General features: G+C 43.1%; 2 protein-coding genes and 1 long non-coding RNA gene across 6 annotated transcripts; 1 reads left to right on the top strand and 2 right to left on the bottom strand.

The window, feature by feature from the left end:
• Positions 1–23,591: 23,591 nt before the first annotated feature.
• Positions 23,592–29,686, top strand: LOC110520318 (ceramide kinase-like protein). Its single transcript, XM_090230087.1, has 5 exons — positions 23,592–23,759; positions 24,567–24,635; positions 24,957–25,103; positions 26,498–26,594; positions 28,032–29,686. Exons 1-5 carry the CDS (start codon positions 23,599–23,601, stop codon positions 28,176–28,178), a joined length of 621 nt encoding a protein of 206 aa, XP_090086213.1. The 5' UTR covers positions 23,592–23,598; the 3' UTR covers positions 28,179–29,686.
• LOC110520316 (integrin alpha-4) lies at positions 29,616–63,010 on the bottom strand. 4 transcript variants are annotated; one of them, XM_036974824.2, is made up of 28 exons: positions 62,422–63,010; positions 61,963–62,078; positions 61,582–61,676; positions 58,665–58,794; positions 58,329–58,396; positions 57,663–57,792; positions 57,122–57,207; positions 56,179–56,241; positions 55,770–55,907; positions 54,483–54,591; positions 53,204–53,298; positions 52,482–52,572; positions 51,374–51,419; positions 50,840–50,994; positions 47,718–47,872; positions 42,629–42,778; positions 40,634–40,710; positions 39,294–39,444; positions 38,996–39,094; positions 38,666–38,742; positions 37,089–37,178; positions 36,583–36,670; positions 36,358–36,465; positions 36,044–36,169; positions 35,683–35,808; positions 35,404–35,502; positions 34,987–35,106; positions 29,616–34,792 (listed from the first exon to the last, which is right to left on the bottom strand). In XM_036974824.2, exons 1-28 carry the CDS (start codon positions 62,601–62,603, stop codon positions 34,691–34,693), a joined length of 3,072 nt encoding a protein of 1,023 aa, XP_036830719.1. In that variant the 5' UTR covers positions 62,604–63,010; the 3' UTR covers positions 29,616–34,690. The 4 variants fall into 4 exon arrangements, with proteins under 4 accessions (XP_036830719.1, XP_090086211.1, XP_090086210.1 ...); XM_090230085.1 differs by having other exon boundaries at positions 57,127–57,207; positions 62,422–62,896; XM_090230084.1 differs by lacking the exons at positions 61,582–61,676; positions 61,963–62,078; positions 62,422–63,010 and adding an exon at positions 59,483–59,700.
• A 28,997-nt stretch (positions 63,011–92,007) lies between these two features.
• LOC149984674 (uncharacterized) lies at positions 92,008–94,847 on the bottom strand. Its single transcript, XR_016494803.1, has 2 exons — positions 94,713–94,847; positions 92,008–92,244 (listed from the first exon to the last, which is right to left on the bottom strand). It is a non-coding gene; the product is annotated as an uncharacterized LOC149984674 (long non-coding RNA).
• Positions 94,848–121,896: the final 27,049 nt, after the last annotated feature.

Genomic DNA, 121,896 nt, shown 5'->3' with positions numbered 1-121,896 from the left:
TCAGGCTTACAGATTTGAACACATTCCTGGAAAATGCTGCATCCATGACATAATCTGACTATTCAATACATTTAATGGGAATTATCATTTCAATTAATTGAAATGGATTCGACTTATATAATAAACAGGTCTAGGTCAACCAGCGCTGTAATAGTGATGAATGTAGAGAGTGTTTGTGTGTGTGTGTGTGTGTGTGTGTGTGTGCGTGTGCGTGTGTGTGCATGTCTGTATCTGTGTGTGTGTGTGCGTTCTTGCATGTGTATGCACCTGTCTGTCTGGCCCTGACCTGTATTACAGACATGTTCTCTGTTTAGTCAGGTGTTTAATATGATTGATTTATCTTGCTATGTCAGTATGTCATGTTTACCTCAGTGAGGTAGGCTTAGAGGAGGAAACCCTTACTCAGGCATTTACCCTGAGCTGCATTGAAGTTCACTGTTTCATGCTCTGTGTGTGTGTTTAACGTTGTATTTTATCCTTCAGAGTGGTGTGTGTCAGCATCGACAATTCGTGGCCGATTTACGCGTGTGCTGTATCTCATACATGTGTGTTTTCTCCAGGGTTGTGGCTTTCGGTGGGGACGGCTCGGTGGCCGAGATGGCCCATGGTTTGTTGCTGCAGGCCCAGATGGAGTCAGGCAGGGACACAGACTCCATGTTCACGCCTGTCCAAGCACCACTTCCTCTAGGGCTAATACCAGCAGGTGAAGAGCAAGGGTGGCAGCTCACACACACAACAACAAACACGTACACACACACGCACATGCGCAAGCACACACGCACTCCAGCAGGTGAGGAGCAAGGATGGCTTGACCTCTCTGTTCTGCAGCTGTTCTCAATCCTCACCCAATATTTAGAACAGCTCATCTCCGGGTGATGAGATGACCATGTAGTTTATGAAGTGTACATCCGCTAATAGAACCCCATATTGGTTTGAATGGTTTTAGCTTGTATGCTATTACACACCATCAATCCATAAAGGTTTTCTTGAAGCATAGCAGAGGCTTCTCAAATTTGAGCATTGTGAAATTGTGTTAATAGAGCAAAGTGATTTCTTAGCCAATCAAAACATATTTTTTGAACTAGGCAAGTCAGTTAAGAACAAATTGTTATTTACAATGACGGCCTAGGAACAGTGGGTTAACTGCCTTGTTCAGGGGCAGAATGACAGATGTTTACCATGTCAGCTCAGGGATTCAATGACATTTCCATAGAGGGAGTTATTTACTTCTCAATTGAAAACAAACTGGTCGTTCAAGCAAGTGTATCATTTTTTACTTGGTTGAATTGCAATTTGGTTTGATTGCACTGGGAGCTAAATGCCTTGTATTTGAGACGGAACCACAATTATACAGCATTCTATTCCACTTTAAAATTGTGAAAGTTCCATCAACCATTGAACATGCATGTGGCTCAGACATTCTACTGCCTCATGCAGTAGATGATGGTTATAGAGCAGGCAGGTCACCCCGTGATACAAGTCAGTATTCGTCATCTATCCATGTTTGAGGACGTCGGGAGATGACGTGGAAACCGGCCACTAGGGTTTTGGTTTTCCTATGGTGTTATAGATGGTATAAGCATCTGATTCCAAAGGTTGCATGTTCGAATCCAGCGATATAAAGTTGTTTTTGATATTTTGGTTGCAAGCCTATCCAAAACCTAAGAAACTAGTCGTACCCCTTGACTTATTACACATTTAGTTGTGTTACAGCCTGAATTCAAAATTGATAAAATATATTTTTTCCTCACCCATCAACCCACAATACCCCATAATGAAAAAGTGAAAACCTGTTTTTAACATTTTTTGCAAATGTATTGAAAATGTATTACAGAAATATGTCACAAGTATTCACACCCCAAGTCAATATTTTGTAGAAGCACCTTTGGCAACGATTACAGTTGTGAGTCTTTCTGGGTAAGTGTCACTCTCCTTGTTCGGGCGGTGTTCGGCGATCGACGTCACAGGCTTTCTAGCCATTGCCGCTCAATTTTTCATATTTCCATTTGTTTTGTCTTGTTCCATACACACCTGGTTTTAATTCCATAATCACACTGAATGCATTTAGTCCTCTGTTCCCCTCCATGTCGTTGTGTGAAATTGTTTTATGTTATGTGGGTATTGTCACGCGCCAGACTTTTGTTTATGTTCCGTGTTTTGGTCACGTTTATGAACTTATGTGCTTTCGTTTGGACTGAAATATAAAGTGTGCCTGTTATCTACACTGCTCTCCTGCACCTGACTTTGCCTCCAGTACAGAATTTCACACCAACCATGGAGTCAGCAGGAGCAGGTATCCCGGTTAGAGGAGTCGAGGAGCGCATCCAGGAACATTCTGCAATGTTACATCATCTTGGTGCCATGATGGATTGCGTTGTCCAGACCATGGACCTCTGGGAGAGACAGGAAGTCTCTCCAGTGCCTCGACCAACGCAACCGGCGTTACCTCTACCCATCCCGTCCGGAGCCAGTCCCAGTGGGATGCGTCTCTCCCTTCCCAGGGAGTATGATGGGATGGCAGCACAGTGCCAGGGATTCCTGTTACAACTGGACCTCTACCTGGCCACTGTTCACCCAGCTCCCTCAGGAAGGGAGAAAGTGTCCGCCCCTCGTCTCATGCCTCGTGGGGAGAGCTCTGGAGTGGGCAAACGCCGTGTGGGGAGAAGGAGACGCGGCATTGGACCTTCAAGGAGTTCACCCGGCCGTCTTCGACCATCCGCCCGAAGGTAGAGCGGCTGGGGAACGGCTCTTCCAGTTGAGGCAGGGGACGAGGAGTGCCCAGGAGTTCGCCCTGGAATTCCGGACCTTGTCCACTGGAGCAGGCTGGAACAACAGGGCCCTCATCGACGTGAGCTGGCCTGCAGGGATGCCACCATCTCCTTTGACCAACTGGTGGATTTGTCCATCCGGTTGGATAACCTGCTGGTCACCCGCGGATGTCCAGAAAGGGCTCTGTCGGTTCCATCTTACTGCACCCCCACTCCAGTGCCCATGGAGTTGGGAGGGGCTGCTCGTAGGGAGGCTGGAGGAGGGGCCATCACGTGCACCATCTGTGGCCAGTCGGTGACGTGTCGGTCCCTCTGGGAGTCGAGGCAACAGGCAGGGCACTCTGGCGTCACCCCAGGTAAGTCTGCACCACACTCATCCAGAGTCCTCTGTTGACCATCTGTTTGTACATGTTTGTTTCCCTGAGTTTTCCCCTCATTCCCAGCATAAGGCGGGGAATTTTATCAACAGAGCGTTAGCCCTTAGTTTAGGGATCCCCATCATTCCTGTAGTTAGAACTTTCCCTGTTCACGCTCTGGATATTTGACCATTAGGGTCCGGGCTAATCAGAAAGGCCACCATCTCCCTGGTCATGGAGATGCAGGGGGGTCACGAGGAGAAAATCAGTCTCTTCTTCATTGATTGTCCTGCGTTTCCCGTGGTACTAGGCCTTCCCTGGTTGGCTCATCCTAATCCCACCATTTCCTGGCAACAGAGGGCTCAAATGGGGTGGTCGCGAGAGTGCTCGGGGAGGTGTGTAGGGGTTTCCATTGATGCTACCACGGTGGAAAGTCCAGACCAGGTCTCCGTCATGCGTATCCCGCAGAATATGCCGATTTGGCTCTCGCCTTCTGTAAAAAAAAAAAGGCGACTCAATTACCACCTCATCGATGGGGGGATTGCGCGATACAGCTCCTGGCAGACGCTGCGCTTCCCAGGAGTCACGTGTATCCCCTGTCGCAAGCGGAGACGATGGCTATGGAGACATATGTCTCTGAATCCCTGCGTCAGGGGTACATTCGGTCTTCCTCTTCACACGCCTACTCAAGTACATTTTTTGTGAAGAAGAAGGATGGAGGTCTGCGCCCGTGCATTGACTATAGGGGTCTCAATCAAATCACGGTGAGGTACAGTTACCCGCTACCTCTTATTGCCACGGCGATTGAGTCAATGCATGGGGCGCACTTCTTCAAGAAACTGGATCTCAGGAGTGAGCATAACCTGGTGCGTATCCGGGAGGGAGACGAGTGGAAGACAGCGTTTAGTACCAACTCAGGGCATTATGAGTACCTCGTCATGCCGTACGGGTTAATGAATGCTCCATCAGTTTTCCAATCCTTTGTCGACAAGATTTTCAGGGACCTGCATGGGCAGGTTGTAGTGGTTTATATCGATGACATTCTGATATACTCCGCTACACACGCCGAGCATGTGTCCCTGGTGCGCAGGGTACTTGGACGACTATTGGAGCTTGACCTGTACGTCAAGGCCGAGAAATGCCTGTTCTTTCAGCAGGCTGTCTCCTTCCTAGATTATCGCATTTCCACATCAGGTGTGGAGATGGAGAGTGACCGCATTGCAGCCGTGCGTAATTGGCCGACTCCCACCCCGGTAAAGGAGGTGCAGCGATTTTTAGGGTTTTCCAATTACTACCGGAGATTTATCCAGAGTTTTGGCCAGGTGGCTGCTTCCATTACCTCACTGCTCAAGGGGGGTCCTGTACGGTTGCAGTGGTCGGCTGAGGCGGACAGGGCTTTTGGGCAGCTAAGAGCTCTGTTTACTTCAGCTCCCGTGCTGGCCCATCCGGATCCCTCTTTGGCGTTAATAGTGGAGGTGGATGCATCCGCGGCTGGGATAGGAGCCGTGCTCTCACATCGCCCGGGTATGTCACCAGAACTCTGCCCCTGTGCTTTCTTCACACAGAAGCTCAGCCAGGCGGAGCGTAACTATGATGTGGGGGACCGGGAGCTGTTGACTGTAGTTAAAGCGTTGAAGGCGTGGAGACATTGGCTTGAGGGGGCTAAACACCCTTTCCTCATCTGGACTGACCACCGCAACCTGGAGTACATCCGGGGAGCGAGGAGACTGAATCCACTTCAGGCAAAGTGGGCCATGTCCTTTACCCGTTTTGTGTTTACCCTGTCCTACAGACCAGGTTCCCAGAATATGAAGGCAGACTCACTGTCCCGGCTGTATGACACAGAGGAGCGGCTCATGGATCAGACTACCATAGTCCCAGCCTCTTGCCTGGTAGCGCCGGTCATGTGGGAGCTGGAAGCGGACATTGAGCAGGCGTTGCAATCTTTTTAAATGAATATCTTATTAACACTTTGTTCTAGCTAGCTATTTGTGTAGGTAGCTATCAAGTAAACCCAATGATAAACCCGCTCCCCTCCAGTGTCCCGTCGGCCGTATGTACGCTCCGTCTGCTGTCCGTGACCAGTTGATCTATTGGGTCCACACGTCACCCTCCTCTGGTCATCCGGGGATCGGTCGGACGGTGTGCTGTCTGACTGGGAAGTACTGGTGGCCCACCTTGGCTAAAGACGTGAGGGTTTATGTTTCCTCCTGCTCGGTGTGTGCCCAGTGTAAGGCTCCGAGACACCTGCCCAGAGGTAAGCTATACCCCTTACCTGTTCCACAACGACCTTGGTCACACCTGTCAATGGATTTTTTAACAGATCTTCCTCTTTCACAACGATCCTGGTCGTTGTGGATCGTTTCTCTAAGTCCTGTCATCTCCTCCCTCTGCCCGCGCTTCTTACGGCCCTCCCGCCCTGTTTACTCACGTCTTCCGGCACTACGGGGTGCCTGAGGATATAGTGTCTGATCGGGGTCCCCAGTTCACGTCGAGAGTCTGGAAGGCGTTCATGGAACGTCTGGGTGTCTCGATCAGCCTTACCTCAGGTTTTCACCCTGAGAGTAACGGGCAGGTAGAGAGAGTCAACCAGGATGTGGGAAGGTTTCTGCGGTCCTATTGCCGGGACCGGCCGGGAGAGTGGGAGGCGTTTGTGCCGTGGGCCGAGATGACGTATAACTCGCTACTCCTCCACTAACCTCTCCCCCTTTCAGTGTGTATTGGGGTACCAGCCGGTTCTGGCGTCGTGTCATCAGGGTCAGACCAAGGCTGTGGTGGACGACTGGTTCCGGCACGCGGAAGACACATGGGAGGCTGCCCATGTTCACCTCCAGTGAGCCGCACTGCGCCAAAAGGCCATCGCGGGCCGTCACCGAAGTGAGACCCCGGTGTTCGGGGGGACCGGGTCTGGCTCCCGACCCGAAACCTGCCCCTTCGCCTGCCCTACCGGAAGCTGGGTCCGCGGTTTGTGGGTCCATTCAAAGTCCTGAGGAGGTGTGTTACAGATTACAGCTTCCCTCTGATTACCGTATTAACCCCTCGTTCCATGTGTCTCTCCTCAGTCCGGTGGTGGCTGGTCCGCTCCAGGAATCTGAGGTGTGGGAGGTTCCTCCGCCTCCTCTGGACATCGAGGGGGCCCCAGCGTACTCCGTTCTTTCCATGCTGGATTCGAGGCATCGGGCAGCGGCCCTTCAGTACCTCGTGGAGTGGGAGGAGAGGTGCTGGGTCCCGGTTGCGGATGTTTTGGACCCCGAACTGCTGCGGGAGTTTCACCGTCCCCGGCCGGATCGCCCTGTGCCTCACCCTCTGGGTCATCCCCGAGTGTGTGTGTGGGGGGGGGGGGGGGGTGATCGACTTTTGTTTATGTTCCCTGTTTTGGGCACGTTTATGTACTTATGTGCTTTCGTTTGGAATAAAAAGTGTGCCTGTTATCTCCACTCTGCTCTCCTGCACCTGACTTCGCCTCCAGTACACACCCGTAACAGTAAGTCTAAGAGCTTCCACACCTGGATTGTGTAACATTTGCCCATCAATCTTTTCAGAATTCTTCAAGCTTTGTCAAGTTGGTTGTTGATCATTGCTAGACAACCGTTGTCAGGTCTTACCATAGATTTTCAAGCAGATTTAAGTCAAAACTGTAACTCGGCCAATAATATTTGTTTTTTTACACCACTAGGTGCCCTTATTTGCTAGGCATTGGAATACCTCCCTGGTCTTTGTGGTTGAATCTGTGTTTGAAATTCACTGCTCGACTGAGGGACCTTACAGGTAATTGGCATGTGTAAATGTACAGGTAATTGTAAATCATGTTAAACATTATTATTGCACACAGAGTCCATGCAACGTATTATGTGACTTCTAAAGCAAATTCTTATTCCTGAACTTTTTTAGGCATGTCCTAACAAACGCGTTGAGTACTCATTGACTCAAGACATTTCAGCTTTTATTTTGCAATTCATTTGGAAACATTTGGAAAAACATATTTCCACGTTGACAATAAGGGGGGTTGTGTGTAGGTCGGGGACAAAATAAATCTCAATTTTATCTATTTTAAATTCAGGCTGTAACACCACAAAATGTGGAAAAAGTCAAGGGGTGTGAATACTTTCTGAAGCCACTTTATATGACAAAACAAGCAAGTATAGTGTAGAGAATCATTGTACCATCTAAACCGCTGTGAAATATATTTTTCATAACCCCAAATATTGTATTTTCAGCTGTTTGAAGTTGGTGTACAAAATCGAAAGTAAAAGAGGCAAAAAATAAAACATTAAAATAGCGCACATAAAATAGATCTACCGCTTCTTACACTTGCTTTCAATGAGAATGATAGATCTATAACTCACATTTCTACGTGAGTTTGGTCGGTTCACCCAAAAAGTTACATATTGCAACTTTAAACACTTCGAAATTTGATGTTTGCAACAACTTTGAAATTTGACATTTAAGAAACATGGATGAACATCTAATTCTGATGTGAGACTGTGAGAGCTTGTAGTATAGAGAGCTCATCACTCCAATTGTGGAATAAACCCCCATAGCCACACATACACACACACACTCACGTATCATGAGTGACCCTACACACCACAGCCGGCAGTGAGGGTATCAACAACGCTGCCGTGGGCCAGTCCGGCTTTTTGTGCCAACAGTTTGACCTTCATGTGCCGTTCTAGGCTGTGGTGGTGGGTGGTAAAATGGAGTGCTGTTGTTAGCAGCCACTCTGCACTCACTGCAAATTGGTCGCTCAGAGGTCACTGTTTCTCTTCATTAGTGGGTGTTCCCACGGGAGTATTTGTGAACAGTTTCTTGTCACAAACAGGAGAGAGAGGAGCGATAGGCACCACTGTACCATGACTATGTCACTCCTGAGGCTGAAGGAGGGATGCTATCATGTCTCCTTTGTTGAAGGAAATAATAAATAAACTCCACAGTTTATCAAAATTACACCATTTGAATTTAGAAAATAGTTGGAATTAGGGTACTGTCAAAGTAAACCATTATATTCATAGTCTCAACAATATCCATATTTATTATATATCTTACAGTTTTTTCATTTAATTAATTTATTTGTCTGCTGAGATTTAAAAATTGAGTTAAGGGCGGCAGTCTAGCGGTTAAAGCATTGGGCCAGTAACCGAAAGGTTTCTGTTTTGAAAACCTCAGCCGGCAAAGAGAAAAATCTGTAGATGTGTCCTTGAGCAAGGCTCTTAACTTCTTGAGTGTAGGGGGCAGGATTTTCGTTTTTGGCTAACAAACATACCCATTTGAAACTGCCTATTTCTCAGGCCCAGAAACTAGAATATGCATATAATTGTCAGATTAGGATAGAAAACACTCTAAAGTTTCCAAAACTGTAAAAATATTGTCTGTGATTATAACAGAACTGATATTGTAGGTGAAAACCTAAGGAAAATCAAACCCGGAAGTGCTGTTTTTCCTGAAAGCTCTCTGTTCCATTGGATGCCTTGCCTCCATTTAAAGTGATATCAACCAGATTCCCTTTCCTATGGCTTCCTCAACGTGTCAACAGTCTTTAGACATAGTTTCAGGCTTTTATTTTGAAAAATGAGCGAGAAAGTATTTGACATATTATGAAAAACACAGTATGACATATTTCTGTGGACATTGCGGATACTATTTGGAATTTTCATCTGCGATGTTGTGACCGCTCGAGCCTGTGGATTTCTGAACATAACACGCCAAACAAATGGAGGTATTTTGGATATAAAAATAATCTTTATGGAACAAAAGGAACATTTATTATGTAACTGGGAGTCTCGTGAGTGCAAACATCCGAAGATCATCAAAGGTAAGCGATTGAATCTATTGCTTTTCTGACTTTCGTGACCAATCTACTTGGCTGCTAGTGTTTGTAGTATTTTGTCTACTGAAAGAGATGTTCTTACATAAACGCTTGTTATGTTTTTGCCGAAAAGCTGTATTGAAATCTGACACGCCAGGTGGATTAACAACAAGCTAAACTGTGTTTTGCTATATTGCACTTGTGATTTCAGGAAAATGAAATATTTTTAGTAATTTAATTTGAATTTTGCGCTCTGCAATTCAGCGGGTATTGATGAAAATGATCCCGCTAAAGGGATGGGTGCGTCAAGAAGTTAACCCTAATTTGCTACATTAGGGCTGTACTACTATGACTTATCATCAACTAGATTCAGCCGCGGGATGATTTATTTTCTTGAGTGGATGGTCAGGGGGCCGGAACATAATTACAAATCATTTGTACACTGCAATTTGCCCGCAAAAAGCCCTAACATAAAATACTTATTTTCCACCATAATTTGCAAATAAATTCATTAAAAATCCTACAATGTGATTTTCTGGATTTTCTTTTCTAATTTTGTCTGTCATAGTTGAAGTGTACCTATGATGAAAATTACAGGCCTCTCTCATCTTTTTAAATTACAGGCCCCCCCACTGTATTACGCGTTGGAATACTTTGGAACATATTTCCAAAATTAAAATTACTTGGAGCTGATTTGCTGGTGGTGTGACAGTATATTATGTCCAATAATAAAAGCAATTATAAAAATAAAAAATAAATGTATTTATTTTTTGCAAACAAAAAAACTCAGTGGCCAAATAAAATCACCTGCGAGCCACCAGTTGGGGTATGCTGCTGTAAAACAACTAATTTCACTTTACATTTATAAAAAATAAAATAATAAATTGTTCGTTTTTTACAAAGAGGACTACAAATACATTTTTGTATCTTAAAAATATGGGCTACTTAATGCGTTGTGCATGCTAATCAAGCTATCATTTCTATATACTAGCCTATTATACACTGCACCAATTTGGTGTATGTGACAAGAAAACATTATTATATATTTTTTTTATACAGCTGTTTTGTATGTATAGCATAGACGCTCCGGAATTCTAATTAATTTGACTTGTTTAACTGTTAATTTCTTTGAAATTCCAATGTTGGTGCCGTTAGTTTCTTAGTCTCTCGTAAGTCTCCCATCTCTCTCTCTCTCTCTCTCTCTCTCTCTCGCTCTCTCTCTATCTCTCTCTCTCTCTCTCTCTTTCTCTCTCCTCTCTTTCTCTCCCTCTCTCTCTACCTATCCCTCTCCCCCCCCCCTCTCTCTCTCTCTCTCTCTCTCTCTCTCTCTCTCTCTCTCTCTCTCTCTCTCACTCTCACTCTCTGTCATGCTTGACTAGACTAGCGAGTCATTGCATCCAATTCATCTGCCGGCCCGGATAGGGGCGGGGAGACATTAATGAGATTATGAATATTCATGCTGTCTGCTAAATTAAGTTAATTGTTCTGCAGAAGTGCCTCACACACTTCCAAGGACATTTTTTTCCTCCCTCTCTCTCTCTCTCTCTCTCTCTCTCCTTTTTTCTATTTTTCTCTCTCAATTCAATTCAATTTAAGGGCTTTATTGGCATGGGAACATATGTTAACATTGCCAAAGCAAGTGAAGTAGACAAATGAACAGTAAATATTACATTCACAAAAGTTCCATTAGTATAAAGACATTTTAAATGTCATATTATGTGCAAATAGTTAAAGTAGAAAAGGGTGTATGTGTCTATATAGTTATACATTTGGCAGCAGGTTAGGAAGTGCAGCTCCACCTCATTTTGTGGCCACTGTGCACATAGCCTGTCTTCTTTTGAGAGACAGATCTGCCTACGGTTGCCTTTCTCAGTAGCAAGGCTATGCTCACTGAGTCTGTACATAATTAAAGCTTTCCTTAAGTTTGGGTTAGTCATAGTGGTCAGGTAATCTGCCACTGTGTACTCTCTGTTTAGGGTCTCTCTCTCTCTCTCTCTCTCTCTCTCTCACACACACACTCTCACACACATACACACACACACACACACACACACACACACACACACACACACACACACACACACACACACACACAATCTCTCTTTCTCTCTCTCTCTCTCTCTCTTTTCCTTCTCTGTCTCTCTTCCTCCCCTCCTCCTGCATGTTAGCTCTCTTCATCCGTCATGTTGTATGTATGTATGAGGCAGTGCGTGTGCCTTTTGGGAAGGGGAAATTAACGAGGGTGAATTATAGAATTACAATCGCTGTTGATAATATGAGCACCACACACAACAATGGTTAGGAACAATAGATGTAAACAAAACTGATGATGGAAAATACTACATTATTATCTACACTAGTTCCTTTGTAGTATTAGGGAAATCTCATGTGGTATTTATCTGCGCTGTAGATATATTGGATTATAAGAGACAAAAGCATTCCATGCAATGGAGTAAAGAAGAGATGAATCACACTATGAAAATTATTAGTTAATTTGCATAATATGCCATTACAATGCCTAAGCATCTAAACATTTTGAAATGTCTTAGTCCAATCAATACATTGAATGAATAATTGTAGAAATGAAGATCTAGATCACTTTAAAATAAATCGTATCATTGGGAACAACTTTGTTACAGTAACAGTGTAATAGTAGCAGTGGATTGGAAGGTCAGAGGTCAGCACTATATAATATCTATCGGTAGCCAAGCTGTCTGAGCATCACCCCTGTGTTCTGTGCTCTGTGCTGTCCAGGCCTCTACCGCCACTCACTCACTCACTCACTCACTCACTCACTCACTCACTCACTCACTCACTCACTCACTCACTCACTCACTCACTCACTCACTCACTCACTCACTCACCTAGCCACTCACCCACCCACCCACCCAGCCTGTCCTATCTGTCTGTAATGCACTTCTTTACAGACATCAGTTCTCATATCCTGTTAATCTGAGCAAACAACATGGCAGATAGCAGCTTGAAAGGAAATGCCTACTCACCTAGTGACAGAGACAACCTGCGCTCTCTTTCTCTCTCTGCTATCTCTCTGCTATCTCTCTCTCCATATCTTTCTTTCGCTCACTTTTTCATTCTCTCGCTTTCTTTCTCTCTTTCTCTCTGTATATACAGTAAATCTGTCTCTCTTTCTCTCCTTTCTTTCTCTTTCTGTCGCTCCCCTTTGTCTCTTTGTCTCATGCTTTGTCTCTCTCTCTCCCCGTATATACAGTAAATCTCACTCTCTCTTCCTCTCTCTCTCTCTCTCTCTCTCTCTCTCTCTCACCCTCTCCCACTCTCTCTCTCTCTCCGTTCTGTGTGTTTGTCTCTGTCTATAATCAGTACAAACACACTGACACCTGTTCTATCCTGTCCACCACCGCCAGCAAGGTAAACTCAGCCTAATTGGCACCAGACAATATTAAGTTGAATTAATTAATTATTAACCCTAGCTACCTCGTCTACAAATAGTAAGATACATTGTGTTTGCATAGGCTTTCTTGTCTTTTGTATCATTGCGAATTGTGATAGCTTGCTACATTCAGATGGCTTACTTCTGCAATAATTAAGCTCAGTCATAGGTTTGGTAAATAGGATAATTGATAGGATAATTAGTGAATGCAAATAGCAGAAATACCTGGATGGTATAGACATTTCCCCTTTGAGAACTACTTATTGTTTGACGACAATATCATGTGTATGGCATTCCACTGATGTTGTTCTGCATCTCTTTTTCTCCAGGCTCCACTGACACGGTGACGTGTTCGTTCTGTCTATGGCATATGGCACCTTGTTACCACTGCAATGCACATCATCATGGGTACGTTCTCATGTTCTCCAGTATTATCCCATTTAAGATGTAGACATCACTACAATGCTATTGATAATTGAGCTGCTTCGTAACACAGAGACCTTGAGCAATGGAACAGGGATCTAATACAGCTCAAATATACACTGAGTGGATTAATATGTAAATGGTATGCATATTTACTTTACAATTCCACCAAGTTGTGTGTCTGCGTGTGTGTGCGATCCTCACATAAGGTATGGGTTTCAGTATTATATGGTCCTCCTTCGCCACAATAGAATGGTTGGTGAGGAACTAGTGGTTGGCGCAATCTGGTTCTTAATTAGCTCCATCGCTGCAATTGTGGGATGTGGGAGGCCCTGAGCAGAGCTGCTGGTATTGTCTTCTGACTACTAGATCTGGTTAACAGGCCCCCTGGAAGAATGAACAGTCCCTGGAGAACAAGGGGGAAGGGCTGTCATCCTGTCCCTCACACGTTCTCTGTTTTTTCTCACGGTATAGATAGGGCTTTCTCACACTCGCTGAGTCTCTTGTGACATACTCTTAACATAAATGTTAACAATTCTAATAGCTGGCTTGGGCAGGTGTTATTTGGTTCTGGTGTTCGGAGAATACAAACCTTACCATACGTCTGTCAGTCTGTCTGTCTGTCTGAGGAGGAGGTGAAGTTCCTGGTAGTGAATTGTCTGATCTTTTGTGTTGGCGGTGCTGTGTGAGCTTCTCCCGACTTAGCCTGATAGACAAGAGGATTGGGCTGTGAAGAGATAAGAGACAGTACCAGGGTTTACTGGAAAACATGCCACACAAAATATACTTTGTAGATAGAATGCCCTCTTTTTGTGGACATTCAAACAATATGTTTATTGCATTAGCTGTATCCGTGTTATAAATGCAGTATAATGTTTAGTAAAATCAGTTATAAATATTATGAAAAAATAGCAACTCTGCGATGGCGTTGACAGAGAGGGCTGCCTCGCTTCTAGTCCTTAGGAAACATTGCAGTAAATAGTTTTTTGATGTATTTCTTCTTACTTTGTTAGCCCAGAAAATCTTAAGTGTAATTACATACAGACGGGTTGAACTATTGGATATCAGAGCAACGTTAACTTACCAGCACTACGACCAGGAATACGACTTTCCCGAAGCGGATCCTTTGTCCGCACCACCAGGGCATTTGAATTGATTCCAGAGGCCGACCCAAAACAACGCCGCCGGAGGAGAGGGAGTCAGAGCGGTCTTCTAGTCAAACTTCGGAGGAGCGCACACCCCCACCGCTTCCAAGTATATTACTCGCTAATGTCCATCCCTAGATAACAAAGTTGACAAAATCCGGGAAAGGGTTGCTTTCCAGAGAGACATAAGGGATTGTAACATACTCGGTTTCACGGAAACATAACTCTCTGGGGATATGCTTTTCGGAGTCGGTATAGCCACCTGAATTCTCAGTGCATCGCACTGACAGCAATAAATGTCTCTATGGGAAGAAGAAGGGCAGGGGTGTATGTTTCACAATTAACGACTCATTGTGTAATTGTTACAATATACAGGAACTCAAGTCCTTAGGAAACATTGCAGTAAATTGTTTTTTGATGTATTTTTTCTTACTTTGTTAGCCCAGAAAATCTTAAGTGTAATTACATACAGACGGGTTGAACTATTGGATATCAGAGCAACGTTAACTTACCAGCACTACGACCAGGAATACGACTTTCCCAAAGTGGATCCTTTGTCCGCACCACCAGGGCATTTGAACTGATTCCAGAGGCCGACCCAAAACAACGCCGCCGGAGGAGAGGGAGTCAGAGCGGTCTTCTAGTCAAACTTCGGAGGAGCGCACACCCCCACCGCTTCCAAGTATATTACTCGCTAATGTCCATCCCTAGATAACAAAGTTGACAAAATCAGGGCAAGGGTTGGTTTCCAGAGAGACATCAGGGATTGTAACATACTCGGTTTCACGGAAACATAACTCTCTGGGGATATGCTGTCGGAGTCGGTATAGCCAACTGAATTCTCAGTGCATCGCACTGACAGCAATAAATGTCTCTATGGGAAGAAGAAGGGCAGGGGTGTAATGTTTCATGATTAACGACTCATCGTGTAATTGTAACAATATACAGGAACTCAAGTCCTTTTGTTCACCTGACCTAGAATTCCTCACAATCAAATGCCGACCGTATTATTTCCCAAAATAATTCTATTCGGTTATTTTCACAGCCATGTTTATCAAATCAAATCAAATTGTACTTCTCACGTTCCGAATATAACAGGTATTCCTTACAGTGAAATACTTATTTACAAGCCCTAACCAACAATGCAGTTAATATATATATATATATATATATATATATATATATATATATATATATATATATATATATATATATATATAAAATACCTTACAAAAAAGAAAAGAAAAATAAATACAAGTAACAAATAATTAAAGCGCAGCAGTAAAATAACAATAGCGAGGCTATATTCAGGGGATACCTGTACAGAGTCAATATGCGGGGGCACCGGTTAGTCGAGGTAATTGAGGTAATATGTACATGTACAGTTTGTACAAGTCGGAAGTTTACATACACTTCGGTTGGAGTCATTAAAACTTGTTTTTCAACAACTCCACAAATTTCTTGTTAACAAACTATAGTTTTGGCAAGTCTGTCATGAAATCTACTTTGTGCATGACACAAGTAATTTTTCCAACAATTGTTTACAGACAGATTATTTCACATATATTTCACTGTATCACAATTCCAGTGGGTCAGAAGTTTACATACACTAAGTTGAATGTGCCTTTAAACTTCTTATGGCTAGGGGTTCCGCTAGCGGCACCCCAAGACAACATTCCGCTGAAAAGGCAGCGCGCAAAATTCAAAAATATTTTTTAGAAAAATGGAACTTTCACACATTAACGAGTGCAATACACCAAATGAAAGACAAACTTCTTGTTAATCGACCCATCGTGTCCGATTTCAAATAGACTTTACAGCGAAAGCACAACATATGATTATGTTAGGTCAGAGCCAAGTCACAAAAACACTCACAGCCATTTTTCCAAGCCAAAGAGACGAGTCACAAAAAGCAGAAATAGAGATAAAATTAATCACTAACATTTAATGATCTTCATCCGATGACACTCAGAGGACATCATGTTACACAATACATGTATGTTTTGTTCGATAAAGTGCATATTTATATCCAAAAATCTCAGTTTACATTGGCGTGTTACGTTCAGTAATATTTTGCTTCCAAAACATCCGGTGATTTTGCAGAGAGCCACATCAATTTACAGAAATACTCATAATAAACATTGATAAAAGATACAAGTGTTATTCACAGAATTAATGATAGAGTTCTACTTAGTGCAACCGCTGTGTCAGAGTTCAAAAAACTTTACGGAAAAAGCAATCCATGCAATAATCTGAGTACGGCGCTCAGACGACAAAACAAGCCAAAGAGATATCCGCCGTGTTGGAGTCAACAGAAGTCAGAAATAGCATTATAAATATTCACTTACCTTTGATGGTCTTCATCAGAATGTACTCCCAGGAATCCCAGTTCCACAATAAATGTTTGATTTGTTCGATAAAGTTCATAATTTATGTCCAAAGTTGTCCCCCTTGTTGTTAGCACGTTCAGCCCAGTAATCCAACTTCATGACCCACGAGCACTAGGTGCAGACAAAAAGCCCAAAAGTTCCATTACAGTCCGTATAAACATGTCAAACGATGTATAAAATCAATCTTTAGGATGTTTTTATCATAAATCTTCAATAATGTTCCAACCGGAGAATACCTTTGCCTTCAGAAATGCAATGGAATGCGAGCTAACTCTCACGTGAATGAGCATCACGAGCTCGTGGCACTCTGCCAGACCACTGACCCCCACTTCACAGTAGAAGCCTCAAACAAGGTTCTAAAGACTGTTGACATCTAGTGGAAGCCTTAGGAAGTGCAATTTGACCCCATAGACACTGTGTTTCGATAGGCCAAGCGTTGAATAACTACAAACCTCAGATTTCCCACTTCCTGGTTGGAGTTTTTTCAGGTTTTCGCCTGCCATATGAGTTACGTTATACTCACAGACATCATCAAACAGTTATAGAAACTTTAGAGTGTTTTCTATCCAAATAGACTAATAATATGCATATAATTTCAAGGCCTACCTTCAACCTCAGTGCCTTTTTGCTTGACATCCTGAGAAAAAAAGGTTTGGTTCGTCCTTGGGAGCTTTTTCCAAATGCCTGAAGGTACCACGTTCATCTGTACAAACAATAGTACCAAGTATAAACACCATGGGACTACGCAGCCGTCATACCGCTCAGGAAAGAGACAGGTTCTGTCTCCTAGAGATTAACATACTTTGGTGCGAAAGGTGCAAATCAATCCCAGAACAACAGCAAATGACCTTGTGAAGATGCTGGAGGAAACAGGTACAAAATTATCTTTATACACAGTAAAACAAGTCCTATATCGACATAACCTGAAAGGCCGCTCAGCAAGGAAGAAGCCTCTGCTCCAAAACCGCCATAAAAAAGCCAGACTACGGTTTGCAACTGCACATGGGGGCCAAAGATCATACTTTTTGGAGAAATGTCCTCTGGTCTGATGAAACAAAAATAGAACTGTTTGGCCATAATGACCATCGTTATTTTTGGAGGAAAAAGGGGTAGGCTTGCAAGCCGAAGAACACCATCCCAAACGTCAAGCAGCATCATGTTGTGGGGTGCATTGCTGCAGGAGGGACTGGTGCACTTCACAAAATAGATGGCTTAATGAGGAAAGAAAATGATGTGGATATATTGAAGCAACATCTCAAGACATCAGTCAGGAAGTTAAAGCTTGGTCGCAAATGGCTATTCCAAAAGGACAATGACCCGAAGAATACTTCCAAAGGACAACAAAGTCAAGGCATTGGAGTGGCCATCACAAAGCCCTGACCTCAATCCCATAGAAAATTTGTGGGCAGAACTGAAAAGGCGTGAGCGAGCAAGGAGGCCTACAAACCTGACTCAGTTACACCGGCTCTGTCAGGAGGAATGGGCAAATGTTCCCCCAACTTATTGTGGGACGCTTGTTGAAGGCTACCTGAAATGTTTGACCCAAGTTAACCAATTTAAAGGCAATGCTACCAAATACTAATTGAGTGTATGTAAACTTCTGACCCACTGGGAATGTGATGAAAGAAATAAAAGCTGAAAGAAATCATTCTCTATACTATTATTCTGACATTTCACATTTTTTAAATAAAGTGGTGATCCTAACTGACCTAAGACAGTTCAATTTTTACTGGGATTTAATGTCAGGAATTGTGAAAAACTGAGTTTAAATGTATTTGGCTAAGGTGTATGTAAACTTCCGACTTCAACTGTAGGTAGAGTTATTAAAGTGACTGTTGCATAGATAATAACAGAGAGTAGCAGCAGTGTAAAAGAGGATGGGGGGGGAAATGCAAATAGTCTGGGTAGCCATTTGTTTAGATGTTTGGGAGTCTTATGGCTTGGGGGTAGAAGCTGTTTAGAAGCCTCTTGAACCTAGACTTTAGCGCTCCGGTACCGCTTGCCATGCGGTAGCAGAGAGAACATTCTATGGATAGGGTTGCTGGAGTCTTTGGCAATTTTTATTGCCTTCCTCTGACACCGCCTGGTATAGAGCTTCTGGATGGCAGGAAGGGCTGGGCCGATGTACTTGCCATACGCACTACCCTCTGTAGTGCCTTGTGGTTGGAGGCTGGGCAGTCGGCATTCCAGGCAGTGATGCAACCAGTCAGGATGCTCTCGATGATGCAGCTGTAGAACCTTTTGAGGATCTGAGGACCCATGTCAAATCTTTTCAGTCTTGTGAGGGGGAATAGGTTTTGTCGTGCTCTCTTCACGACTGTCTTGGTGTGCTTGGACCATGTTAGTTTGTTGGTGATGTGGACACCAAGAAACTTGAAGCTCTCAACCTGCTCCATTACAGTCTCGTCGATGAGAATGGGGGCGTCTTTGGTCCACAATCATCTCCTTTGTCTTGAGGGAGAGGTTTCTGTCCTGGCACCACATGGCCAGGCCTCGAACCTCCTCCCTATAGGCTGTCTTGTCATTGTCGGTGATCAGGGCTACCACTGTTGTGTCATCTGCAAACTTTATGACGGTGTTGGAGTTGTGCTTGGCCGTGCAGTCATGAGTGAACACGGAGTACAAGAGGGGACTGAGCACGCACCCCTGAGGGGCCCCCGTGTTGAGGATCAGTGTGGTGGATGTGTTGTTACCTACCCTTACCACCTGGGGCGGCCCGTCAGGAAGTCCATGATCCAGTGGCAGAGGGAGGTGTTTTGTCCCAGGGTCCTTAGCTTAGTGATGAGCTTTGAGGGTGTGTTGAATGCTGAGCTGTAGTCAATGAATAGCATTCTCACATAGGTGTTATTTTTGTCTAGGTGGGAAAGGGCAGTGTGGAGTGCAATAGAGATTGCGTCACCTTTGGATCTGTTAAGGCGGTATGCAAATTGAAGTGGATCTCTGGTTTATGGGATAATGGTGTTGATGTGAGCCATGACCAGCCTTTCAAAGAACTCCATGGCTACGGACGTGAGTGCTATGGGTTAGTAGTCATTTAAGCATGTTACCTTAGTGTTCTTGGGGACAGGGACTATGGTGGTCTGCTTGAAACATGTTCATATTACAGATTCAGACAGGGAGAGGTTGAAAATGTCAGGGAAGACACTTGCCAGTTGGTCAGAGCGTGTTCGGGGTTCATGTCCTGGTAATCCGTCTGGCACTGTGGCCTTGTGAATGTTGACCTGTTTAAAGGTCTTATTAACATTGGCTGCGGAGAGCGTGATCACACTGTCGTCTGGAACAGCTGATTCTCTCATGCATGTTTCAGTGTTACTTGCCTCGAAGCGAGCTTTGAAGTAATTTAGCTCATCTGGTAGGCTCATGTCACTGTGCAGCTCTTGGGCTGGGCTTCCCTTTGTAGTCTGTAATAGTTGGCAAGCCCTGTCACATCCAATGAGCGATACCACAACGGCCCTCAAGGAACTTCACTGAACCTTACTGGACTTTATGCAAACTGGAAAACATACATCCTGAGGATGCATTTATTGTAGCTGGGGATTTTAACAAAGCCAATTTGAGGAAAAGGCTTCCTAAATTCTATCAGCATATCGACTGTAGCACTCGCGCTGGAAAAACATTGGGCCATTGTTACTCTAACTCCTATAGGAAGAAACTCAAACAAGAAGTACCCGTGCTAAGGACTATTCCACGCTGGTCTGACCAATCGGAATCAACGATTGTTTTGATCACGCGGACTGGAATATGTTCCGGGTAGCCTCAGAGAATAATATTGACGTATACGCTGATTCGGTGAGTGAGTTTTTAAGGAAGTGTAAAACCTACCCGAACTAGAAACCGTCGATTGAAGGCAGCATTCGCGCAAAACTGAAAGCGTGTACCATTGCATTTAACCATGGCAAGACGACTGGCAATATGGCAGCATACAAACAGAGTAGTCATTCCCTCCGCAAGGCAATCAATTAAGCAAAATGTCAGTTTTTTGACAAAGTAGAGTTGCAATTCAATGGCTCAGACGTGAGACGGATGTGACAGGGTCAACAGACAATCACGGACTACAAAAAGAAAACCAGCCATGACGCGGACACTGACGTCTTGCTTCCAGGACTGTGGTCTCTCCTTCTCCTTGGCCTATGTGAGTAAGACATTTAAATGTGTTAACCCTCCAAATGCAACCGGCCCAGGCGGCATCCCGAGCCACGTCCTCAGAGCATGCGCAGACCAGCTGGCTGGTGTGTTTACGGACATATTCAATCTCTCCCTATCCCAGTCTGCTGTCCCCATAAGCTTCAAAATGGCCACCATTGAAGCACAAGCATTTCGCTACACTCGCAATAACATCTGCTAAACATGTGTATGTGACCAATACAATTTGATTTGATGCAGAACATTTTGTGTACAATACAAAGTGTAATCCTATTGAAACAATCACGCATGCTACAATAAACTGTTATTATTAAACAAACGTTGACCTCAACTACACGAGATAACCCTACTCTTCATTAAATCCTCTTTGTCTTACATTACAGGCCATACGGTTCTGTAATACATAGTTCCAACACTGAACTAGGAGGGACTTCTAGCAACAGCAATAGAACATGCAGTTCAGTCAGTCCAGTTCTGTCAGCGATTATGGTGATAGATGATTGGAATTGTGTTCAGATTCTTCTACACATAATAGCATTCACACTTTATTCTGAATAACCAATATGGAGGAGAATCAGATAATTAAATGATGAAAATTAAAATGCAAACAAACAACATTTCTGAAGTTTTGACATGTCTGAATCTCATTTTGACATGTCTGAATTTCAAATCTCACCTGATTAGAAACAAGGCAACAGTAAACCTGTTGTCCCACACTAATGATGGAGCACCCCCTTGGGCCAATGAGTGACAACATTTCAAGCTCAAACGAGACAGGATATATGCTTGATCAAAGTTTTGAATTTTAGTTTGGCCTATCAGTGTAATTTTGTAACTGCCGGATCTATTTGGCAAGATGCATCATTCACCCAAGTTTCGTCAAAATCGGGCCAGTGGAGTTGGAGATATTGCGTGCAACTAATGAACAAATGTACGGACAGAGACAGATCCACAGCCCCCTTCCAATTTCATCGTGGGTGACAACAGCGATGGGAAAATAGAAATAAGAAAGAAATAAGCGAAAGATAAAAGACAGAGCCCTCCACACGACCTATCCAATTAGTTTTGCCAGAGACAAAGCTTGGTGACAGCTTGGTAATTAAGTTCTGTCTCCTATGGCTGCTGAGTGCATCACTAACCATGATCAAAAATGATGCAGCGCCCCCCTTGGGCTTTTCAGTGTAATATTGTAAGTTATGAATTTCTATGGCTAGATGCATCATTCACCAAGTTTAATCAAAATCGGGCCAGTGGTGTCTGAGATATTGCGTGTGACTAACATATGTAGAGTTGATTACTATAGCGCCCCCCTTGGGCCAATCAATGTCATTTTGTAAATGCTGGCTCTCTATGGCAAGACGCATCATTCAACCTAGTTTTGTTAAAATCCGGCCAGTGGTGTCGGAGATATCGTGTGGGTTCGCTAGACTCATGTCTCTTAGCATGTGCCCGTTATAGCACCACCATGTGGTCGATATGAATGTTTGTGCATATGTGAGCCTTGACAGTGTTTGCAACATGTGTACCAAATTGTGTTATAATACTGTAATGAAACAGCAGGGAGCAGGTCTCGAACCCTCAACCTTCGAGCCCGAGGTACGGCACGCTATCGACTGTGCCGTAAAAGCATGCTCGTGCGGCAGGGTCGATTTCCCAGGGTCGTTACAATACAAATATCCTTTACTGACTTATATGCACTTATGTTCCAGACCAAATCCACGTGAATGTTTATTGGTCAATAGCGGACATGCTGTTTTAGTTACTAGTCTGGAAAATATTGCGCTGATTGATGTCCATAGATGTCACATATCAAGTTTCCTGTAGATCGGTCATTCGGTGTTAGAACAGTAGCGTTTTTCACAAAATACTAAATGGCGGAAAATCCATCATGGTGGACCTCATGGGTCCCTGAGGCCAATTTCTTCCTTGTGAGGAGAGGTAACACATTTCATGACTTTCGGTCAAATGTAGCATTTTTTATCTTGTTATAGTGCCACCATCTGGCCAATCAGTGTAATGTTGTAAATGCCGGATCTCTATGGCAAGAGGCATCATTCACCTAAGTTTCATTAAAATCGAACCAGAGCTGTCTGAGATATCAAATCAAATTTATTAGTCGCATGCGCCAAATACAACAGCTTACAGTGAAATGCTTACTTACAAGCCCCTAACCAACAATGCAGTTTAAAAAATATGAATAAGAATAAGAAATAAAAGTAACAAGTAGTTAAAGAGCAGCAGTAAAATAACAATAGCGAGACTATATACAGAGGGTACCGGTACAGAGTCAATGTGTGGGGTCACCGGTTAGTCGAGGTAATTGAGGTAATATGTACATGTAGGTAGAGTTATTACAGTGACTATGCATAGATAATAACAGAGAGTAGCAGAGGTGTAAAATAGGGGGGGGAAATGCAAATAGTCTGGGTAGCCATTTGATCAGATGTTCATTGCGTGTGACTAACGAACGTATGAACGAATGCACGGATGAGAACAGATGCACAGATCCACAGTCCCCTCCCCGATTTCATCGTGGATGACAGTTAATTGACAGACAAAATGTTTGGGTTATAAGCAAAATAATGTAAACAAGAACACAGAACACTTGATACGAACAAGGAATGGCGATGCTTATTTACGACGGGCCGATATAGGGCTTGTTGGTTTTCTAATTAAGTCATATTTATGCATGTGAATAAGGCCAACTGGCAGGATGTTTTAGACCTTCATGAATATTCATGAGTTATGAGGTCAGGAGCCATATATTATATGGGCGAGACAGAAAGAGGTCAGGAATGTGTATAGGCCAATAGGATGGAACCTGTGTCTGTACCATCATAAGCCTATATTGCCACAAGAGAAATGGCAATGACCATGGCATAGTCTGATATATTGTAAGTTATAAACCAGAGATTAATAATTTCCCATTTTGTGTGCTGGACTAAATGTAGGCCTACAACTGAAGTGAAAGAATGCCATACACGTACTAGTTACATCTCAATCTCTGCCAGAGAACCCGTCACCGAGTAGAAGGATGTCATTCAAGCTGCAGCACCAGGGTGCCAACTTTATACAGTACATTAATCGATATCAGTCATATCTATTCTTCTTCTCTCTTCCCTCTCTTTGTCTCCTGTCTGTGTTACTATAGGAGGTAGATGTGTGTAGTTTCAGTTCTCTTGGTCGCCTCTTGCATTTCGGCTTCTATGCCATGTTCGGTTTCGGGGAGGTGGACGCTGGCCCTGGCGGAAAGGCATCAATGGATACCAGCTGGGCAGAAACGGGAGTTCACTGTGATCAAAACGCTAGCAAACCTCAAGTAAGTCTCTCAATAGAGCCCTAAAACTCAACTCTGGACCTCGAAGCCAGTTCCACAGCATTTTCTATTGTTCCCCTCTAATCAGGGACTGATTTAGACCTGGGACATCAGGTGGGTGCAATTCATTATCAGGTAGAACAGATAACCAGCAGGCTCTGGACCTCGTAGGGTAAGAGTTGAATACACCTGCTCTAGAGGGTCACAGACACACAGACACAGACACAGACACAGACACAGACACACACACACACACACACACACACACACACACACACACACACACACACACACACACACACACACACACACACACACACACACACACACACACACACTTTGTTGTTCCCCTCTAATCAGGGACTGATTTAGACCTGGGACATCAGGTGGGTGCAATTCATTATCAGGTAGAACAGATAACTAGCAGGCTCTGGACCTCGTAGGGTAAGAGTTGAATGCACCTGCTCTAGAGGTTCACAGACACACAGACACACAGACACACACACACACACACACACACACACACACATACACACACACACACACACACACACACACACACACACACACACACAGAGACACACACAGACACACACACACAGACGCACACACACACACACAATACCCGTCAATTCTGGACTAAGCCTCCAGGGAAAGAGACTTGCCTGCCAGGGTTTCCTTTTGAATAGTCTCTTTATCACACATGAATCTGTCTCTAGAGAACCATCCCTCCTCTTCTCCAATCCAGCCATCTAAAGTCTACTCTCTTCATCTTCCTCTCCCTCTCTATCTTGGTATGTCTGATTACAGACCTGAAGACTGTGAATTGTCCTATCTTCCAGTGAAGAAAGTCCAGACTGAAATGCTGGATCTAGTAAAGTAAGTGACAGAAGTCTGTCTGATTATAAAATCTGTAGTCCAAGTTTGATAGTAATTACCTGTGTGAATTTGATTTGAAACAGGCCTCTGCAGGCTTAGTAGATCGTTGGAAGGGAACCAAAATACCTTCTATGTAGAAGAACAACCAACTAAATATGTGGGGGGAGAATCTCACAAAGAAAGACAAAAGTCAAAATTATGCATCTGAAAATATATATATATTTTTAGAAATGAGTCCTTGAAAGATGACAACGACATAGGTGTGTTTGTCATGGATGATGTTTTATCAATGTGAACTTTTCTATATCTTATCTTTTATAGTGTGACACTGTCCGTCACTGAAACCCCGTCTTCTCTAGAAGAGCAAGAGTTGTGGATGACCAACCAGGGTCTGTTCCTCAATGTCAGCATCATGGCCATCCCCTGTCTCTGCTCCATGGCCCCCAGGGGCCTGGCCCCTAACACCAGGTATGTGGGTCTCTCTTAACACAATCACCTCCTGCATATGTGAGTACAATACATGCATACAAACCTGAATCCATGCCTGCATGTGCGTGAGTGTATGCGAGCATGTATCTGTGCCTAGTAATGTATATATGCGTGTGGTTGACTGAGCATTGAGCAATGTGCATGAACTACGTCCTGGACCAGTGATAATGGCATGGGTTTACCGAGCTGCCATGCCGTGCCTTGTTATGCAGGGAAGGCCTGCCCACTCCAAGACCTCTCCATCACGGTTGACAACTCCACGGTGTCCCCCTCTCAGAGAGCAAAGCACCTTGACGTGACCCTGGACAACACCCTGTCGTTCTCTGCAAACATCAAAGCAGTGACTCGCTTCTGCAGGGTCATGCTCTACAACATCCGTAGAGTACAACCTTAACTCACACAGGAAACGGCGCAGATCCTAATCCAGGCACTTGTCGACTTCCGTCTGGACTACTGCAACTCGCTGTTGGCTGGGCTTCCTGCTTGTGTCATCAAACCCCTGCAATTTATCCAGAACGCTGCAGCTTGTCTGGTGTTCAACCTTCCCAAGTCCAGCCTCCATGCCCGGCCAGTTATCCCCCAGGTAGGGTGAGGAGGCCACTCCCGGTGGGGGGTCGGTACCATACATGGGACATACTAGCCAGTTCCAGGTAATCCAATGAGATTGGGATCAGTGTTTGGATCAGACTACCGAGGTCAAAGGCTTCTAACTGGACTACTGAGCGCATAACGACTCTGATTTAAGGGAGTGACAGAACTTAATTAAAGAGAATGGCAAAGCTTATTAAAGGGGGCGTCAGAGAGGGAGGACTTAAAGACAAGAGCATATGTGTGCACTGTAGGACCAGGCCTCCTAGGTGGCTCAGCCTGTGTCCCAAATGGCATCCTATTCCCTATATAGTGCACTACTATATAGTGATTTATATGGGGAATAGGGTTTCATTTTGGACACAGGCCCAGTGTGAATCTGGCCACAGTAATGATAGAGCATGTAGTAGAGCAACAGGCCTCACACAGTGCAGTGGAACCACACTGCGTATTATAGCATCATCAACCTTAACTACACAAGACAGGAACAGTAGGAGTATTTGTAAATATAGCATGGTTGATGTAGACACATTTACAATAAACACATCATGTAGTACTAATGAAGTTGGAACTAATGTATACTGCTGTCTGTTCTGTTCCTGACATTATCTATTCCTCTTCATGGTACAAATCACGGAAAATATAGGATGTGTTGCTTAATCAACCTGCTTGGATTGAAATGGCCACAGTGATGTAGTATACTGTACATATGAACCGATTTCTCTCTCTCTCTCCCCCTCTCTCTCTGTGTGTGTGTTGTGTGTGTGTGTGTGTGTGTGTGTAAGATTGAACAATGGTAGCATGGCCTTGATCGCAGCAGGAAACACTTCCAGGTCAGAGTTCATCAAACACCTGAAGAGATACAACAGTGTAAACAACCAGGTGAGGTCACCAGGGCAGACCTTCCTTCCACACACACACACACACACACACACACACACACACACACACACACACACACACACACACACACACACACACACACACACACACACACACACACACACACTCCCCTTGAGGAGTGGCATGTGTCATTCAGTGAGTCAGTCAGTAAACACATGTAAACACACACACACACACACACATGAAAACACACACAGAAACACACGAAAACATTAAATACACATGTAAACACACACATGTAAACACACACACACAAACACACAGAGAGAGAGAGAGAGAGAGAGAGAGAGAGAGAGAGAGAGAGAGAGAGAGAGAGAGAGAGAGAGAGAGAGAGAGGAAATCCCGCTGTCACTAATGGAGTTTGCCGCCCTGTGAGCTTAAGCGGAATTAGCATACTGTCAAGTCAAATTAATCACTGACTGTCAAATTTCCCTAAAACACTTTTCAGGCTAATACAGATTAGTCCATTTAAGAGCCCAGCAGCCCACCTGTCCTGTTTTCCATCCAACACAATCTAATCTAAGCCTGTTTGTTAACCTACATTCTAAATATACAGTTGGCTGTATACAGGGGGATGCTACTGTGTGGCTGGGTAGGCAGGGATCACTCACAGTGTGTGGGAGTCTACTGTACCTGAAAAGAGACATTTTGTTTTTTTGTGAGTTTCAATAGAACAGGTTTCATAATGTTCAGGGTAAACAAATAGTTTGAGGGGACTTCATAACCATACTGTCCGTCCGTCCATCCTTCTTTCTGTCTGTCCTTCCGTCTGAGCAGATCTGACTAATGTTTGTGTTGTTGGGCCATTTTCCATGAAAACAAGCAGGATGTGTAAATGATAAAATGATGACTCAGACAAACAAATGAACCAGACTATTTATTGTCTGACTTCTATTGAACGATTTCTGGGAAACTGAGTCTGAAGGCCAACTAATGAAAAACATATTTACATCCCACAAACCTGATGGGGAGTCAGAATACATAAGCCAAACAATATGAGTTGTGGTAGGAAATGTAGACACAACTGTACTCCATGTACTCCCTGTATCATTCATCGACAAAAGATAGGCTGTGTCATTCATATGAACTACTTTCATGTTTCCACTGGCTTAACTGGTTTAAACTTTTGTCCAAGACCGGATGTAACCTTGGTGACCAGGGTCATATAACAGCGTGATTGCTGTTTAGGGAATTGTGTTGTTGGGGACATGTATTCACCCTGTGCATCATCATTGCCCCCTAGTGGTTATAGTTAGAAATGACTGAGACGATGGTATTGTTTCCTCAGCCCTTCCATCCTCTATTCCTCACCTCCCTCTCAAAGCTTATTGGAGGTCCTAGGGAGGGGTCTTGGATCCTCCTTGTGTACAACTGGACAATAAAGTAATCTCCTCCTCCTGCTCCTCTTCCTCCCAGTTCAGTTTCTCCTTCGTAGAGACACACATGGTGCGAGCTGTGAGGCTTCGCCCCCGCTCTCAGAGGAGCTGGTCTGACGATGTCTGCGAGGACAACGGAGAGTGTGAATCTAAGAACACACCCATAATCTCCTCAGAGGGGACCTAGCCTTGGAACGTAAACGGAGACCTACGGGAGGTGCCCTCAGAGCTACTCATCAGGTTCAGCTCTTGTTCTTGACTTGGCCCAAAGCACCACAGCACCTGCACTGATAAACCTCATATGTTAGTGGCTGGATTCAATCTGTATTGCTGAAGTTCAGAGATGTAGCACGGTTGAAATTTAAATATAATGTTCCCGTGTTCGCAGAGACTGTATTGACGGTAATCGCTGCATATGTCGGCTCAATCAGAAATGACCTAGGGGTTGAATTAATAAAGCCTCTCTGAGTAGAAGTGCTGATCCTGAAAGTGATCCTAAATCAGCAGTCCTACTCTGAGACGCTGTGTGAACACTGGCCGATATATAAGGTACAAATCTATCCTTCAGCTGGTCTAAAGCCCCATAGCACCTGTCAGATAGACCTTCAACCTGGATACAACCCCTGTCTCAAATAACATGTTACCAAAGCAGTGACCTAACGCTGCTCACTATGTATAGCCCTACCTGTAATCTAATGGTCATATTAATCTGGGTTTAATTGACACCCCACAAAGAGAGTTCTTAGAGGTCATGGTCAGTATAATTTCACCGTCTTTTTGATCATGTATTTAGCAGTACTGTTAATTTGTCTGTTAGATATGGGACATTTAAAACCTCTTTAACTGATTTATTTGTTTCACCAGCAGGATAGATCCCCAACTCCCGACCCTGTTTGTTTCACCACCAGGATAGATCCCCAACTCCCGACCCTGTTTGTTTCACCAGCAGGGTAGAGCCTCAACTCTTGACCCTGTTTGTTTCACCGCCAGGATAGATCCCCACCTCCCGACCCTGTTTGTTTCACCACCAGGATAGATCCCCAACTCCCGACCCTGTTTGTTTCACCACCAGGATAGATCCCCAACTCCCGATCTTATTTGTTTCACCACTAGGATAGATCCCCAACTCCCGACCCTGTTTGTTTCACCACCAGGATAGATCCCCAACTCCCGACCCTGTTTGTTTCACCAGCAGGGTACATCCTCAACTCCTGACCCTGTTTGGAGTGGACATCGAGGAGGCAGAGGAGGCACACATCAAGTGCAGCTGCATTTAACACTGTCTGTAGAGTGGAATCGATACCATTTAAAACTGTCTAAAGGGTGGAGGAGTCTTTACACATATCAACCTACACTACCACTGAATGTAACAAACAGGATTTCCTACTGTACTCTAGAAGAAACAGTCTTCAGTTTACAGACTGTCTACAGTTAAAACAGTCTACAAGAGAGGAGTCTATAGACACAACCTAAAACGGTCTCCATGTAGAGTTTATCTATAATGCAGAACCTCAGGTTTCACTGCCACTGAATGTTACCGACAGGCATGACTACTGTACGACACTGTGAATGTTAGACATCAAATAACCAATGACAGACAGACACATTAAATATAAAAAGTTCATTTTTACACGCCACACACTTATTTATTAAAAATAAAATTATAATTTCATTTGATTGAAATTCAAATTGGAATGTGCCCCCTTTATTTTTGTCATAACTGACAACTTGGTCAGGAAAGGTTGACTCCCTGAATTAACTGTCCTGAACCTTAAAATACAAGCAGTAAAAACATGTTACTAATCCTCTTTCAACAACAAAACATCATCATCATCATCATCATCATCATCATCAAGGCATACCACATCTCCTAAACCTGAATGTTCCAATCCCTTACAGCTACAGTAAGAACACAATCCACTGATTCCAAAGATTCCAACAGAGAATCCAAAGGGATGAAAATGAAAAAATGGGAAGGTCAGTGTTCCGTGTGTTTCATTTAAGGCCTGGCATGTCTGCTATGCCTTGAGGAACATTTCTGAGTCACTGAAGAACCAGCTTTTACATTGTTTTTTTCTGACTGCATTGAAAACTTCTGCTGGCATGGTGTACGAGCAACGAGCTCTCACAGTCTCACTGCAGAATCAGATGTTCATCTGTTCTGCAAACGTCAAATTTAGAAGTTGCTCATAACATCCAATTTCAAAGTTACTCCAACATCAATTTCAAAGTCGCTCCAAAAATCACATTTCAAAGTTGCTCCAAACATCACATTTCAAAGTGTTTTGTTGCTCCAGCTGCTCTGTATCGTTCCATGTCTCCAAACGTCAAACTTTGAAGTTATGGTCCGAATGGTTAAGGTAATGGTTAAGGTTTGGGATAGGGTTCAAACATTCAGTTTAGGCACTCCTTCCAAATGGTTAGGTAAGGGTTAATGTTTGGGATAGGGTAAAACAATTATAAAAAGGCATTTCTTGACATCCTCTGGACATAGATAAATGTCCAATTTCGACGTCAATCTTGAACGACCTGACTGGTATGAGTTGCTCACACACACACACACACTTTGTTGTTCCCCTCTAATCAGGGACTGATTTAGACCTGGGACATCAGGTGGGTGCAATTCATTATCAGGTAGAACAGATAACCAGCAGGCTCTGGACCTCGTAGAGTTGAATACACCTGCTCTAGAGGGTCACAGACACACACACACACACACACACACACACACACACACACACACACACACACACACACACACACACACACACACACACACACACACACACACAGGGTGCTGTCCCCTTGAGGAGTGTGTCATTCATGTGTCATTCAGTGAGTTGAGTGACACCCAACAACAGCCCCCTTTTTTCACAGATGACACTACACTGTTCTCCTCATCCTTCTGTTGTCTTCAGTTCTATACTACATAAATAAGCTTAAACCTCTGTCCCATCCACTTCTATATATATACACATCTATTGATGATATAGATTTGACATATAGATGTGTATATATCAATATACACTCAACGGCCAGGTTATTAGTTACACCCATCTAGTACCGGGTCGGACCTCACTTTGCCTCCAGACAAACCTGAATTCTTTGGGGCATGGAAAGGTTGCTCAATTGGTATCAAGGGACCTAAAGTGTGCCAGGAAAACATTTCCATCACCATTACACCACTGCCACCAGCCTGTACCGTTGACACAAGGCAGGAGGAGGCAATGGATTCATGCTGCTTCTGCCAAATCCTGACTCTGCAATCAGCATGATGTAACAGGAACCGGGATTCGTCGGACCAGGCAATGTTTTTCCACTCATCAGTTGTCCAGTGTTGGTGATCGCGTGCCCACTGGAGCCACTTGTTCTTGTTTTTAGCTGATAGGAGTGGAACCCGGTGCGGTCGTCTGCTGCAATAGCCCATCCATGACAATGTTCTGAGATGCTGTTGTACTGCGTCATTATTTGCTTGTTTGTGGCCCACCTCTTAGCTTGCACGATTCTTGCTATTCTCCTTCGACCTCTCATCAACGAGCTGTTTTGTCCACAGGACTGCTGCTGACTGGATGTTTTTTGTTTGTCTCATCATTCTCATTAAATCCTAGACTCTGTTGTGCGTGAAAAGCCCAGGATTCCGTCCGTTTCTGAGATACTGGAACTGGCGCGCCTGGCACCAACGATCATGCCATGCTCAAAGTCGCTTAGGTCACTCATTTTGCGCATTCTAATGTTCAATCGAAGAGTAACTGAATGCCTTGATGCCGGTCTGCCGACTTTACAGTGGGGCAAAAAAGTATTTAGTCAGCCACCAATTGTGCAAGTTCTCCCACTTAAAAAGATGAGAGAGGCCTGTAATTTTCATCATAGGTAGTACACTTCAACTATGACAGACAAAATGAGAAAGATAAAATCCAGAAAATCACATTGTAGGATTTTTTATGAATTTATTTGCAAATTATGGTGGAAAATAAGTATTTGGTCAATAACAAAAGTTTATCTCAATACTTTGTTATATACCCTTTGTTGGCAATGACAGAGGTCAAACGTTTTCTGTAAGTCTTCACAAGGTTTTCACACACTGTTGCTGATATTTTGGCCCATTCCTCCATGCAGATCTCCTCTAGAGCAGTGATGTTTTGGGGCAACACGGACTTTCAACTCCCTCCAAAGATTTTCTATGGGGTTGAGATCTGGAGACTGGCTAGGCCACTCAGGACCTTGAAATGCTTCTTACGAAGCCACTCCTTCGTTGCCCGGGCGGTGTGTTTGGGATCACTGTCATGCTGAAAGACCCAGCCACGTTTCATCTTCAATGCCCTTGCTGATGGAAGGAGGTTTTCACTCAAAATCTCACGATACATGGCCCCATTCATTCTTTCCTTTACACGGATCAGTCGTCCTGGTCTCTTTGCAGAAAAACAGCCCCAAAGCATGATGTTTCCACCCCCATGCTTCACAGTAGGTATGGTGTTCTTTGGATGCAACTCAGCATTCTTTGTCCTCCAAACACGACGAGTTGAGGTTTTACCAAAAAGTTATATTTTGGTTTCATCTGACCATATGACATTCTCCCAATCTTCCTCTGGATCATCCAAATGCTCTCTAGCAAACTTCAGACGGGCCTGGACATGTACTGGCTTAAGCAGGGGGACACGTCTGGCACTGCAGGATTTGAGTCCCTGGCGGCGTAGTGTGTTACTGATGGTAGGCTTTGTTACTTTGGTCCCAGCTCTCTGCAGGTCATTCACTAGGTCCCCACATGTGGTTCTGGGATTTTTGCTCACCGTTCTTGTGATCATTTTGACCCCACGGGGTGAGATCTTGCGTGGAGCCCCAGATCGAGGGAGATTATCAGTGGTCTTGTATGTCTTCCATTTCCTAATAATTGCTCCCACAGTTGATTTCTTCAAACCAAGCTGCGTACTTATTGCAGATTCAGTCTTCCCAGCCTGGTGCAGGTCTACAATTTGGTTTCTGGTGTCCTTTGACAGCTCTTTGGTCTTGGCCATAGTGGAGTTTGGAGTGTGACTGTTTGAGGTTGTGGACAGGTGTATTTTATACTGATAACAAGTTCAAACAGGTGCCATTAATACAGGTAACGAGTGGAGGACAGAGGAGCCTCTTAAAGAAGAAGTTACAGGTCTGTGAGAGCCAGAAATCTTGCTTGTTTGTAGGTGACCAAATACTTATTTTCCACCATAATTTGCAAATAAATTCATAAAAAAATCCTACAATGTGATCTTCTGGATTTATTTTCTCATTTTGTCTGTCATAGTTGAAGTGTACCTATGATGAAAATTACTGGCCTCTCTCATCTTTTTAAGTGTGAGAACTTGCACAATTGGTGGCTGACTAAATACTTTTTTGCCCCACTGTATATAGCAAGCCACGTGACTCACTGTCTGTAGGAGTGAACCATTTTCGTGAACAAGGTGTTGTACCTAATAAACTGGCCCCTGAGTGTATACAGATGAAGTTCCTATGCATAAAGAAAAGCTTCAGCAGTGCATTCATAAATGTTTCGTACCTCGACCGAATCCAAGTAGTCAGGTCTGTGAGACTTGGGCCATGTTCATTAGGGCACACCGTGTCAAAATGTTTTGCAATGGAAAATGAGCAGTCCTCAATTAATGGACAGGTACAGATAGTACCTTCTTGTTTCGGTTTGTGCTTATTTATCAAGTTCTGTTGTTCTAATGTTCTAATGTACATAGTCCATGTTCTAATGTACCTTGTCCATGTTCTAATGTACATGACATGTTCTAATGTACATAGTCCATGTTCTAATGTACATGGTCCATGTTCTAATGTACATGACATGTTCTAATGTACATGACATGTTCTAATGTACATAGTCCATGTTCTAATGTACATGACATGTTCTAATGTACATAGTCCATGTTCTAATGTACATGACATGTTCTAATGTACATGACATGTTCTAATGTACATAGTCCATGTTCTAATGTACATAGTCCATGTTCTAATGTACATAGACCATGTTATAATGTACATAGTCCATGTTCTAATGTACATAGTCCATGTCCTAATGTACATGGCATGTTCTAATGTACATAGTCCATGTCCTAATGTACATGGCATGTGCTAATGTACATGACATGTTATAATGTACACGACATGTTCTAATGTACATAGTCCAGGTTCTAATGTACATGGTCCATGTTCTAATGTACATGACATGTTCTACTGTACATAGTCCATGTTCTAATGTACATAGTCCATGTTCTAATGTACATAGTCCATGTTCTAATGTACATTACATGTTCTAATGTACATTACATGTTCTAATGTACATAGTCCATGTTCTAATGTACATGACATGTTCTAATGTACATAGTCCATGTTCTAATGTACATTACACGTTCTAACATACAGTCAATGTAAACACTCCAATGTTTTATAGTCTCACTGCACCAGACCCTGAGATAAAGTGTAATATAGTTGTCCCGCTGACAACACATTTTAAACTTACACTTCGTCAGCCTTTTCCTCTTGCATGTTTTAGGGAAATGACATTTTTTCTTTCCTTGTCATTCTGAGCCATCACAATTTGAATGGTCCAGCAGTTCTTTCCCTTGGGTTTGGATGATTTCAGTAAAAATGTGCCTCTTAGTTCATGTTGTAGTATAGAACCATTCTGTATTAGGACACAGTCACTCTGTCTTGATCTCAATCTTAGGATCTACTCTCAGTCTTAGTCAAATGTTTTGGTACATAGTCCCAGCTATCCCTCCTGATCTCATCCTCCTTCTTAAACTGCCTTTTAAAGAAACCAATCTGAGAAGGAAAGAGAACAGGGTTCAGGTTCAGATTACAGTCCATACATTGATATACAGCTACCATCTATACATCTAGTACTTCAAATTATGCATTTTAAGAAAAGGAAGCAGGAGAAGAAGACTGTGATTGGTTTGCACTTTGTAGTGTGTTTGCATCCTGTCTTGTGTGTGATATAAGGGAGTAGTACTGACCTTCCAGAGGGCGAAGATGAGCAGGGCCAGGATCAGGAGTCCCACCACTAGACTCACTACAATGATAAACACCTCCACTGCTGCCTGAGGCTTCTGGCTGAAGTGGGCCTCCAACACAACCTGAGACAAGGAATGAAATACAACACTATTACAGAACTCGTATAATATTTCTATGACGTGCAACAGCATACCAGGTTTTTTACATAGGGCTGTCATTACCGGCGCTGTCCTATGGATACCAGTGTTTATACAGTTTGAAACTCAACAGAGGTACTCGAGGTTACAGAGCTATCCTGACACCTCCTTACTCTACCAGGACATGGACTTGAGTGACCTCAATTGTGGAAAAGGGACATAGTATGTAAGTCGTAATAAGTGTATTCTCCATTCGACTGCTGTATGAGATTAACTTTTTACCTGAGCGATAGGGATCTTCTGTAGGATGATGGTTTGAGGGTCCTCCCTTGGTGATGTGATGATGCCAGTACTCTCCATCAGCATCACTCCATGACGTCCCTAAGAAGAGAGGAAGGAAATCAATTTGAGTAGACAATAGAAATAGAATGACTAGAAAGGGGGAGGGGCACAGACCATCCCGTACACACACTATACACACACCGGTACATTTATGAGACTGAGACTTTGGCCATGTAATGAGAGGTGCAAGGGCACGTGTAACATAAGTTAAGTGTTTACAGGTGAGAGCTGTAGAACGGTGGGATTCAACTTCACTTCCATGTGAATGGTGGCTTCTTTCCCAATGTCCATATCTCCTAGTCTACACTCCAGAGTCAGGCACAGGTCATCACCATAGGCACAGAACTATGGAGAGAAAGGTTCAAGTTCAAGTTTATATTTTATTTGCCATGTGTAATGGATACATTGGAAATCTAACACATCCAAAAGCTCTTACAATAAAAAATGGCATGAAATATGCAAACATACAACAATCAGCAATAAAATGTTAATGCTGAAATAAGGACAAAGGGCACAACAAAATGAGTGGTATAGATAACTATATATTAGAAGGGAGGAGGAGGTAGGGGGTGATATTTACCATTTTGCGTTTGCTGTTTTTGGAGAAGAAGAAGACCAGTTCTTTGATGAAAGAGGATTGTGGCACCTCACAGGCATCCTCCACCGCAATGGAGTCGTTTCGAATGGAGCATTCTCCAAGAGACGTCTGACAGATGGAAAAGAAAACAAGTTAAACATTCATTCATGTATGCCTATATCACAATGCAAACATGCACATATTAAGTAGAATAATAGAAAAGTTTAATAGCAGAAAAAAATCTAATAATATAACAATAATCTAGATGAACGTTTAAAAATAGACCAGTGACAAGTTACGAATATTCCCAAACATACATGGAAGTCTGTGACGTGGAGTAATCTGTATGGATATGGTGACAGGATCTTGGGAATATCAATCTCCACTATCGTGTTGAGAGATTTGCTTGGACCAATATTGACAACCTATCAAGTGGAGGAAAGTACACAGGTCAGTATAAACTCATTAATTCATTTGAAAGCTACAACTAAGCTGTAGTGAGTCTATCAGTCTCTCATAAGTGTGTACTATACTGTGCATACCTTGTAAGTGTAGTTGAATGTCTCTGTGTAGCAATCAACTGGAATAGGTGCCTGGTCACCAAATACAAAGGATGTTGGAGTCATAAACCTGCAAGGGAGAGCAGTGATTATCTTATGAAGTGCAATAAGATGTATTTAAATATATACTGCCAATGCTGAGGAAGGAACTGTCTTTGTTACTGTAAAATCAGGGGTCGACAAAAGGCGTTCAGCCTTTGTTTTGGTACCCCACATTTTTTTGCAAAATTTTTGGGGGTCAAAAACACTGCAAAATCACCAGGAATTCAGCAAAAAAAAGTTTAATTTAGGAAATCTGTTCCTAAGTATTCCCACCAAAAAATAGATATTTGATTGTGTGTCAATGTAATGAAGTAATTAAACGATTGTTATTTTCAAATTTAATCTCTTTTTTGGCTTAGTTGTGGTCAGTTTGGTGTGTACAAATGATTATAATTACGTTCCGGACCATCCGCTTTGCCTACCACTGCTGTAAATCGGTGTCTTACCCATGAATGTTGACATGTACTCCATATCTCAGTGGTAACATCAGAGTGGCAGAGTTGTCATGCAGAAGATCCTCGTTTTCATAATTGTCCCTGGAAAATACACAATGTAAGATTAAAAAAAAAAAATCTATTTTGATTACATTTTATAGTGATGCAGGCCTAATAACATAGCTCATGCCATTATACTGTTAAAGGACTCAAAACCAAAGAATTTCTAAAACATAAGACTTTGCAGAACTTCAAATTCCTAGTATTGCTCACAGTGAGGAGCATTACATGACACCTAGATTCAATCAGATCAAGCGTTAACCGGCGATCGCCATCACCCCCATTGATGATGTTTTGGCGATGTCGGAGGTGGAACTGCGTTGGAGCTATCAAATCGGTGATACTATACTGTACATACCTTGTAAGTGTAGTTGAATGTCTAATTGCCTAATTGATCATTGTCATGAAGTCACACCCGCCCCACTGGCGTTCAGACCGGGAAAGTATAGGCTATATAGCAATAATGACGAGCCTAATTGAGATGTATATTATATCTCACATTCCAGAATTCAAACTTCAAGGCTGCATGGGATTTCTCTTAATGCAACTCCGTGCAGCCAAGGGCAATGTCTGCTTTAGGTATAATACTGGGAGCTGCTTGTGGATTTGACAGCTCTAACGCAGTTGTTCAGGGGCAGAATGACAGGTTTTTACTTTGTCAGCTCGGGAATTGGATCCAGCAATCTTTCGGTTACTGGCCCAATGCTCTAACCACTAGGATACCTGCCACCCCAATGTATGAAGGAAGACAGAAACATCACATTTATAGTCTTTGAACAAAACTCCAGTTAAGTTCAAACATGGAGTGTTCTAGAGTGTTCTGGAATGGCCAAACATTCCAAAGCCATTATTTACCCAAAAAACAAAACACAGCCCGCAAGGAGAATTTCTTAACCACACAATCAAACAATTATGGGACAGAACCCAAAAGAGGGAACCTGCAGCACCCTCTGATTTGAATGATTCAGCTAACTGAGACTTTGTGTTTCCTGTTCCCCTAACAACCGAACAAACACATAGACTACATCATATCTCACTGTGTCTCACTGGGCTGTTTTACAATTCTCCGTTTGCCTGTTCGGTTTAATAAGGCTGGTCAGCAGCAAGACGTCACCGACGTTGTAGCAAGACGTCAGTTTCAAAAACATGTCATTCGATTCACAGTAGGTTGCTGAGGGGAGGACAGCTCATTATAATGGCTTGAATGGAGTAAATGGAATGGTATCAAACACATGGAAAACATACATTTGATGAGTTCGATACCATTCTATTTTTATTCAGTTCCAGCCATTTCTATGAGCCTGTCCTCTCTAATATGGGTGCCACCGGCCTCCTGTGATTTGATTATTTCATGTATTTCGGAGAGAAAATGTGTTCGGGGGTTAGGGGATCGGATCTTAGGTCAGAAGTACTGTAAGCACATCCAGTTACTTACAAAAATCATGAAAGAAAGATACTGACAAAGACCTTTGGGTCGAAACATTGTACTCGATAACACTGTCATTCAACAAAGTTGGGTCTGTACTTACCCACTAGCGTTGATGGAGATGCTAACGTCACCAACACTACTACTCTGGTTCACATCCAACAGAAAACTGATATTGACCTGCATAAATGATGGAAAGTCTCATTAGTTACCAAGCAAGACAACAGCATTAGTTGTGGAAAATAAGACACAGCAGGAACATTGGCACCTAACTAAATAAATTGGTCTGAGTAATTAGTTCAAATTAGTCTTCAGCTGATGGTGTTTCCAACAAGTAGTGAGAACACTCAGATCCAGTTTAATGGAGTAACTTTGGTGTAAGGTTAGAGTAAGGTTGGAGAAATGTTGGAGTCAGGTTGAGTGTGAAGCCAACCTTGGCCCCAGAGCTGAGGTATAGGTTTCCCACACTGCAATCCACTCCTACTATTGTCTTGTTCTCCTCTGAAATGTCACAGCTCACAAACTTCTCCTCCTGAAAACAATAACAGATAGATGATGGGATTGTGTGAGTTACTTATTGCAATCCAAGAGGGCACAGATTCTTCTGCTTTCTCACAGAGTTGTGTGTGTTTCTTGAACTGTCCATGCAACAACATCTAAATTACATTGGTGATCATGTGAGAATTTGAATAACTTTGGGTAATCAAAACATACATCAGTCAAACACTTACTGCATCAAGCACTTTGATGTAGTGCAGGTTACTGGGGAATCGGAGCTGGAGTCTGGGGAGGAATGCATCATCTCCCGTGTTCACCAGGGTTGTGTTCAACATGATGGTCTTCCCATTGCCAAGTGCAAAGTACGGCATGTTGTTGTGTCTCCTGCAATAATAACAGTCTTATTATAAACTGGGTGGTTTGAGCCCTGAATGCTGATTGGCTGAACGCCGTGGTATATTACATTGGTAACCAGTTTATAATAGCAATAAGGCACCTTGGAGGATTGTGGTATATAGCCAATATACCACGGCTAATGGCTGTTTCCAGGCACTGTGCATTCCATTGTGCATATGAACAGCCCCTAGTCGTTGTATATTGGTCATATACCACACCTCCTCGGTCCTTATTGCATAAGTATAAAACTGAAAGTCTCTTTCCTTATACCTGTGACTAGCAAACATCTGTGCTAAAACCAGAATTAATCATACCCTCTCGTGTAGGCAATTATTGCCTTACTTCAATTGACTTTAGTCATACAACAAAACATATAATTTCATACTTCATTAGACTTGAGTCATATAACTTTTTTTAAAGTGCCAGCTTCATGGTTTCAGAGGAGACCAACAGACTAAACAGAAACAGAAATAGTAACAAGATAGAAACAACAGAGAGAAACAACATGTCCCAAATGGCTCTATGGGTCCTGGTCAAAAGTAGTGCACTACATACTGTAGGGAATAGGGTGCCATCTGGGACGTGCTGGTTTCCTGGCTTTTAGGGAATTAGTAATTACACCTTAGGGAGGGGAACTGAACTGAGCTGGCACTGAGACTAGGGCTGCATCCCAAATGGCACAATATACACTACATAGTGCATTACTTTTGACCAGGACCTACAGTATAAGGGGGTGGTTTCCTTGACACCAGCACTGCGGGCCTCACAAGCCTGCACACACCCACACACCCACACACACCCACACACCCACACCAACACACACACACACACACACACACCCACACACACACACACACACACACACACACACACACACACACCTCATGAATAATCAGATCATGTATTAGCTTGGCGGTTAAGCATTTAAGTGTGACCATATTGGTGTAATGGAGGCTCTACTGACAACACTTGATCTTGGTCCCATGAAGGTTGTTTTCCCTCCAGAAATACTGTTTGTTTTAAATGCTGTATATTTCATTTGTAAAATGAACCTTTCAAGAGCTCAGGTTTGTCGACAGCAGAGATGAGAAATAGAAAGTCAAAGCTTCAAGACAAAAGGTTGTGAGAAAAAGAAAACATATTGTAATTGAACATGATGAAATGCTACTGTACTTACTGTGGTAACACCAGTTGAGCAGAGACCTGTAGATTGGTTGAGCAGTTGGCCAATGAACAGTACCGAGCAAACTCTGTCTATGGATAGGAAAGGTGCAAATAAAGTGTAAGATGATGGGGCCATCCGTACAGTTATGAATCCTCCAGACGTGTGGACTCGAGTCATATGACTTGGAGGAGTCAGACTCGAGTCACAAATATGATGACTTGCAACTCGACTTTGACTTTAACACCAATGACTCGTGACAACTTGAACTTGGGCCTTTTACCCTGACCTGACTTGATACCCTCCCCAAGCCCAAATCTAAAAAATGATGCTATTAAAAAAAGTGTGCAGCGCATCAACTCTTCATTTAACGGATTAAAGTTTGAATCGGACAGCAGCCAATTAAATTGTACCAGCTGAGAAAAAGTTGCGTGTGGCTATGCAGAGGAACGTCGGGGGGTGAATTCAGATGGAGCCCTTGGAAAGATGATAAACAAAATTATTATTTTGGGATATGAAGACTACAAAAAACGGATTGCAACATGTAAAACATGGGAAGAAAATGACAGACGGAGGCGCAACAATTTCCATCTTTGTTCTATATTAGAAGCTGCACAAAGAGCGGTAAGTCGAGGCCAATATAGCCGACAGTTATATCATTTATAACTTTACTGGTGTATCATGTAGGCTAATAGAGCCGACAGCTATATCATTTATAACTTTACTGGTGTATCATGTAGGCTAATGTAACGTTAAATCAATGAGCCTCCACACAGTCAGTCAGTGCGGGAACGTGATCCTTGCACCCAAGATTGAGCTACAACTGGCTAGGCAGTTGGTAGCCTAAATCCTGACTGATGTTACTGGTGTTCTGAAAACCATTGAAATACATTAGCCTACTGTAACCACACAGAGAGAGTGTGTGGAGGTGGGTGTGTGTGTGTGTGTGTGTGTTAAGGTTGGGCGATTGTGTACAAGCCTACATCGCCGACTGCGCCCCCATATCGATCCTCAATAGCTGATCACTATTGGGGAGGGGGGGGGGGTGTCTTTCTCATGGCTACCCACGTATTTCCTTGGAAATATAAAGTTTATTTGGCATTCATGATTTGCGTAAATGTAATATACTAACTATTACTCTTGTTAGAAATATGAAATGGTATTACATTTGGTGAAGAGCACATTAGGACTTGTTTAGAACTCGAAACTCAAAGTTTAGGACTTGAGACATGCCTGTCTTGACTTGAGACTTGTCTGTCTTGACTTGAGACTTGATTTGGGACTTGAGTGCTAAGACTTGAGTCTTACTTGTGACTTGTAAAACAATGCCTTGGTCCCACCTCTGGAATCCTCTACCATACCATGCATCAATATGAGTGGAGAACTGTAGAGCTAGTTTCCCGGACACAGCCTAGTACCTGGGCTAAAGAGCACTTTCAATGTAGATTCTCCATTGAGCAAGATTCTTAAAGCTAGAATCCTTTCATTGAAACAATAACAAGACGGTCACCCCGCCTCGGTTTTGTTGAAACTCTGACAGACGGAGAAATGTAACCACTTTCAAATTCATAGACAGAGCTATGGATACCAGGACTGACTATCCATGACATCAAAATTATAGTTTTTACATTGGCTGCATGGATTTGAATTAAGAGAAATCTTATGCAGCCTTGTTTACAAATTCGAACACTGGAATGTGAGTCGTAATCTACACCTCGATAAGGCTGATATAAATCCTCAATATTTATTTTGTTTAATGATTTTCAATTTGAGTGTCATTATTTCTCATTCATTCACTTTCTCAATCTGAACTTCTAATGTGAGTGGAATGGGTGTGGCTTTGTTGCAATGATCTGCATCTGCTCACTGATTTGACAGCTCCAACTCAGTTTCACCAGAGACACCGCTAAAACATCAGCTATGCGGGTGTCCGCTATCGCCGGTTAACGTTTGATCTGATTGAATCTAGGCCTTAATCTGTGTCTGGGAAACTGGCCCTATGAGACTCACCTTATTGGCCACCAGGTTACCGTGCCCCCCTCTCTGCTGCAGTATGGGTTTCAGAGCAGGGAAAGTGGATCCTCCGTTATGGACAGTGTGCTCTTTGAGGGTGTACGAAACCTCAAAATGGATGGGTGTGAAGATATCTCGGACATCTTTCTACAAGCCGTAAATAGAAAGAGAAAATTAAAGGATCAGTTTACATACAACCTTGAGAAGTGGGGAGCTTCTTGCTTGACCTCGCTAATGGATGTTCTGGGGTAGGTTGTTGTGGGGGTCTGCCTGTGCTCTGGCACAATGTTACAGTGTCCTGTGCTGTCTGTCCCACTAAAAGAGTTGGCTTGTGGCCACAGCAGATGTCCCGAAGAGCCTCTCCTCCAGCTCAGACACCTGCCTTTAGCTTAAAGGGGGATAGGGCACTACAGTAATCTCCTAATTCTGACAGTTATTTTTTTTAAGACAAAGATATCTATTTTATCTTTTGCTAAATTGTTGCTAAAAGTGTTCTGACTAAGTTGTAATGCTATGATACCAAAAAAGGACTGCTATACGTTTCTATGACTGAATGATTGAATACATAACTTTGTAAAATAAAGAATGGTATCTATAGAGCGAGACTCTTGAATGATTCCTATGTTCCACCCTCTCTTATTTTTTCAGTGAGCACACATAGCAGCTATAAACCTGTGCTTCATTACCTGCAAGGAAACACGTGCCGTCATCATTGCTTTGCACAAAAAGGGCTTCACAGGCAAGGATATTGCTGCCAGTAAGATTGCACCTAAATCAACCATTTATCGGATCATCAAGAACTTCAAGGAGAGCGGTTCAATTGTTGTGAAGAAGGCTTCAGGGCGCCCAAGAAGGCCCAGCAAGCGCCAGGACCGTCTCCTAAAGTTGATTCAGCTGCGGGATCGGGGCACCACCAGTACAGAGCTTGCTCTAGAATGGCAGCAGGCAGGTGTGAGTCCATCTGCAAGCACAGTGAGGCAAAGACTTTTGGAGGATGGCCTGGTGTCAAAAAGGGCAGCAAAGAAGCCACTTCTCTCCAGGAAAAACATCAGGGACAGACTGATATTCTGCAAAAGGTACAGGGATAGGACTGCTGAGGAATGGGGTAAAGTCATTTTCTCTGATGAATCCCCTTTCTGATTGTTTGGGGCATCCGGAAAAAAGCTTCTTCGGAGAAGACAAGGTGAGTGCTACCATCAGTCCTGTGTCATGCCAAAAGTAAAGCATCCTGAGACCATTCATGTATGGGGTTGCTTCTCAGCCAAGGGAGTGTACTCACTCACAATTTTGCCTAAGAACACAGCCATGAATAAAGAATGGTACCAACACATCCTCGTAGAGCAACTTCTCCCAACCATCCAGGAACAGTTTGGTGACAAACAATGCCTTTTCCAGCATGATGGAGCACCTTGCCATAAGGCAAAAGTGATAACTTAGTGGCTCGAACAAAACGTCGATATTTTGGGTCCATGGCCAGGAAACTCCCCAGACCTTAATCTCAATGAGAACTTGTGGTCAATTCTCAAGAGGCGGGTGAACAAACAAAACCACTGGAAATATTGACTCTTTGCATCAACTTCATGTAATTGTAAATAAAAGCCTTTGACACTTATGAAATGCTTGTAATTATACTTCAGTATTCCATAGTAATATCTGTCAAAAATATCTAAAGACACTGAAGCAGCAAACTTTGTGGAAATTAATATTTGTGTAATCTTCCAAACTTTTGGCCACGACTGTACACATGAATTACAGTATTTCAAACTTTTTCAAAGTGCATACAGTATGAGGGAGTTGAGATTGATACAGAAATGGGCGACCAAAAGACATTTAGCCCCACGTCACATCAGTCACTCACATTCCCCTACCAGTCCCCTTTACTGCTGTACTGTCACCTCTGTTAATAACATTCATTACTGCCATTACCCATTAATCACACTTCAAAAAAATACATCAAATGTACAAACGCACACAGTCACACCAAGATTGGGATTTCCTCTGACAGATAATGAGTCTGGTTTATGGTCTCCAATAACTCCATCTTTAGCTGTTCATAAGTGCATGGGTTAAACCATGAGCTAGCTTAGATGGCGAGAGAGAGAGAGAGAGAGAGAGAGAGAGAGAGAGAGAGAGAGAGAGAGATAGAGAGAGAGAGAAAGATTTACTGTATATACGGGGAGAGAGAGAGTGTGAGAGAGAGAGAGAGAGAGAGAGAGAGAGAGAGAGAGAGAGAGAGAGAGAGAGAGAGATTTACTGTATATACGGGGAGAGAGAGAGACAAAGCATGAGACAAAGAGACAAAGGGGAGCGGCAGAAAGAGAAAGAAAGGAGAGAAAGAGAGACAGAGTCCAGAGGGGCTCTTCCAAACACTTGAGTATTAACCACTCCTCCCCTCCTTTCCTTTCCTCCCAGTCCCGCTATATTTTTATCCAGTTCACTATGCTCCTTCCTATGTAACGTGATACGTTGTTCTGGACTTCCCAACGTCACCTACTGTCCTTATTAGACCCCTTTATCAGACATAAACTGAATGGGTCATTGGTTGCTGACGCAGTTGCCACCCAAATTATGGTCCATGCAGATAACAAACACGCAGATGATTCATCGACCGAAAGGTAAAACAGGTCTATGGCCATCAGACAATGCCCGATGTCCCTCGACTCTACTGACTCATAATGCTTTGATCTCTATCAGTAGCATGCTGTCCTGACCAGAAGTCCTAGCAAAATGCATAGCACATAGAATAAAAAAGGTTTTACCAGATATTGTTCATCCTGATCAGACAGGTTTTTTACATGGACGATATATTGGAGATAATATTTTTAATGAGGATAAGATTGACTTGTGTTTTATTTTGCAAGACACATTTTCGTTTACTATCAAAGGACAGTGATGTTTCACAGCGATACCAAAAAGATAATCAAGGGGTTAGAAACCCAGGGGATAAAAACAAGTGTCAATGTATGCCGAAGTCCACAATCTGGTCCCTGCACAGTCTCATTGAAGATCTTGATCACTTTTCTATGGATTAAAACCTCATTATGACAGCTGTACCATATTACGTATTGGATGTTTAAAAAATACAGTGTTTACACTCCCCTGTAGTTTACTAATAAAATGGGCGGATGGTGAAGTAGACATACTTGGTATTCACATCTCAAAAAATATAAATGAACTTACCACAATCAATTTCAATGGACAGTTAGCAAAAATAGATAAGATTCTGCAACCATGGAGAGGGAAATACTTGTCTATTTATGGAAAAATCACATTGATTAACCCTTTGGTCCTATCACAGTTTACTTACTTACTAATGGCACTGCCTACTCCAGATGACTCATTTTATAAATCATATGAGCAAAAAAGATTACATTTGACTTGGAATGCTAAGTTAAGACTAAATTAAATGGTAAAACAAAATTAAATGTGCTTATTTATATAATGAATATGAGTGTGGGGGGCTAAAATGATTAAATATTAAAGCTCTAAACCTCTCACTAAAAGCATCACTCATACATAAATTATATTTAAATCCAAAATGGTTCTCCAGTAGATTATTAAGAAAGGCTCATCCGTTGGTCAAAAATGGCCTTTTTACCTTTATACAGATTACAACTTCTCATTTCCTCCTAATTGAAAATAAAATGTGTTTAAAGTATCGCCCTTTCTTAAACAAGCCATACAAAGTTGGTTACAATTTCAGATATATCCTCCAGAAAAGATAGAACAAATATTACAACAAACGTTATAGTTAAACTCAAATATACTGATCAATAAATAAAACATTCTTTATGGAATTTTTTTTAAAAAACATTTATTATATTTATTAATGATATTATGAATAGAAACGGAGGAGTTGTCACATATGCAGCTATCGAAAATATATGTGAATATCTGCTCAATCCAAATGTACAACCAACTGATTGCAGCATTACCACAAAAATGGAGGAGGCAAGGGGAAAAGGGAGAAGCAGGGAACTTGTTTGCCTGCCATATATTAAAGACACAAATTGGCTGAAAGGAACTAGCATAAATAGAAAAATATACCAGTTTCATTTGAGGACAAAAACGTTGACAGCTGCGCCAGGTTGCAAAATAAATGGGAAGAGATTTGTAATGTACCAATTCCACGACACATGGTTTATGAACTGGTACAAAAAACTACACTTCATTCAACACTTAGAGTTTTCCAATTAAAATGATTATATTTTTGCCACCAACAGAATGCTATATATATGGGGCATACAGCAATCTCAGCTCTGTAGATTTTGCTGCGAAGAGACAGAATCAATAGATCATTTATTCTGGTATTTCCCCTATGTAGCTTGTTTCCGGTCACAGGTTCATGAATGGTTAAAAAAATCACAACATGCTCTTAAAATTAACCTTACAAATAGCATTGTCGGGCGAATTGGAAAGCCATAGTCAGTTACTAAATAATATAATAATACTAGTAGGAAAGGTTTTCATCTTTAGCTCATAATCTGTGGATACTATACGATTAGAAAGGTAAAACAACATCACAGCACAATTTAAAAATATATGGCACATGGAAACCAAACAAGGGTGGTCAATGGTGATAGGTGGGTGAGGGTTGGAATTGTAGAGCTTATGTTTGGAAATGTACTATTATTTTATTGTTATTTGACTGCTTTATATAAAAGTATGTAAAATGCGTATTTAAAATGTATATGTAAAATGCGTATTTAAAATGTATATGTAAAATGTATATTTAAAATGTAAAAATGTATGTATATGAAGCAGAAAAGCAGTAAAAAAACAAAAATATATTTGTCCTCCAAAGGGGGGGGTTAATAAAAATACAAAAAATAAAAAAAAAGCATGCTGACCTGACCTGAAGTCAGTTCTTTGATGCCTGGCTGATATTTTAATAATTGACACCACAGCCTAAACTGACTTGAGGCCACGCATAGGTTCTTACAATAACTGACTCTGAGTTAGTGATTATAGTGTCTGGGCTGGGGTTCTAAACTTACCTGAAGCCATTGCATACCTGACAACAGTTCTCAGTGGTTACAGCTGCTGACCCTCACATCCGACCCCTTACCCCTGAACTCTTACTCACCCTTATGAAGGCCTGGTGGGGGACGCAGGTCAGCTGGTCGTGTCTGGTCTTGACCCGCCCTGTTGTAGCGTTGGACGTCCCGTTTCCGTGGAAATGGAAACGTGAGGGGAAGGACTCCTTGTGCTGCGTGTCTGCTGTCAGATTATACTGGAGCACTATGGGTGAGAGTGAGTGAGAGCGGGAGGGAGAGAGGGTGGAAAGGAGGGTGAGAGAGGGAAGCATTGAGGTAACAATATTTTGTTTCAGAGAGCACCCAGAGTTGACATGAACCAGGGCCCCAGACATACAGACCTAAACCCAACCTCAACCCCCAGACATACAGACCTAGACCCAGTCTCAATCCCAGACATACAGACCTAAACCCAGTCTCAATCCCAGACATGCAGACCTAAACCCAGTCTCAATCCCAGACATACAGACCTAAACCCAGTCTCAATCTCAGACATACAGACCTAAACCCATCCTCAACCCCCAGACATACAGACCTAGACCCAGTCTCAATCCCAGACATACAGACATAGACCCAGCCTCAACCCTAGACCCAGCCTCAACCCCAGACATACATACCTAGACCCAGGCTCAACCCCAGACATACAGACCTAGAACCAGCCTCAACCCTAGACCCAACCTTAACCCCAGACATACAGACTTAGACCCAGCCTCAATCCCAGATATACAGACCTAGACCAAGCCTCAACCCCAGTCCCAGACCCAGACATACAGATCTAGATCCAAGCCTCAACCCCAGCCTCAACCCCAGACCCAGACATACAGACCTAGACCAAGCCTCAACCCCAGGCTCAGCCCCAGCCTCAACCGCAGACCCAGCCACAACCTCAACTCCAGCCTCAACACCAGGCTCAGCCCCAGCTCCAACCTCAACCGCAGACCCAGCCACAACCCCAGGCTCAGCCACAGCATCAATCCCAGCCCAGGCTCCCAGCCTCAACCCCAGCCTGCAACCCAGCCTTACTACCAGCCCAAGGCCTAGCTCCAGCCTCAGCCCCAGACGCAGCCTCTTTCTCAGCCCCAAACACAACCCCAGACCCAGCCCTAATCATAAATGTACTATAGATGGAGGAAACATATTTTTAATGAGGATAATATTAACTTGTGTTTTATTTCGCAAGACACATTTTTGTTTACCATCAAAGGACAGTGATGTTTCACAGCGATACCAGATAACTTTGAATGACTTAAATCCTTTCTGTAATTCACCATTTAAAATCCCACCAAAAAGATAATGTTGAGGAACATAGGCAGTTAAAAACCTGGTACCCTAGATGGACAACATCATTGTATCTATCAGGACAGGGCAGTGCCAGAGCCTTACAGGCTCTAACAGACACTTTCACCACAGGAATGCTCTGCAGAGATAACCATTGATAAGGCAGGGTTAACAAACTAACCAACTGCCCCACGCCTCAGGGACTAGTGATAAGATGGAAGGACTGACAGTGATAAGGAAAAAGTCTGTCTCCGACACAACAGTGTTTTCTGTCAACTAGTCCAGGTCAGGGGCTTTCATAACTATTTTCTATACTAGACTTTGTGCATTATACCATTTTCCACATACATACTAGTAGTATAGGAATGCTCACATTACTATAGCATGTTTGAAAAATTAGTTTTTGGTCACTATTAAGTAGAGGTCGACCGATTAATCGGAATGGCCGATTAATTAGGGACGATTTCAAGTTTTCATAACAATCGGAAATTGGTAAAAAAATACCAATTTCCTACATATTTTTTATACCTTTATTTAACTAGGCAAATCAGTTAAGAACACGTTCTTATTTTCAATGACGGCCTAGGAACGGTGGGTTAACTGCCTCTTTTAGGGGCAGAACGACAGATTTTCACCTTGTCAGCTCGGGGATCCAATCCTGCAACATACAGTTAACTATTCCAACGCAATAACGACCTGCCTCTCTCTCGTTGCACTCCACAAGGAGACTGCCTGTTACGCGAATGCAGTAAGCCAAGGTAAGTTGCTAGCTAGCATTAAACTTATCTTATAAAAAACAATCAATCATAATCACTAGTTAACTACACATGGTTGGTGTTATTACTAGATATTATCTAGCATGTCCTGTGTTGCATATAATCTGACTGAGCATACAAGCATACAAGTATCTAAGTATCTGACTGAGCGGTGGTAGGCAGAAGCAGGCCCGTAAACATTCATTCAAACAGCACTTTCGTGCATTTTGCCAGCAGCTCTTCGTTGTGCGTCAAGCATTGCGCTGTTTATGACTTCAAGCCTGTCAACTCCCGAGATGAGGCTTGTGTAACCGAAGTGAAATGGCTAGCTAGTTGTGTGCTCTAATAGAGTTTCAAACGTCACTCGCTCTGAGCCTTCTAGTAGTTGTTCCCCTTGCTCTGCATGGGTAACGCTGCTTCGATGGTGGCTGTTGTCATTGTGTTGCTTGTTCGAGCCCAGGGAGGAGCGAGGAGAGGGACGTAAGCTGTACTGTTACACTGGCAATACTAAAGTGCCTATGAGAACATCCAATAGTCAAAGGTTAATGAAATACAAATGGTATAGAGGGAAACAGTCCTATAATTCCTATAATAACTACAACCTAAAACTTCTTACCTGGGAATATTGAAGTCTCACGTTAAAAGGAACCACCAGCTTTCATATGTTCTCATGTTCTGAGAACATGTTCTCATGTTCGTTAGCTTTCTTACATAGCACATATTGCACTTTTACTTTCTTCTCCAACACTTTGTTTTTGCATTATTTAAACCAAATTGAACATGTTTCATTATTTACTTGAGGCTAAATTGATTTTATTGATGTATTATATTAAGTTAAAATACGTGTTCATTCAGTATTGTTGTAATTGTCATTATTCCAAATAAATAAATACAAATCGGCCGATTAATCGGTATCGGCTTTTTGGTCCTCCAATAATCGGTATCGGCGTTGAAATTCATAATTGGTCGACCTCTACTATTAAGTACACACACCAGAACCAAAACTGTCTTTTGTTTGTAAGTGCCCCTGCACACATAACCTTCACTAATGTAATGATTAACACAATGCAAACAGACAGGTTGTTTTCACAGTGCAGGGCTATGAGGGAGCCAGGGGCACGGGTAGAGGGTCTGCTCACCTATTGAAGAGGTGAAGTGTCGAGCATGGACCCTGAAGCAGACTGTAGCATTGATGCAGACAGCAGGAAGACCGTTGTCAGAACACAGTGCTACATAGCGGTCTACACTGACAGGCAGGGGCATGAAGGCTTCTACCACTATTACTGGACGAGTCCTGGCACAGGGAGACGACAACATGTCAACAACATGAAAACAACACATCGACACTCTGGGTCAAAACAAATACAATTGTACATTTGCATTAGAATATGGAAGCTACAGTATATGGGCCAGAAGACAAACAAATCTACAAACCAAAAGATATTACAAATGGTAAAAATGGCCAGGGAACTATACAGGTCAAATACATGGGCCAAGCCACTTTCACTGAGGTAATATTCAGAAAGTAAAATAATGAAATGTAAGATAAAATGTTCACCAATGTTCATTGAAAGCTTAACCTCTACCCGACATCTCTGACATGAATGCAGTAATTCTAGTTTCAGAGATTAGTTATCTAGTGGATGTAATGTGATATGTAACACAGTTCTTACCTCAGAACAACAGCTGAGTCTGAGAGGAAGGCCCCTACTGCTACATCTGTAGTTTAGAGAGATGCAGATAGATAGCTGTCATTATCTTGAACATGCAATTTCCTGCTATAGGCCTATCTGGCTGCAAGGCTCTCTAGACTTGTTAAAGCTCTAAACCAGTTTGTTACTCAGTTTAGAAGCACTCATAAGACATCAGTGGAATGTTTTTAATTCATTCATTTGTTGATTCATTCATTTGTTCATTCAGTCAGTCATTCGGTCATTCGTTGGTTCATTCAATCCACATCTGCCTGCAGACAAAATGTATTCACACAGTTTACCCTACTGTAACCAAAACTCCTTTAAACTTTACAGCAATGTACTGTTAAACCAATGTTCCTTTGGAAGTTATTGTAACATACTGTACTTTTTTCCTACAGTAACTTACAGGTAACTAACTGTCTGCCAGTAAATTACCATAAAAACAACAGGATTTATTTTACAGTGTGGCAATAAACTGATGCGTTTTGTTTTTAGATAAGTATTTAACACTTGCGTTACAAATCAATCTATAAAACAACAATTAAAACAAATAACACATGAAAAAAACGAATGAAATGTTTTATTGACAAGACAGTACACAATACTTTACAATGTACCAGTTCTAAGAGATGACTAGCTAAGAGATGACTAACTGTCTACATCTCTCTCTCTCTGTCAGTCTACCATATATCCTGTTTAGTTCACAGTGTATCACTAGTGGAAGATGCGAAGATGAGAAGCAGAGAGTAAGCAGACAACCATCAGTAGTGACCCTAATTTAAACCCCAGGATATTCCCACTGCCCAATTTGGTTTTCCCTGGGTAGCAGCCAACACACACACACACACACACTCACCCACGTGCACACATATTTTCCCGTCCCCTGTCCTCAGTTCTCAGTTCTGTTCCCACCACTGCCATGTTTTGACGATCTTACTAATTTAAGGCACAGCATGTGTGACATAATAACAGGACATTTCCGTGTTTTCTGTTCTAGTCAGCAGTAGAGAAACCGAGACAGACTCAAACATTGTACTGGAGGGAAAGGTTGACAGTCAAGGTTGACAGTCAAGAAAGGGATAGTTACCTTGGTAACCGTTTTCATCAACATCGATGCCTCCTGACACAGACTGGCCGAACATCTTTAACTCATTACCCAGAACAGAGCCAGTGATCCTCTGATGATGGAACAAGAACAGCTGGATTATTGTTACAGTTTAACCCTCTGTACTTCACACACTTCATACACTTCATTTTGTCTCCCAAACCAAGAGAGCTGTCTATGACTACCAGATGTAAGCTGTACAGTACATATTTCAGCTTTTTTTCTAGTACGGAGCTTTGAGATTCAAGTAAGGTAATTGATCTGTATTTGGATATACAGTAACTATATTTTCTCCAAGAGGTTGTATTCCACATTGAGATACATTTATTTACATATACATTGCTTTATCTCTATGGTATTCCATAACTAAAAGCTCATTTAAATGTAACTGCTTCATGTAAACTGTCTCACATGCTCAGACAGAGAAAAGCAGGAGACCAAACAGTTTAAGGAAATCGTAGCAATTCAGAGTCAGGAACTCTCTTCCGACTGTCTGAGAGCAAAGAGAGAAATAAAGGCACATTTGATCCTCACGTCCTATCTCCCTCCCTCCCTTCAATCTATTGTCCCTGATCGTTGGTCATAGGAGGGACACCCTGACCCCTCTTCCCTTCACTCTCTTCTTTCCTTCCAGTAATCTCCTGTCCCTGAAGTCTGCGGACAAACAGCAGCTGGAAGGGACATAGCCATAGCTGAATACATACTTGAGAGAAGGTCTGAGAGATCCCTGTTTTCCTCCCATTGTAGATATATATAGCCCCACGCAGCTCTTCTTCCTGCGGAGCCCCCACTGCCACATCTGGAACACATTTACAGTCAGTCAGTGGTTAACTTAGGATGCGTCCCAAATGGCACCATATTCCCTATTTTGTGCACTACTTTTGATCAGGGCCCGTAGGGTAATGTAGTTAATTAGTGCACTATATAGGAATTAGGGTGCTCTTTTTTTCTAACCTTTATTTAACTAGGCAAGTCAGTTAAGAACAAATTCTTATTTTCAATGACGGCCTAGGGACAGTGGGTTAACTGCCTCTTTTAGGGGAGAGCAACAGATTTTTTACCTTGTCAGCTCGGGGATTCGATCTTGAAACCTTTCGTTTAGTAGTCCAATTCTCTAACCACTAGGGTACCTGCCGCCCCAATTCAGAAAGTAAACCAAATTCCAATTCCAGATTTTCCTTATTGAAAAGCATTGAAGAGAATTGGAATTCTAGAGTACATCCTGAATTGACAAGAATTTAAATGGAATTGACCACAACCCTGGTGTGGGTGTGGCTGTGGCTGTAGCTGTGTGTGTGTGTGTGTGTGTGTGTGTGTGTGTGTGTGTGTGTGTGTGTGTGTGTGTGTGTGTGTGTGTGTGTGTGTGTGTGTGTGTGTGTGTGTGTGTGTGTGTGTGTGTGTGTGTGTGTGTGTGTTGAGGAACTGGCAGTTAGGCTGGTGTAAGTGGCAGTTAGAAGTGTGCTGGGGCCCTGTGATCAGCTGTAGGGGATGTGGTTGGTTGGTGGTATTTCCTCTGTGTTGAGTGGGGCTGGTTTATGGTGTGTATCTTCGTACCCAGTTACCCAATATCACCACAGACTTTAGTGTAGCTCCTTCTGACTGGCATAGCTCACTTTCTGTTCGTTTTAGAGCTGCCAATTGCTCATAGCCTTGATCAACCATCCTGATCTTGCGAGCTTACATTGAAACTAAATGAGAGCGCAGTGGTCCGGATGGTGGATCAGGCTACATTGCATTCAACTGAAATATGCAGATATTTTATTGTGCAACAATTGGGACAGTACCTACTTGGAATATATCACCAAGTTCAATTTAACTTTATTTGTAAAAAAAAGTTTTTACCAAAAACTATGCAGAACATTGGCACATTCGCTAGGGTAGCTGATTTTGTCATCATAGTTTTGCTGTACTGTGACAAATCATTATAACTTTAAAGACCAGAATTGCTTTATATCTTTGCAAAAAAATATGCATAACACTCACCAGCAAAGCCATCATCATCAATATCTCCCAGATCAGTTATGGTCTCCCCAAATCTGGCAGCATACGAGTTGCTTCCCACCAACTGAAACTCTGCTTCCTTCATATTAGCCTTAAAACACATTCATTTACAGTCTTAATATTCCTTCTCTCCTCTGCCCAGGGTAATGGCTTGTAAAGTTGATCCGGGAAGAAAAAAACGGTCATTTGCTGATGGAGATATGTGGGGGAAGTAGCTAGCTAAGCTCCATGTAATTGTAGTCATTAGGTTGGTAATTACGTAAAGTTACTCATGTCATGCAGAGTTGCCTGGTCCTTAGTAGTACACTATAAATGTAGCAGATATCCGCTGGTTTAGCTTTCCGTAATACAAACTCATCAGTCATAGAAACAGTCCTCAGGTCCTGCTATCATCATGCTGTGTTGTTTTATATCATCTGCCAGTGTAGAAGAGAGTACAGTAATATAGTAACTCCAGCCTCTTCTTTTTATAGGAAATGGCAATAAAAGAAAAATCTCTTTACTCGAGCATATTCATTTCTATAAAGTTATCTCATTGTTCTGAAAGCTGAATAGTTAGTTTAGATGTTACTACATAGGTATAAGAGCAACTTAATGTTAAGTGATACCATCATTGGTTTTGAAAGGTTTTTGTTATAACAGTGCACAACGCCAGTATTGTATGAGATGCTTAACTACTATCATATTTAAGAACTACAGAGTTACGTTGTGAAGATAACAGTATGTGTGTGAGATGTGATGTGAGGTAGGAAGTCTCTATTGATGTTGTTCTGTTTTAACAAATATTGTATCTTCAGGGACAGTGTTCCATATAACAGCTTCACAAAGTTTAGAGTAAAATTTCAATAGGTAATGGACCATCAAATTACATTAGATCCAAGGCTATTTGCAAAACTCACATAGCTAGACACACAATAACTGCACAATAAGTTATTTTTACGATAGTGGTGAAAGACAGGTTGCATCTCACTCAATTTGTTTTTCCTCGAATCCTCGCATCCTCACTCCTCACCTCCTTCTCAAGCCACATTGGAAGAGAAAATCCAATGTCCCTCCCTCCTGACCTTCTCCTCCAATGAGTTTTGAGAAGGCAAGAAGAGGAATCAGGGAAATCAAGATTGTCTGTCGTATACTGTATTTTCTTTATGTGGAGGGTGTTGATTATGATACTTGTAAGTGACAAGCCTATCTTAATTGCCCCTGAGGGGACAAACATAAAGTTGTATTGAATTGAAGGAAAAACGGATTGGGAAAGATCCCAGTACTTACGGCTCCTTGGTTTATGTAGACATGGACTTGTCCTTCCTCTCTCACTGTGCTGTACATGGGAGATCCTACCAGTAGATCAGACAGGCCATCTCCATTCAGGTCCACAGCACACACACTGGCACCAAAATACGAGCCGAGCTACAGTATAGGAAAACAGGTTTCAAGTCAATACAGTCGATCAAATCAATCACATTTATTTATGAAGCCAGCAGTTGTCAAGTGATTTTGCAGTGAGGAGGTATGATCGAGTTCTGCATCAAAATCAAGACATTCATTTCCGGTTTCCCAGACAAAGCTTATACCCAGTCCTAGACTAAAGAGCATGCTCAATGGAGATTCTTAGTACAAGACTAGGCTTGATCTGTGTCAGGGGACCTGGCCGTAAAGATATCTGGCTACTAATTCCCACCTTGCTGCCCTTGACTTCACTGATTATCTTCAGCATGTTTTCTTCAGCTCTGAATAGGTAGGCCTGGAGAAGAGGACAGAAACGACCTGGTCACATCAAAAATTAAAGCCAACTACGGATGAATGGTAAAATGCATAAACTACTTAGATTATATCACAATACCCATACAGACATGATCTCAAATCAAATCACATTTTATTTGTCACATGCACCAAATACAACAGGTGTAGGTAGACCTTACAGTGAAATGCTTACTTACAAGCCCTTAACCAACAATGCATTAATCTGATTGCTTTCTACTGAAAAAATATCTCCCATCTGTCATCTTGACATTCCTGTGGGACATGTATTTGGTGAGGCCATTAAGAACTAGCAACTTTTACAGTCTTCAAAAAATAAAATATTCCTCCATAAAATGTGCACAGAATTGCCAAAAGACAAAATTATTCCCCACTTTCTGCAGAGAGATTAATTTACATTACCTTATGGGCCCTTGTCAAAAGTAGTGCACTTAATAGGGAAAAGAGTGCCCTTTGGGACATAGTCTGTGTCTGCTAAATGAGTTAAATGTAAATCGAATGTATTGACGACAAGATCCTTAAAGCATATCTAAATGAAAGCCTTCCGACAAGTTTAAAATGTCCTGCATTGCAGGAAAGTTCTCCTGCAACAGGGCAACCAGAGCGAAACCCACATGTATTTTTCAATAGCACATACATTTCACCAGTAACATGAGGAATGCCCAATGCATCATATATTTAGCATCACCCTGGTTAGTGATTCAAACACACACTGTATTGTACTTACCGCCTTTAGCTTGTCAGGTCATAAGAAGCAAGCCACATATAAGTGTTGGTTCTGTGCTTCTTTCTACAGGCGGGTGGCGGGGTGATAGGGATATGATGGGGGTGAAAGAAAAAAAAGGAATGAAATTAACTCTTACCTTACCAGTCTGCCCGTGCTGGGGCGCACCGCCAACAATCTCTGTGGAGTCAGGGTGGAGGAAGTGGCCGGCCCCAACCGAGTAGCCTGGTGAGGAAAAGAAGGATCACAATATAACCAAAGAATCAGACTACCAGAGTAGCCCGGCAATGGAAACGTATCACAACGTTAATACAATGTCAGTGCAACATTAGTATAACCTTGATAAAACATTTGTAAACCTTAGTACATCTTTAGAATACCCAACTGAACAGGTACTGTAGAACCAGATGGCACTGGTTGATATAATAGATAAGAGAAATGAGCCAGATGTAACTGGCATGATGATTTGCAGTAACTACAATTGAGCAAATGTTGAGCAACCCCCCCCCCCCCACACACACACACACACGCACACACACACACAGACAAAAGCATGCTTCCTCTCTGTATTCCCTTACATTACACTTCACCAACTTAGAAACAACTGAGTGTCTTTATGAGACATGTGACAACCAGACAAGTCTTTCTGATCGTCTCCAACCATATTATAATTAACATACCCAGGTAACTGCCATAGAGGACAGTGCTGCTGTCATCCACATAGGCAGACAGGACCCTGCTGGAGGTGTTGTAGACCAGGACAGATCCAGTCCAGTACGATGTCCCTGGGGCTCCCATAATTATCAAGTCCTGAAGAAAAATAACACAACACATACATCAGAGTATTGTTCAGTTTTTGTTTTATGTTTGTGATTTCCCAGTAAACCAAAATTGGTTCTGTGAAAGTTCGCAGAACCTTCTTTACGTTGTGGCAAATGTTTGTTCTCATAACACAAAAACTATTGTGTTATTACATTACCTGGAAACCTAATGAGAACATTTGGGGAATGTCCTGTGGTGGTTGTTTCAGATGTTGTGCACAACATTTTAGTGAATGTTAGGAAAACATCCCAATATTTAATTTAAAACATTTTCTGAAGAATGTTTGAATGTTTTGGGGATGTTATCATCTTAATCTTAGAGCAAAAAAAACGGAACTAGAACTTAAAGAGAATCTTAACTAATGTTCTGGGAATGTTCCCAGTTTCATGGGTTGTGTGCATTTCAAGTTTGTGACTTGTGTATGTGTACATGTACATGTACATGTGCATGTGTATGTGAACACGTGCATTACTAGCATATGCATAAAATATAGGTTTAAATAGAATATGTAGAGGAACTGATACCTCAGTCAGAAAGTTGGATATCCCTGCTTGGCATGATCCATAGTCCTCACCAAACTTCCGTTGGTGATCTGGAGAAAGAGTGGCAGATGCATTTTCATTTTGGCCAATAAAGCAAGCTTACTGTCAACAAGCTCTCAGACTCAGTGCAGGTTGCTTACAGGTGTGGCCTTGGAGTTAGACATGGCGAGAACAAAAACATATGGATACTCGGCCTCGGTTATTGACTGATTTATGTGATTTATAACCCACATTTCCATTTTTCTGTTGCAAAACGTTTTGCTACGGTATGCATTAATGAATAAGAATCAGATATCCTGTAAATGCAAAACAGTGTACCTTTGTAGCATGGGATGAGTGGTTGAGACTGTTTGAGGTCAGCCTCGTATCTGTAACAGACACCATGAGGCAGCTTGTTCTGGTTTTCTTTCCTGGAATAGAACACGTTCTTCCAACGATGCCCACATGCCTGTGGAAGGAGAAGCAACACAGATGTTGTTGGAGGAAATGCAACTATTTGAGAGGAGGAATGTAACAACAATGGAATAGTCTACACACAAAATATGTACATTTGTGTTTATTCTAACAAGTGACATAATGAGGAGAGCACTGCGCAGCAGCAAGTTTACAAAATAACGTTAAATGACAACAGGCTATAGGCTAAACACAAAATATGTAAATGATGTGGGTCTTCAAAATAGGAACATCAGTGTAATATGGGATCATTTGATATGTCTGGTAGGGTTGCAAAGGATGCAAGTCTTGTTTCTTGTTTAAGACCAGGCACTACAGGCTGAAATAAAAATGTTGCATCTACCTATTCTGAGATTTTTTTGGCACTTTGGTCCATTAATATGAGTATTTAAAAAAAATAAACATTAAAAAAATAAAAAGCGTCATGAAAAAATACAGTACCAGTCAAAAGTTTGAACACATCTACTCATTCAAGGATTTTTCATAATGTTTTACTATTTTCTACATTGTAGAATAATAGTAAACACATCAACACCATGAAATAACACATATGGTATCATGTAGTAACCAAAAAAGTGTTAAACAAATCAAAATATATTTTAGATTTTAGATTCTTCAAAGTAGCCACCCTTTGCCTTGATGACATATTTGCACACACTTGGCATTCTCTCAACCAGTTTCACCTGGAATGCTTTTCCAACAGTCTTGAAGGAGTTCCCACATATGCTGAGCACTTGTTGGTGGCATTTCCTTCACTCTGCGGTCCAGCTCATCCCAAATCATCTCAATTGGGTTGAGATCGGCTGATTGTGGAAGCCAGGTCATCTGATGCAGCACTACATCACTCTCCTTCTTGGTCAAATAGCCCTTACACAGCCTGGAGGTGTGTTGGGTCATTGTCCTGTTGAAAAACAAATGATAGTCCCACTAAGCACAAACCAGATGGAATTGCGTATCGCTGCAGAATGCTGTGGTAGTCATGCTGGATAAGTATGCCTTGAATTCTAAATACATCACTGACAGTGTCACCACACCATCACACTTCCTCCTCCATGCTTCATGGTGGGAACCACATATGCAGAGATCATCCATTCACCAACTCTGCATCTCACAAAGACACAGCGGTTGGAACCAAAAATCTCACATTTGGACTCATCAGACCAAAGGACAGATTTCCACCGGTCTCATGTCCATTGCTCGTGTTTCTTGGTTCAAGCAAGTGTCTTCTTATAATTGGTGTTCTTTAGTAGTGGTTTCTTTGCACCAATCGACCATGCACACAGTCTCCTACGAACAGTTGATGTTGAGATGTGTCTGTTACTTGAACTCTGTGAAGCATTTACTCGTGCTACAATTTCTGAGGCTGATAACTCTAATGAACTCTGTAGCATAGGTAAGACAGGCGGTCCTCATGAGAGCCTGTTTCATCATAGCGCTTGATATTTTTTTGTGACTGCAATTGAAGAAAATGTCAAAGTAATAATGGACTATCTATTCTCTTATTTTTTTTGAGCTGTTCTTGCAATAATATGGACTTGGTTCTTTACCAAATAGGGCTGTCTTCTGTCTACCACCTCTACCTTGTCACAACACAACTAATTGGCTCGTATTAAGAAGGAAAGAAATTCCACAAATTAACTTTCAATAATGCACATCTGTTAATTGAAATGCATTCCAGGTGACTACCTCATGAAGCTGGTTGAGAGAATGCCAAGAGCATGCAAAGCTGTCCTCGAGGCAAATGGTAGCCACTTTGAATCTCAAATATAAAATATATGTTGATTTGTTTAACACTTTTTTTGGTGTTAAATGTGTTGTTTCAAAGTTTTGATGTCTTCACTATTATTCTTCAATGTAGAAAATAGAAAACTTAAGAAAAACCCTGGAATGAGTAGGTGTGTCCAAACTTTTGACTGGTACTATATATTTTCTTAAGTTTATCATACTGCTGTCATCAACATTTTAATGAATTTGAACGACTTTAAAATGGACATACATCAATCATTTCAAAGCTGACTACATTGAATTGCACTAAAAGCCCATTTCATAGAGATTGTTACAAACTGGCCTATACTTAATCATTTACTTTGAAGAGATGGTGATTGGGTCTAAATAGGCGTTTGCTGTTTGGCGTTAGTCTAAATTCAGTGTACTTGTCTTCAACTGCCATTTCCCGAAAGTCAGATTCTTCTTACAAGCCAACAAAAAATGTTCAGCTTCAGAAGCATCTGCATTCATCAAATTGTGTTTGGTTATCCTTAGACATATTCTCCAGACTTGCTCAGAGGGAATTGTTGATATGTTGTACATTTTTGTATCCTAGATACATGTTGGTTATTTAACCGCAATATGCAAATATGTGCATATTTAGATGTTGCCTCGATTGCATATTTTAATAAAATATTTAATCAATGTTTTAATACAAAAAAAGTATTATATTTGTGCCTACATTCAACTGCCAAAAGTTGATTGTGATATGATTAAGGGAAATAAATACCCAATGAGGGTGTGGTGCCTGGCCTTAAACAAAGTTCACCAATACAAGATGTACCCATCTCATTATTTGATTTCGGTCTCGGAATGGGCACAAACACTGTGTATCACTGGAATTTACACCAATACTGACCATCTGAGAAGGGATTGTAACATTTGTTTACCCCTACTGGGACTAATCTACATAGCCAATACATGACCATCACTGTAAAGAACTTTATGACACCTGCTGATATAAAAAAGGGCTTTATAAATACATTTGATTGATTTATTGATTGACTTAACATACCAATACATGGCCATCACGAGGCTGTCTGGACAGGCTGACTCCGAGCCACTGGTTGTCACTCTCAGAGAAGCATGTCTTCCCACAACTGTCCACACCTGTAGTACAGACACACACACATGCAAGCACACATACCAACGAGTGAGAGAGAGAACGTGAATTGAGAGGTGGCAATGACCTTTAACAATGCCTTATAAACCCTTCGAAAACAATCTGTGGGGCATCCATGTTAAACATGAAGTGGTTCTAGTTATTTGACCAGGGTGCTTTCATATAATCCAATGGAAATGGGTCAATGTCAGTGCACAAATCCCCAAAACCACCTTGGTCAAATAACTTGGAAGCAACACAGATTTTTTTCTTGGTAAAGTCGATATTACAAACCTGTTGATATTTGTTGACATTCTCTCTTGTCCGAGATGCTGCACTTATAAATTGCTCCTGGTTTTTTTACGGCTGGGTAGGAAGATGAATTCGCAACTGGAGCTCCGACTAATAACCTATAACAGGCAATATGGAATTTATACCCCTAACGTTACAGTTTTATACACATCAATACCCCAGCTGTGGGATATCGAACAAACATATCCTTCACACTGAAAAACAAAAAAGGGCAACATGGATACTCGTAATGTGCAGTTTCTGGTGTTTTGTTGTCTCAAAGGTTACTTGTGTTTATAGAATCCCTAATTAACAGTTTTCACACATTTTGGAGCTGAATACCCATTTTGTTCATTCTTCAACAACTAATAGCCTAAATGTGTGTAGCCTATTCAGTTATGGTGTTCTACAGTATGAATAGAGGTTTAAAAAATAGCCTCCCACAATGTTTGATTCACTTACCATGTGTTTTTCTGGTTCTTGTGTAACAATACAGAATATCCAAATAAAGATCCATTTGGTCCACTGAAACTAATCGGGTGGTCTACATCCAAATTGTAACACTCGGTGAGATTACAGCACCAGAAGTACGCGAGAAGAAAGCTCCAACAGCAAGAAAGATTGCCCGGCGTTTTTCGCTCCATTTTTGTAAAACAAATACCAACTTTTCCAACACGAAGAGATTACAAGTGAAGGCAGATGAAAACAAAATAAAATAAAAACGTCGTTTATTCAAATCCACGGAAACAGAGAAGAGTCGTACATCCCAATACCAACTTTAGAATTGTATTTGGATAGAGTTGAATAGAGACTGGGCGCGCTCAACTCCTGTTGCGCTTCTTCATGCGTCGGTCGTTCTGCCTGTGCGCAACCTCACATCGTTAGGCTCATGACTAAATTCCGTCACGTGAAACTTCACAAAGTGAGTTAAACCTCTGGTGGATGGCTTGCATGCTGCCCCCCAAATTCATCAAACATAGAGCCCAACCCCCCAACACACCCTGAAACCTTCTATCCACACCATTACAACTGGGAGAGATATGTATCCTCTGGATCCTGTGCACGTGAGGAATACATTTTTATTTTAATCAAAGCCACACACACACACTTTGACTTATTCCACATTTTGTTGTGTTACAGCCTGAACCAGGTTTGCCTCTAGGATTTTGCCTGTGCTCAGCTCCGTTCTGTTTTTTTTTTTTATCATAAAAGCTCCCCAGTATTTAACGATTACAAGCATACCCATAACATGATGCAACCACCACCATGCTTGAAAATATGGAGAGTGGTATTCAGTAATTTGCTGTATTTGATTTGCTTCAAACACAACAGTTTATAATCGGGACAAAAAGTTAATTGCTTTGCCATTTTTTTTTATTTTGGAATATTTTTATTCTGTACAGGCCTCCTGCATTTTGCTCTGTCAATTAAGATAGTGTGGTGGAGTAACTACACTGTTTTTTCCTTTCACAGCCATTAAACTCTGCAACAGTTTTAAACAGTGGTGTGAAGTACTTAAGTAAAAAATTATTGAATGTACTACTTAAGTCGTTTTTTGGGGTATCTGCACTTTACTTGACAATTTATATTTTTGATAACTGTTACTTTTACTTCACAACATTCCTAAAGAAAATGTTGTACTTTTTACTCCATACATTTTCCCTGACACCCAAAAGTACTCGTTACATTTTGAATGCTTAGCAGGACAGGAACATTGTCTAATTCACACACTTATCAAGATATCATCCCTGGTCATCCCTACTGCCTTCCTTCTTTTCACTCTGTCAATTAGGTTAGTATCGTGGGGTAACTACAGTACACTGTTTTCTCCTTTCACAGCCATTAAACTCTGTAACTATTTTAAACATTAGTGTGAAGTGGTCTAATTCACATACTTATCAAGAGATCATCCCTGGTCATCCCTACTGCCTCTGATCTGGCGACTCACTAAACACATGGTTCGTTTGTAAATTATGTCTGAGTGTTGGAGCATGCCCCTGGCTATCAGTATATAACAAACAAGAAAAGTATGCTGTCTGGTTTGCTTAATATAAGGAATTAAGAATGATTTATACTTTTACATTTAATTTTGCTACTTAAATATATTTAAAACCAAATACTTTTAGACTTTTACTCAAATAATATTTTACTGGGTGACATTCCCTTTCACTTCTGTCATATTTTTATTAAGGTTTCTTTACTTTTACTCCAGTGTGAAAATGGTGTACTTTTTCCACCACTGGTTTTAAAGTCATCATCGGCCTCATGGTGAAATTCCTGAGCAGTTTTCTTCCTCTCCGGCAACTGAGTTAAGAAGGACGCCTGTATCTTTGTAGTGACTGGGTGTATGATACACCATACAAAGTGTAATTAACAACTTCACCATGCTCAAAGGGGTGTTCAATGTTTATGTATTATTATTTTTACCCATCTACCAATAGGTGTCTTTAGTTGCGATGCATTTGAAAACCACCCTGGTTTTGTGGTTCAATCTGTGTTGGACATTCATTGCTCGACTGAAGGACCTTACAGCGTGGGGTACAGAGATGAGGTAATCATTCAAAAATAATTTTAAACACAATTATTGCACACAGAGTGAGTACATGCAACTTATTATGTGACTTGATAAATACATTTTTACTCCTGAACTTAATTAGGTTTGACATAACAAAGGGGTTGAATATTGATTGAATCAAGACATTTCAGCTTTTCATTTTCATTTAATTTGTAAACATTTCAAAAACATAATTCCACATTATGGGGTATTGTGTGTAGGCCAGTGACACAACATCTCAATTTAAACGATTTTACACAACAAAAGGGGGAAAAAGTCAAGAGGTGTGAATACTTTCTGAAGGTACTATAGATGCTGCTGAAATTGATTGTTGGCTATGTGGCAGCACTGGCTGGTCTACAATACATTCATGCCAGCATAATACTAAAGTATAATTAGCTTTTTGTAATAGGGGAAGGAATTGAAAAAGTAACTAATACAAAACATATACATTTTTTATCGTACTAGCAATAAAGTTAATTAAGAACAAATGGAATTAGTCAAATTGAAATGTTATTTTACAGAGCAAATATGGACCATGATTGAGTGTCAGTGTCTGGAGGGAAACTGGGAATGTTATCCTGCAGGGCAAGACCAGGAGGAATGTCTGTCTGGTCTGTCAACAGTATTTCCCATATTGGTCTGTCCAGAACATGATGTGAATTTAAGTTAATGACCTGCTGTGTAATTTGGTAAGAATTTAGCATCTGTCAGGTATTTTCTCCCTCCTTGTTTGTGTGTTTGCGTGCATGCATGTGCATCTATGTGTGTGAGTGTGTGTTTGTGTGTGTGTGTGTGTGTGTGTGCCTACCGTAGGGCTGTCGTGGTCATGACATTTTGTCAGCAGGTTATTTTCATGCAAAAGACTACCCGTCTCACAGTAGTTGACTGTTAATTAACATAAACATGTTTAGCATCTCCATACGTGCACAGGCATGCGTGTGTGTGTGTGTGTGTGTGTGCATGCAGAGCTAGTGTTGGTCTTGCCGGTAGTCTGCTGGGCTAATTGCCTGCTCAGTTATTGTTGGTGGAGGGCTGGATGGAGAGTTTGGGCAAAGTCCACTTGGTTAAGCAGTAGGTCGTTTGTCTTAACAGTAGGTCAGTTTGATTAGCAGTAGGTTGGTTGGATTAGCAGTAGGTCGGTTTAACAATCAACAGCAATCCTACTCCAAGATGCTTGATACGTCATTTCTACTCACAACTTGCAGACTTGTTTATGTGCTGTTGTGCGTTTTGTTGCTAACCTTACTTTGCTACCTGACAATTTTAAGGTTTTAACTTTTTAATTAACGTTTATATTTTTAGTTTTTCCCTCGCTCTACTTTTTTTCATTCAACTTTGTCACTCCGGACGCTTTATCTGGACGTGATTCGTGAGGACCTCCACCAGCAGAAGAAGTAGTAACATTAACATGAGGCCTTCTAATTGCAGTTGCTGTCATCATAATATACAGGAGAACAATCGCCTTACGGCGAGGATAGCTGTGCTGTAAGCCCAGCTTCAGACACAATCGTTAGGCAAAGGTAATTTCAGTGTAGGAAAGGATGAAACAGCGTCTGTGCCACCAGTAAGTACAGATAGTAGTATAAATCCCCTCGCACAGTCCCTGCAGCCGGACAACTTTCTCATGGCTTCTGGAGGGAAATTCTGTAGGAATGCTCAACCGGTGTCGCTCATTCAGCCGACAGAAACGTTTAACCAGTTCTCCCCATTAAGCAGCGAGTCGGAGTCAGAGGCCGAGCCGTCTCTGTCCTCTACTCCTCTCGTTACGGGGTCTGAGACGCTGAAGCCTCCCACCATTAGCTCTGACAAATTGAAAACCCTAGTCATCGGTGACTCCATTACCCACAGTATTAGACTTAAAAACAAATCATCCAGCGATCATACACTGTTTAGCAGGGGGCTAATCTGAATATTTTTTTTATTTTTTTTATTTTATTTCACCTTTATTTAACCAGGTAGGCCAGTTGAGAACAAGTTCTCATTTACAACTGCGACCTGGCCAAGATAAAGCTGTATGGTCCAGTTGCACCCCTATAAATATGGTGCTGGCTAAAGATAAAACTGGTGAGTGTAGAGAGTATAGGGGTATTGTTATCCACGTCGGCACCAACAATGAAACAGTCAGAGGTCACCAAGCGCAACATAGCTTCAGCGTGTAAATCAGCTAGAAAGTTGTGTTGGCATCGAGTAATTGTCTCTGGCCCCCAGCAGAGTCTCACAACTCAATCGCTGGTTGAAAACTGTTTTCTGCCCCTCCCAAAAGATAGAATTTGCAGATAATTGGCCATCTTTCTGGGACTCACCCACAAACAGGACCAAGCCTGGTCTGTTGAGGAGTGACTCCATCCTAGCTGGAGGGGTGCTCTCATCTTATCTACAAACATAGACAGGGCTCTAACTCCCTAGCTCCTCAATGAGATAGGGAACAGGCCAGGCAGCAGGCTGTTAGACAGTCTGCCAGCTTAGTGGAATCTGCCACCAGCAGTCAGTGTAGTCAGCTCAGCTATCCCCATTGAGACAGTGTCTGCCTCGACCTGGGTTGGGCAAAACTAAACATGGCGGTGTTCGCCTTAGCAATCTCATTGGAATAAAGACCTCCTCAATTCCTACCATTATTGAAAGAGATTGTGATACCTCACATCTCAAAATAGAGCTACTTAATGTTAGATCCCTCACTTCCAAGGCAGTTATAGTCAATGAACTAATTACTGATCGTAATCTTGATGTGATTGGCTTGACTGAAACATGGCTTAAGCCTGATGAATTTACTGTGTTAAATGAGGCCTCACCTCCTGGTTACACTAGTGACCATGTCCGCCGCACAATCCGCTAAGGCGGAGGTGTTGCTAACATTTGTGATAGCCAATTTCAATTTACAAAAAAAAAAACAGACGTTTTTGTCTTTTGAGCTTCTAGTCATGAAATCTACGCAGCCTATAGCTACTGTTTACAGGCCTCCTGGGCTATATACAGCGTTCCTCACTGAGTTCCCTGAATTCCTATCGGACCTTGTAGTCATGGCAGATAATATTCACATTTTTGGTGACTTTAATATTCACATGGAAAAGTCCGCAACCGCAGATCATCAAAAGTCATGCTATAAATTCTTGGACAACACAAAGATTCCTAGATGCCCTTTCAGACACCCTCCGCCTATCCAAGGACGTCAGAGAACAAAAACCAGTTAACTTCTTAAGGTATAGGGGGCAGCATTTTCACTTTTGGATAAATAGCTGCCTGCTACTCATGCCAAGAATATAAGATATGCATATTATTAGTAGATTTGGATAGAAAACTGTTTATGTAGCAGGCAAAACCCAGAGGACCAACCGTTCAGATTTTTTTTTTGAGGTCTCTGTCTGTTCAGTGAGTTCTCATTGGGAAATGGTATTTCTTAGGAACTTGTCTTCCGTTCCTATCGCTTCCACTGGATGTCACCAGTCTTTGGAATTTGGTTGAGGTTATTAATTTGTGCAATGAAGAAGTACGGCCATCTAGGAACTGCCTAACACTGTTGAGAGTTGCGCAAGACTTGAAAAGTAGCTTGGTTTGTTGTCTTCCTGTATTGAACACAGATAGACCCGTCTTCAATTTGATCGATTATTAACATTTAAAAATACCTTGAGTTGTATTGCAAAAGTAGTTTAAAATGTTTTGGCAAAGTTTACAGGCAACTTTTGAAATATTTTGTAGTGACGTTGCACAATTTGGAAGCTGCTTTTTTCTGGATCAAACGCGCCAAATAAATTGACATTTTGGATATATATGGACGGAATTAATGGAACAAAAGGACCAATTGTGATGTTTATGGGACATATTGGAGTGCCAACAAAAGAAGCTCGTCAAAGGTAAGGCATGTTTTATATTTACTTTCTGCATTTTGTGTAGCGCCTGCAGGGTTGAAATATGCTACCCTCTTTGTTTACTGTTAATGAAAGTTTGATTTTTATATAATTTATTTGAATTTGCCGCGCGGCATTTTCCCTGGCTTTTGGCAGAGTGGGACGCAAGCGTCCCCTATACCATAAGAAGTTAACCACCTAACTGAAGAACTCAATTTAACCTTGTGCAATATCCTAGATGTAGTTGCACCCCTAAAAACAAAAAACATTTGTCATAAGAAACTAGCTGGTTTACAGAAAATACCCGAGCTCTGAAGCAAGCTTCCAGAAAATTGGAATGGAAATGGCGCCACACCAAACTGGAAGTATTCTGACTAGCTTGGAAAGACAGTACCGTGCAGTATCGAAGAGCCCTCACTGCTGCTCGATCATCCTATTTTTCCAACTTAATTGAGGAAATAAGAACAATCCAAAATGTATTTTTGATACTGTCGCAAAGCTAACTAAAAAAGCAGCATTCCCCAAGAGAGGATGCCTTCACTTCAGCAGTGAAAAATTCATTAACTTCTTTGAGGAAAATATCATGATTATTAGAAAGCAAATTACGGACTCCTCTTTAAATCTATTCCTCCAAAGCTCAGTTTTCCTGAGTCTGCACAACTCTGCCAGGACCTAGGATCAAGGGAGACACTCAAGTTTTTTAGTACTATATCTCTTGACACAATGATGAAAATAATCAGGGCCTCTAAACCTTCAAGCTGCATACTGATCCCTATTCCAAATAAACTATTGAAAGAGCTGCTTCCTGTGCTAGTCTATCCTATGTTGAACATAATAAACGGCTCTCTATCCACCGGATGTGTACCAAACTCACTAAAAGTGGAAGTAATAAAGCCTCTCTTGAAAAAGCCAAACCTTGACCCAGAAAATATAAAAAACTATCGGCCTATATCGAATCTCCCATTCCTCTCAAACATTTTAGAAAAAGCTGTTGCGCGGCAACTCACTGCCTTACTGAAAACAAACAATGTATACAAAACGCTTCAGTCTGGTTTTAGACCCCATCATAGCACTGAGACTACACTTGTGAAGGTGGTAAATTACCTTTTAATGGCGTCAGACCGAGGCTCTGCATCTGTCCGCGTGCTCCTAGACCATAGTGCTGCTTTTGATTCCATCAATCACCACATTCTTTTGGAGAGATTGGAAACCCAAATTGGTCTACACGGACCAGTTCTGGCCTGGTTTAGATCTTATCTGACGGAAAGATATCAGTTTGTCTCTGTGGACGGTTTGTCCTCTGACAAATCACCTGTACATTTCGGTGTTCCTCAAGGTTCCGTTTTAGGATCACTATTGTTTTCACTATATATTTTCCCTCTTGGTGAATTTGTTCGGAAACATAATGTTAACTTTCACTGCTATGCGGATGACACAGCTGTACATTTCGATAAAACATGGTGAAACCCCAAAATTGCCTTTGCTGGAAGCCTGTGTTTCAGACATAAGGAAGTGGATGGCTGCAAATCTTCTACTTTTAAACTCGGACAAAACAGAGATGCTTGAGGCCTCCTAACTGTCCCTAGAATTTCTAAGCAAACAGCTGGAGGCAGGGTTTTCTCATATAGAGCTACATTTTTATGGAACGGTCTGCCTACCCATGTGAGAGACGCAGACTCGGTCTCAACCTTTAAGTCTTTTTTGAAGACTCATCTCTTCAGTGATTGAGTGTAGTCTGGCCCAGGAGTGTGAAGGTGAACGGAAAGGCACTGGAGCAATGAACCACCCTTGCTGTCTCTGCCTGGCCAGTTCCCCTCTCGCCACTGTGATTCTCTGCCTCTAACCCTATTACAGGGGCTGAGTCATTGGCTTACTGGTGCTCTTCCATGCCATCCCTAGGAGGGGTGCGTCACTTGAGTGGGTTGAGTCACTGACGTGTCTTCCTGTCTGGGTTGATGCCCCCCCCCCCTTGGGTTGTGCCGTGGCGGAGATCTTTGTGGGCTATACTCAGCCTTGTCTCAGGATGGTAAGTTGGTGGTTGAAGATATCCCTCTAGTGGTGTGGGGCTGTTTGGCTCTGTCGGGTGGTATCGTCGGATGGGACCACCGTGTCTCCCGACCTCTCCTATCTCAGCCTCCAGAATGTATCCTGCAGTAATTTATGTGTCAGGGGGCTAGGGTCAGTCTGTTATATCTGGAGTATTTCTCCTGTCCTATCTGGTGTCCTGTGTGCATTTAAGTATGCTCTCTCTAATTCTCTCTCTCTTTCTCTCTTTCTTTCTTTCTTTCTTTTTTTTCTCTCTGAGGACCTGAGCCCTAGGACCATGCCTCAGGATTACCTGTCCTGATGATCTCTTGCTGTCCCCAGTCCACCTGGCCCTGCTGCTGCTCCAGTTTCAACTGTTCTGCCTGCGGCTATGGAACCCTGACCTGTTCACTTGACGTGCTACCTGTCTAAGACATGCTGTTTTCAACTCTCTAGAGACAGCAGGAGTGGTAGAGATACTCAATGATCGGCTATGAAAAGCCAACTGACATTTACTCCTGAGGTGCTGATCTGTTGCACCCTCGACAACCACTGTGGTTATTATTATTTGACCCTGCTGGTCATCTATGAACATTTGAACATCTTGACCATGTTCTGTTATAATCTCCACCTGGCACAGCCAGAAGAGGACTGGCCATACCTCATAGCCTGGTTCCTCTCTAGGTTTCCAATCCTTTCTAGGGAGTTTTTCCTAGCCACCGTGCTTCTACACCTGCATTGCTTGCTGTTTGGGGTTCTAGGCTTAGTTTCTGTACAGCACTTTGAGATATCAGCTGATGTAAGAAGGGCTTTATAAATAAATTTGATTTGACTTAACATTAGGTTGATTGGTTTAAAAGCAGGTCGGTTGGCTTAACAGTTGGTCGGTTGGTTTAACAGTGGTGGTTGAAACAAGTTTTTTGTGAGAGAGTACACACACAGAATAGAAAATATTTGGTGTGTTCTTTGGCTTGTAATGTGGTGTTTTACCAAGAGAAGTAAAGGAAAATGGAAAATAAAGGACAGAGAAGGAAAGAGAGATGAAAGAGGTCTAAATGTAATGAAATGGATTAGTGTCTGATTGCCTTAACTGCCAATGAATCAGCTGTTTTCTAACTCTACACTCCACTACCAGTTTGATTTCAACCAACGTTTTCTCTCACATATGACACCTCTAAGAACAGCGAATGCATTTCGGCAATCATAACATAAAATGTAATGAAGCAGTTCTCTCTCTTTTCAAAGACTTAACATTTCCCATTTATGACTGAGATAAAGTAGTGTCTTTCAGCTCAACTCACATGTCCTTATTTGGTGTGTGAATGGAATGCGTTCTGCCACTGATTCAGGCTGGAGTAATGATGCTAGTAGTATAATAACAACATGAGCCAGTATTACTCAGCTGAAATTATGAAAGTAATTTCTCAATTGAAACATCTGGAATTAATGTGAGCTTTCTCTCTCTCTCTCTCTCTCTCTCTCTCTCTCTCTCTCTCTCTCTCTCTCTCTCTCTCTCTCTCTCTCTCTCTCTCTCTCTCTCTCCTTCTCTCTCGCAGTGCATGATGGGAGTGTTTTTGGAGTTTGAGTGTTTGGTGTGGAGGGCTGTCCTAACTAACTTTCTTGATTATTTTCTTGGTCTTTTCTTTCAATTTTATTTTCTATGGTGGAGGGTTAATGCAATATTTGTTTTAGCGGTATCCACAGTTTTTTTTTCAAAGTTAGGGTGGAAGAAGACAGAGTACGTTTTCTGAGGTTTGGAAGGTGTGGTGTGCGCGATGGCTTCTCAGCCTAGCGTGGAGGAGATGCTGTCGATACGGCATGGATCCAGGTGTGTTCCTGAAAATGGAGTTAAGGTGGAGGAGGTTCTGCTCGCAGTCGGTGAACAGGTAGGAGCTGAATTTATACATTCTGCTTCTAGAATGAACAAAGCTGTGGTTGTGTTCATGAAAATAGCAAATTTGGTTGGTAGGCTAATTGCTAGTGGAATATTTGTAAGGGCTTTGTTGGTGTCAATTTCACCTCTCTCTACCCCTTCGACAAGAGTGGTAGTTGTAAATTTGTCTCCGTTTATTACTGATAATCAAATCAGGAAAGAGCTGAATTGTTTTGGTAAGTTTGCTAGCGATTTTCGTGTACTGTCGGCAGGTTTTCAGGCAGATGCCGTTAAGCACATTATTTTGCTCCGGAGGCAAGTGTATATGTTTCTGAATAACGATGAGCAACAGCTAAATGTACATTTTAAAGTGAGGCATGGGGAGGGGCTCTATGCAGGGTTTGCCAGCACAGATAGTCTACGGTGTTTTGAGTGTGGGGATTTGGGGCATAAGGGCTTTGTGTGTCCACATAGACATGGTGAGTGTACAAGCGCCAGTGGGGGAAATCGAAATCAACGTGCAGGGGGTAATGAGATGCAGAGGCTGGGCCTAGTCATGCCCGGGATGGTTGTGTAGATGAGACTGGGCCTAGTCATGCCAGGGATGGTGGTGTAGATGAGGCTGGGCCTAGTCATGCCAGGGATGGTGGTGTAGATGAGGCCGGGCCTAGTCAGGCTAGAGATGGTGGGGTAGATGAGGTTGAGCCTGTGGATTACTGAAGAAAATGCGCTAACAAAACTGAGGTTTTTGGATATAAAGAGACTTCATCGAACAAAAGGAACATTTATTGAGTAAATTAATGTCTTCTGATTGCCACCATATGAAGATCATCAAAGGTAAGGGATTCATTTTATCTCTATTTCTGAGTTTTGTAACGCTTCTGCTTGGCTGGTTACTGTTTGTAATAATTTGTCAACTGGGCTATGTTCTGGGCTAGGTATGTTCTGGGCTAGGTATGCTTTCGCCGAAAAACATTTTATAAATATGACACTGTGGTTGGTTTAACAAGAAGTTAATCTTTAAACCTATGTAAAATATGTTTTGTTTTCTGAATTTTTATAATGAGCATTTCTGTAATTGAATTTGGCGCTCTGCAACCTCACTGGATGTGGCCAGATGGGACGCTAGCGTCCCACATACCCTAGAGAGGTTAATCAGTTCGACCTAGTGGTTGTTTGGAGAACTAAGCATCCTAACACAAGACAGTATACATGGGCAAAGGTTTTTGGGGCTATGGTGTGTGCAGCCCGACTTGATCGGTTTTACATGTCTAGGAATCGGAGCAATTGGCTGTTTGGCGCTACCATTCTCCCGGTGGGGTTTTCGGATCACCACATAACCATGGCTCGGCTGTCTATTTCACCAGGGCCCCGGCAGGCATGCTATTGGAAGTTCAATGTAAAGCTCTTACAAGATGCCACTTTTTGCTCAGGTTTCCAGACCTTTTGGGAAAGGTGGGGTCAGTGAAGAGAGAAGTATGAGTCTCTGAGTCAATGGTGGGATGTGGGGAAAGTCCAAATTCGGCTTTTCTGTCAACAGTACACAGCTCTCTCATCCTCAGAGGCTAGGAGACTATTGGGGGAACTAGAGCGTTGTATTAGTGAGATGGAGGTAGAGATGGTGGGGCAAGGCAATGTAGGCCTTCAGGCTAATTTAGCTGAATTACATAGGGACCTGGGTCGTTTTTTTCCAGGTTAAAGCAAAGGGAGCACTTGTAAGAGCTAGGTTCTCCATGCTCAAGGAGATGGATTCTCCCAGCTCCTCCTTCTTTGGTTTGGAAAGACAGAGCCGTGAAGCCAAAAGTATGCATTGTCTACGGCTGTCTGATGGGCGGGTGACCTCTGTGGTGGGGAGATGCGGGAGCGGACTGTGGAGTTTTATACTGAGTTGTATAGTGCAGAAGTGTGTGATCCTATGTGTGCTCAGGTCTTGTTCGCAGGACTCCCTAAGCTCTCTCCCCCGGTCGTACACCGGGGGTCGATGGACTCCCAGTGGAGTTATATAAAAAAATCTGGGGAATAATTGGACAGGACTTCTTTTGCGTGTTGCATGAATGCGTCGGGGTAGGAGAGTTGCCGATGAGCTGACGTCGGGCGGCTCTGACACTCCTGCCCAAAAAAAGGAACTTCTGTGAACTTAAGAACTGGAGGCCTGTGGCATTACTGTGTGGACTACAAGACAGTCACCAAGGTCCTCTCTAACAGACTGAAGTCCCATTGGACTCGATAGTACATAAGGACCAAACATATTGTGTACCGGGACGCTCAATCACGAACATCTTGTTCTTAATCAGGGACATGTTGGACTTGTCGAGATGTTCTAATGTGAACTTTGGACTGGTCTCTTTAGATCAAGAGAAGGCTTTTGATAGAGTGGACCATGAGTATCTGTTTAACTTCTTATGGCTGGGAGGTGCTATAACCAAGTTCGGATGAAAAGCGTGCCCAGAGTAAACTGCCTGCTACTCAGGCCCAGAAGCTAAGATATGCATATTATTAGTAGATTTGGATAGAAAACACTCTGAAGTTGTCTGTGAGTATAACAGAATTCATATGGCAGGCAAAAACCTGAGACAAAATCCAACCAGGAAGTGGGAAATCTGATGTTTGTAGATTTTCAAGTAATTGTCTATGCAAGATAGTGTAAATTTGGTCCGATTGCACTTCCTAAGGCTTCCACTAGATGTCAACAGTCTTTAGAACCTTTCAGGCTTCTACTGTGAAGGGGGGACGAATAAGAGCTGTTTGACTAAGGGGGCTGGCATAATGCCATGAGCTAAGTCACATGCGCAGCCATGAGAGCGAGCTGCGTTCCCTTTCATTTCTAAATACAAAGACAAGTCTGGGATGGAATATTATTGAAGATTTATGATCAAAACATCCTAAAGATTGATTCTATACATCGTTTGACATGTTTCTACGAACTGTAATGGAACTGTTTTTACTTTTCGTCTGGACCTAGTGCTCGCGCCTTGTGAATTTGGATTTGTGAACTAAACGCGCGAACAAGAATGAGGTATTTGGACGTAAATGATGGACTTTATCGAACAAAACAAACATTTATTGAGGAACTGGGATTCCTGGGAGTGCATTCCGATGAAGATCATCAAAGGTAAGTGAATATTTATAATGCCATTTCTGACTTCTGTTGACTCCACAACATGGCGTGTATCTGTATGGCTTGTTTTGGTGGCTGAGCACTGTACTCAGATTATTCAACCCCCCCCGCCGGTCTGCTCGCAGACCTGCAACGCAAGCTGGTGGACTTTTTCTGGTTGGGCCATCACTGGCTGAGGGCGGCAGTGTTGTACATGACCGTCCATGAAGGAGGACAGGGCCTGGTGGAACTGGAGAGCAGGATGGCTGCTTTTCGGCTAAAGGCGGTGCAGAGACTGCTGTACCATACGGATGTTGGCTGGAGGGAACCAGCATGTGCGCTGCTGAGGAGAGCTGGCGGATTAGGGTTGGACCGGCAGCTGTTCCTCATGAAGCTGGAGAGGCTGAGTACAGCAGGTCTCTCAGATTTTTACTCTGCAGTGGGGAGGGCCTGGCAGCTGCTAAGGCCCTCACGAGAAGTGGGTGTGGAGCCTGGGCTGTGGGTGTGGGATGAGCCTATCTTCAACAACCCAGCCATCCCTTTGAGATCGGTTCAGCTGGCCACCCTGCAGAGTCAACTGATGGCAGCGGGTTTACAAAAGCTGGGTGACCTGAGACTGCTGGGAGAGGAGGGGTGGAAAACCCTGGAAGTCTTGGCACAACAAACAGGAATAACGTCTCTTAGGCTGCTGGAGAGATTCCTGCAGGAGGTCCAGGAGGCACTGTCTGAGCCGGTAAGGGGGGTGTTTGAGCGGCCAAAGGGGGAGGGGCCTCCAATGTTTCCGCCACTGCAGGTGACGGCAGAGACTGGAGACTGTCAAGGGGGTCTGGATGACTATTCGATTTTAACACTCCGAGCCTGGGGGAGTTTGAAGGGGTGGGAAGTAAAGCCCTCTACAACCTCTGCGTTAAGGTTAGGAACATTAGGAGCTTAACATGAGTGAAGGCACATCAGTATGTTGGGCGGAGAGTATCGTGGGGACCTCCAGTGGAGGGTTTTTCATGGAGCCCTGGCCACTAACAGCTGGTTGGCACGGGTTGAACCGGGAATCGGGCAGGGGTGTCCTTTCTGTGTAATGAAAGAAACTGCGATTCATGAGTTTTGTGTGTGCACCAGGTTAATGCCATTAATGTCTCTGTTGGAATGTCTGTGTGGGGAGGTTGGGGGTGGTTTTACTGTTGGGATGTTTATAATGGGATACAGGTATTCGATTAAGGAGAAGGCCAAGTGTGTTTTGTTGAATTTTCTGGTTGCTCAGGCGAAGTTGGCTATTTGGCTAACAAGGAGGAACAGGGTCAAAGGTGGGGGGGGATTGCAGATCCTTTACTATTGTTTAATGGGATGGTCTCTGCGCGCCTTAGGGTTGAGTTTGAGTACTATAGAATGATAAAAAGTGTGGAGATGTTTCAGGAGATATGGTGTAGCTGGGGAAGATGTTTTGGATATACGGTTGTAGAAGTGGGTATTGTGATGTTGGTTTGTATCATGTGGTAGATGGAAAGGTGAGTACGGTACACGTATGCAGTACAGGATATATTTTGATGTTTTATTTTTAACGGGGGGTGAGTTTTAATAAAAAGAATTAGAAAGTTTCAGTAAATAAAGACAAGTCAAAAGTATCTCTCTCTCTCTGTTTATATTTGTGTATATGTGTGTGATGACTGCATTTTTTTCTCCATCCCATATTCCCCATCACCGTTTGCTAATATTCTGAATATTCTCTGTTTCAGGAGTACAGTTGATGTCATAAACTTAACAAAAGCCTTACTACATCCCTCTGTTCTCAGTATTTGGGCAACTCTCCTTCAGGACTCCTCTGTAGTGGAAACATCATCATGTAAACAAGAAAAGTCCCCATTGTATAGATTCTATAATCAGAGGTAATTGAGAGTTGATTTATGGAAACTACTTGTGGATCACGTCAAGTGAGAGACATCTTAACTGGGTTCACTTGTGCCCAGCCCAGGGATGAGCTAATGATTTGTGGATTGAGCTTATTCTAGGTTTGGAGGGGGGCTGGAGTGAGTTATATTGCACAAACTGTCCATGCAAGGATCAGTCAGATGGAGAGTTGGTTCCAAATGACACAAGACAAGTGGAGTGGACACCAGATGATCCCAACACTGTAAACAACTCTTCATGTTGTTGAACACAAACACAAACACACACAATCACACACAAACACACGCAACACAGACAGCCTAGTGGTTAGAGCATTGGACTAGTAACCAGAAGGTTGCAAGTTCAAACCCCCGAGCTGACAAGGTACAAATCTGTCGTTCTGCCCCTGAACAGTCAGTTAACCCACTGTTCCTAGGCTGTCATTGAAAATAAGAATTTGTTCTTAACTGACTTGCCTAGTTAAATAAAGTTTTTTTTTTTTTTACAAAAATAAGAGCTTTGAATCAGCCCTACGCCACCAGGCTTCCCCTATAATTTCTTAATTGTAGTAATACGACAATCCTGGCGACTTGAGAGATACATTCCTGTTCACTCATTCAGGGATTATGCTGATTCTCATAAACACAGTATACACATGGCTGTGTTTAAACATTTACAGTGGCTTGCGAAAGTATTCACCCCTTGTAATTTTTCCTATTTTGTTGCCTTACAACCTGAAATTAAAATGGATTTTTGGGGGGTTTGTATCATTTGATATACACAACATACTTTGAAGATGCAAAATCATTTTTATTGTGAAACAAACAAGAATAAGACAACAAAAAAACTTGAGCGTGCATAACTACCCCCCCCCCCCCCCAAAGTAAATACTTTGTAGAGCTACCTTTTGCAGCAATGACATTGTCTCTTGGGGTATGTCTCTATAAGCTTGGCACATCTAGCCACTGGGATTTTTGCCCATTTTCAAGGAAAAACTGCACCAGCTCTTTCAAGTTGGATGGGTTCCGCTGATGTACAGCAATTTTAAGTCATACCACAGGTTCTCAATTGGATTGAGGTCTGGGCTTTGACTAGGCCATTCCAAAACACTTAAATGTTTCCACTTAAACAACTCGAGTCTTGCTTTAGCAGTATGCTTAAGAAGGTGAAACTCGGTCCCAGTCTCGAATCTCTGGAAGACTGAAACAGGTTTCCCTCAAGAATATCCCTGTATTTAGCGACTTCGATCATTCCTTCAATTCTGACCAGTTTCCCAGTCCCTGCCCGATGAAAAACATCCCCACGGCAGGATGCTGCCACCACCATGCTCCACTGGGATGGGATTATTGGGGTGATGAGAGGTGTTGGGTTTGCGGCATACATTTTTCTTGATGGCCAAAAAGCAACATTTTTGTCTCATCTGACCAGAGTACCTTCTTCCATATGTTTGGGGAGTCTCCCACATTCCTTTTGGTGAACACCAAACATGTTTGCTTATATTTTTCTTTAATGAGCAATGGCTTTTTTCTGGCCACTCTTCTGTAAAGCCCAGCTCTGTGGAGTGTACGGCTTAAAGTGGTCCTATGGACAGATGCTCCAATAACCCTGAAGGAGCTGCAAAGCTCCACAGCGGATATCTTCGGTATCTTTGTTGCCTCTCTGATTAATGCCCTCCTAACCTGGTCCGTGAGTTTCGGTGGGCGGCCCTCTCTTGGCAGGTTTGTTGTGGTGTCATATTCTTTCCATTTTTTAAAATAATGGATACAATGGTGCACCGTGGGATGTTCAAAGTTTCTGATATTTTTTTGTAACCCAACCCTAATCTGTACTTCTCCACAACTTTGTCCCTGACATGTTTGGAGAGCTCCTTGGTTTTCATAGTGCCGCTTGCTTGGTGGTGCCCCTTGCTTAGACTCTGGGGCCTTTCAGAACAATGTGTATATATACTGAGATCATAATACAGATCATGTGACACTTAGATTGCACACAGGTGGACTTTATTTAACTAATCGTGTGACTTCTGAAGGTAATTGGTTGCACCAGATCTTATTTAGGGACTCCATAGCAAAGGGGGTGACATACATATGCACGTACCACTTTCCTGTTTTTAAATTATACAAAAAATAAATGTAAACAAGTTATTTTTTTCACTTCACTTCACTAATTTGGACTATTTTGTGTATGTTAATTACATGAACTGCAAATTAAAATCAATTTAAATTACAGGTTGTAATGCAACAAAATAAGAAAAACGCCACGGGGGGTGAATACTTTGCAAGGCACTGTAACCTGACCGTCTACCCAAGAATGATGGCTGCTGTTTTACCATCCCGTAACCAATTGCGCTATTGTGTATGTTTTTTCACCTCACCTTATTTGTACCTTATTTTGTACATAATGTTTCTGCCACCGTGTCTTTATAACGGAAAAGAGCTTCTAGATATCAAGACAGCAATTACTCACCCCGTACTGGAGGAATACCTTTTCGTCAATGAGTCGGACAGGAAGGATTTACTTCAGACGCCCGACAAGGCCCCTCATCTCCGCCATTCGCAGGAGAAAGAGACGGAGGTATCGGGGACAAATGTCCAGGTGTCTTGTAAGGATCAGTCGCTGAGAGGGTAATCTACCATCGGTCCTATTAGCCAACATCAATCTATAATAAAACAGACAAACTACGGTCACGTATATCCTACCAACGGGACATTTAAAAACTGTAATATCTTATGTTTCACAGAGTCGTGGTTGAACGACGAAATTATAACATTTTGCTGGCGGATTTTAAGCTTTTTCGGCAGGATAGAAAAGTGGATTCTGGTAAGACAAGGGGGGCGGTCTATGTATATTTGAAGCAACAGCTGGTGCACAAAATCTAAGGAAGTCTCAAGGTTTTGCTGAGGTAGAATATAGCTGTGACCACACTATTTACCAAGAGAGTTTTCATCTGTATTTTTCATAGCTGTCTATATGCCACAACAAACCAATGCTGGCACTAAGACCACACTCAGTGAGCTGTATACGGCCATAAGCAAACAGGAAACGCTCATCCAGAGGCGGTGCTCCTAGTGGCCGGGGACTTTAGTGCTGGGAAACTCAAATCCGTTTTACCTAATTTCTATCAGCATGTTAAATGTGCAACCAGAGGGATAAAACTCTAGACCACCTTTACTTCACACACAGAGACGCATACAAGGCTCTCCTTCGCCCTCCATTTGGCAAATTTTACCATAATTCTATCCTCCTGATTCCTGCATACAAGCAGTAACTAAATCAGGAAGCACCAGTGACTCAGTCAATAAGAAAGTAGTCAGATGAAGCAGATGCTAAGCTACAGGACTGTTTTGCCAGCACAGACTGGAATATGTTCCGGGATTCTTCCGATGGCATTGAGGAGTACACCCCATCAGTCACTGGCTTCATCAATAAGTGCATCGATGACGTCATCCCCATAGTGACCATGCGTACATACAGTGCCTTGCGAAAGTATTCGGCCCCCTTGAACTTTGCGACCTTTTGCCACATTTCAGGCTTCAAACAAAAAGATATAAAACTGCATTTTTTTGTGAAGAATCAACAACAAGTGGGACACAATCATGAAGTGGAACGACATTTATTGGATATTTCAAACTTTTTTAACAAATCAAAAACTGAAAAATTGGGCGTGCAAAATTATTCAGAGCCGCAATCTGCCCAGTGACACTAGCCTATCAGACGAGCTAAATTACTTCTATGCTCGCTTCAAGGCGAGTAACACTGAAACATGCATGAGAGCATCAGCTGTTCCGGACGACTGTGGGATCACACACTCCGCAGCTTATGTGAGTAAGACCTTTAAACAGGTCAACTTTCACAAGGCCACAGGGCCGGATTACCAGGACGTGTTCTCTGAGCATGTGCTGGTAAACTGGCACGTGTCTTCACTGACATTTTCAACCTGTTCCTGACTGAGTCTGTAATACTAACAAGAACACTAAGGTAACCTGCCTAAATGACTACCGACCCATAGCACTCACATATGTAGCCATGACATGCTTCGAAAGGCTGGCCATGGCTCACATCAACACCATTATCCCAGAAACTACTATCAATCCCAGAGCAACAGCAAAGGACCTTGTGAAGATGCTGGAGGAAACAGGTACAAAAGTATCTACATCCACAGTAAAACAAGTCCTATATCGACATAACCTGATAGGCCGCTCAGCAAGGAAGAAACCACTGCTCAAAAACCGACATAAAAAAGACTACGGTTTGCAACTGCACATGGGGACAAAGATCGTACTTTTTGGAGAAATGTCCTCTGGTCTGATGAAACAAAAATTGAACTGTTTGGCCATAATGACCATCGTTATGTTTGGAGGAAAAGGGGGGGCAACAGCACGGTGGTGGCAGCATCATGTTGTGGGGGTGCTTTGCTGCAGGAGGAACTGGTTTACTTCACAAAATAGATGGCATCATGAGGCAGGAAAATTATGTGGATTTATTGAGGCAACATCTCAAGACATCAGTTAAAGCTTGGTCGCAAATGGATCTTCCAAATGGACAATGACCCCAAGCATACTTCCAAAGTTGTGGCAAAATGGCTTAGGGACAACAGAGTCAAGGTATTGGAGTGGCCATCACAAAGCCCTGACCTCAATATTAGGGAAAATGTATTGGCAGAACTGAAAAAGTGTGTGCAAGCAAGGAGGCCTACAAACCTGACTCAGTTACACCAGCTCTGTCAGGAGGAATGGGCCAAAATTCACCCAACTTATTGTGGGAAGCTTGTGGAAGGCTATCCAAAACGTTTGACCCAAGTTAAACAATTTAAAGGCAATGCTACCAAATACTAATTGAGTGTATGTAAACTTCTGACACACTCGGAATGTGGTGAAAGAAATTAAAGCTAAAAAAAATCAGTCTCTCTACTATTATTCTGACATTTCACATTCTTAAAATAAAGTGGTGATACTAACTGACCTAAGACAGATACTTTTTACTCTGATTAAATGTCAGGAATTGTGAAAAACTGAGTTTAAATGTATTTGGCTAAGGTGTATGTAAACTTCCAACTTCAACTGTATCTGTCTGACCACCATGTGTCTGGCTGGTTGTATATCTGTCTGACCACCATGTGCCTGGTTGGTTGTATATCTGTCTGACCACCATGTGTGAAGCATTCCATTGATTGAAAGCATCTTCCCTGTGTTTACTTTGAATTAGAAACCACTCAGTTTTCCCATCAAAGGAAGTTATGAAATCCCACTGTTTGTGTGGATAAAGTTAAGACAATAAAAACTATCTGAATACCCCAATATGTTCCTCTCTTCTCCTCACATAACATTCCTGAGCACCATCCACATGGCTGTCAGAGGCCCTAGTGTACAGTATCTCAGGACACGCACACACACACACATACCCTGAACTCAACCCACAAGGTTGTGAGAGGCCCTAGTATCTCTCACGAGAGGAGAGACATAATGAGCTGCCTGTGATTTGTACCCAGGGCAGCAGCTCAGGACAGACCCCAGCTGTAGCCAAGGCATGCACCGTTTACACAGGACCTACTACAAAACTTCTAATGGTGCTCTTCAACTGGCCAGGAGGAGAGGGTATAGGGAGCAGTAGTTCTGCATCATTGGCAGGAGATGCACTACCTTGGTTCTGTGTTAGCATGAAGATCAACTACCAGCAGTAAATATATGATGGGACTGGGTGGGTTCAAGTGCAATGTACAACACTGGTCTTTACAGGTGATGTTTATTGTCAGGAGGGAGATGAAGGGGGGGGGGGAGAGAACAAGGTTACCAACAAACACACACACAGAGGGTGATGCTATTCCAACTGGAGTGACATTATCCCTCTCTTATCAGACAAATCCTGAGATCCTAATTGAGACTCCAGCTTAGTGGATAAATGCTTGTCATTGTCAAAAACTGGGCGACTCCATAGCAAATGTTTAGCCATTCAAAGCCGATCATGAGATCAGTCAGATAATAATGCAGGAGAGCTGTCAAAATTCCAAATGAGAGGGAGAATTGATGAGTAGATCCCTAGCAACAGTCTCTCCTCAGGACAAACAACCCCCCTAGCAACAGTCCCAGCGGGTGCAGATACACTGTAGCTAATTGAATCCATCAGCAGATGGGTGTGTATGTGTATGTGTTTATGTGTGTTTGTGTGCATGTGTATATGTGTGTGTGTGTGTGCATGCATGAGTGTGTGACAGCAACCATGGACAATCTAAACCACAACCATGAATAAGAAATGTGTTGTTAAATCAAACAACAGTCATCTCAAATGGAACTTTACAGCGATTTTCTGTCTCTCTCTCACTGAACATGCCTGTCCCGGTTTCATTTGTTTTGTGTCCACCTAGCCCTCTTGTCCAATGTCCTTTCCTTTCTCTTACCTCTATCTACTTCACCTCCACACTCTTTTTCTTTGACCTCTCTCTCTCCTAGTCCTGCCTGGCTCAGCAGTGGTCCAGTGATTCAGCTGAATCTGATCTTCCACCAGCTCCATCATCCCGATATGAAATTAGCCTGATCTCATTTCCATGCCAAACAGGACATTTGGCAGGGAGCAGTGCAACCCAGGCTGAGCCTCATCCTTGACATCTTCATTGGGGGGCCAGGCAGGCAGCAGGCACCAGGCTGAAAGAGAAAGTGGGGCACTGCTGCCTCCCCTTGTTTCTGCACAGGGCATCACTGCTAAGGGTGTTGTGTGTAAGCATGTGTGTGTGTGTGTGAGGTGAGGTGTACTTGCCCTTTTAGGAAGGTTACTACGCCCCCACCTCGGCCCGTCAAGCCTTCCACAGGGAGAGGCCTTCATGGGTATGGTGAGGAGCAGTGAGTGTGAAGTCTAGCCTAGCGAGCCAGAGAAGCTCAGCTGTAACTGAGGTTTGTAACCAACCAGCAGCCCAGGCACCATATACTGTACCTGCACCATCCTGGGATTTTAATTGCCATTCAGTGGCTTGATAAATGGATTGGCATAATGGGACGATATACTTGACATATGCAGGGCTCTCCTGAGACTGAGGGATTCATCTTTTGTACTTCACACATCGTTCGCTCGACATGCTGCAGATACCAACACAGAGGGAGAGGTGCCTCTCGCTCCACTACCAGCTGCGTCCCTGTCACCGATGCACCCCTCCTCTTACCTCCTCTCTACCCCCTCTCACTCTCCCCTACCCCCTGCTCACCCTAGCCAATCAGATCTTTGCCAAATTCAAAGCCCAGTGCCTGGGGGTTAAAGAGAGAGAGAGGCACAGCCAAGATGCCACACCACAGAAGAGTAGAGTACTGATTCGCTCTTTCTCTCTCACATAGCCCGTCTTCTCTTGACAGCCAGGTCTGCCTACGGTAGCAAGGCTATGCTCACTAAGTCTGTACGTAGTCAAAGCTATCTTACATTTATTCTGAGTCAGTCACAGTGGTCAGGTATTCTGCCACAGTGTTCTCTCTGTTTAGGGCCAAATAGCATTCCAATTAGCTCTGTTTTTTTGTTTAATTCTTTCCAATGTGTCAAGTTATTATATTTTAGTTTTCTCATGATTTCGTTGGGTCTAATTGTGTTGCTGTCCTGTGGTGTCTGTTTGTGTTTGTGAACAGACCACGGGACCAACTTGCTTAGGGTACTCTTCTCTAGATTCATCTCTCTGTAGGTGACAGCTTTGTAATGGAAAGTTTGGGAATCGCTTCCTTGTAGGTGTTTGTAAAATGTAACGGCTCCTTTATGGATTTTGATCATTAGCGGGTATCGTCCTAATTCTGCTCTGCATGCATTATTTGATGTTTTACATTGTACACAAAGGATGTTTTTGCAGAATTCTGCATGCAGAGTCTCAATTTGGTGTTTGCCCCATTTGGTGAAGGAACCCCAGGCCTCACAACCATAAATAGCAATTGGTTCTATAACTCAAGTATTTTTTGCCAGATCCTAATTGGGATGTCAAATGTTATGTTCCATTTGATGGCGTAGAAGGCCCATCTTATCTTGTCTCTCATATCGTTCACAGCTTTGTGGAAGTTACCTGTGGAGCTGATGTTTAGACCGAAGTATGTATTGTTTTTTGTGTGCTCTAGGGAATTTGTATTTTTAGGTCCTGGCAACTGGACCTTTTTTGGAACACCATTATTTTTGTCTTACTGAGATTTACTGTGCAGAAGATCTAGGTGCTGCTGTAGGGCCTCCTTGGTTAGTGACAGAAGCACCAGATCATCAGCAAACAGTTCAGATTCTAGTATGGTGAGGCCAAGTGCTGCAGGCTGTTCTAATGCCCTCACCAATTACTTGATATATACAGTGGGGCAAAAAAGTATTTAGCCAGCCACCAATTGTGCAAGTTCTGGCCTGTAATTTTCATCATAGGTACACTTAACCAGTTAGAGCTCTATGACAGCAACTATGACAGACAAAATGATGAAAAAAAAAATCCAGAAAATCACATTGTATGATTTTTTGTGAATTTATTTGCAAATTATGGTGGAAAAAAAGTATTTGGTCATCTACAAACAAGCAAGATTTCTGGCTCTCACAGACCTGTAACTTCTTCTTTAAGAGGCTCCTCTGTCCTCCACTCGTTACCTGTATTAATGGCACCTGTTTGAACTTGTTATCAGTATAAAAGACACCTGTCCACAACCTCAAACAGTCACACTCCAAACTCCATTATGGCCAAGACCAAAGAGCTGTCAAAGGACACCAGAAACAAAATTGTAGACCTGCACCAGGCTGGGAAGACTGAATATACAATAGGTAAGCAGCTTGGTTTGAAGAAATCAACTGTGGGAGCAATTATTAGGAAATGGAAGACATACAAAACCACTGATAATCTCCCTCGATCTGGGGCTCCACGCACGATCTCACCCCATGGGGTCAAAATGATCACAAGAACAGTGAGCAAAAATCCCAGAACAACACAGGGGGACCTAGTGAATGACCTGCAGAGAGCTGGGACCAAAGTAACAAAGCCTACCATCAGTAACACACTACACCGCCAGGGACTCAAATCCTGCAATGCCAGACGTGTCCCCCTGCTTAAGCCAGTACATGTCCAGGCCCATCTGAAGTTTGCTAGAGAGCATTTGGATGATCCAGAAGAAGATTGGGAGAATGTCATATGGTCAGATGAAACCAACATAGAACTTTTTGGTAAAAACTCAACTCGTGTTTGATGGACAAAGAATGCTGTGTTGCATCCAAAGAACACCATACCTACTGTGAAGCATGGGGGTGGAAACATCATGCTTTGGGGCTGTTTTTCTGGGACCAGGACGACTGATCCGTGTAAAGGAAAGAATGAATGGGGCCATGTATCGTGAGATTTTGAGTGAAAACCTACTTCCATCAGCAAGGGTATTGAAGATGAAACGTGGCTGGGTCTTTCAGCATGACAGTGATCTCAAACACACTGCCCGGGCAACGAAGGAGTGGCTTCGTAAGAAGCATTTCAAGGTCCTGGAGTGGCCTAGCCAATCTCCAGATCTCAACCCCATAGAAAATCTTTGCAGGGAGTTGAAAGTCTGTGTTGCCCAGCAACAGCCCCAAAACATCCCTGCTCTAGAGGAGATCTGCATGTAGGAATGGGCCAAAATACCAGCAACAGTGTGTGAAAACCTTGTGAAGACTTACAGAAAACGTTTGACCTCTCATTGCCAACAAAGGGTATATAACAAAGTATTGAGATAAACTTTTGTTACTGACCAAATACTTATTTTCCACCATAATTTGCAAATAAATTCATAAAAAATCCTACAATGTTATTTTCTGGATTTTTTTTCTCATTTTGTCTGTCATAGTTGAAGTGTACCTATGATGAAAATTACGGGCCTCTCGTATTTTTAAGTGGGAGAACTTGCACAATTGGTGGCTGACTAAACACTTTTTTGCCCCACTGTATGTTGAAGAGGGTGGGGCTCAAGCTTCATTCATTTTTCACCCCATGGCCCTGTGGAAATAAATGTGTGTTTTGCCAATTTTAACCGCACCCTTGTTGTTTTTGTACAGTACTGTATATGGATTTTAAAATGTCTTGTGTTTTTTCCCCCCCAACCACACTTTCGATCAATTTGTATAGCAGACCCTCATGCCAAATTGAGTCAAAAGCTTTTTTGAAATCAACAAAGCATGAGAAGACTTTGCCTTTGTCTTTAAAAGTTGATTCTAAGAAGTATATTTGATCATGTACAGTATATGTTTTTGCTGTTTGTTGTTTGTTCTTCGTTATAGAGCCAAACATATTGGAGAATTGGTTCATCCATACATCTCCGTTTTGGATAGATAACTCTTTGTGTTGTTATTTGTTTAGTGTGTTCCAATTTTCCCAGAAGTGGTTAGATTCTGTGGATTAAATTGAGCAATTGTTTTAATGATTCACCATAGTGAAGGCATAGGCTCAAGTTTCTGGGTCTCTATTTTGGTTGAAAAGATTTCTATATTTCTTTCTAAGGTTGTTGCATCCTTCATTAAACCATTTGTCATTGTTGTTCATTTTCTTAAGTTGTCTGCTTGACATTTTGTTATTTGATAGGGAATCTGAAAGGTCAAATATACTGTTGTCTAAAATGAAGTGAATTTGTTGTTGCCCAATTTGTTTTTTTGGTAGCATTTATTAATATTATGCAGTTCTTTCAGCTTTGAAGCCTCATGATTGAGTATTGCTCTGTTCAAGTAGACTGTGATTTTGCAGTAATCTGACAGGGATGTCAGTGGGCTGACTGAACTGAGAGAGTCTGTGTTAAGGTCAGTGATAAAGTAGTCTACAGTACTACTGCCAAGAGTTGAGCTGTAGGTATACCTACCATAAGAGCCTCCTCGAAGCCTACCATTGACTATGTACAGACCTAGCGTGTGACAAAGCTGCAGGAGTTGTGACCATTTTTTGGGGGGGTTGTTTTGTCGTAGTTGTGTCTCGGGGTATATTGGGCAGGGAATGGTGTCACCTCCGGTGTTTGTCCCCTGTGTGTGCTGAGAGTGTCAGGTTGTTGTCCAGTACTGGCATTTAGGTCACCACAGACTAGTACATGTCTACGGGCCTGGAAATGGTTGATTTCCCCCTCTAGGATGGAGAAACGATCATCGTTAAAGTATGGGGATTCTATTGTAATCAATAAAGTATGGGGATTCAATTGTCATCGTTAAAGTATGGGGATTCTATTGGCACTGTTAAAGTATGGGGATTCTATTGTCACTGTTAAAGTATGTGGTTTATATTGTCATTGTTAAGGTATGGGGGACAACATTAACAACTATCCAAGGGTCAAAATAACCATACATTGAACAATAACAATAAGCATACAGTAGAGGACATGCAGGTTGATTGGTCTGTCAGACACTGTCCCTCATCTTCTGGCAGGCAGCAATGTAGTGCGCTGCCAACCCACAGCTCTCTGTGTCCTCCCCCAACAGGACTCTCATCAGAGTTAACCAGACCAGGGGGACAGTTTGCGAGACTCCACCCGGAAAGGCGCATCCTGGGTGGAGAGCCATACCTTCTACCTAAGAAGATATCGGGGAGCCGGGGTCCGATGGCGATCCGCTTGTCATTGATACCTTGAGGAGAGCGGTGGTCTTGAGGAGGGCCGGCCGGGCTATCCTCCAGGTACGATGACAGCGGAGGACAAACATTGGGGAAGAAGGTATGCCGACCTCCTCTTCCTGCTCAGGGAAGAGCGAGGCTGATACCCCAGGGAACAATCGAAAGGTGACAGGCCCGTGGCAGAGCAGAGATGGGTGTTGCGGGCATATTCGACCCACACAAGCTGCTGGATCCAGGTGGTGGAGTTGGTGGAGATCAGGCAGTGCAGGGTGGTCACGAGGTCCTGGTTGGATCGCTCCGACTGGCCGTTGGACTGGGGTTGGAATCCACAGGACAGGCTGGATGACAACCCAATGAGAGTGCAGAACGCCTTCCAGAACAAGGACGAGAACTGAGGACCCCGGTCGGAGACCATGTCCACGAGCAGTCCATAGATCCGGAAGATGTGCTGCACCATGAGCTGGGTCTCTTTGGCAGAGGGTAGTTTGGGGAGAGGAATGAAGTGTGTCTTTGGACAACCAATCCACCACGGTCAGGATGACGATGTTGCCATCAGACGGGGGAAGACCCGTGAGAAGGTGGGGGACAGGCAAAGTTTGGAGGAGACCAGCCGGAGCTTTCCGATGAGTCTTGTTCTGTGCACAAACAACGAATGAGGACACAACTTGACGACTGCATCCGGATTGACATTCTTGGATCCCGGCCGGTACGAGAGGGAGAAGTTTAACCGTGTGAACAGCAGGGACCGTCTGGCTTGCCTGGAGTTGAGGCACTTGGCGGTGCTGAGATATTCCAGGATCTTGTGGTCAGTCCACACGATGAACGGATGTTCTGCCCCCTCCAGCCAGTGCCTCCATTCCTCCGACACCATTTTCACCTCAAGAAGCTCCCGATTCCCCACATCGTAGTGCCTTTCCGTGGCATTGAGGTGATGGGAGAAGAAGGCGCATGGATGTAGATTGAGGTCAATGGCAGAACGCTGGTATAGGACAGCCCCCACTCCGACGTCCGGCCGGATGAACCAGGATGGGAGCTGTCGTGAAGTGATGTTTGAGGTCCCGAAACGCCCGGTTAGCATCTGGGTACCACGTGAACGGAACCTTGAGCGAGGTGAGTGCTGACAGCGGCTATAGAAATTTCCAAACAACAGGAAACGTTGCAGCTGCATCCTGGACTGGGACTGAGGCCAATCCATCACTGCTATCACTTTCCCGGGATCCATCTAGACACTCCCAGCAGAGATGATGTAACTCAGTAAGGGGATGGTGGAGCAATGGAACTCGCACTTCTCCATCTTCACAAACAGCTGATTCTCCAGAAGGTGTTGAAGGACCTGCCGGACATGGAGCACTTGTTCTTGAGAGGAGCGGGAGAAGATGAGGATGTCATCAATGTAGACAAAGACGAACCGGTTCAACATGTTGTGGAGCCTGGAACACAGCAGGGGCGTTGGTGAGGCCAAAGGGCATGACCAGATACTCGTAGTGGCCACTGGCCATGTTGAAGGTGGTCTTCCACCCATCCCCCTTTCGTATCCGCACCAGGTGGTAGGCGTTCCGTAGATTCAGCTTGGAAAACACAGTGGCCCCCTGGAGTGGCTCGAAAGCCCAGGAGATGAGTGGTAGCGGTTCTTAACCTTATTGTCATTGAGTCCCCAGTAGTCAATGCACGGGCCTTCTCCACGAAGAAGAAGCCTGCGCCAGTGGGCGAAAAAGGGGTACAGATAAATCCAGCATCTAGGGAGTCCCCAATGTAGGTATCCATAACCTTGGTCTCCGGTCCCGACAGAGAGTACAGACGTCCCTGGGGCGGCATGGTGCTAGGGAGAAGGTCAATCCCGCAGTCATATGGTCGGTGCAGCAGAAGCGAAGTTGCCCGGGCCATTGCTGAACAGGTCCTGGTATTCCGCGGGAATGGCGGAGAGGTCCTGGGCACCTTCCGAGCCCCCAGGAAGACGTCCCGGGGCAGGTTGTGCTGACTTCAGGCAATGGGCATGGCAGAACGGGCTCCAGCCCATGACGGCACCAGTAGACCAGTTAATGACCATTTGACCATCGAGGTGAATGGTCAAAGCGATGAGGGAATCGAGAGCCGGAGGTAACTCCTGAGCAGTAAGCTCGTCCTTGACCTCCGAGACGCAGTGCAGGAACATATCGAACAGTGCTTCCAGGTTCCAAGAACTCTCCGCTAGCAGCTAGGTTACTGAAGGGCTGTGGGGTTACCACCGTGGTATGCTGCCTCCCAGACAACCAGCGTAATTGCTCCAGCAAACCGTCCAATGCCTGGTCATGGCGTTCAGCCAACGTTTGGACCACCTCCATAAGGCCATGAAGCAGTTCCTCGTACTCCCGATGGTGGCTCGTTGGGAGGAGATGACTTTGCGATGACCCCCGGGTCTGCTGGGACAGTCATGACCAGTTCGGACTGTCAAGATAAGGTAAGACCCAGATGCAGACCGTGTCGAAGTAACAATGTTTATTACAGCAACAGAGTCAATGGTACAGGACGGCAGGCAGGCTCAGGGTCAGGTTAGGCAGAGGTCGGAAATCCAGATGGGTCAAAGGTACAGGACAGCAGCCAGGCTCAGGGTCAGGGGCAGGCAGAGTGGTCGTTGGGCTGGTTCAGGATCAGGACAGCCAAGGGTCAAAAACCAGGAGGGCGAGGAAAAAGAGAGGCTGGGAAAAGACAGGAGCTGACAGGACAAACGCTGATAAGCTTGACAAACAAGACGAATTGGCAACAGACAAACAGAGAACACAGGTATAAATACACAGGAGATAATGGGGAAGATGGGCGAAACCTGGAGGGGGGAGACAATCACAACAACAGGTAAAACAGATCAGGGCGTGACAGTGTAGATGGGTTAGATTTTTTATTCATTTCACCCATTTTGAATTCAGGCTGTAACACACCAAACTGTGGAATAAGTCAAGGGGTATGAATACTTTCTGAAAGCACTGTATATATCTGGGTATATGCCATAATGTGTTTTTTTATAAATCAAATCTAGATAAACAAGATTGAATCAGCAATGAAGCACCAGCCTTGTTTGTCTCTGGGGCAGTGAATAACAATAAGCATGGTGCAACAAACGTGCATATCCAAAACAAATTTGCATATCAAATGAAACACAAACTGGTCACATCTGTGAGTGCAACGCATCACAGCACTCTCAGAGGTTGCCATGGTGACAGATGAATGAATGAATGGCTGTCTCTCTTCTCTCACACACAATAAATTAGGCAGTTTATGTTTTATTTATTTTATTTAAAATTTCTCCCAAGGCCAATTAATTAAAACCAGCTCAGAGTCAGTAAATCATGAGTAAACAGGGTGACCAGCAGGTAACTGAAGACATCAGATATCCCCTCTCATGTTGAGGACCACCAAGGATATAATCCTATTATACTGCAGATGCCCAGGGATGAAGAGTCCTGCTGGGGCGGAGAGACGTGGAGATGCGGTCACTGTCAGAGAGTTGACCTGTAACCAGAGAGGAAGAGAAGAAGCAAGTGGTTCCAATCCTGTCAAAATCTGTCATGGGAATACAGCGATAAGCAGACCGATAAGCAGACCTCCTACCTTCCCGCCTTTGGGACAAAGACTCCCATTGTTAGGGCGGAGACAAGATTATCTTGTCATTCTTTGCAGTATCTCTGCTGTAACCTTCCGCAAGGTTAGAGTTCAAAGCAGGGCAGCAGGCATGTGGTCACAAGCTGGAAATTGCCTGGATCTAGAAAGCCCTATCAGACAGACAGACAGACAGACAGACAGACAGACAGACAGACAGACAGACAGACAGACAGACAGACAGACAGACAGACAGACAGACAGACAGACAGACAGACAGACAGACAGACAGACAGACAGACAGACAGACAGACAGACAGACAGACAGACAGACAGACAGACAGACAGACAGACAGACAGACAGACAGACAGACAGACAGACAGACAGAGAGAGAGGGAGAGAGAGAGATGCTGAGAGAGAGAGAGATGCTGAGAGAGAGAGAGACGCTGAGAGAGAGAGAGACGCTGAGAGATGGAGAGATATCTGAGATAGCCATCAAAGGAGTTGACCTGGATAATGTGGTTATATATGTCACTGGAGACTTCATAGGGAACAGGAGCCAATGATTTGCCTCTAGGCTAGATGGTGAGGGAAACCATCCTGGGAAGTATAATCCATACACATCTACCAGATTGTGTGCATGTGTGAGAGAGAGGGAGAGGAAGGTAAGGAGAGAGGGGGAGATGGGAGAAAGAGAGAGCGAGAGAGAGATGGGAAGAGTGAGAGAGAAAGAGAGAGAGAGACTCAGTGTGTGACAGATTCTAATTACTGTGTAAAAACAACATATGGAATCTTCATTGTCCATTTCATCCCTCAATGTGCCATTAAGTCACCTCTCCTGCTCAATCACCATCAGTAGAGATTGTGTGGGGGCCGCTTTGTTTGTCTGGGTGCGTGAGTGTATGCATGCGTTCTTGCATTCCTGCATGAGTCCCTGTGTGTGTGTGTGTGTGTCATATAGGCATTGTGTTCATCAAGCAATCACAGACTGTTCCTCTGTGTGTTCACTGTTAGTGTGCTGGATGGACGCTTAAATAGGAGAAGATTCCTCTGGCAGAGCATACACCCATCCCAAGCTTACAGTAAAACACAGTGTAACACCAAAACAACTATGACAACATTACCCAACATATTGTACAATTAACTCAATTAGAAAATGTAAGAGTAAGTTAACTATAGTGTATTCTTCTTATTGCAGATTTAGAAATAGAGGACTGATGCCATCAACAATGGACAAAGACTCTTATATGAAAATGGCAAAGCATTATTTTCACCCTTATCCATCCATCTGTCCATCCACCGAACAAAATGTTATGTGTATCAAAAGGAATATACAAAGAAGCAATTTCTAAAATTGAACTCAAACATCATTATTCAGCCTTTAGTAGAGTCAACCAGTCAGTAAAAGATTAAGTTTGATTCACTTGACTTTAATCTTTCTCTGCTCTGTCACATTAGATTTCTTTAAGGGATTAGCATCCAATTTAATCAATCTGACTGAGTGGAACTACATTTCAATTCATGTTTATTTCTTTTCAAATCTGTTTGGTGATGATTCACAGAGATGAACACTTATATTTTATTGAAGCTTTATTTAACTAGACAAGTCAGTTAATTTCATGACTGACCAAGAAAATGTATTCAAGATACAGTAGCTTCTGAAGTTTCATAATTGTATGTTTGTTAATGGGAAAATGTGGTCATTTTGACCATTTCCTAAAAAGTTCCTGTTTTGGAGATGAGGTTTTCATCAGACAGCGACGATATGTGTTCGACAAGCATGTAGCAATGTTTAGTGGATCTGAATATCTCTATATAGATCCATATTGCATAATAATATATACATATTACATATATACATTATACATATGGAATCATGTAGTAACCAAAAAAGTGTTAAACAAATCAAAATATATTTTATATTATTCAAAGTAGCCACCCTTTGCCTTCATGACAACTTCTCTCTCTCTCTCTCTCTCTCTCTCTCTCTCTCTCTCTCTCTCTCTCTCTCTCTCTTTGCCTCTGTGTTATTCAGCCAAACATCTGCGCCAGGATTCTGGTTTTAAGCTGATCAATGGAGGTACATGTGACACAGACAGAGCTGCAGCTGAATAAGGGAGGAGTGGAGATGGTGTCGTTCTCTCTCTTTCTCTCTCTCGCTTTCTTTCTTGCTTGCTGTTTGTTGTTCTGTCTGTTGTTCTCGCTCTCTCCCTCGCTCCCTCTCTCGCTCTCTCCCTCTCTCCCTCCACTTGCTCTCTTTCTCGCACTCCACTCTCGCTCTCTCCGTCTCTCGCTCTCTCTCTCGCACTCCACTCGCTCTCGCTCTCTCTCGCTCTCTTGCTCCTCTCGCTCTCTCTCATTCTCTCTTTCTTACTCTTACCCATGGAATGCCACTACAGGCCTCTATGCTGTGTGAGATCAGGACATCTGGTAACCAGCTTCTTTTCTGATTCATTAGCTGATGTCGCTGCTGTGGCCAGAGGGCTTTACAGTGGAGAGGAGAACTGAAGAGAGAAGATGGGGAGAGCGGTGGTGAGGGATTTTGGGGAAGTAAGAGTGAGCATGCAGACGTGGGGTAATGTGGGAGGGGTGTGTGGTGGGGAAGTGAGTTCGCAGCCTGGGAGGTGTTCTGTGAATACCTCATCCCTTACATACGTGATGAGGACCACGTAGATTAGTATTCACAATACATAATGTGAGCTCAGAGAGAACCCTTGGCAGGGGAAAAAGACACATACACACACGCTTGCAGGCATACTAGCATGTGAACACACACACACAAACACACGTTATGACAATTCCCAAGTTGCTCACATTTGCGTTGCCAATATATAGAGATACATTTACTTCACGCTTCACTAATAAGTATGCTATTACTATAGAAACCATGCATCTCACACCTGCTTATTCATTTCTACACAATGCAGAACGATTGCTCCGAACACTCTGTGTGTCTTGTATAATTTATTTCCTAACAGCACAGTACAAATCTGTGAAAGCATTATTTATTCCAGCATTAATTAATTATGCAAATGAGTTGCAATTAACTAATCTCTTTCTAAAACACCATTTGCATGTTAATGAACTACATGGCTGTGACACGATTTAATTGGGTAGATACTGTAGGTGCATTAAATGCAGTGTTTGTAGTAGACTATCACAGTGTGTGTAGCTAGCAGTTCTCCAGTCAATTTAACATGAAACTATTACAAGTGTAAATGACATTTGCAGCGTAGCACATAATACAAAATGATCCAGATGAATAATAATGTAGCCTACATTTCCTCTATGTTTAATTTATAAAGCAGTTACACTAAGATGTAATCTTTGATAGTGTCTTTCTGTCAGGAAGTTGGCTTCAACAAGTCAGTGGAAGAGTGTACCGTAGAAGGAGGGTTGTAATAGAACAACAGGGTCCAGGTGATGGTTAGTATCTCAGTGACCATCATCTGACCTCTCCTCTCCAGATAAGGTCTGAAGTCTGGGGAGACGCTGCCCTGTGTAATGAGGGGATGAAACCCTTTAAAACTACTTGCCTGGCTTTATCTCAGGTTTAGAAACCTGCGTCATACACCACATGAAAGTAGTTTAGACCGTTAGAGGTTAAGGTTAGAGGTTGTTGAGGGAGTGAAGAAAGCCAGGGAAATTGTAGATTAGCCTTTACAGCCAAATAATTGTGAACATTTCTATAGGCAGTTGGCACAAGAGAGTAACACTACTCTAGACCAGGGGTATTCAACTCTTACCCTACAAAGTATGGAACCTGCTGCTTTTCTGTTCTACCTTATAATTAATTGCACACACCTGGTGTCTCAGGTCTATATCAGTCCCTGATTAGAAGGGAACAATGACAAAATGCAGTGGAACTGGCTTGGAGGTCCAGAGTTGAGTTTGAAGGTTGGCAGTTGGTACTAGAGGGTATAGGCTTCCACGTGCTTTGGTTCGGCTGTATGCGAACCAAACAAGTGTGCTCGCATCCTCCCTTAAAATAACTTTGAGGCAATCATACTGTTTGTCCATATTGAGACGCTGTAGCCAGTATACCCTTCTTAAAAATAGTCAGAATGAATCTAAGATAACTCAATGAATCTGTCATTCATTTAGATTTTTTTGCAGAGGAGATCTTAGTCAGTGCAGTATTTATCAAGAATGGTCCACCACCCAAAGGACATCCAGCCAACTTGACACAACTGTGGGAAGCATTAGAGTCAACATTGGCCAGCATCCCTGTGGACCGCTTTGGACACCTTATAGAGTCCATGCCCCAACTAATTGAGGCAGTTCTGAGGGCAAAAGTGGGGGTGCAACTCAATATTAGGAAGGTGTTCTTAATGTTTTGTACACTCAGTGTAGAGATGAACACTCTCTACATTGCTCTAGACAGTTGGTACTAGAGAGTAACACTCTACATTACTCTAGAGAGTGTGATGTCTGCATACGCCAGGGAAATTACCTTTAAAAGTCTAGCACTGTTCGCAGGTCATTAACCGGCATTGGAATGAATCCTGGCGTTGGTTTAGGGCAGAGGAGGGAAGTTGTTAATGATGGAAACCCTACAATTTTTGTGACTGTAAATGAAGCTGCCTCTCTATTGGCTGTCAATCTCTTGACCCTGCTGTCCTGTTGAAGGACAGCATCAAGGCTTCTTTCCATCCCTCTACCCCTGCTGCTAATCTTAACAAAGACAGGAAAAAGAGGTTACAGTGTGGGTTTAGTATTAGCATTTTATTGGCCTCCACATTAGCTGTTGCTAAAGCAGCAGCTACTCTTCTTGGGGTTTGGACTAACTAACTTGGAACCTGGCCCTATATCTCTCCTGATTGGGTGGAGTGTTCAAGAGTGAGAGACAGGACAGGACAGACAGGTTACGGTGTGGGTCTGGACTCCTGATTGGGGGCCTATCTCTCCATAGGATCCCACCACGCTAATGGACGTCTTTAAGTCTTCCCACCCTCCACCATCTTCCTGACCTGCATCTCCATCTGTGTCCACTCTGACCTCGGTGTTCTGTATCTCTGTGTCCATGTCAGACAGAGAGCCTTGGTGCATCCACCTGGAAGCAGTCAGGGAGGAAAACACAGGACACAGCTGGGACAATAGCAGTCAACAGATGACTCTGTGTGACCATGGCAGAGAAGTCAATGATTCAGTGACTCTACTGGAATATCCCGGGTCCTCTAGTCTCTTTGTGTATGTAGAAGTGACAATACAGCCATACAAAATGGAAAGCAAACAGTCTGATTCGCTGCAGAAACATTTTGAATGAATTAATATTTGAATGTATTTAACTCCTTAGTTAGTCCGTGGTGTATTGTTAAAAACAGGCTTTAGGAGAAACCTGGTCCGTATAATGAGTTCCGCCTGTTATATGACGTGATGGTGTATAATTAGCAAAGCCGTATTAATTATTATGATTAAAACATTAGCCATGCGGATAGTGAATGCTGTGGTTTCAGTGTGATGAAATGACTCTGGGTCCTCCTGACCTAAAAACCTCTCCTCTTATCCCCTCCCCTCCCTTGCCCTCCTCTCCTCTCCTATCCTTTCCTCTCTCTTCTCTTCCGATTCTCTCCAAGGCACCAGAAGGAAGATGTGTAAATGTGTTTTCATCCTCAGATGGCCCTAGTATACTAAACACACTTCTCGCCCCTGAAAGAATAGAGGGGTGATTTGGAAGGCGGCCAAATTACAAAGCCTTAATGAAAAGAAGCCGCCTGCGTTGGTTGAATGGTAGTCTGTTAAAAAATGGTAAACTTCTCTGGGGCAAAATGTGTTTCTGTGACTTGGCCATGTTTAAATGGTATCTATTAATCCCATGCAGAGGTAGAGAAAGAGGGGAGAGGAGGGGGAGGATGGGGAGGAGAAGAGGTGGTGAGGAGGGGGAGGAGAAGAGGGGGAGATAGGAACTGATGGAGAGGAGGGAGGGGAAATAAAAGAGGAGAAGGTGGAGGGGAAGAGGAAGGAAAGTGGAGAAGATGCAGGGTAAGATGAAGGAAAGAGGAGAAGGTGGAGGGGAAGAGGAAGGAAAGTGGAGAAGATGCAGGGTAAGATGAAGGAAAGAGGAGAAGGTGGAGGGGAAGTGGAAGGAAAGAGAAAAGGTGAAGGGGAAGTGGATGGAAAGAGGAAAGGTGAAGGGGAAGTGGATGGAAAGAGGAAAAGGGGAAGGGGAAGTGGAAGTGGAAGGAAAGAGGAAAAGGGGAAGGGGAAGTGGATGGAAAGAGGAAAAGGTGAAGGGGAAGTGGATGGAAAGAGGAAAAGGGGAAGGGGAAGTGGATGGAAAGAGGGAAGGGGAAGGGGAAGGAAAGAGGAAAAGGGGAAGGGGAAGTGGGTGGAAAGAGGAAAAGGTGGAGGGGAGAAGTAAGAAAAGATGAGAAGGTGGAGTGGAGGAGGAAAGAAAGAAAGAAGAGAAGGCAGAGGAGAAGAGGAAGGAAAGAGGAGAAGGAGAGGAGAAAGAAAAGAGAAGGTGGAGGGGAGGAGGAAGGAAAGAGGAGAAGGTGTAGGGGAGGAGGAAGGAAAGAGGAGAAGGTAGATGGGAAGAGGAACGAAAGAAGATGTAGGAGAGGAGAAAAGAAAGTGGAGAAGATAAACGTGAGGAGAAAGAAAAGAGAATGTAGAGGGGAAAAGGAAGGAAAGAGGAGAAGTTGGAGGGAAGGAGTAAGAAAAGAGGAGAAGGTGAAGGGGAAGAGGAAGGTGGAGGAGAAGAAGGAAAGAGGAGAAGGTGAAGAGGAGAAAGAAAAAGGGGAAGAGGAAGGAAAGAGGAGAAGGTGGAGGGAAGGAGTATGAAAGAGGAGAAGGTGGGGGGAAGGAGTATGAAAGAGGAGATGGTGGAGGGAAGGAGTATGAAAGAGGAGATGGTGGAGGGAAGCAGTATGAAAGAGGAGAAGGTGGAGGGAAGGAGTATGAAAGAGGAGAAGGTGGAGGGAAGGAGTATGAAAGAGGAGAAGGTGGAGGGAAGCAGTATGAAAGAGGAGAAGGTGGAGGGAAGGAGTAAGAAAAGAGGGGAAGAGGAAGGAAAGAGGAGAAGGTGGAGGGAAGGAGTATGAAAGAGGAGAAGGTGGAGGGAAGCTGTATGAAAGAGGAGAAGGTGGAGGGAAGCAGTATGAAAGAGGAGAAGGTGGAGGGAAGGAGTATGAAAGAGGAGAAGGTGGAGGGAAGCAGTATGAAAGAGGAGAAGGTGGGGGGAAGGAGTATGAAAGAGGAGATGGTGGAGGGAAGGAGTATGAAAGAGGAGATGGTGGAGGGAAGCAGTATGAAAGAGGAGAAGGTGGAGGGAAGGAGTATGAAAGAGGAGAAGGTGGAGGGAAGGAGTATGAAAGAGGAGAAGGTGGAGGGAAGCAGTATGAAAGAGGAGAAGGTGGAGGGAAGGAGTAAGAAAAGAGGGGAAGAGGAAGGAAAGAGGAGAAGGTGGAGGGAAGGAGTATGAAAGAGGAGAAGGTGGAGGGAAGCTGTATGAAAGAGGAGAAGGTGGAGGGAAGCAGTATGAAAGAGGAGAAGGTGGAGGGAAGCAGTATGAAAGAGGAGAAGGTGGAGGGAAGGAGTATGAAAGAGGAGAAGGTGGAGGGAAGGAGTAAGAAAAGAGGGGAAGAGGAAGGAAAGAGGAGAAGGTGGAGGGAAGGAGTATGAAAGAGGAGAAGGTGGAGGGAAGCAGTATGAAAGAGGAGAAGGTGGAGGGAAGCAGTATGAAAGAGGAGAAGGTGGAGGGAAGGAGTATGAAAGAGGAGAAGGTGGAGGGAAGGAGTAAGAAAAGAGGGGAAGAGGAAGGAAAGAGGAGAAGGTGGAGGGAAGGAGTATGAAAGAGGAGAAGGTGGAGGGAAGCAGTATGAAAGAGGAGAAGGTGGGGGGAAGGAGTATGAAAGAGGAGATGGTGGAGGGAAGGAGTATGAAAGAGGAGAAGGTGGAGGGAAGGAGTAAGAAAAGAGGGGAAGAGGAAGGAAAGAGGAGAAGGTGGAGGGAAGGAGTATGAAAGAGGAGAAGGTGGAGGGAAGCAGGGGAGGAGGAAGGTGGGGGGCAAAACTAAACAAATTTAGTGCCAACAAGTTCTCTGTGGTAAAAGTTTAATGGAACAATTGAAATGATAAAACATCCTGATCCATGCTGTATGGTGGTGATGTCACTGTTGTGACAAGAGCTCACTGAGAGCCCATGCTTTTCTAGTAACAAACCTGAGCTACAACTACCAGTAGACAATTATACTGTAGGTTCTCTCTTTTGGACTCCAATATTTAGTCATCAGTCTATAATTGTTTTTGCATATTCAGCTCTGAATAAGGCATACATCCTATTCATAAGGGATGTGAGCAGAATAAGTTCTCACAGGAAATGAAGAGAGAAGTGCCCATGGGTGCAGCTGGGTCCAACGAGAGAAAGTCAGTCAGTGGTAGAGACAGAGAGATGCTGAAAATGTATATAATATATCTCTCATTTGAAAGATGCCTGAGTCCTACATGGTGAGCATGAGTTTGAAGTGGAGAGTTTTCTTTGAAACAAAGGAACCAAAGACAGTCAAAGTAGAGGGGGACAGATTGAAGATGCACACCATCTCCAACTCCACACACACACATTCACGCTGTCTCCATGGTGGTGTAGTTCTGGTTCAAATGAAGACAGTCTAAACATAGCTAACCCCCCCCCCCCCCCCCCCCCCCCCCCGCCAGCTATTCATGCTCACACCTCCCAATTAACACTCCCCCAGTATGCAGCCTCCTATTACCTAGAAACTGAGCAGGCAATACACGCCGACATCACTCCTCCCTTCCTCTCCCTACTCTCCGTTTCTAATGGAAAATGATGTAGGAGTTAAAGGTTGTGATTATTCAGACAGTAAGGCAACTCGTGGTGGTGAACAGCCACACACAGATCCCAGCTAGGCTAACACCTCGGTTCATCTTCACAAAATGCCTTTGAACATAATTAAATTGGCTTCCAACTGATGATTATTCATTAACGCTTTATTATTTTTGTGAAAGATGATTTCACAACCTCCACCACTTTTCTTACCTCTCTCTCTCCCTCTCTTTCACCGTCTCTCTCTTACTCTCTCGCTCTCTTTCTCTCTATTTCTGGATTTGAACAGCAAACATGTGTCGTTGAGAATGAGCTAATTGCTGAGAGGCAGATTGAAATCCAATTAGCAATGATAGTATGGTTGACACTTCTCTGTGGTTAGTCGATCGGCCCAATGCCTGCAGGAGACCCCACTCCTCATCACATCACTCTTCAAAGACATCAGGAACTTTGGAGCAGATGCTCCATTATCTAATGAGAATTAGAGTTCGAGTGGGACATCGTTAAAGTAGTATTAGGGTGGGAATCCAATTCAGTTTGTTAAGTCAAAGAGATTGTAGACTAGACACTAGACTACCATTTGGTTGCAGGAGAACAGCCAGTCATTTCTATGTGATGGCCATCACATAGAAATAGATGTTCCAATTCAAGTCAACATTCTGTGACAGGGGTGTAGACAAGACAATCGTTTGGTCAGTGGTGTCAGCTGGTGACATAAAGGGTTGAGGAGGATTGAGACTCCTCTGAATCTGGTTGCAGGTCAAAACCAAATCATTGTAGTGAAAAGGAAACATACAGTGAAATGTTTACTTGCAAGCCCTTAACACTTCATTTTCTTAAAATTGCATTGTTGGTTAAGTAAAAAATATATAATAAAAAAAAAGTAACAAATAATTAAAGAGCAGCAGTAAAATAACAATAGCGAGGCTATATACAGGGGTTACCGGTACAGAGTCAATGTGTGGGGGAACCAGTTAGTCGAGGTAATTGAGGTAATATGTACGTGTAGGTAGAGTTAAAGTGACTATGCATAGATAATGAACAGAGAGTAGCAGCAGTGTAGGTATATGCTGTCTTTATACTGTATTTAGTCAACAACATGTGAAATAAACATACACTGTTCACAGCCCACAGATCAACCACCAGCTTGTTGTCAGTAGACCAGAAGCACCAATAAAGGAACAAATACAGAAAGTATAATACTGACACATGCATACAAACACACGATAACATACACACTATAAACACACACACACATGGGTTTTGTGTTGTAGATATGTGGTAGTAGAGTAGGGGCCTGAAGGCACACACTTAATATGTTGTGAAATCTGCTATGAATGTATTGTAATGTTTTTTTTTTAAATGTATAACTGACTTCATTTTGCTGGACCCCAGGAAGAGTAGATGCTGCCTTGCCAGCAGCTAATGGGGGACAAATACTGTGATACTTTCTGTATTTAGAAAGTTCTATATCTTGAAAACTTGATTGCTGACATGCAAAACATCTTGGGACTGCATCAACAGTGGACTAATGAAATAAATACCAAAAGATAGTTTTGAGTGGTATTTTCACAGGGCCCAGTAATGTACAGACCTGAGTGTTCTGCGTCCCAAAGGACCCTAAGGGGTTTCGTTTATTACTTCTTTGCGTTCCCATTAGTCTTGCTTCTGCTTAGAAAACAGTGCCAATGTTCAATTATACACATTCTGGCTCAAACTATCACCCCCAAGTTTGTCCTGAAGCTGTAGCATGTGATTGTTTTGTCATCGGAACAGTCTCCATAACCCCCCCCCCATAAGTGGGTCAGTGTGGGCCTTTACAGTACTCTGCTTTCCTCAAGTCCTTTCACTCCGGCAGATCACCTATTTACACTCACTTAAGTTATTGTACCATATATCCCATGTCAAACAATAAGGGCTTTTTAAAATGATATCAATGTAAAATGCTGCCACAACCATCAGATATGAACCCACAGATCAAATGAGTTAACAGGACATATATATCTAGTAAATATTCCCGCTGTCTTGGCAACAACAGCACTTTCCCCTTTTTATGTCACAACAGATTTGTATCAGTGTTCTTCAGTCATCATTCATGGTGAACCCATCACCTCGCGACAGATGTTTGCTGATTCAGATCCTTGTTCCTTTTCTTTCTCTCAGTTTCGCTATTTTCTCTACTCCTGGCCGCCATGCCCCCTGTCTCTGTGAGTCAACTCTCGTAACGCATGGAGAACACAACACAACATGCAGTCGGAACCCTGTCACATTGGACGGGCCTCACATAACCAACAACAACTCCCGCCCTGACATAGAATCGTGGATATCACCACATTTTGAAGGTCTCTATTTTTACAGAGATCGTTTTATTTACAGCAACTGGGGAAGCTCCTTTCAACAAGTCTACAAATGATAGCATTTCCACCTGACTCCCCTGAAAGCCAGCTTTACCATGTGTATCATAACACAGCTCATTCAATAAAGCACCTTGTCAAAATGTGTCAATTATTGGAACGGTACATACCAGATACTAATGCCCTCCATCGAGGCCTTAGTTGTCTGAACAGAGTAAAGATACTACAGTATAAAAAATACCAGGTTTTTATTGAATTGGGGTTCCTGCCTTGGTAATACAAAATGCACAACAAGACGTGTTCAACTCTTGTTAAAATTCATTCTTTGAATGATGTAAATTAGTCTTTGGGTGCAGTAGCCCAGCAGTAATCTGTTGTGGTAGCACATCATTCTCTTTCTTCCTCTCAGATACCATCTTATGCCATCTGTGAAAACCATTTCAAAGCTATTTATGATCTCCTAAACGGGAAGTGAAAATAATGATTCTGCTTCCCCACTACAAGGACTTATTTCTTATCTCAGTGAGTAATGCTGACAGTACACTGTTTTTTTTATGCGAGTGAAGTCATATCTATAAAAATAATAATAATCACCACAGCTGTGATATAAATAATTTTGTAAATGCCTAAAAATTATTTGTTCCTTCGATATGATGGGATCTTTTGTGGGAAATGGCGGTGGAAATGACTTTATGCACAAATATTGATATAATAACCATCCTATGGAAGTAAATATTGAGTTACACGATGATATGTTGTGTGGTCCTCCCACTATGACTCTGGAAACCATGCAGTGTATTCGGCTACAAATTAAATAAATTGCGACGAACTTCACAGGGTGGTGAAAGTGCATGGTGATGTGCTTGATGCTCCTTTCCAATAAATATCCAGGGTGTTATTCTGATCATTCTTCTGCATTAAATTATTAGATGGAAACCTGGTTAGTGGTGGGAAAATACAAAACATTTCTTAATGCGAATTCTAGAATATTCACATCAAAATCTGTTGCCAATTGGATGGAAACCTATCGACTGTTGATGGTAAAAACAGGAAAAGAGGGAACAATTACATTTGATTGATTCTCCATTAAATTCACGCTATGAAGTTATACTGATAGACAAACAAGGTGTTGACACCGCAAGTCTACTTGGCATCTCACTAATATTTTCTGTTCATGTGTCATAGTATTTTTAGCCAGAGAAAATTCCATTACTAGAGTAGCACTGCAGTCAGCCCATAGAGTCAGCCCAGAGACTACAACCCAAACCAGTGTATGATTCAATCAGGTTCTGAAAGATTAGTATTTGCATGGCTAAAGACGCCGCTGTCTTTCTAAGCCAAGCCACACAACGCCATGGAGCTATTGAGGAGAAACAGAGGAGAAAGAGAGTACTCAGTGAAATGAGACTGGAGTTCACCACAGATAAAGGGCCTAGTATTCAGCTGACTAGTTCACTCTTGATGAGGATAACACTGGACAATAGTGTCCTTGATCACAGCTCAACCTGCTGCTACTGCTTCTACTGCTGCTGATACTGCTACTGCTGCTACTACTGCTTCTACTGCTGCTGCTACTTCTACTACTGCTACTGCTACTACTGCTTCTACTACTACTGCTACTGCTGCTGATTCTGCTACTTCTTCTACTACTGCTACTACTACTGCTACTGCTACTACTGCTTCAACTACTGCTACTGCTACTTCTTCTACTACTACTGCTACTACTGCTTTGACTACTGCTACTGCTGCTGCTGCTTCTGCTGCTACTTCTTCTACTGCTGCTGCTGCTGCTACTTCTTCTACTACTGCTACTACTACTGCTACTGCTACTACTGCTTCGACTACTGCTACTGCTGCTGCTGCTTCTGCTGCTACTTCTTCTACTGCTGCTACTGCTGCTGCTACTTCTACTACTGCTGATACTGCTACTGCTGCTACTACTGCTTCTACTGCTGCTGCTACTTCTGCTACTGCTACTACTGCTTCTACTACTACTGCTACTGCTGCTGCTGCTGCTGCTGCTACTTCTTCTACTACTGCTACTGCTACTGCTACTACTGCTTCGACTACTGCTACTGCTACTTCTTCTACTACTACTGCTACTACTGCTTCGACTACTGCTACTGCTACTGCTGCTACTACTGCTTCTACTGCTGCTGCTACTTCTACTACTGCTACTGCTACTACTGCTTCTACTACTACTGCTACTGCTGCTGCTGCTGCTACTTCTTCTACTACTGCTACTACTACTGCTACTGCTACTACTGCTTCGACTACTGCTACTGCTACTTCTACTACTACTGCTACTACTGCTTCGACTACTGCTGCTGCTGCTTCTGCTGCTACTTCTTCTACTACTGCTACTACTACTGCTACTGGTACTACTGCTTCGACTACTGCTACTGCTGCTGCTGCTGCTACTTCTTCTACTACTGCTACTACTACTGCTACTGGTACTACTGCTTCGACTACTGCTACTGCTGCTGCTGCTTCTGCTGCTACTTCTTCTACTACTGCTACTGATGCTACTGCTACTGCTACTGGTACTACTGCCTCTACTACTGTTCTACTACTGCTACTACTACTGCTGTTGCTGCTACTGCTGCTGCTCATTCTAAGGTGCTAGACATCTCCCTAGTAAAGTAGAGCACACTAACAAATCAATGAACTCTCTATTTGTGTTGTGTATTGAGAAACAGCTTTGGTCTAGAAGGCAAATTCATCTATAATACATATAGTACTGTTATTTTTGCATCTGAAAACAGATGGCACATAGCAAACCACTGAATCACAACTCCAGTATCCTGCATATGCAGAGCACATCTGAAGGCCACAAATGTTAGTTGCTTAATTAAACACCATGTTTGATTCATCATCAAAACCTATAAAGAACTGGTCCAGCAGAATACCATGTTCTCACTAACACAAATCATACAGTTAAGTTTGTTTAAACGAAAATGTCACAATACTGTTAACTAAATCATGTAAAACAATCAAAGACAAAAAAAGAGACTGTTGCTGCTACAGCTTGATGGTGGTCCCTTTCTAGGCTAGCCAGGCATGTCGCTGTGCCTGTGACGTTAGTCAGAACAGCACAATCACACACACACAAACACACGCACCTCCCCCCACAGACACACACAAACTACACACAAACTGCACTAATCACAGACAACTCACACATTTCAATGACAAGCTGAACATCAAAGAGATTCTCCACAACAGCTCCTTCCTATGAGAAAAGCTGTCCCATTTTCAAACGGAATCGTATCGTCTAGATAGGGAATAACTCAGCAATCACACACATATACACAGCAATTACACAAATGATCTCTGATGACAATCTGAAACTGCCTTGGCATGCCTTGTATGGCTCAGTCATTAGGGCAACAGTTATCTGAGATGGACAATGCTTGATGTCTATTGTAAAACTTCAATAAAACTTCAACAATGGAAATAAAATAGGAAAATCAAGAACTCGGAAGCACAGATCAAACAAATCCTCATGTAGCTACTGTGATTCAGGGGGGCGTCATGAATGGATGTCTCAGCCGTTTACTTTGTTGACTTGTTGCTTTGTTCTTCAAATTGACTACTTTTGTCCAGGAAGTTTACAACCACCAACTGACCTACTGTTCTACTTGGGTTGCAAAGTTCTGGTATCTTTCCGAAATTACCAATGTTGTCCAGAGAACCCGGTTGGAAGACTCCTGTAATCAGGAGGGAATAGGTACGAATCTAGAATATATCTGGAATTCCCCAGCCAGGATTTCTGGAAAACCTGGGAATTTGGTGGAAGTTGCCTGAATTTTGCAACCCTAGTTCTACTTACATGACTAAACACAGCTACAGTACAGTACCGTAGACGTGGGTTCAAATGCTATTTCAAATGATTTCAAATACTTCTGCTCTTTGTTTTATTGAGCTTGCATGGCAAAATGGAACCCGTTGAATTGTCCCAAAATGGCAAATCCCGCCCATTTGGCGGTGTAGACAAGCTAAAGTAAGCGCTCAAAGTATTGGAATGATTTCAAATAGTATGTTGATCCCAGGTCTGCAGTACTGTATGGGTGTGGTTATCTCCCTGACTCAGTAGTTGACTTGTGTTAAGCCAAGATAGCCTCCCATGGCACTATTATGGAACATCTAACGTCTTCTGTTTCTGCTTATATTCAGTAATTAAACCATATATGTTTCGCTCTAATGACAAGAAGGAATCTGTGTCCCAAATGGCACCCCATAGCGCTCTTGTCAAAAGTAGTGGACTATGTAAAGGGTGAAAAGGGTGCCATTTGAGACGCAAACATAGTCATGGAGCTCTTGGTTAGTAACAACCCACATCATCCAATAACTCAATATTAGCCAGGAGCTTTTGAACCACAATGTCTGGAAAGTGATTGAAGGAGTGCTATGTTGGTTTTCTTACTGTAGGCTACCCATGAAGTCACCTCAATAAATAAGCTTGCTGGATGTCAGCACAGCAGCAAACATGGGTTGAAATACTATTTTAAATCTTTCAAATACTTTGAGCATTTGCTCTACTCTGCCTAAATTGCCAGATAGGTGGATTTGCACTTTTGTGACTATTCTATTGGTTTCATTGCACCAGTTAAGTGCAATCTATCCCAGATAAAGTATTTGAAATTATTTCAAATAGTATTTGAACACAGGTCTGCTCAGCAGTGGTAGTAATAATGTAGAAAGCTAGCCAGGAGAGGTATAAGCAGGAGACCTACATGTGGTAGAGCACAGCTAGACATACAGGGCTATTGATGAGGGCTGAACACAGAGCACTTCTGTGAAACATTAGACACGGGCTAGGCACATACCCACATGTGCACACACACAAACATACACACCTGCATGCACATGTAACAGTTGTTAAAGTACTATGTGAATTTCACCAGGTTCATATATCAATATGTTGTGTTGATTTGTTATGCATGCCTGCATCCTGGGAGAAGGGGAGTGTGTACTTACGTTTTGCCCGGCGTGCTCATGCTCAAATCATTTTGATGCACTGAGAGAGGTAGGCACGCTTTTTCTGTCTTCAGAAAAGTTTGATTATTTTAAGTACAAAGTCATACACACAATGTTTTGTTCATGAATAATGATGTATATTTAGAGGTTACTCATAAGTGGATGCAGGTATGTGGTTTTATCAATGTAAAATATGTTATGTATAATAAGGAGAGAGTGTATTAATTTTTGTATTCCAAAAATCATTTTGATGCACTGAGAGAGAAAGAGGCGATGATTCTCAGAACAGATGTGCTCTACAAATGTTTTATTTCCTTTTGGATGCAGATGCAGAGAGTCAGTTCTGCTTGATTAAAACTACCTGATCTCCAAAGTCCACGTTTATGGTCTCTATCAACCACACACAACGCAGAGTTACAGCGGTGTAGTATAGCACCGGCTACACACACACCTGCATGCACACACACACCTGCACGCACATACACACACACACAAAAGTACTGATGATGGGTGTATACATGTGTTTATTGTGAATGTCACCCTGATATTGGCTACTATGTCGCTACTTCCCATACGTTGGGTTAGTAGTGCTTGGCAAGTGGGGTTTTGTTGCCGTTCATGCCCTTCCTATTGAGTAGTAGACTGTATATACTGTATGTATCAAGGGGCCCTCTAGATGGTAATCAATATTAGTTATTTATTGTGTAGGCTGCTATTCTACTTGAAATAAAATCTTGGGAGAGAAAAATGACCATGTTAGCTTTTGCTGGTGACAATGATACATCTGCCAGCAGGCACATCTATACAACCCCACGTTGGTCGCCGACTTATCAACTCATTGTGCAGCCCAATCAGCTATGCAAAATGGTCTTAAGTGGCAACAAATCTGCCCAATTAATGAATTTGCTTTCCATACACCCACTCCTTTCGACACACCTACTCAACCCATACTCTGGTCGACATCTTGGACTACCCATACATGGTGCTGAGGGCTAACTGGAGAGAATAGTGTTAACATGAGATCATCATCATACTATCAGATCCCAGTCAAGCTACACATTACAATGCTCATTCACAATCACACAGTCAGCACAGGCGTGAGGAGAAATCCTTTACATTTTATACATCATTTCTTAATTACATGAGACTATCAGATAGCAGCCTCTACAACACATTAGAGTGAATATTTATTCACAGAATAAGAATGATGAGTAGAAATAGTTTCACAAGGTCAGATGTAGGTTTTGCTATTCACTTATTCCCATCTGAGTGGTTTGTAGGAGTGTCAGAATAACAAAGAATGTTGTTTTGTCAATAATAATTTGACCTCCAGATGAACAGATTGTTCCCATTGTTCCAGAGTGGCATTTAGAGAGAGAGTGAGAGAGAGAGAGAGAGAGAGAGAGAGAGCAAGAGAGAGAGAGAGAGAGAGTGAGAGAGAGTGAGAGTGAGAGAGAGAGAGAGAGAGAGAGGGGGGGGTGAGGGGGGAGATGGGTGAGAGAGAGAGGGGGAGTGAGAGAGAGAGAGAGAGAGAGAGAGAGAAAGAGAGAGTGGAGAGAGAGCGAGAGAGAGAGTGGAGAGAGAGAGAGAGAGAGTGAGAGAGAGTGTGAGAGAGAGAGAGAGAGAGAGAGAGAGAGAGAGAGTGAGAAAGAGCGAGAGAGAGAGAGAGAGTGAGAGAGAGAGTGTGTGAGAGAGAGAAAGGGGGGGGAGAGAGAGAGAGAGAGAGAGTGATTTTTTGATAAACTAGATTTTTTCCACAAGGACTTATACAGGATACTACCCTCTACATCAAAACCTTCATTCCAAATCCAAATTCCAAACCTACAACCTTGATTTTGGACAAAATTACCTGGAAGGATTACAAAATGTTGGGGTGGCAGGTAGCCTAGTGGTTAGTGTTGGGCCAGTAACCGAAAGGTTGCTTGATTGAATCCCTGAGCTGACAAGGTAAAAATCTGTCATTCTGCCCCTGAACAAGGCAGTTAACCCACTGTTCCTAGGCCGTCATTGGGGAATAGGAATTTGTTCTTAACTGACTTGCCAAGTTAACTACAGGTAAAATAAAAAACTACCAAGGACTATGAAGATTTCTTTTTTAGCAAACCAAAACCTGCAGAAGAAACACAGCAGAAACCTAGAAATACCATCCAACCCAAAACTGGGTGAGAAATGTTCAGTCTGAAGCTACTTCTGAAGCCAAAAGGTTAACCACAATAATCGCTAGGTAATTTTGTTACATAAAGCGGAGTAGAAAAGGCTACTAAGCTTCTAGGACAGAACAGACCCGGCTGCAACTTCAATTAGCACTGAAGTGTGAAGCTAGATGTGTGAAAACTCTCGAGCCCAACAATGGCAGCAGAGTTTCACAGCCTCCCCCACCCAAATGCAGAGGCCTTTGAAGCTCCCTGCTCCATGGCTTCCCCCTGTGCAGAAGTCACCACAGTACAATACCCCTTGGATATAAAAAAAATAACACTGCACACAATAAGTACAAAAAGAAGCTCCTCGCGGACAATCCAGAGACACTATTTGTTGACTGGTACAAAGAGGGGAATGTAAGTAACTTAATTTTCCACACAGACCATCCCCTGCCATGGCACAGGGTATAAGAGTACTCTACTCCTATATCAAGATAGAGGGTCGGGGGCCCAGGGTGGAAACTCAATATACTAGACATTTAGGAAATTGAAACAACCTCTGTCAACGTGTACAATTCTGGGACAGTAATGGTGCAGGGAATCTTTATACAGTTTCAGCAGGACTTTCACGGAATCAAAGAGAGAGCACAGCAGGAAAAGCTTTCTCTTAGTGACGACTCTCCCATCCTGAGTGAGTCTGATCACACCTTATCCTACAACTGCCCTGCAGACGAAGAAGCCCCAAGAGGAGATTCACTCTCTCCCAGCACAACTGCACTGCTCCTCCATTGTTGAGAGAGAGCTAACAGCTAACAGCACTGAAGGAGAGAGAGGAACACACAGCCCAGCTAACAGCACTGAAGGAGGAGAGGAACACACAGCACAGCTAACAGCACTGAAGGAGGAGAGGAACACACAGCCCAGCTAACAGCAATGAAGGAGGGGACAGACAACACAGGACCCACCAACCCAACAGACCCCACTCCCGCCTAACAGCCCCTCAAACAGCTCCCCCGATAGCTCTCCTGACAACTCCCACACATCCACCGAGGACAATGACTCAAATGTGACCCATTTCAGGAAACTAGGCGTATGTCGCGGCTCACTACTTCACACGAGAGTCATTTGAACATGATCTTTTTTTGGGGGAACAAAATGCGTTTTTTGGCAGAAATGCCTTCTGGAACATGTGAACTTTCATGTGCCTTAATATCAAACTTGTATGCCTGTAAATACGAATACAATTGTTAAATTATGAGCCTAGAAAATGTCACACCCTGATCTGTTTCACCTGTCCTTGTGCTTGTCTCCACTCCCTCCAGGTGTCACCCATATTTAAACCTGTGTTTTCTGTCTGTCTGTGCCAGGACTGCTCCTCAAAACCTAATGTCTACCTGGCCCACCACTCCACCCTGGAATTGAACAGCCTTTATGACTAGGTCGACCTATATACATTCACAACTTTTAACAGGACACTGAAGGACCCTTATCCTCAGCCCCAGCACATCACACAGGAGCAACAGAGCAACGGACACCCCACCCAGACTTGCAAGACACCCTCCCGAAGGACCTGAACTGAGACAACCCAAGTGAAGAGGACCTACACCCAGACCACAGCATCACCAGCCACATCCTCAACGCCACCCAAAATAGCCGAGGCCTCCCCCCAAAAAACATGGCCACACCCTATATAGGCACCCTGAGATCAGACCTCAACAGAGAAAAATGTTCTCATCTGTGCTACCTACAGTATATCCCCCAATAGAATCTACATACTTTAACAATGACATCTTCTCTATCCAAGGACTCTTAGACTAGGTACAGCTACAGCTCATCCCTTGGCAGTAGTATTGTAGGTTACTGACCTCAACCCAGTGTCTCTCACAACGTTTACAGTCAGCCCACTGACACCCCTATCAGATCACCGCAAAATAACAGTCTACTTGAAAAGAGCAATACTCAATCATGAGACATTAATGGGGCGGCAGGTAGCCTAGTGGTTAGAGTGTTGGACTTGTAACCGAAAGGTTGCAAGATTTAATCCCCGAGCTGACAAGGAAGAAATCTGTCGTTCTGCCCTTGAACAAGGCAGTTAACCCCATGTTCCTAGAACGTCATTGAAAACAAGAATTTGTTCTTAACTGACTTGCCTAGTTAAATAAAAATGTAATCCAAAGGAACTGCATAATATTAAGGAACGCTATAGATGGAAAGAAAGTGATGTAGAAACCTACCAAAAAAAACAGTTAGGCAACAAGTTCAATCCCTTTTAGACAACTTCCTGGACAAAACATTTCACTGTATTAGTGAAGGTGTAAACTCTGGAGTATAAATTCTAAATAGTATATTAGACCTCTCAGCTTTCCTATCAGATCCAAAAACTTCAAGAAGACCCCATAATTAACATCAATGACAAATGGTTTGATGAAGAATGCAATTGAGAAACCTATCCAACCAAAAACATAGCGACCCAGAAAACTTGAGCCTACGCCGTCATTATGGTGCATCGCTAAAACAATACAGAAATAGACCACGGAAAAATAAATAACAACACATCAGAAATCAGCTCAATGTAATTAAAAACATCCATGGAATCTAACCACTTCTGGGAAAATTGGAACCCACTAAACAAAGAACAACACGAAGAGTTATCTAGGTTATATCCTTCCTGTTTGGCCCTGTCCAGGGGTGTCCTCAGATGGGGCCACAGTGTCTCCTGACTGCTCCTGTCTCAGCCTCCAGTATTTATGCTGCAGTAGTTTATGTGTCGGGGGGCTAGGGTCAGTTTGTTATATCTGGAGTACTTCTCCTGTCCTATCCGGTGTCCTGTGTGAATATAAGTATGCTCTCTCTAATTCTCTCTTTCTCTCTTTCTTTCTCTCTCTCGGAGGACCTGAGCCCTAGGACCATGCCTCAGGACTACCTGACATGATGACTCCTTGCTGTCCCCAGTCCACCTGGCCGTGCTGCTGCTCCAGTTTCAACTGTTCTGCCTGTGAATATTATTATTTGACCATGCTGGTAATTTATGAACATTTGAACATCTTGGCCATGTTCTGATATAATCTCCACCCGGCACAGCCAGAATAGGACTGGCCACCCCACATAGCCTGGTTCCTGTCTAGGTTTCTTCCTAGGTTTTGGCCTTACTAGGGAGTTTTTCCTAGCCACCATGCTTCTACACCTGCATTGCTTGCTGTTTGGGGTTTTAGGCTGGGTTTCTGTACAGCACTTTGAGATATCAGCTGATGTACGAAGGGCTAAATAAATACATTTGATTTGATTTGATCTATCCAAAATGGAGATGTATGGATGAAAAAAAATCCAATCTTTTTGACTCTGTAAAAAAGAACAAACAGCAAAAACATATACATGATCAAATACAAATCTTAGAATCAACTATTAAAGACTACCAGAACCCACTGGATTTGCCAATTACAATAAATGAAATACAGGACAAAACACAAACCCTCCAACCCAAAAAGGCCTGTGGTGTTGATGGTATCCGAAATGAAATGATCAAATATACAGACCACAAATTCCAATTGGCTATACTCAAACTCTTTAACCTCATTCTCAGCTCTGGCATCTTCTCCAATATTTGAAGCCAAGGACTGATCACCCCAAAACACAAAAGTGGAGACAAATTGTACCCCAATAACTACTGTGGGATATGTGTCAACAACAACCTTGGGGAAATTCTCAGCATTTCCATCCTCAGTGATAACAATTTACTGAGCAAATGTCAAAATGGCTCTTTACCAATTTACTGCATGACAGACCGGGTCTTCACCCTTAACACCCTAAATGACAAACAAACCAAAGCAAAACAAGTCTTCTCATGATTTGTTGATTTCCAAAAAGCTTTTGATTCAATTTGGCATGAGGGTCTGCAATACAAATTCATGTAAAGCGATGTTGGGGGAAAAATACAACATGATAAAATCCATGTATACAAAGGAAACGCACAAATTGAATTCCACAGGGCTGTGGGGGGAAACAGGGATGCACCTTGAGCCCCACCCTCTTCAACATATATATCAACAAATTGGAAAGGGCACTAGAACAGTCTGCAGCACCCGGCCTCACCCTACTACAATCTGAAGTCAAATGTCTACTGTCTACTGGTGCTTCTGTCCCCAACCAACGATGGCCTACAGCAGCACCTAGATCTTCTGCACAGACCTGGGCCCTGACAGTAAATCTCAGTAAGACAAAAATAATGGTTTTCCAAAAAAGGTCCAGTTGCCAGGACCACAAATACAAATTCCATCTAGACATCGTTGCCCTAGAGCACACAAAAAACGATACATACCATTGGCTCCTGAGTGGTGCAGTGGTCTAAGGCTCTACATCTCAGTGCTAGAGACGTCACTACAGACCCTGATTCGATTCCAGGCTGTATCACGACCGGCCGAGATTGGGAGTCCCATAAGGTGGTGCACAATTGGCCCAGCATCGTCTGGGTTAGGGTTTGGCCAGGATAGTCCGTCATTCTAAATAAGAATTTGTTCTTAACTGACTTGCCTAGTTTAATAAATGTGAAATAAAAAAAATAGAAACAATAAAAATAAAACTCTAAAGTCAGTGCAAGAAGGATCTTCTACGCCATCAAAAGGAACATCAAATTTGACATACCAACTAGGATCTGGCAAAAAATACATGAATCAGTTATAAAACCTCTTGCCCCTTATGTCTATGAGGTCTGGGGTCCACTCACCATACAAGAATTGTAAAAAAACACCAAATTGAGACTATGCATGCAAAATACATCCTCCATGTACATTGTAAAACACCAAATAATGCATGCAGAGCAGAATTAGGCCAATACCCGTTAATCATCAAAATTCAGAAAATAATCGTTAAATTCTACAACCACCTAGAAGGAACTGATTTCCAAACCTTCCATAACAAAGCCATTACCTACAGAGAGATGAACCTGGAGAAGAGCCCCCTAAGCAAGCTGGTCCTGGGGCTCTGTTCACAAACAAAACAGATCCCACAGAGCCCCAGGAAAGCAACACAATTAGACCCAACCGAATCATGAGAAAACAAAAGATAATTACTTGACACAAAGAATTGACAAAAAACTGAGCAAACTAGAATGCTATTTGGTCCTAAATAAAGAGTACAAAGTGGAAGAATACCTGACCACTGTGACTGACCCAGCTTTGACTATGTATAGACTCAGTGAGCATAGCCTTGCTATTGAGAGAGGCTGACGTAGGCAGACCTGGCTCTCAAGAGATGTGCACACTGCCCACAAAATGAGGTGGAAACTGAGCTGCATTTCCTAACCTCCTGCCAAGTGTATGACCATATTAGAGGCACATATTTCCCTCGGATGACACAGATCCACAAAGAATTTGAAAAACAAATCCAATTTTGATACATGCCCATATTTGTTGGGTGAAATACCACAGTGTGCCATAACAGCAGCATTATTTGTTACCTGTTGCCTCAAGAAAAGGGCAACAAGTAAAGAACAAACAACATTGTAAATACAACTCAGATTTATTTTCCCATTTGTACTTTAACTACTTGCACATCGTTACAACACTGTATATAGCGATATTATGACATTTGAAATGTCTCTATTCATTTGGAACTTTTGCGAGTGTAATGTTTACTGTTAATTTTTGATTGTTTATTTCATCTTTTGTTTATTATATATTTCAATTGCTGTGGCAATGTAAACACACTATATGTTTACCATGTCATTGAAGCTCTTTCAATTTATTTTAATAGAGAGAGAGAGAGAGAGAGAGAGAGAGAGAGACGCTGAGAGACGCTGAGAGAGAGAGAGATGCTGAGAGAGAGAGAGAGAGACGCTGAGAGATGGAGAGATATCTGGAGAGAGGAGAGTAATAAAAGTGGGAGCTGTGTGATAAAAGGTTGAGTTTGGAACTAGCAGTGACTCATTGAGTGAAGTCATACTCTGTTGGTCTGTGAGGGAAGGGAGTGGTTTCCATATGTGCATTAGGATAGCTATCCCTACTATTCCCCTTTCCCCGATTCCCTTTTTCCTACTGCTGGGGCTGGATATTTGTTATGCACAAATGTGCTGATCTAAGATCAGGTCCACCATGTCCATATAAAGTAATTCATTATGATCTAAAAGGCAAAACTAGATCAGTACTCCTACTTTGAGACTTTAAAAAAAAGAGAGCCCTTTGTAGGCTACATATATGTGTTGTTGGGATGCAGAAGAGGAGACATTAATGTGCTTTAGAGTCACAGTATACACTGAATGTACAAAACATTAGAACACATTGATACTGGCCCATGTTGACTCCAATGCTTCCCACAGTTGTGTCAATTTGGGTGGATGTCCTTTGTGTGGTGGACCATTCTTGATACACACGGGAAACTGTTGAGCATGAAAACACCCTGGGTTGCAGTTCTCAACACAAACTGGTGCGCCTGACACCTATTACCATACCCCGTTCAAAGGCACTTAAATATATTGTCTTGCCCATTCACCCTCTGAATGGCACACATACACAATCCATGGCTCAATTGTCTCAAGGTCTTTAACGTGTCTCCTCCCCTTCATCTACACTAACTGAAGTGGATTTAACAAGTGACATCAATAAGGGATCATAGCTTTCACCTGCATTCACCTTGTCAGTCTATGTCATGGAAAGAGCAGGTCTTCTTAATGTTTTGTATAGCCAACAGTATTCAGTATATTACTTTTAGTTCATGGACACCCCACTTTCAGCAATAGTAACATTCCATAACAGCAGCACACATGGAAGGAAAGCTACTGTTTCTAAATTGCGCGAGGAAAATAAAAATAAAGTAAGGGAACACAAAAAAAGATCAATACAGACAACCATGGCTGTTTGTTCGTCTGTTGTCTATAAGACCTTGTTTCATTTCTTCAAGACCATGAAAGAGGCTTGGGGGAGTTAGGCAGAGGGTTTGGAGGGAGGAAAGCATGAGATGGGGGGCTTTGCCTTTCACAAAAAGCAAAGCAATAGGAGAAAGAAGGAATTGAGAGTTGGTTAAGTTACACACCAACCACTTCCAGTACGAGCGTAACATAATGTAATATCAGGACGACAGGGACACAAAAAGTTTACACTGTTTTTCTTGTTTGTGACATTCGTTAATTGAGCTGTGTACATTACTCTGAGATGAGTGTGGCAGCTGTGACTGAGATGTGAATGACTGGCAGCAGTGTCCCAGCTCTGAGCACCCAACATCCCCAGTGGTGCCCAGACCCTAGGACAGCTGTCCCGGCCTACAGGCAAGAAACTGTCTGAACTGGAAGAGGAGGAGAAGATGGGAGGAGGGGGGAAAAGGAAGGAAGAGGAGGCAATATAAGGGAGGAGGGAAGAGGAAGGAGGAAGAGAGGAGGGAAGATGAAGGACGTGGAAGGAAAAGAAGAATAGAGAGGAGGAGGGAAAAGGAGGGAAGAGGAGGGAAGAGGAGGGACAATGAGGGAAGAGGAGGGGGAGGAGGGAAGAGGAGGGATGAGGGGCAATGAGGGAAGAGGAGGGAGGAGGAGGGAAGAGGAGGGATGAGGGACAATGAGGGAAGAGGAGGGGGAGGAGGGAAGAGGAGGGATGAGGGGCAATGAGGGAAGAGGAGGGAGGAGGAGGGAAGAGGAGGGATGAGGGACAATGAGGGAAGAGGAGGGAGGAGGAGGGAAGAGGAGGGACAAGGGACAATGAGGGAAGAGGAGGGAGGAGGGAAGAGGGAAGAGGAGGGAAGAGGAGGGACGAGGGACAATGAGGGAAGAGGAGGGACGAGGGACAATGAGGGAAGAGGAGGGACGAGGGACAATGAGGGAAGAGGAGGGAGGAGGAGGGACAAGGGACAATGAGGGAAGAGGAGGGAGGAGGGAAGAGGGAAGAGGAGGGAAGAGGAGGGACGAGGGACAATGAGGGAAGAGGAGGGACGAGGGACAATGAGGGAAGAGGAGGGACGACGGACAATGAGGGAAGAGGAGGGACGAGGGACAATGAGGGAAGAGCAGGGAGGAGGAGGGTCAAGGGACAATGAGGGAAGAGGAGGGAGGAGGGACAAGGGACAATGAGGGAAGAGGAGGGAGGAGGGAAAAGGGAAGAGGAGGGAAGAGGAGGGACGAGGGACAATGAGGGAAGAGGAGGGAGGAGGAGGGAAGATGAGGGACAAGGGACAATGAGGGAAGAGGAGGGAGGAGGGAAGAGGGAAGAAGGGAGGAGGAGGGAAGAGGAGGGAAGATGAAGGAAGTGGAAGGAAAATAAGAATAGAGAGGAGGAGGGAAAAGGAGGGAAGAGGAGGGACAATGAGGGAAGATGAGGAGGGAAGAGGAGGGAAGAGGGACGAAGAGGGAAGAGTAGAGAGGTGGAGGAGTAGGATAAAGATGGAGGAAGGGGGTCCAGCCCAAAGCCCTAGGGAGGAGACCGCAAGGTGCTGGCTGGCTGGACGGGTGTCTCTGCCACTCTCACTGGAACCCTTGGAGAGAGGAGGGATAGATAATGCTGTCTCAACATCCATGGGTACATGTCATAGAGGAGAGGATCCACCTCTGGAGTGTTGGGTGGCTTGCGTGCTGGCTGAGGGGAAGAAACATCATTGCAGCTGCTTCCCTTCATAGTTACAGAAAGGGAAATGTCCTGTGTTAGAAAGGAGGCAGAGGGACCACTACCTCAGTGAGTAGTACACAGAGGGAAATATCCTGACTCAGACAGACAGGAGGAAGGGATGGGGACCACTACCTCAGTGAGTAGTACACAGAGGAACATTTCCTGACTCAGACAGACAGGAGGAAGGGATGGGGACCACTACCTCAGTGAGTAGTACACAGCGGGAAATGTCCTGACTCAGACAGACAGGAGGAAGGGATGGGGGCCACTACCTCAGTGAGTAGTACACAGAGGGAAATGTCCTGACTCAGACAGACAGGAGGAAGGGATGGGGGCCACTACCTCAGTGAGTAGTACACAGAGGGAAATGTCCTGACTCAGACAGACAGGAGGAAGGGATGGGGGCCACTACCTCAGTGAGTAGTACACAGAGGGAAATGTCCTGACTCAGACAGACAGGAGGAAGGGATGGGGACCACTACCTCAGTGAGTAGTACACAGAGGGAAATGTCCTGACTCAGACAGACAGGAGGAAGGGATGGGGGCCACTACCTCAGTGAGTAGTACACAGAGGGAAATGTCCTGACTCAGACAGACAGGAGGAAGGCATGGGGGCCACTACCTCAGTGAGTAGTACACAGAGGGAAATGTCCTGACTCAGACAGACAGGAGGAAGGGATGGGGGCCACTACCTCGGTGAGTAGTACACAGAGGGAAATGTCCTGACTCAGACAGACAGGAGGAAGGGATGGGGGCCACTGCCTTTGATGACTAGCCCTCTGAAAGAGGAAGTACTGAGTTGACCGATGTGACCATGACCCCATAACATGAATGGCAGAATTCAGACCAGGTTGTAAGTTCCTCAGACAGAAGGAAGGGAAGAGGGCTTCCCTTTTTCCACATTTTCTTAGGTTACAGCCTTATTCTAAAATGTATTCATTTTCCCCCCTCAATCTAAACACAATACCCCATAATGACAAAGCAAAAACAGGATTTTAGACATTTTTGCTAACGTATTAACGTAAGTATTCAGACCATTTACGCAGTAGTTTGTTGAAGCACTTTTAGCGGCAATTACAGCCTCGAGTCTTCTTTGGTATGACGCTACAGTATATTGTATTTGAGGAGTTTCTCCCATTCTTCTCTGCAGATCCTCTTAAGCTCTGTGAGGTTGGATGGAGAGCATTGCTGCACAGCTATTTTTAGGTCTCTCCAGAGATGTTCGATCAGGTTCAAGTCCGCGCTCTGGCTGGGCCACTCAAGGACATTCAGAGACTTGTCCCGAAGCCACTCCTGCGCTGTCTTGGCTGTGCTTAGGGTCGTTGTACTGTTGGAAGGTGAACCCTTACCTCAGTCTGAGGTCCTGAGCGTTATGGAGCAGGTTTGAATCAATTATCTCTGTACTTTGCTCCATTCATCTTTACCTCGATTCTGACTGGTCTCCCAGTCACTGCCGCTGAAAAACATTCCCACAGCATGATGCTGCCACCACCATTCATCACCATAGGGATGGTGCCAGGTTTCTAGAAGTGATGCTTGGCATTCAGGTCAAAGAGTTCAATCTTGGTTTCATCCGGCGAGTCTTTAGGTGAGAGTCTTTAAGTACCTTTTGGCAAACTCCAAGTGGGCTTTCATGTGCCTTTTACTGAGGAGTGGCTTCCATCTGGCCACACTACCATAAAGGCATGATTGGTGGAGTGTTGCAGGGATGGTTGTCCTTCTGGAAGGTTCTCCCATCTCCACAGAGGAACACTAGAGCTCTGTCAAACAGACCATTGGGTTCTTGGTCACCTCCCTGACCAAGGTCCTTCCCCCCGATTGCTCAGTTTGGCCAGGCAGCCAGCTATAGGAAGAGTTGTGGTGATTCCAAACTTCTTCCATTTATGAATAATGGAGGCCACTGCATTCTTGGGGACCTTCAATGCTGCATACATTTTTTGGTACACAAGTTGTAGAAACATTTCAAGGATGATCAATGGAAACAGGATGAACCTGAGTCTCATAGGGTCTGATTACGTATGTAAATACATTTTATATATATATATATATATATATATATATATATATATATAAAATGTATTTACATATGTAATCATATATATATATATCTATACACTGCTCAAACAAATAAAGGGAACACTAAAATAACACATCCTAGATCTGAATGAATGAAATATTCTTATTAAATACTTTTTTCTTTACATAGTTGAATGTGCTGACAACAAAATCACACAAAAAGTATCAATGGAAATCACATTTGTCAACCCATGGAGGTCTGGATTTGGAGTGACACTCAAAATTAAAGTGGAAAACCACACTACAGGCTTATCCAACGTTGATGTAATGTCCTTAAAATAAGTCAAAATGAGGCTCAGTAGCGTGTGTGGCCTCCACGTGCCTGTATAACCTCCCTACATCGCCTGGGCATGCTCCTAATGAAGTGGCGGATGGTCTCCTGAGGGATCTCCTCCCAGACCTGGACTAAAGCATCCGCCAACTCCTGGACAGTCTGTGGTGCAACGTGGCGTTGGTGGATGGAGCGAGACATGATGTCCCAGATTGACTCAATTGGATTCAGGTCTGGGGAACGGGAGGGCCAGTCCATAGCATCAATGCTTGCTGACACACTGAGGTCTAGCATTGTCTTGCATTAGGAGGAACCCAACCGCACCAGCATATGGTCTCACAAGGGGTCTGAGGATTTCATCTCGGTACCTAGTGGCAGTCAG

The sequence above is a fragment of the Oncorhynchus mykiss genome, chromosome 3 (assembly GCF_057628025.1).
Source record: "Oncorhynchus mykiss isolate SJ-2025 chromosome 3, ASM5762802v1, whole genome shotgun sequence".
Classification (NCBI taxonomy): domain Eukaryota; kingdom Metazoa; phylum Chordata; class Actinopteri; order Salmoniformes; family Salmonidae; genus Oncorhynchus; species Oncorhynchus mykiss.
This window is presented reverse-complemented; position numbering and strand designations above follow the sequence as displayed.

Bases quoted from the DNA above. Each gene is read 5' to 3' on its own strand.
- LOC110520318 (XM_090230087.1), top strand. From the start codon at position 23,599: ATGTGTGTAGTTTCAGTTCTCTTGGTCGCCTCTTGCATTTCGGCTTCT. The intron at 23,760-24,566 runs GTAAGTCTCTCA...GTCTGATTACAG, and splicing joins AAAACGCTAGCAAACCTCAA to ACCTGAAGACTGTGAATTGT. The intron at 26,595-28,031 runs GTGAGGTCACCA...TCTTCCTCCCAG, and splicing joins ACAACAGTGTAAACAACCAG to TTCAGTTTCTCCTTCGTAGA.
- LOC110520316 (XM_036974824.2), bottom strand. From the start codon at position 62,603: ATGGAGCGAAAAACGCCGGGCAATCTTTCTTGCTGTTGGAGCTTTCTT. The intron at 58,795-61,581 runs GTATGTTAAGTC...CTCCTTCCACAG, and splicing joins CTCGTGATGGCCATGTATTG to GCATGTGGGCATCGTTGGAA. The intron at 34,793-34,986 runs GTCAGTACTACT...TTTCCTTCTCAG, and splicing joins TCATCTTCGCCCTCTGGAAG to ATTGGTTTCTTTAAAAGGCA.